This window comes from Thamnophis sirtalis, unplaced genomic scaffold, assembly GCF_051295495.1.
Source record: "Thamnophis sirtalis isolate CommonGarterSnake01/CBP01778 unplaced genomic scaffold, rThaSir2_p1.2 scaffold_7, whole genome shotgun sequence".
In the NCBI taxonomy this organism is placed as follows: domain Eukaryota; kingdom Metazoa; phylum Chordata; class Lepidosauria; order Squamata; family Natricidae; genus Thamnophis; species Thamnophis sirtalis.
In genome coordinates, this window is record NW_028261387.1 from 80,022,361 (window position 1) to 80,166,539 (window position 144,179).

Consider the following 144,179-nt stretch of genomic DNA (forward strand, 5'->3'; position numbering starts at 1 on the left):
CACCACTTCCCCAAGATCAAACATAACCCTGATGTGTCCCTCAATAAAATTGAGTTTTACACCCCTGGTCTAAAGTGTCAGAATGAATGCATTTGCCATTGTATTAGCAGTGGGTACCTCTCAGCCTTCTCAGATAAAGATGCAATGACTAGCTGTACTATGGAGAAAGCAGGCAGCAGCTCAGGTCCTGTTTTCAAAGAAACTAACTTCTGTCTTGGAAGAGAGCAGAACTAATGAGACATAACCATCTTGACATCAGCAACTCTGGAGATCAATTTTAGGTAGCACATAAGACAAGGAGGCAATTGAAGTCAAATTGAGCAGCACAAATGTAGTGATATACATACATTATCAATTCTACTCATTTGGTACTGCATGTGGCTATGTATCCCTTGTCTACCGAAACAGTGAAGGTCTTTCTGTCTGTATACAAAGTGGAAGAGAAGCAAGATATAAAAAGCTGGGGTCTGCATTAGGAACATTTCAATTGCTTCTCCGACATTTTAGTTTGAGAAGATTTCAAAGCACAACACAACACAGAAAAATATTCAGCAGTACTAAAGACAATAATAAAATTAATTTGTTGTTGTAGTTAGTTGCGAAGTCGTGTCCGACCCATCGTGACCCATGGACAACATTCCTCCAGGCCTTCCTGTCCTCTACCATCCTCTGGAGTCCATTAAAGCTCATGCTGACTGCTTCAGTGACTCCATCCAGTCACTTGAATTGAATTGAATTGAATTTATTGGTCTTGTATGCCGCCCACTCCCGAAGGACTCCGGGCGGCTTACAATAAACAAAGGAAGGGGATAAATAGACAAATGGACACACAACAATTTAAAATACACAACATTCATAGTCACCTCATTCTCTGTCATCCCCTTCTTCTTTTGCCCTCAGTCTTTCCCAGCATGAGTCTCTTCTCCAGGGAGTCCTTCCTTCTCATTAGGTGGTTAAAGTATTTGAGTTTCATCTTCAGGATCTGGCCTTCTAGAGAGCAGTCAGGGTTAACCTTCTCTAGGACTGACAGGTTTGATCGCCTTGTAGTCCAAGGGATTCGCAGGAGTCTTCTCCAGTCTTCTCCAGCATAGTTCAAAGGTCTCAATTCTTTGACACTCAGCTTTCCTTATGGTCCAACCTTCAGAGCCATACATTGCAACTTGAAAAACCATAGCCTTGACTATACACACTTTTGTTGGTGTGCGTATAGTCGGTGAGAACAATCAACCAATGGAACAGCTTTGCCTTTGGAAGTTGTGGGAGCTTCATCACTTGAGACTTTCAAAAAGAGACTGGACTGCCATTTGTCAGAAATGGTGTAGGGTCTCCTGCTTGAGCGGGGGGGGGGAGGGAATTGGACTAGATGACCTAAAAAGTCCCTTCCAACTCTGTTAATCTGTAAAACCTGTTAAATCGAACAATTTGCCCCCCAGAGCTGTGGATGCACCATCGCTGGAGGTTTTAAAAAAAAAAATTAGACAGCCATTTGTCCAGAATGTTGTAAAGTCCCTTGCCTTGGGCAAAGGGCTAGACTAGAAGACCTCCAAGGTTCCTTCAAGCCCTAGGATTCTAGGATTAGGTTTTCATCAATGATAGCATTTTGACTAATCTGAATATCCTCTTCCTTGCTCCTCTTGTCAAAATTTACTACCTTGCATAAAAAATCAACCTAGCAAATCTGAATCAGCTATAGATCATCAGTCATTCGCACAGCAGGATTCATAAATTCCTGCCTAAGCTTTAATTACATGTTGTCATTTATTCAAGGGGCAGTTTACTCTGCCCTGCTAGTGCCCTATTTTATTGTTTAACAGTATAACCATGGTATATTTAAAGAGTTCATAAAATCTAGATTACGCAGTTGTCAAACAGATCTATTATAGCAGTCAGGCTCATTAAAAACACAAATCAATATCACTCTAGTTTCCAGGACAGTTATTGATTACATATCTCTAGGTTGAGAATGCAGAAGTTGACAAGGTCATGAGTTATAGAGACATAAGCAGCAAAGACCTTTGGTTTTGAATAATAATCATAAGAATATGAGTTTTGGGGAAGATATCAATAGGAATATTTACAAAGGGCCCCTTTTCATTGTGTAGATTGGCTTGTTTATCATCATTCCTGTTTTGTAAAGCTGGTTTCAGCCTCAGTCCTCGTTATCAATTGAAATCAAGTCTTCCAGATAAAACAACTGGGTTCTTTGCTCATTGTCTTTTGTGGTTAGTATTTGGGAGGATCCAACAGGAAACAGCTACACAGCACAACAGCCCAAACTGAATCTTGACCCCTTCCAGTCCGGCTTCAGACCTGGTTACAGCACAGAAACCGCTTTGGTCGCATTGACCGATGATCTCTGGAGGGCCAGAGATGGAGGCTATGCATCCATCCTGGTTCTCCTTGACCTCTCAGCGGCTTTCGATACCATCGACCATGGTATCCTTCTGCGACGACTGCGGGAGGTGGGAGTGGGAGGCACTGTTTTACGGTGGTTCTCCTCCTACCTCTCGGACAGGTCGCAGTCGGTGTTGGTCGGGGGGCAGAGATCGTCCCTGAGGCCCCTAACATGTGGGGTGCCACAGGGTTCGGTCTTATCCCCCCTACTATTTAACATTTACATGAAACCGCTGGGCGAGATCATTCGGAGGCACGGGATAAAATACCACCAATATGCGGACGATACGCAACTGTATCTGTCCGCCCCGTGCCAACTCAATGAAGCGGTGGACGTGATGAACCAGGGTCTAGAGGCCGTTAGGAACTGGATGAGCGCTAACAAACTGGTACTCAACCCGGACAAGACCGAGTGGCTGTTGTGCTTCCCTCCCAATAATTTGGCGAATGTACCAACACTTAGGCTGGGGGGTCAAATTTTACACCCCTCAGATAGGGTCCGCAACTTAGGAGTCCTCCTGGACCCACAGCTGACTTTTGACCACCAGCTGTCAGCTGTGACCAGGGGGGCATTTGCCCAGGTTCGCCTGGTCCGCCAGTTGCGGCCCTACCTAGACCGGGAGGCTCTCACAACAGTCACTCGAGCCCTTGTGATCTCTAGGCTGGAATACTGCAATGGGCTCTACATGGGGTTGCCCTTGAAGTGCATCCGGCGACTACAGTTAGTCCAGAATGCAGCCGCGCGAGTGATAGTGGGCGCACCGCGGTTCGCCCACGTTACACCTGTCCTCCGCGAGCTGCACTGGCTACCTGTTGGTCTCCGGGTGCGCTTCAGGGTACTGATGACCACCTTTAAAGCACTCCATGGTAGTGGATCTGGGTACTTGAGAGACCGCCTCCTGCCGATTACCTCCCTTCGACCAATTCGATCGCACAGACTGGGCCTCCTCCGAATCCCATCTGCCAGTCAATGCCGACTGGCGACTACACGGAGGAGAGCCTTTTCTGTTGCAGCTCCGACCCTGTGGAACGATCTCCCCGCTGAGATCCGTACCCTCACCACCGTCCAGACCTTCCGCGCAGCCCTCAAGATCTGGCTCTCCCAGCAGGCCTGGGGATAGGTTCCTAATTCACCCGCCCGAGTGTTTGATTGTTGAACGAAAGTTGCGTTTTACTATTTTTTTCTTTGTTCACATTTTGTTTTGTTTTTGATGTTGCACTTCCCTCCCTTGTGATTGTGAGCCGCCCTGAGTCCCCTCAGGGAAAAGGGCGGCCTATAAATTTTAATAAATTACAAATTACAAATTACAAATCCAAGCAGGATATATTTTTATTTCTTATTTCACAGTATATACAGCCTGGTCCAATCCAAATGGATTTTGGGATGGATACTACAGATTAGAAAGAGGGGCATTAAAACATACATGGGTAATACAAATCTATCTATCTATCTATCTATCTATCTATCTATCTATCTATCTATCTATCTATCTATCTATCTATCTATCTATCATCTATTTAAAAAACAACTTCCATGCCTGCTGGAATAATGCTACTTTTGCTTTTTTTCAAAATACTTGCACAATTGAGGCCATCTACAGCTCCAGAAGGACAGCATTCCACACAATGGAACTGCAACCCAGAAGTATCATTGCTTATCTAATTCTCACAAACTTTTCCAGGAAGGGGAACTTCTTACAAAAAGTGCTCTCTTTAACCTTCAGATATGCATCTCTGATTTCAACAAAGCATTGTCTGATCAATCCTGGTCCTGCATCATAAAGGACTTTAAAAGTGATTATCAAGACTTTGATTTGGGGCAGAAGTCTATGGGCAACCAGAATAATGACTTCAAAATAGATGTTATACTTGCTTGACAAAGCTGTTAGAGGGCTGGCCATCATATTTTGTATCAACTGCAATTTAGAGGTTATCTCCAAAAGCAGTAATCTTGCTGAAGGGCCCTCAGGACATGAGTTATATAAAGGCAATAGAATGATGTTGCTTAGGCACTGATATTAACAGCAAACTACCAAGAGGTAATGCACAGAAATCAAACTAGTCATCCTAAACAGCCCTGTTCTCCACAAATATTAAAGTTGTTTCTGTTGGTGACCAATGTTGTGGAAATTTTTACTAAATAAATCAATGTGTGAAGTGATTTTCGTTCTTTTCCCTTTTCCCTTTTCAGAGTTCAGCTGATACTAAAAAAAATGTTTTTGCTGATTAATGAAATAAAGGTCTCCAGCCTTTATGGGGTATTAGGTAGATTTGAGTGTGGTTTGAACACGCTTGATGCTACCACCTGCAAAATTCACTTTGTCTCTTTGGTGCCTCTGTAGAATTTATTTCTGATGCGACTATTTCAGGAAACTTAAAATAATATATGAAGGACTGGGATATTTGAGCGTGTATCTAACATTACTGAAAAATGCTATGCGTTGCCATGAATAAAATGAATTTCACAAACCTCTCCTCCTTTGTTTCCATAGCACAGAGCAGTTTTCAAACTGAAATCTTTAAAAAGGGGAATTGGATAGATGTGTTTGTTGAAGTATATATTTCTTAGCAGTTTTTAGGTCAAATGGCATCAATTTACAACTTGGGCAATGTTTTCTCTCTAATTGCCAGCGCTGACAACTAGCTGAGATGCAAACGTCAAACTGGAAGAGCAATCTCGATGCTGTGTCTTCTGCATGATCAACTGAATTTAGAATTTAGCTTCTCAAATCTCATCTTACTGGCAGTGAAGCATGCAATACGTTTCCAACATGGAGTCTGAAAAAACCCCAAAGCCTAAATGTGATGCGGCTGGGCTGAAATTCTAAAATGGCCAGGACTTGCTTCTGAAAAGAAATATATGTGTCTGAAAAGCTTCCCAAATATTCAGCATTGCTGCATTCTGTGCCAGTTAAAATGGATACACTTCAAGGGCAGCTCCATGGAAAGCATACTGTAGGGGTCCAATCTGAAGAGAATGATGATCACTATTAGGCCGCTATTCCAAAGGTGCTTTTTCAAGAGGCAACTGGACTTTCTGGTCTTTCTTTGATGGGTGTGAAGTGAAACATCTTCAAAAAAATATGAGGGAATATACAGTCTTACTTCATTCCTTTGCCAACAGAACATCAATCTACTTCATTGAATAAGATGAAGAAGCTTCTTGGATGAGAAGCTAAATGTTTTCAAAGAAAAACCAGAAAGTCCAGTTGCCTTTTGAAAAAGCACCTTTGGGATAACATGGATGACTGAGAATCTCCATAGATATTGTTATGCTGCTAGTTTTCTAACACAATGCATATATCATGAGTAATCATGGATTTTACACTGATGAAGGAACTGGAGAAGGAATTATCTCTCCAGGTCCCTTCTCAAGCCTATTTAATACACACTTTTCCAGTGCATTTCCTGTATCTTCATTTTCAGATGAATCCAAGTTATAGTCATTCTCTACTTTCTGATGCATATTTCCCCTCTCTCTATCCTTCTATTAACAGCTCTTACTACTTTTAACTCAACATTAAAACCCTTTCTAACCTGGTAAGCATGTTTAGATTTTGGACAGCATAGGATAGCATAGAGTCCCTCACAAAATGGTGGCTTGGTGGGTGTGGCCAGTCAGAAAATGGCATTTTACTGAAAAGCAAATTCACAAATTTGCTGAAAAGCAAATTATTCCCTCCCACCTCATTTGGCTTCTCAATCCAAAGGATCTTCCTCATCCCAGTTTTTTTTTTCTTTCTTTTTCTGGGGCAGGAAAATTCATTACCTTTTTTCCCATATATGTTTAGCATTCTATTTCATTGATTAATTATTTAAATAACTTCTTTTAAAAGTTGATGTAGAGACACTTATGGGCATTTTGTTGCTCATGGGATGCCAATTTCCTGTTAGATTCTAATTCACTTAAGCCAGGGGTCTGGGGTGTTCTTTGCTGTGAATAGTTCAGTTAACAATATATCACATTTATTAATAGAGGTCCCTACATAATGGATGACGCTAGAGGAATAATCTCAATCATCAAAGAAAAAAAAAGTTATTTTTCTTCCCTTTTAGCTTATTGTGGTAAAAAATAGTGCAGCTTAGACATATGCTTCACGCTGATCTTAAATAAATTTTCCCCAGCCTCCAACAGAACAGCTTTAAAACTAGAGATGTCCCACTGTCTAGACGTATGTCAAAAGACCTTGTCTGCAATTCAGCACGTGTGTAATTGCTACATTATTCTAATCAAACTTTTCACTCAGAATTATTATTCTTCCTTAGGCAGGTTTCTCCCCATCTGGAAGCAGACATGAGCAAAACAGTATGCATATGTGTTTGTGTCAGTGTGTGTGTGTTTTTTTTAAAACAGGGAGGCAATCATTTAAGATAATAATTTTTATTGTTTTGTACCAAAATGTAGCAATAGCACTTAGATTTATATACCGCTTCAGAGTGCTTTACAGTCCTCTCTAATCAGTTTACAGAATCAGCTTATTGCCCCCAACAATCTGGGTCCTCATTTTACGGATCTTGGAAGAATGGAAGGCTGAGTCAACCTTGAGCGGGCGAGATTCGAACTGCCAAACTGCAGACAATCAGCAAGTCAAGAGAATTAGCCTGCAATGCTGCATTCTAATCACCGTGCCACCATGGCTTCTTGTAGGTTCTTGTTTCTGGAGATGTGTCACTATATGGCCAATTGTGTTAACTCAAGGGGACAGAAAAGTAGAATGCACTTCTAACTTACTCTATAAAGCGACACAACGCTTGATCAATAGGATGAAGTATGTTTATCTCTATGCTGAAGTTTTGCCAAGTTGGTCAATTATACTCACACACTTGAAAGGAAGGTAGTTGCAGAATTAGTTTTAGTTTACTTTAGCGTCATTGCACCTTGTACAACGAAATGAAATGCAATCTTCAGTGTACAATGACAGTTCAGGTTGTGGTTGCTAAGGAATCATTTGCAGTCATTAAGCACAACATCAGGTGGTTTCCTCATTGACTCAGTGAAGATCGCAAGTGGTTATGATGTGACTGTGGAAAGCTGTGGGAATTGTAAGGACTGAACGTCCATTTCATGTCTGCCCATTTATTTTAATTAGAATTGTTCCCCCTCTGTTCATTTGTGTCCAGTTTTTAGAGACTGCCTGGACAAGTCACTCTCTCTTAGAGGGGAAATAAGAAATAGGCAATAGCCAACCACTTCCAAAATCTTACCTAGAGAACTACAGGGACTTCCCCAGGTAGTCACCGGGAGTCAAGTCTGACCCAAAAAACATTTTGATATTTAATGCTCAAAATCTGAATCTCCAGTCCTCCCATGCGATGTAAACATGGTCACAAATATACTCTGTGTCTGTATGAACACAGTGGAAGAACTGCCTGATGAAGAGCTGCTGTGTCTGTTATAAGGAGCAGGGGAGCCATTGTGGGTAAAAAGAGAGACAGATGCCTTATAAGTTAATTTCCACATGAGCTCATCTCTCACCTGCTCAGAATGCATGAAATAGTTCTGGTTCTGCTGGCAGATGCTCACACCGAAAACGTGTCCTTCTGCCCGTCTGCCCCAGAAACTAAATTCAAGCTGAAACATTGGAAGCAAATGGCTTTTAGAATAAAATTAACAGCTGTTGCTATATTGCCCTGAGGCAGCATTTGTTCAGTCTTTGAAAAGAGGGGGAGGGGGGACAGGGAGGGGAGGAGGAGGAAGGGAAGAAGAGGAAGAGGTAGGAAGAGGAACAGGAGGAGGAGGAGGAGGAGGAGGAGAAGAAGAAGAAGAAGAAGAAGAAGAAGAAGAAGAAGAAGAAGAAGAAGAAGAAGAAGAAGAAGAAGAAGAAGAAGAAGAAGAAGAAGAAGAAGAGTAGTAGTAGTAGTAGTAGTAGTAGTAGTTGAATTTTGAAGAAGAAGAAACAATAACAACCTTCATCATATTTTATTTATTTATTGAGTTTGTCAAACATGTATGAGATAGGTATAAGTATAAATATGGATGCAAACACAGGAAATGGGTAGGAACAAATGGGGACAATAGGGCAGGGACTGTAGGCAAGCTGCTGCCCTTATGTACCCCCCCCCTTACAGACTTTTTAGGAAAGGAATGAGGTCCACGCTAGAAGTTTAAGGTTAAAGTTATGGGAGTTTCAGGATGTAACAATAGAATCAGGTAGAGCTTTCCAAACATTGATCACTCTGTTGCTGAAATCATATTTTCTGCAATCAAGTTTGGAGCAATTTACCTTGAGTTTGTATCTATTGTTTGCCTGTGTGTTATTGTGGTTGAAGCTGAAGTAGTCATTGACAAGTAGGGTGTTGCAGTGCATAATTTTGTGTACTACGCTTAGGTCAGACCATAGGTGGTGTAGTTCAAGGTTTTCCAAGCCTAAAATTTTAAACCTGGTGGCATAAGGGATTCTATTGTCAGCAGAGGAGTGGAGTACCCTTCTTGTGAAATACCTCTGGATTCATTCGATTGTATTAATATCTGATATATAGTGCAGATTCCAGGCAGATGAGCTATATTCAAGAATTGGTTCTTCTGCTGTAAGTCCTAGAAAGTGAGGAAAGATAAGCAGGGAGTGCATCATAAAAAGTAATACAGGAAGATGCTGAGGGAAAAGATATTGAAATTCAACTTTGCAAGGATTCACTTTTTTTTATTGATCAACCTACTGACCATTTAGATACGTATAGACATTTAGCATTTTTTTCAACCATATCAATCTGCTATCCAACAGTAGATTGTAGAAGGGAAGCAAATCTCATTTGTGGGTGGTTCAGAGAGATATCCAGGAAGACCACTGTTTGCTTGAGAGGGGTGATCCCTGTCATACACTTTAGGGTAAACACTACAGTAGAGTTATGACTAAGTTAATGCTGACAATTGTTTGGGAGACATGTCCATTCATTTTCATAACCAGAGGTGGTGTTCAGCAGGTTCTGACCAGTTCTGGAGAACAAGTAGCAGAAATTTTGAATAGTTCAGAAAACCAGTAAATACCACCTCTGACTGGCCCCACCTCCATCTATTTTCTGCCTCCTGAGTCCCAGCTGATTGGGAGGAAATGGAGATTTTACAGTATCTTTCCCCTGCCATGCCCACCAAGCCACACCCACCAAGCCATTCCACGCCCACCAAACCACGACCACAGAACCGGCAGTAAAATATTTTGAATCTCACCACTGTCCATAACCGCTCAGGTTTCTCATGACTAAATAATCCTTAAATAGTCCTAGTACAGCTCCTACCCAATGCTCTTGTTTTGAGTTTGTGGTCCATCATTTTGTAGTTTTGATTTAAATGGGATATGGGGAAAAAAGAATTAGCCTTTGAGTTATCAAGTCAGGGTTGACTCCTGGCAAGTCTATGCAATTTTCTTGGCAAACTATTCAGAAGCAGTTTTCTCATTGCCGCCTTCTGGCTGAGAGAGAGAAAGTGACCCAAAGTCACCCAACTGGCTTTGTGTCTAAAGTTGGATGAAAAGTTACGACTGCCCAGCTTCTAGCCTAATGCCTTAACCACTACACTCAAGTGGTTCTCATATGGATATTTTAAGTTCCAGAAATAATATGGTATGGATAGCTCATTGATGATGAGCAACAGCAAGGAAACTTTTGGATATATTCATGGACTTTGCAAAGATACCTGGTTGGCTCCAGTATGATATCATATACTTATAATATTAAGTATCATATAATGCATATTATGAGGTTGTCGATCAGAAGGTCAGCAGTTCAGCGGTTCAAATCCCTAGTGCTGCATAATGGAGTGAGCTCCCATTACTTGTCTCAGCTTCTGCCAACCTAGCAGTTCGAAAACATGTAAAAATGCAGGTAGAAAAATAGGAAACACCTTTGGTAGGAAGGTAACAGCGTTCCGTGCGCCTTTTTCATTTAGTTATGCTGGCCAATGACCACAGAGACGTCTTCGGACAACGCTGGCTCTTTGGCTTTGAAATGGAGATGAGCACTCTCCCCTAGAGTCGGGAATGACTGGCACATATGTGCAAGGGGAACCTTTACCTTTATAATAAATGAAAATAGTATTTTCATTTATTTTAGCATAGCTGTTCTGAGAGAATTGTTCTCAGTGTTTAAACATAAGTTTCCAGGTATACAGCTGGCTTTTCTCCATGAAATCGTTTAGATATGGGCACAGTGACATAGATTTTTTTACACCTTGCACCAAACTATAATGTGTTTGATTTGGGCTCAGTGCTATGCTTGAAAACCATCCTTTATGGCTTTAGAGTGTTGTGTGATCCCAGTCAGTTAGGGTTTAGCAGCCTATGGTTAAATCAATAGCATTATAACATTTACACTTTTATACCACTTCATGGTGCTTTACAGTCCTCTCTAAGTGTTTTATAGAGTCAGCATATTGCCCCTAACAATCTGGGTCATAATTTTACCGACCTCAGAGGATGGAAGGCTGAGTCAACTTTGAGCCTGGTGAGATTCGATCTGCCAAATTGGAGGTAACCGGCAGTCAGCAGAAATAGCCTGCAGTACACTATGCCACTGCATCTCTTATAAGGGGTTAGGTTAGGATAATATGTAAGGCCAAGAAAACCAAAGAGAAGATGGTACCATATTTCAGTGATGGGATGAGATGCATATATGACATTTCTTATTTAATAATTTAAAAATAAGAATATTTTATTAATGTAGGAGGCTGCTATTACAGGATGCTCCCAATAGTTACTACAGCAGCCAGCTTGAAATCCTTCCTTGAGCCTTGACAGCCAATTAAGCTGACAACACTCAGACTACCGGATACAAAAGATAACTCCCAAGGAAATCAGTGAAGAACTTTTCAAATAATAGGAGCTTTTATGTTGCTGTTAGCAAACAACAACAACAACAACAACAACAACAACAACCCAATTTACCCTAATTAATTGCAGATTGGTGAGGTGAGGGGTTTTTTTGGGGGGGGGGAGAATTTACTTTTAGAAAATATCTCTTAATTACTGTGCATTTAATTGCAGGCAATGATGTAGCAGTGTCATGTTTAAGACTGCCAAATTTGTCTTGTAGTAGTGATAGCAGAGGTGGGTTCTGGCTTTTTCTATTGCCAGTTTGCTCAGGGACGCACTTTGGGTGAGCGCAGGCTTCAGACTCTATGCGCGCATGCACAGTAGCTATAAAAATGCTTCTGTGCATACATAAAAGCAAAAAACAAGAAGCAGAAAACATTGAGAGAACCAGTTCAGGGGCGTGGCTGGCCGAGTTACTATCTACTTGGCCGAACTGGGCCGAACCGGTAGGAACTCACCAGTGGTGGGTTGCAGGTGGTGTACCTCAGTATAGGCGTACCATTGCGTGCCAGGAGCACCAGGAAATGTTCCGATATGGTGCTCCAGAGGGCCCACCTACCCACCCAAGCTCCTTACCTGTATTTGAGCTCTTCGGCGCTTCCACGCATGTACACGGAGCATATGGCCCTTGTGTGATGCTCTACCAAGCAGCTGGAACATCACGGAGGCATTGCAGAAGCATTGCAGAGGCGTTGCAGAGGTAAGGGCGCCTGTGTGCATTTGTGCTGTGCATGTGCATGTGGGGAATGCCGGGCCCTGTTGCACCGTACCGGTTGCACTGGGATCCGGAACCCACCATTGGAACCCACCCTCTGAGTGACAGCAATAATGGTCATAGTAATACTAGTTGAAAATGAACAGATTAAAAGAGTGTGGGATTTCAGAATACAAATTGATCAAGTCTTGGCCCACCAGAAAGTATGATAATTGAGATGACAAAGCCAGGGAATAATAAAAGAAGATCACAACGTATCAAGATGTGACAACTGAAAGTTGAAAGATTATGGCATAAACTGATTTTACTTGTCCCAATGGTTATCAACAAACCAGGTGCATAAAAAAAATCTTGGAATGCATATTGCACATTGACAAAATTTCTATCTGTCAATTGCAAAAGATCACACTGATTGGATCTGGACATACATTATGCTGATACGTTACAACATCCTCGGTTCCTCGGAATAACTTGATGGGTATAAAAGCCAATACCACTTAAAGTGCTGGCAGCTGTGGCTTCACATTCTTGTGAACAGAGAATAATAATAAGTGTTTTGGGTGCAGTCCCAAAATATCTGGAGCATCACTTGAACACAGTCAGCATTGACAAAATTACCATTAGTCAACTGCGAAAAGCAGCTTTATTTACGTCCTGCGACAATCACTGTTGAACAACATCTGCCTCTTCCCGATCCTTGGAAAGGACTCAATTGGTGGATTAAAAAATGCCAAGTCCAGTATAAACATCTGGCTGACTGCAACCAACCACAATAATATTTTTGGATGGAAGGCCATCTTCCTTATGCTGTGGCTAATGTTTTCCTCAAATTAGAAATTACTTTTTATTTCTCGGGTCTAATTTTTAAGTTGTAGGCACTGAAAAGAAACATGGTTTCGGTTAGTGGTGGATTCCTACCAGTGTTCCTACTGGTGTGTAGCATGAAAGAAACTTGCTTAGAAGCAAGGAAAACAGCTGAGCAGCAGCAATTTAATCTGCCAGCCCTGATCAGCTGGGCTTCAGAAGCTGGAACAAAAGTAAGTATAATAAAAATTATATGAATATAATGATGAGAATAGCTGGGAATTGTAACGAGGTCTACGTCTAGACCAAAATTAGGCTGGTGTGTATGTGTGTGTGTGTGTGTGTGTGTGTGTGTGTGTTTAAAAGCACAATGACTATATATGTATACTTTTTTGTTCTATTTAAAAAAAGGAGGAAGATATATGTTAAAATTAAATATGTATACTGAAAAAGAATTATAAATACCATCAACATAAAACGGAGCTAGCTCAGAAGCTGAAATACCCCAACTAAATGAGATGAAGAGCATGAAGTAGAGGAGAGAGATAAGGGAAGAAGAGAGGGATAAGAGAGAGGGGGGGAAGAGGAGAAGAGAAATACCCCAACTAAATGAGATGAAGAGCGCGAAGTAGAGGAGAGAGATAAGTAGAGGAGAGAGATAAGAGATAAGGGAAGAAGAGAGGGATAAGAGAGAGGGGGGGAAGAGGAGAAGAGAAAGGAGGAGTGGAAAGGGGAGAAAGGAGGAGGAGAGAGGAAGGGAAAGTAAAGAGAAGGATGACAGATGGAAGAAAGGAGGTAGGGTGGGGGAGGACAGAGGGGGAAGAAAGTGATGGATAAGGTACAAATATGGTGTATGGAGAGCAGAAGAGCCAATAATTGTTTTTGGGAGTTGATGATAAGATGAATTGATGTAAACATTTAATAATACAATGCAATGTTGGCTATGTAATAGTATACATGTGATTATATGTTATGAAAATGATGTATATAAATGTTTTCTGAGGTTTTCGCGGGTGTTAGTATGTAGGTCTTTGGTTATTCGGGTTTTCTCCCACTTCCATGTGAATGAAAATGAAACAAAGGTAAGTATAATCCAGGGGCGGGTGGGAAAATAATGGGCCAATCAAAATCTCCCCATCTCCATCCATGGCAGAGTTTTTGCACTCTGATGAAACCTATCATCTAAGTGAAACTACAGTGAAAATCAGTGGCAACAAGCAGAGTCATGCACCTTCACTGTGCAGAAGGATGACTTCTCTTCTTGCCCAATAAATAACACATTAATAGACCCATTCCTGGAGACTCACAGCAATTTGAATATACTCCTTCTCATAGACCCTATAACTAGAGTGTGACTTCCATTACTTTGATTGACATGCTAAGTTTTGTTGTGATGTGACCATTTGAAGATTTACTTTTATCATATGCCCAGAGCCAAAATTGATTATTTATTTAATTTATATATGTACTCCCTAACCACCCATCTCCCTTGAATGCAAATGACTCAAATTACATAAATTTGATATTTGCAATTACGTAGTTTAGGCCATGATGGTATGATGCAGGTGACATCCTGATTTCCACAGGATGATTATGGTGAGAATAACATAATCCTTGGAATAGGAGCTGCCAGCATGTTTCCCCCTTAATCTGAGGAAAATGAAAGCAGAAAGCTATTACCAAGGCTTCTGGCTGTGCAATCCTTCTTGCTGGATTTAAACCAGATTTGTTTAATGTTCAGTTGGCTAACAGCTGGTCTTAAATGGTAAATAACAACAGTTGATTAAAATATCCTTACTCCATTAGTGCCCTCTATTACAGTTTAAGTACAAAGTCTACCCAAACAGCAACAAAATCCCTGCTTTCTAAGCCTGTAAACTACGTCATTGTATTACTATTTACATAATTTGCTATTACAAAGGGCCATGCATTATTTAATGCTGATTTGGAGACAATGTAGAACAGGGGCATCAAACTTGATTTCATTGAGGGCTGCATCAGGGTTGCGTTTGACCTCAGAAGGCTAGAGTGGGCATGGCCAAGGTGGGTGTGGCCATCTTGACATCACTCATGTCCGGGAGGACTGTGATGGCCCAAGCGCACTGCCAGCAAAAACAGGCTCCTGAGCTCCATTTTCGGCTGCGACAGCCTCCCGCAAACATCTCCCAGCAAAAACAGAGCTCCGGAGGGCCACCCGCGAGCTCCATTTTCACTGGCAGAGGCACTGCGGGCTGGTCCCTCTCTGCTTTCATGGCAGCTCCACAGGCCAGATCTAAGCACCCCATGGACTAGAACCTGTTCCCTGGCCTTGAGTTTGACACCCCTGATATAGAACACTAAAACCAAGAAATAAGATCATTGATTTTTTTTTTTTTAGGAATTGTTTCTTGTGTTAAAATATATTCTTTTGAACAGTTCACGCCCTTAAATGTGTGCCTAAACACAAGAAGGAGAAAGCTCTGTCTGTTTCCCAATTGCCAAAATATTACCATTACCGACCTTGGCAACAATAGCTAGAGTTTCAAACTGACATATGGATTTCTCCCGTGTTTGGGGTTTCTGCCATCTGGGCAGGCAAAGCTTGATGTGAATTTCCTGTAGCAGCTAGAAGGAAATTACATTTTTAACAGTGCATTTGTTCAGAGGCTGGTTCTCTTAGATGGTGGGTGTGTGGGAAGGCAAATCAACCTCTCAAAATAACTCTATGTTTATATGTGCTCCAGCAAAATCTGTCATCTGTCATCCTAAACTTGCCAATACTCAGGGACGCTTGTTTAGCTACTGTTTAAAGTTAGGATGCCACTTTAAAAAGTGACATACAACCAGTTTCTCTTAGTGTCCCATATTCATGTGACCATAATCTGGACATAACTAGCTCATGCTTACATAATCAACATCACATAATCTCTATTTGCAACCTTCCCAGCTGGCTTCTGACAAGGAAAGTCAATGGGGAAGCCAGCAGGAAGTTGCAAGTTGTGGTTATGTGATATCTCCCTTAATGACCATGTGTGATTCACTTAATGTCTGTGGCAAAAAAGGGCTACACTCAGGTCTGGTTATGTGATGCCTTCCTTAATGACTGCATTGCTTAATGACAAATTATGGCCATAAATTGAGGATTTGCTGTATCTCTCCTCTTACTTTCCCCAGGATAACAACTTTATGAATTCTAAGAGAGAATGGCCTGAATTTATTTGGCTGGCTTCCATGTCTTAAGCAGGATTTGCAATCTCCCCTTTTCTAATCCAACACTTTAACTACTACATCAAAGTCGCTCTTAATATTTAAGATTTTTAAAGTGTTTGTTCTGCCTTTGGGTTTCTGGCTCAGGGCTCACTGGGATTATCCCCACATCCTAGTAGCAGTGAATTTCTTAAGTCTACAATTCATCACTGTGATTTCTAACTTGCTGTGGCCATTGCCAGTGTGTGTATAAGAAGCAGGTGGTCGTAATGATTCTGAAAAAGATCTGCTTTTTTGTGTATTTCATTCCCCCAGAGATTAGAATGGCCCCCATTCTAACACTCTTCCAGAAGGTGCTGAAGACTTGGTTCTGCCAGTGGGTTTGGGGAATGCAGAGCGGGATGAAGCCCGTTAAATGGCTCGTGTGATATGTTGTTGCCGGGGTGGGGAGTTATTTTATTATGTTATTTCATTAATTTATTATTCTCTCTTTTATTAGTTTTATTGCTTTTTATATTATATATATATATATATATTATATATATATATATATATATATATATATATATATATATATATATATATATATATATATATGTGTGTGTGTGTGTGTGTGTGTGTGTGTGTGTGTGTGTGTGTGTGTGTGTGTGTGTGTATCCTCCACATGCATGTGCGCAGCATGCACACACCCACGCTCATGCATCCTTACCTCCGCGATGCCTCCGCGATGCTCCAGATGCTCGGCAGAGTGTTGCGCAGGCGCCATATGTTCCGTGAATGTGCGCGGAAGCACCGAAGAGATGAAATACAGGTAAGGAGCTCAGGTGGGCGGGTGGGCCTTCTGGAGCACCATACCGGAACGGTACTCAGTGCTCCCGGCAGACACCACTACACCCTTACCGGGGCATACTACCTGTAACCCACCACTGGCTCCCTCCCATATTTGGACATACCAGGTGATTTGACAAAACAGCTGATCATTCCCCTGGTTCAGCTGATAAGGGAGGAGAGCTTTTGGCTTAGAGGTTCATATAATTGCCTAAAATGTAAAATAGCCCAAGTTCAAATCCCAGTAAGGGTATGGCTAGCTGATGAGAGCTAAATAGCTTGAAATAGATCTATACTAGTCTCCCTTCATTTATTTATCAGCAAAAAAATTATATATATATAACGTACGTATATATATATATATATATATATATATATATATATATATATATATATATATATATATATATATATATATATATATATATATATATATATATATATATATATATATATATATGTAAGTCTCTAGTTGTTCGGGTTTTCTCCCGCGTAGAATTGGAGATGTCTTGGCGACGTTTCGACGAAGTCACATTCGTCATCTTCAGGCTGTTGCTGACTACTTCAGGTTTGGTGTTTCCAGGAGTAGTGTGGGATCTTGGCTGTTTGTTCCTTATAACTGCTGGTAGGGGATTAAATTTTAACTGCCAGTAGGGGATTAAGTTTTAACTGCCAGTAGGGGATTAAAACTGATTGAATGGGGGCTTGGGTGTGTCTTGATTAGGTGGAAGTGTGTCATTATTTGGTGGAGGGGTGTTCTGTTCTGATTGTTTGGGGGGTTGTGTTTCCTGTGAGGGTAGGAGGGGTTTTGAAGAGGCTGATTGTGCTTTAGCAGTCTGGCTTCTGGTTCTGGGTCGTGCCTCCTCATCAGTTTGTGTTTTTGGTTGTTTTCTTTGTGGATGTTTTTTGGTAGTATTCTGTGTGGCTATTGTGAGTGTGGGCCTGGTCTCATTCTTCATGTTTGGGATTCGTTTGTTAATGAGGGCGGGTTTCCAAAGGGCTGGCAGGCGGGAGGTGTCGTCTCGCCTGTTCATGCTATGTGGGTGTTTTTCTATTTCGATTGCTTCCCTGATTATATGGTTGTTGAAGTGTTCGGCCTTGGCGATGGTTCTTGTCTTATTGAATATATAGTGTGTGTGTGTAATACAATACAATAGCAGAGTTGGAAGGGACCTTGGAGGTCTTCATGTATGTATGTGATATAGTCATGTATGTATGTATGTATGTATGTATGTACGTATGTAAGTAATTTCTGTAAGCCTCCTTGAGTCCCATGTGTGAATAGGCGGCAATATACATTTCCATATAAATGAATAAAATAAATATTTTCAAAATAATTGAGGAACAGATAATTCTATGCAAATTGACTAATGTATAGGGAATCCTATATGGCATGACAGAGTTTTAAAAATTGAGATAAATGTGAGCTGGGTCTGACAATGATGCAAAATATATAAACTCAGTATTCATAATGAAAGTAAGTACTGTAGCAGATGCTCCAGAGGTAAATTAGTGCCATAGCTAGGATTTAAATTTTCCTGAAATTCTCCAGGTTCCTCCTGGCTTGTTGCTAAAAATGGAGGACCTGCGAGTTTCATATAATGCAAATTACTGCAATTTTATAGCTTACACTTTAACAAAAGATGGAAAATTGAAGTCTGCAAATAGTATCTTCCCCATACCGATTCTTTTTTTTTTTTTTTGGATAGGCTGAGGGTTGTGTACTTCCAAAACATGGAATATTTTCAGATGCTACAGTGCTTCTCTGACCTGCTAGGGCAGGGTTGACAAAAAAGTCCTGAAACGTCATGTGATGCTGCCGTGACAACATTATTTTGACACCCGTGTGCTAGAGCAACCCAAGTAGACTTGCTTTCTGAAGAGAAAGATCTGAGGGTTTTTTGATGGGACGGAAGAAATCAGAGACGTTTTTGCCTCTGCTGTCATAGTTGTTCTGGCCTAGGCTTCCCAAGAGCATGAAGCAAACTCCTGGTCTCGACAAAAACCCCTTCTATTAATTGACTGTGGATTCTGCTCATTCACATGCAGCAAAGTCTTTCAAGGGAGGATTTACAGTCACAGACATTATCTGGCTTGGAGAGCTGCCAGGCCGATATCTGCAAAACGTGGCAAGGAGTCTTGGAGAGTCACAAACCAATTAAGTGAACTAATTGTCTCCTGCAAACTCCACTTCCCTTTAGCTCCTCTTTTATTTCCTCTGGGAGGGGCCATTCATTCTCCACCTCTAGCCTTGCTCCCAAGTTGACCCCTGTTCTTTAGCTGTTCCCTTTGTCTGGCAACTCTGCACATGCACAAACTTGGAACAGGCTCCAGCTGCTCGTCTGCCTCACAGATGTCTGACTCTGAAGGCAGCTGATAACTGGCGTACAGCTCTGGCTCCCTCTCTGCTTCCAATGCAGAGCCCTATCAGAGCTTTCCACGATTGACCCATGTTCCTCCCCAACCTCCTCACTATCCGAATCTGCTGTTAGCTCTGCTGGCTGCTGGGGGGCCACAACAATAGTCAATTTACTGTGAATCAGAGAAGGAGGTTGAAGACACACCACTACTTAATGAAAGAACAACTCATCAAGATTGTTCTGACTAGATGTTCCTTTAACCTAAGCTGGAAAAATCAGGAATGCCCCTGAATCCATGAGAACAAAAATGTAGGTGTGTTGATCGCCAGAAGCAAAGCCTGAGAATCCATCTTAGAAAAGGAAAAATGAAACACAGGTAGTCCTTTACTTATAACCATTTTATAGTAACCGTTCAAAGTTACAATGGTACTGAGAAAAAAAGACCTATGAGCAGTTTTTACACATGGCCCTTGCAGCATCCCATGATCACATGATCAAAATTCAGGTGCTTGGCAACTGGCGTCTACCATATTTTTCAGACTATAAGATGCACTGGAATATAAGACACACCATGATTTTGAAGAGGTAATTTTTAAAAAAAAATGTTTTGCACTCTGCAGGTCTCCCAAGCACTCTACAGGCCTCATTTTTTGCAAAAAAAAAAGGGGGGGGGGCATGCAGAGCTTTAGGAGGCATGCCTGGGGGCTGGAGTGAGGGGTTTCAAAAATGAACAAAAAATAGCCCATTTTTCACAAAAATGGGCCATTTTTTTGCAAAAAAAAAGGACATGCATAGTTTTGGGAGGCTTGTAGAGTATCCTAGGAGATTGGGTGGGGGGAGGCAAAATGGCCTGTTTGTTTGCTATTTTTTGCCCTCCCCAGCCCTCAGGAGCACTTTGCAAGACTCCCAAACCCACTGAATGCCCTTTTTTTTGCAAAGGGGGCAGGGTTTCAGGAGGCGAAAAATGCTGTATTCAGTGTATAAGAGGCACCCAGATTTTCAGCCTCTTTTTTGAGGGAAAAGTGTGCGTTTTATACTCCAAAAATATAGTACTTATAACAGTTGTTCTGTTCCAGAGTCACGGGATTACCATTTGTAAACTTCCCAGCCAGATTCTGACAAGAAATGCCAATGGGGCAAGCCAGATTCACCTAATGACCACATGGTTCATTTAACAATGGCAGTGATTTGCTTAACCAATGGGACAAAACAGTTTATAAAATGGGGCACAGCTCGCTTTAAACACCACTTTTCTTAGCAAGGGAAATTGTGGTTGTAAATTGAGAATTACCTGCAATGAAACTCATTGAAATGATCTAAACCAGAATGAAATCAAATGGAGGAGGGTCACGAGAGAGGTCAGTTGTAAATATATTTCAGAACCTTGATCAGATTTCTGAAATTCACCCCTCATAAATCCTTGTTTGTGATAATCCTGTTGCCTTGGCTCTTGTAACATCAGTCTGATGACATTTACTATCCTGATGTATGACTTATGTCCTGTTTTTCCCCCTCATATATTTTAGCTCTTGTTTTTCCCTTGCTCGATTTGGACAATCTCCTGTCTTTTGATTCTGGGCAGTTTATTTATCACCTCCTGCTCTTTTTTGTTTTCTCATTGTAAGTAGGCAGGATGGGCAGCACACGGTCAGTAGCAGAATATACCATATTTTTCGGACTATAAGACGCACTGGAGTATAAGACGCACCATGATTTTGAAGAGGTAAATTTATTTTTAAAAAGTTTTTGCACACTGTAGGCCTCCCAAACCCTCTGGATGCCTCATTTTTTGCACAAAAAAGGGCATGCAGAGCTTTGGGAGCTTGTAGAGTGCTCCTGCGGGCTAGGCTGGTGGTGGCAAAAACGAACAAAAAATTGCACATTTTCCGTAAAAACAAGCCATTTTTTGCAAACAAAAGGCCATGCAGAGGGTTTAGGAGGCTTGTAGAGTGTTCCTGAGGGCTGTGGGGGGGGAATGGCCATTTTCTACTGTTTTATTCCTCCCCAGCCTTCAGGAGAACTTTGCAAGCCTCCCCAACTCTCTGCACATCCATTTTTGCAAAGGGGGCGGGGTTTCGGTAGGCCAAAAATACTGTATTCAGTGTATAAAACACACCCAGATTTTCACCCTCTTTTTTGAGGGAAAAAGATGCATCTTATACTCCAAAAAATACGGTAGCTAATATGAACCCTGGTGGCCTAGTGATTACAGTACAGTACTGCAGGCTATTTCTGCTGCCTGCCGGCTGCCTACAATTTGGCAGTTCAAATCTCACTAGGCTCAAGGTTGACTCAACCTTCCATCCTTCCAAGGTGAATAGTATAGTCTTTATTGTCATTGTACAAAATAAATACAATGAAATTGGTTTTAGCCTCACTGGTGCAAAATTATAGCAGAAACAAAAAAGAAAAAAAGAAAAAAAAACAACTAAAAGTCTGACAGCTCAAGGATTGAAACTATTTTTAAACCCATTTGTTTGGCTGGCTATACTTTGATGTCTTCTGCCCGATGATAGAAGTGCAAAGAGACACTGATCAGGGTGTGAATCATCTCTGAGTATCTTAGTGGGTAAAATGTGGAGCTAAATTGTTGGGGGCAATATGCTGACTCTGTAAAACTGCTTAGAGAGGGCTGTAAAGTGGTATATAAGTCTAAGTGACATTGTGATTGCTAACTCATTGAAAACAGCACACCTCTGATTCAATTCTTGGAGTTTGAGTTTGAAATTAAAGTTCTGTGACCATTCTGAATCACTTGGATGGACATTGTTTTAGATCAATACAGAGCAACATTTGGCAAGGATTTTGAATAACATCCCTTGGGGTACTTCAACCTGACTTCCATAATATCACTTCACTTCAACAATGGACTTGAACCCCAAACACGTGTAAATCCAGCTGCAGGCTGTCATTCATTTTGCTTAGTAGGAAACAAAGCCTCAGTCATAGCCAGTATTGATTTCCTTGTGAAGAAGACAACTCAGTTTCCCTGGATAGATATAAGAACAAACAATGTCAGTTTGGCATGACGCTACAGATTTCATGTTAATGGGATTTACTAGTTTGAAGCTGGGCAGGAATAATCACTCCTATTCCATATTAATCTTCTCTTGACAGTCTTTCCTAATAGTATCATTTTTAAACTTCTAGGGTAAATTTAACCTTTAGTGTTAAATCTCTAACTGCAGATCATCCATCTTCACAATGTCATTGCACACTGTCAACATCAAGAGAGTGTGTGTGTGTAAGTCTGATGGTGGGAAAAAATGGGTGGAAGAGTTATGTAATATAAAGTTTGGATTAAAGACCAAAAGCTTAAGAACAGTAGGAAGTAGTGAGTCTAGGAGTAGAAGTCAGATCCAAGATCCAACAATTGAATGATTAAGGACAAGCAGCTAACATGAACAGCTGAAATATACCAGCAGCCAAGGGGATTTAGGTACATTGAGATCCACTAGATCAGGGAAGTCAAACTGGTCACCCGTCACGTAACGACAATGTGTCATTACAAGTTTGACACCCCTGATCTAAACCATTTATTATTTTCCAAAACCAAGTTCTTTTTTGCTTTCCACTCATCCCAAAATTTAAACCCTTAAATCTTTTTTCACTATGAATTGAAGGAGACTCACAGATATTTTCAGCCTTGTTGATCCAAAAGTTCCTAATAGCCAAAAGAATTGCACTTAAACAATTTGCAAAAGTGATTAAAAAAAGAAGTTTGCAAACCCAGGGTTCTTCTGAAAGTATTACTTGTGGTTTGAGCAAGATGGTTATTACCTCATCTGTCAGAGCTCTGAACCAGGGGTGAAATTCAGCAGGTTCTGACAGGTTCTGGAGAACCAGTAGCAGAAATTTTGAGTAGTTCGGAGAACTGGCAAATATCACCTCTGCCCCAGAGTGGGGCGCGAATGGAGATTTTGCAGTATCCTTCCCCTGCCATGCCCACCAAGCCACGCCCACAGAACTGGTAGTTCAAAAGTTTAAATTTCACCACTGCTCTGAACCCACCAAAAACTGCTTTGTTGAGAATTCCTTGCGAGGACCATCTGTCAGGAGCACTTATAGATGATCTCTTCTTATCCAGAGATGGATTCTAAAATGTTGGTTCTGCTTTTCAACTTGCCATTTCTTCCCCAGAAGTCACTCCAATATTAAGACACGCTTGTTCATCACCAAATCTCCCCAAATCATTGTCTGTCATTGTTTCTATTTTGCCTGGATTCTTCTTCAGTCAATGGACATATTGCTTCCTATGTGCCAACAAGAGCCTGGCAGGCTAATTAGTGAGTCATTTCATTAAGATTTTGCAGTAATTGCTTTATTAGGCTAAGCCTAATAAAGTAAACTCCAGATAATGTTTGCATTCATTCAGAGCTGGAAAGAAACAAGAATGGCTTTTAAAAAAATCTTAGCTGCAATGTGAGTATTTGTGTGTATGAGTGTGTGTGTGTGTGTGTGTGTGAGTGAGAGAGAGAGAGAAAGACAGACAGACACAAACACACACACACAAACAAACAAACACAAAGAGAACATTTATTTGTTTTTCTTTTTGAAGAACTAAAAGTTCTTGGGTGAGTCAGATAAAACCAATTATCGGATGCAGGTAACAAAGCATGAAATGTCACAACTCTCTAGCTGCATCATCCATAGAGGAGGCAGAATTTCTTATTTCAAGAGATCAGACCAGACAATTTGATGGCTATTAAATGATGAAATAAGGTCTTGCAGCTTACTTTGATCAGTTGCAAGCAGAAGTAAATGTGTTTACTAATTTTGGATTTTAATTTTAAAAAAAATATTTATTCGGTTGCACTTCAATGCTGCTCACACCAGCTTCTAAAACTGGTTGACATTTTTAATTCTTGTATTGCTCTGACAAGGTGACTGTGGGGAAGCAAAAGCAGATTGAACAGAGGTAGCTTTACTCATTCATTTCAAGATGTATATGCTGCCTCTAAGGTAGCACCTTCACCAAAAGTCCTTGGCAAAAATGGGGGAGGGAGAATCAACATTATAGTACTCATTATCTTTATATGAATCAAAACATCAGGCAAATCTCAAAACAGCTGAAGCTTTAAATCATTAAAATCAGGGCACTCTGAATCAAGACTGAATGGCACATCATAATTATTAATTAAAATTAGCTTGAGATGTATAAAGTCTGTGAGGGTTGCAGTTGTAGCACTTTGGAAAGGAGGAGTTAAAGAAGCCTGTCTTACTGAGCAACATATATGAGCAACTGACAGAGTAGAACAATGTTGGAATTTGCTATTAGGAGTTGTCTACTGGCTCTGCTGCTTCAAAGAAGGATTGGTTCAATAGAATAGAATAGAATAGAATAGAATAGAATAGAATAGAACAGAAGAGAACGGAACGGAATAGAATAGAATAGAATAGAATGGAATGGAATGGACTGGACTGGACTGGACTGGACTGGACTGGACTAGACTAGACTAGACTAGACTAGACTAGACTAGACTAGACTAGACTAGAATTGAATTGAATTCTTTATTGGCCAAGTGTGAGTGGACACACAAGGAATTTGCTTTTTGTTCATATGCTCTCAGTGTACATAAAAGAAAAGATACGTTCATCACGAATCTTAAGGTACAACACTTAATGATAGTCATGGGGTACAAATAAGCAATCAAATCATACTATGAAACAATCAGTATATCGTAAGGATACAAGCAACAAAGTCACAGTCATACAGATAAGTAGGAGGAGATGGGTGATAGGAATGATGAGAAAATTAATAGTAATAGTAATACAGACTTAGTAAACTGTTTTATAGTGTCGAGGGAATTATTTGTTTAGCACAGTGATGGTGTTGGGGGGGGGGGCTGTCTTTGTGTATAGTTGTTCTGGTGTGCAGTGCCCTATAACATCGTTTTGAGGGTAAGAGTTGAAACAATTTATGTCCAGGATGTGAGAGGTCTGTAAATATGTTCACAGCCTGTCAGCCTCTGCTTTGCTGTTGCTTCGACTGCCATGAAACGGGGAGGGAGGGCATGGTATTTGGGAGGGGTTACTCATTGTGCTGGAGGAAGGTTCTGGAGTTCAGCTGCTGATCGGACTACGCATGCGTGGGAGTTTCCCGCCAGGACTAACGGCACTGACATTCCATCTTCGTGATGCCTTTTGAAGTTATCTCGCACCTGACACTTGGGACAATTATGATTGGACTGTAACTGTGATGCCAAGGGGAGGGGAATATATCAATCGCTTTCGCGCCTAAATATTCAGATTTCGCTTCGCTATGCCTTTAATCATTTATAATTAGTAAAAGTACACTTGATTTCCACACATGGAGACTCGTGGTCTTTCTTTCCTAATTATCTAATGGAGAGGTGCTGTCACAGCCCTCTTTTTCACTCGTGCAGTGTACAGGTCCTCAATGGAAGGCAGGTTGGCGGTAATTGTTTTCTCTGCGGTTCTAATTATCAAGTTTGTGTCTGTCTTGTTGGGTTGCAGAACCAAACCAGACAGTTATAGAGGTGCAGATGACAGACTCAATTATTCCTCTGTAGAAGTCAATTGGAAGTCTTTGGGATCAATGGTTATTAGCCTTGAAGGTTATGTGATTGCATGTGTAGGTATCTCTGGGGAGATGCTGGGAGACTTATTTGTGCAACTAGGTTGATCATTGTAAAAGAGATTGGGGACTAGATGGGTCAGAGATCTTGTCTAGCAGGACACTTCTTGTGATCTTATATTCTTAAGATTAGACAACGGTTAGCAGGCACCCTAGGAGTTTTAAAAATATGCATAGACACCTTTATATAATGGCTACTATAATGGAGTATATGGCCATTTACAGAAAACATGGTAAGGCTATGTCCAATCATTTCTCCTACCACTGACCCCAACCCTAACCCTACCCAATCAAAATGCTTAATTGCACTTAGCAATCTTTTTGTAACAATTATTATATTTTAAACATAGGGATTACATATGCCCCTTGGACATCTTCATAAATAATGGGGATACACAAGATCAACATTGGTAAGACTACACTTTGAATATTGCATCCACTTTTGGTCGCCATGATATAAAAAAAAAAGATGTTGAGACTGTAGAAAGAGTGCAGAGAAGACCAACAAAAATGATTACGAGACTAGAGGGTAAAACACATGAAGAACAGTTGCAGGCATGTAATAAAAAGAAGGACTAGGAGTGAGCCTGCTAGTCTTCCAATATCCAAGAGGTTTTCAGAAAGAAGAGTGAGTCAAGCTATTCTCCAAAGCACCTGAAGGCAGGACATGAAGCAATGGATGGAAACTAATCAAGGAGAGAAATAACCTGGAACTAGGAAGAAACCTGACGGTGAGAACAATTAATCAATGGAACAATTTGCCTCCAGAAGTTGTGGATGCTCCAGTACTGGATATTTTAAAGAAGAGATTGGATAACCAATTGTCTGACATAGTACAGGGTTTCTTGCCTGAGTAGGGTGTGTGGGGTAGACTGGAAGACCTACGAGGTCCCTCCCAACTCTGTTATTTGGTTATATATGCAGAATGTCTGTTCTTTTAACCTAGTTGCTTTAGGAGATGCCAGTTCTTCTTTAGAGTGTAAAAAAAAAATCATATAATATTCAGATTAATAAGGTTTTTCATGAGAATGTATCAGCCCAGGGGTCTTCTTTAGTCTTTCTCTAGAAGTACTTTACACAGAGAGGATAGGAGGACCCAGAACAGATCAAAGGCTCATCCAGTATCCCATAATGTCACAGTAGAATACATGGTACTGCAGAACATACAGGTAGAATATGGGGATAATCTGTGACCCGACAATTGCGCAATAGACATATGTGCGCCAACAAAATAGCGCTGATTAAAACGCGATGTCAAAATCGTCCCGACAAATTTGCCACGACAAAATCACTATGACAAACACAATAAAATCGAAAAAAATTTAGTGTTAGGGTTAGGGTTAGTGTTAGGGTTAGGGTTATAACATACGTATACGCGTCCCACTATGTTAAAGGCCCAGCACACTCACTGGGCTGTCTATAGTTTGTTGATGACACAATTTTGTCGGCACACATTTGTTGGCGCGCTATTTTCGAAAATCAATTAGCGATTTTGACGGCGCTCATTTGTCCGTCGTGGTTTTGTCGGCGCACATATGTCTATCGCGCATTTGTCGGTGAACCGGGATAATCAACCTCTTCTTGTCTTCCCATAATAAATATTCAGAAGCAACTTGATGCTGTTCTTGTACATATCACAAAGCCATAATAACTACTAGCTGCATTGTCCACAATGTCAGAATTTCTTGGTGTCTACTTGCCGCATCTGCTTTACAAAAAAGATTTTAGTGTTTTTTTAATTGAAAAAAACAAAACAAAACAAAACAAAGTATCAGCAAAGTACTTTCCTCTTGATATCCAAGAATGTCTTCGGGGCACAAGCTGTCCCCAAAAGTTTTCTTAGAAAATAAAAATAATGGGTATGATTCAGTATAGCAATTTCCTTGGATATGTGACAACCTTCCTCCCAAGGGACACAAATAAGTATGGATGTTAAGAGAGCACCTTCTAAGCTCCCTTCACAGCAATGATTTTTGTGCAAAAGTTCAGAACGTGTTCTTCAAAGATAAGTTCACTAGCCTGAAAAAGTTGGAGTTTTGTAGCTAATCTGATTAATGTTAACTTTGCCATGGTCTCAGCAATTTTAGAAGAGAACTTAAGGGTCAAATCCAAAACCTTCTACCTAGCATGCTTCTATTTTACTTTTGTTATCATTCCAAAGTTCTTTGAGGCAATAATAAATGTTAAGGACTTGTGATTTGAAGTAATTCATTTTAAAAATAAACATGGCTTGTGTTCTGACCTAGGCTTCCCCAGCAGCATGAAGCCGATAAACCCCTTTTATTTAATTGACAGTGAATTCCTCTCCAGCAAAGTCTTTCAAGATAGTTCACAATTACTGACCTTTATCAGGCTTGGAGAGTGGCCAGGACGATATCTTTTAGATGCCGCAATACTTGGCAAGAATGCAGAAATGAATTGTCTCCTGCAAACATCCTTCCCTTTTCACTCCTCTTTTATTTTCTATGGGAGGAGCCATTCACTGTCCACCTGTGGCTTTACTCCTAAGTTGACCCTTGTTTCTTAGCTGTTCCCTTTATCTGGCAATTCTGCCCATGCGCACACTGGGAACAGGCTCCAGTTGTTCTTCTGCCCCATTGATATCAGACTCCAAAGGCAACTGATAACTGTCAGATGGACCTGGCCCCATCTCTGCCTCCAATGTAGAGAACTCGTCAGAGCCTTCCAGGACTGGCCCATGTTCCTCCCCAACCTCCTCACTGTCCAAATCTGCTGCCAGCTCCTATGGCCACTGGTGGGCCACAACAGCTAGTCTACTTAATTTTCCCATGGTGAAATGGCCCTGGAATTTTTCAGCTACAGGCTTTTAGGGTACCAGCCTTTTCAGGAGTGCTTGGTGGAGAAACACACCACAAGATCTCAAGAAAAGTCAACAAAATCACAAAAGCCTGTCCAGGCTTCTTTATGTTCCATTTTATATTAAACAAAAGAAGGATTATTCTGAGTTTCTTTCCCATGCTTGCTTCAGTTCTGTTTAATCTTTTTTTTGCGAGTCCTTCCTTAAAGGCTCTCTCATATATTTCACAAGACTATTTATTCCTTTACATAAATAAATTTGTGAAAATCCTTACTAAGACATCATGTAGGATCCAGAACTCAGATTTTGAAACTCATCTCCGTAACTGTATGAATTTATTTTTAGAAAAAGAACCTGTGAGCATCTAGATTGCCTGGCATTAAAGTAGATACTTGATTATATGTCTATGATGAGCTTCATCACATTCGTCAATGTAATCATTGTTTCCTTTTAACATTTAAATGTCATCATAAACAATGATTTAGCCAGGTTCCCATCTCACCTCAACCCTTAGTCATGTTGGGAGTCCTGCTCAACTTATCTAGGATTTTTTTTCTGCATCAACATGAAACTGATGATAAAACTGAGCCGCAGATCATGTGGATTTATGACGTTTGTTTGCAGGAATTCTGCCTAGTTTATCACTTAACACACTATACAAAATTAAAATCACAATAAAGTTTCAGAAATAGTAAATGAGCATCAGAATAAAGTGTGTCTTCAGCTAGTTGGGCAATGAAACATCCAACAACCAAGCAAACAACCAAGGCCAGAGCACCAAGGACCCCACAGTTCAGTCTTGAGCTGCATTATATTCTCTTCTATTGAGTGGGTGGGTGGGTGGGTGGGTGGGTGGGTGGGTGGATGGATGGATGGATGGATGGATGGATAGATAGATAGATAGATAGATAGATAGATAGATAGATAGATGATAGGTAGGTAGGTAGGTAGGTAGGTAGATAGATGATAGGTAGGTAGGTAGGTAAGTAGGTAGGTAGGTAGGTAGATAGACAGACAGACAGACAGACAGACAGACAGACAGACAGATAATATCCTGAAAGCCTCAAGTTGATCACTGCAAAGCCTAAAATGAGCTTTAGGCTGATCCATAAGACCAGCAAATATTGCTGAATATCTACAGACTCAACTCATTCATATGTTAGCTTTTCCAATACTTATAACCTGTATTTGTGGACAGGCGTATTCATATATGCAGAACAATCATGTCTTTCAAAACTAGCATAAGAGCTGAATGGGCTGTATGCTCTAAGAAGTTGTTGGTTCCCTATTTTTTGAAAACACCACTGAAGGTCGATATTACTGTTCAAACACTTAAAAAATAGTGGGATTTATCTATTCTCATCGTCAGGAAGAGAAGTTCAGAAGGGCAAAAAAAAAAAAAAAAAAAAAAAGGAAAACTCCTGGAATGAACTGCCAATTCTTTTGGTTGAATCATTGAATGCTTCTCCTTGTCTTGCCAAAAGAAACCTTTGTGAAGCTGCACCACAGAGTAAAACATTCTTCCCACTCTACAGAATAATGTAATTATAATTACTATCCATGTAAATTATTAATAACGGAGCCACTAATACTTCAGTCTGACCTTTTGTTCTCCCACAATTATAAATGCTAACACAGAGTTGAGATTGCCTAATGATAATATAGTGGAAAATGCTTGATGATTACTAGAGTGGCAGCATTTATCTCTATTTAAGTTTTCAGCTTATCCAGGATAAATATAATAAGACAATGTCAATTTTCTCCCCACAAGGAAGAAAAGATGGGAAGATGCTAACACATTCTGTAGGCAATGCCTACAGAAAACATATGGACATCATTGGATGGAATGTACTGTTGTGGCCTGCCAGCAGCCACTGGATCTGGCAAAAGATTTGGACAGTGAGGAGGAACATGGGCCAGTCCTGGAGTCTGGGGAAGGCTCTGACGAGGGCTCTGCATTAGAGGCAGAGATGGGGCCATGGCCATCTGACAGTTATCAGCTGCCTTCGGAATTGGATCAGTGGGGCAGAAGAACAGCTGGAGCCTGTTCCCAGTGGGCAGATGCACACAGTTGCCAGATGAAGGGAAGAGCTAAGGAACAAGAGTCAACTTAGGACTAAAGCCACAGGTGGACAGTTAATGGCCCTTCCCATAGGGAATAAAAGAGGGGCGAATGGGGAGAGGTGATTACATGAGACAGAGCTGCCAGGAGAAGCAGCTGCTCTTCTGGTTTCTAGCTCATGTGTGCACACTCCAGTTTTGGCACTCGGTGGCGAAAAGGTTCACCAACACTGGGCTAAACCAATTTTGTTGTATACATGATGTACAGTAAAGGCTTTGAAACAGGAAGGAGCTGAAAATCTGATCAGGAGTTGAGGGTGGAATGGATCAAATATGCAAGTTCCGAATATGAAGCGGAAGAATGAAATTGACCAATTTCCATTATATACATGAAACCGCTGGGCGAGATCATTAGGAGGCCCGGGATAAAATACCATCAATACGCGGACGATACACAGTTGTATCTGTCCGCCCCGTGCCAACTCAATGAAGCGGTGGATGTGATGAACCGGGGTCTGGAGGCTGTTAAAGACTGGATGAGAGCTAACAAACTGGTACTCAACCTGGACAAGACCGAGTGGCTGTTGTGTTTCCCTCCCAACAATTCGGCCGACGTTCCAACACTCAGGCTGGGGGGTCAAAATTTATACCCCTCAGACAGGGTCCGCAACTTGGGAGTCCTCCTGGACCCACAGCTGAGTTTCGACCATCACTTGTCAGCTGTGACCAGGGGGGCATTTGCCCAGGTTCGCCTGGTGCGCCAGTTGCGGCCCTACCTGAACCGGGAGGCCCTCACAACAGTCACTCGAGCCCTTGTGATCTCTAGGCTGGAATACTGCAATGTGCTCTACATGGGGCTGCCCTTGAAGAGCATCCGGCGACTGCAGCTAGTCCAGAATGCAGCCGCGCGAGTGATTGTGGGCGCACCACGGTTCGCCCACATAACACCGATCCTCCGTGAGCTGCGCTGGCTACCTGTGGATCTCCGGGTGCACTTCAAGGTCCTACTTACCACGCATAAAGCGCTCCATGGTAGTGGATCTGGCTATTTGAGAGACTGCCTTCTGCCGATTACCTCCCTCCGTCCCATCAGATCGCATAGAGTAGGCCTCCTCCGAATTCCATCCGCCAGTCAGTGCCGACTGGCGACTTACGCGAAGGAGAGCCTTCTCAGTTGCAGCTCCGACGCTATGGAACAATCTTCCCATGGAGATCCGCACCCTCACCACCGTCCAGGCCTTCCGCACAGCCCTCAAGATCTGGCTATCCCGTCAGGCCTGGGGATAAGACTTTACTCTCGCCCCACCCAAATGTTGAATGAATGTTGTATTTTTACTGCTAATTATTTGTTACTCACAGTTTCTTTTGTGTTTTGTCCTGCACTCCCCTCCCCTATTATTGTAAGCCGCCCTGAGTCCCCTCAGGGAAAAGGGCGGCCTATAAATGTTTAATAAAACTAAAAAAAAAAACTAATAAGAGATGGTCTACAATCTCACCATTTTTCAAGGAGAACTTTCAAGAATCTCTTGGAAATCCTGTGCCTCATTCATAGGGAACCAGAGGAACATGGCATGAGGGTTCAATGAGAGATTGGGAAAAAATATAACAAATCCAAAAGAGAAGAAACCAGAAGCAGTAATACATTAATAAAGAGGGAAAGAATATACCAAGATACTGTACAGGAGGTTAATCTATAAAGGTACTAACCTAACTGGGCCAGCTAAACTGAAGAATGACACAACAGCCAACAAACTGGAAGAAGCAAGTGTACATACCAATAGCACTTAGACTTATATACCACTTCGTAGTGCTTTTACAGCTCTTTCTAAGCAGTGTACAGAGTCAGCATATTGTCCCCAACAATCTGGGTCCTCATTTTACCCACCTCAGAAGGATGGAAGGCTGAGTCAACCTTGAGCCGGTGAGATTTGAACTGCTGAACTGCAGCTAGCAGTCAGCTGAAATAGCCTGCAGCGCTGCACTCTAACCACTGCACCACCTCGGCTCTATACCAAAGAATACCAAAGAAAGAAGACTTAACAGAATGTGCAAAGTTTTGTACAATTAATTCCTTAATTTCTCATGTTTGTGAAACAATGTTCAGGATGATCTAACTCAGATTAGGGCCCTACATAGAAAGGGAAACATTCCTGATGGTTTTTAGAAAAGGCTGAGGAACAAGAGACATTATTCTTGATGTACACTGAGTAATTGAGAAATCCAAAGAATAGCAAAAAGACATTTACTGATGATGGGAAGGCCTTCAATTGTGTTAACCATGTCAAGCTATGGAATATCCTTAAGTAGGAATCTCAGAACATCCTCATAAAAAGTCTGTACATAGGACAGCAAGGAAGTCTGGGCAGAAAACAATGAAGTAGATTGTCTCAAAGGTGCTTTTTCAAGAAGCAACTGAACTTCCTTGTTTTTCTTTGAAGACATTTCATTTGTCATCCAAGATGCTGGAACTGGGCATGGCTATTCTAGTGAAGAGAAGGAGCAGGGGAGACAGGATAGCAATGTTGTAATATTTGAGGGGCTGCCACAGACAGGAAGGGGTCAAGCTATTTTCCAAGGCACCTGAAGGCTAGACAAGGAATAATGGATGAAAACTGATCAAGGAGAGAGATTCAACCTAGAAATAAGGAGAAATTTTCTGACAGTGAGAACAGTCAACCAATGGAACAGCTTGCGGTTGGAAGTTGTGGGAGATTCATCACTTGAGGACTTCAAGAAGAGATTGGACTGCCATCTGTCAGAAATGTGTAGGCAGGGTCTCATGCTTGGGCCAGAGGGGGGCGGGCTCTAGATGACCTAAAAGGTCACTTCCAACTCTATTAATCTGATGCAATATATTACAAGCTTCTTCAGTTCATTCTCATGCCAGTTTTGTTGTATTTAAGTACAATGACAATAAAGATTATATTTACTTATTCAATGAAATAGATTGGTGCTTGGTTGGCAAAGGAATGAAGTAAAGCTGTATATTCTCTCCTTATTTATTCAATCTATATGCAGAATATAGATTGAGAGAAGCTGGAGTGGAAGATGTATGCAATTTTATATTTGGAGAAAAAAGCATCAATAATCTTTATTGGGATTTTGATAGCCAAAATGCAAATCAATTGCAAGCTTTAGTAATGAAAGTCATGGAGCACAGTGAAAATTGGGACTACAGTTAAATATAAAGATAATCAAATTAATCACAAACGGATTCAGCAACCAGCCTTAGAATTGACCATGAAGACATTGAAATGGTGGATTGCTTTTGCCTTTTCAGATCACCTATCAACAATAAAAGAACCAGCAGTCAAGAAATTCATTCCAGATTAACACTTGATATGGTGGCAGTGAAGATCTTGGAGAAGATGCTGTGACGTGTTTATATATATTGTACAAAAAATTAGAATTGTGCAGTCATTAGTTTTCTTTGTGCTACTCTACAAATGTAAAAGTTGGACATTAAAGAAATGGAAAGCAAAGGGATGCCTTGAACTTTAGAGATGGAGGTGACTCCTGAGAATACCAGATAACAAACTTATTATAAATCAAGTCAATTTGGAATTCTCATTTGAAGCACAAATGAACAATCTCAAACTATAATATTTTGAACACATGTATAGACCTAGCTGCTTAGAGAAGTCCATAATTTTGGGAAAGATGAATGGAAAGTGAAGAAGCATCCAGCACAGTGGTGGGTTGCAGGCGGTACGCCACAGTAGGGGCATACTGGAGCCTTCCCAGAGCACTGGATACCGTTCCGATACGGTGCTCCAGAGGGCCCGCCCGCCCACCCAAGCTCCTTACCTGTCTTTTAAGGCTTCCATGCTTCCGCGCATATGCATGGTACATACAGCGCCTAGCTGAAGCGTCGTGGAGGCGCTAAGATGCATGCGTGCGTTGCACATGTCCATGTGGACGCCACCAGGCCTGTTACAACAGGATCCGGAACCCACCACTGATCCAGCAATAATGTAAAAGGATTAGCTCATCCTGTAGCATATCTATACATGATCTATAAGAATTAACACTGATTTAATGCTAACTAGCAGTTGTTATTATAGTATCATTATCATTTACAGCACAGTGTTGACTGTAGAAAATTCTCATGTTCAATTTTGTGATATCATTTGGTATAAGAAGTTGCAAGGTGTTGGGCTGGAAAAATATGTGGTTAAGAGACATATATTTCCAATAGAATTAAGTTTCCTGAGATGGTGTTAGATTACAGCTTCAGAATTTGCAATCAGCACATCTTTGAACCCAAGGTGCGTGAAGCAGAATCCTCATCTTATTGACAATATAAGCACTTACAATCCTCCTTGGATACAGAACACATGTTAGAACACATATTATTTTTGAAATAAATGGTGGTGAGAGGGGGATGGTTGCAAAACACTAGGGACCCAATATCTTGTCACTGATATGTTCAGGTTTTTTTCCTCCAATTTACTTCTCAGAAAAGTACATTCCTCTGCAAATAATTTTTCATATATAATATGACCATTATATATATATATATATATATATATATATATATATATATATATATATATATATATATATATATATATATATATATATATATATATATATATATATATATATATATATATATATATATATATATAACACTGATATATATATATATATATATATATATATATATATATATATATATATATATATATATATATATATATATATATATATATATATATATAACACTGATATATATATATAACACTGATATATATATATATATATATATATATATATATATATATATATATATATATATATATATATATATATATATATATATATAAACACTGATATATATATATATATATATATATATATATATATATATATATATATATATATATATATATATATATACACACATATACATATATACATACACATATACATATACATACACACACACACACACACACACACACAGTATGTCCTCTTGAGAAAATGGCATATCCAAAAGGAGAAAGGATCATCCTGTGAGGATGATCGTGACAAAGTAGGGACTTATTTTCATTTAATTTTTCTAGATTCAGAATCTAATATATCCTACGACATAAAGAGCAATATTTCCAACATTGCTATATCTTGCTAAATACATATTTGATTGATTGTGTGCCAACAAGTCAGTGTCAATTCTTATTGACCACGTAGGTAGATTTTCTCCAGGACAATCTAGGCTTAACTTGGCCTTCATGGTATTGGATCTGGGTACTTGAGAGACCGCCTGCTGCCAATTACCTCCTACAGACCCATTAGATCTCACAGGGTTGGCCTCCTCCAGGTGCCATCTACCAGCCAATGCCAGCTGGCTATTACCCGGGGGAGGGCCTCCTCTGTGGCAGCTCTGGCTCTCTGGAATGAACTCCCCGCAGGGATTCGGACCCTCACCTCTCTCCAGGCCTTCCGAAAAGCCATCAAAACCTGGCTTTGCCGGCAGGCCTGGAGGTGATGAGTTCCCTCCCCTCTCGACATGTATGGTTGTGCAACTGTTGCTTATTTTTATTATTTGTATTTCGTTTTTATGTTCCCCTTTTTCCCCTTTTGAATTGTTCGCCGCCCTGAGTCCTCCCGGAGAAGGGCGGCATATAAATAATAAAATTCTATTCTATTCTATTCCTTTCAGATCTTTCAATGGTGGATCCATCACCACTGTAACTGGTTATCCATTCATCTTGGGGATGGTCATCCTCCTTTCATTCCATTCATCGGTCACAGCATTAGAGCCTTCTCCAGAGGACTAGGTCTTCAGAAAATAAGTCCAAAGTAAGATAATTTGAGCGTAACCATTTGTGCCTTGAGTGAGAACTCTGGGTTGATTTGTTCAATGATCCATTTATCTTTGGCTATCCATAGTATATTGAGGAGTCATAGCTAATGCCAAACTTCAAACTCATTGATTAAATACATTACAGGATAATGTTCAACATTAAGAAGCTCCAAGTAGCTCATAATGGAGTAAATTATTATTTTACTGTTAATTTACACTTATTATTCTGCCCGCTCCCATAGACTCTAGGAAATGGGACTCCATATCTTCCAGGGACATATTTATTTATTCATCTAGATGTGTTGGACTACAATTCTCATGGAAACTTTTGCTCACCACAGTTGAAGGGCAGTGGTTTGAGGAAACTTGGTCCATTCTTAGTCTGATCATCACGCTAGTCCATTCTTGGCATTGGACAAAGATGCTGGAGTAGAAGCTTACTGCCCTTGAAATTAGATCCCCACCTCTTCCTTGTGTTATACCAGTGATGGCTAACCTTTTCATTGCTGCATGCCAAAAGCCCACACGTGCCCATAATGAAATGCACACGTGACACCCCCCATGAGCCACGCCCCCAATCATTCCATATGTGCTCCCTGTATGTGCCTTGCCCTGCTACGCATGCGCACATGACCCACCCATGCCCCCTTGCTCCCTGCACATGCACAGCAGAGACCCCAAAACTAGCTGGCCAGCGGGAGGTGTGCATGCACCCATGGGGGAGCTGAGCTGACTAGCTGGCCAGCGGGAGGTGTGCATGCACCCATGGTGGAGCCGAGCTGGGGCGACGGCTCGTGTGCCCACAGAGAGGGCTCTACATGCCACCTGTGGTACAGGTGCCATAAGTTCACCATCACGCTGTTATACTATAGGATTGTCACTTCCTCCGCCTCTCTAGTTGTGGATGGTGCTTCTGCCCTATCAGAAGTGAGGTGGCACAAAGAGGGAAAGTTGCTCCTGCATCCAGGAAGCAAGAGAGGGAACTGCGCTCCCTACTAGGGAAGTCAAGAAAGAACCGGGGAGGTGGGAGGAGGGAGAGTATTTGGGCTGATTCCCTTCTCTCATTCCGCTGCGACCTCCGCAGCGTTCAAGCAACCGTTCCCTCTCTCTGAGAGAGAGAGCGAGAAAGAGAGCAGGAAAACAGTCGTCCTCGCTGACGAGCTTCTGGGTCAGGATTGGAGGATTTATCCCAAAGACGGATCGATCATCTGGGGTGGGTTAGGGGGGGGGGGAGTTCAAACGGCAGCCAAGCGAGAAGCCAAACGAGCCAGGCGCAGCTACAAACTGGGTTGCGTTTTGCAACTTTCCTCCAGCCCGCCTTCGTCCGCCGTAATCCGGGATGGCTTCCAATTTTAACGATATAGTAAAGCAAGGGTACGTCAAGATTAGGAGCAGGCGTTTGGGCGTAAGTATTTTACGATTGCTTTGGGGCGTCCCTCCTCTCCCCATTTCACCCCCCCTCTCCCCATCCCCGCTTCTCCCCTTGGCATTTTCATCCGAGACTGAGCGGCAGGGTTTGAGACTTGCCAGATGCTCCTCGCGGCCGCCGGGTGGGTTGGTGGGAATCGGTCTGGGTGTCTGAAGGAAAAGAAAATCAAACCAACGTCTGCTTTAGTGTTCTAGTTATTGACTTATCCCTTGCGGAGAGTTGAGTTTTTCCAGATCCTTGCGTTAAGTACCCGAAAGAATTTCAAGGCACATTTCTACATAGCGGTTCAGCAAATGGAAAATAAGAGATCTGCGCTGGCATTAAATGGGTATTTTCAGGGTTTTCAACTGTGCTGGTAGCAAGCACCGAATGTGGCAGAATCCTTCCTCAAAGGGGACTGGGGCGAGTGGTGTCTTGTGGTAATTGGGTTGGAGGCAATGGCTTGATTGGAAATTGATTTAGAAACCGGGAATCGACAGATTGAGGCAGTCTGTGTCTCCTAACTTTTCACCTCTTTCCTGAAGAGGAGCCTCCGTCAGTGGCACCTTGGAGACATGCAGCTTAATCCCAGGTAACTTCACGCAGAAGTGAGACTTGGGGTGGGTTGATGTACAAGGGTGCAGTATTGGTTAGGGCAAAAGAGCAAGCAAACTTCAGGACAGCTGTGCGATTGGCATTTGCAATGGGGTTTGGTTTAAAGTCTTGTGGCACCTTGGAGATGCGCAGCTTGCTTAATCCTAGGTAACTTCACTCAGAAGTGAGACCTGTGGTGGGTTGATGACTGGAACGGTGCAATATTGGCTTTTTATACAAAGAAGTAGACAATACTTTAAGTAAAATGTGCGTAGAATTGCCGTCAAGGCAACAGGCGTCATTTAGAATCAACACGCATAAGCTTGTGCTGGCACAACTGTTTGAGATAAGAAACCAGTAATTACACACACACACACACACACACACACACACACACACACACAAACACAAACACACAAACATGATTACCCAGAAGTAAATCTTCATGGCTTCAGTAGGTCGGTTGCTTAGGAGTATAAATGTGCTGAAAAGTCCAAATTGATGCAAAATATTCTTAGGAATAGAACTGCTGTGTTCATCCCACTTGAATAAAACCAGCCCTGCAAGTAGAAAAAAAAATCTACATTATTTACACTTAATGAGTCTTGTATCTCATCATCTGCGCCAGAGAACTCTGAAGTTCTGCGGATACTAAACCAGTTGAACCCATCATGCTTTCGTTAGCTGTCTCTTTAAAATGTACTGTCACTCTGCATGTGAGTCACATGGAAATACCATTCAAGTAAACCCGTTCCTCCAAGTCAGATGTTGATGGTGTGTTTCCCCCAGAGGATTCCTTCATTCATGAAACTTTTTATAGATCGGGGAAGTCAGTAAGCCTTTGGCATGGAAAATAAATTTAGATAAATTTGAAACTGGAGTCTTGGGGAGATAACACCCATATCAATCCCCCACAAGTCCTACTGTGCAGAGCCGTTTACTTAGTTTGTGTGCATAGAAAACTCTGCGTGGGAATTTTTATTTGCCATAAAAAAATACTTGGAACAGGTTTGCACCTCTTGATTTTTCGGAAGGGTCTCAATTTGGTTGTCATGTTTGTGCTGGAGCATTTCTTTCATTGTTTATCTATCCAGCACACTTTTTCAGTAAAAAAAAAAATCCACAAAGAGGCTAAGCATGAAAATATTAAGAGTCTTATGGACTGTTTTGTACCAGACAGTTGCTGGTGAATTGCTAGCTGTTTTGCCAGTTATTGTGGCTTCCCTTGAGAAGTTGATTCATAGACATCTGCAAGGCTTTAACTCTTTGGAGGCACATTGTCTGCAGCTTTGATAAACAATGGGGCCGATGTCTCAGATTTGGAAGAAATGGGATGCAATTTTAACTCAAGCGCCCTTCATTTCACCAGGTGGATAGTAAATGTCACTGGTACTGTAAAAATAGGAGAGCTTCTTTATAATTGAAAGGTTCACGCAGTGTGAACCTGGTGCTGTGTGCTGCCTATATGTGAGTGTTGGAAGAGCTATGTGGTTGAAAAGAATAAATGCACTGATAGAATAGAATAACAGAGTTGGAAGGGACCTTGGAGGTCTTCTAGTCCAACCCCATGCTTAGGCAGGAAACCCCACACCACTTCAGACAAATGGTTATCCAGCATCTTCTTAAAAACTTCCAGTGTTGGAGCATTCACAACTTCTGGAGGCAAGTGGTTCCACTGATTAATTGTTCTAACTATCAGGAAATTTATCCTTAGTTCTGGGTTGCTTCTCTCCTTGATTAGTTTCCACCCATTGCTTCTTGTCCTGCCCTCAGGGGCTTTGGAAAATAGCTTGACTCCCTCTTCTTTGTGGCAGTTCACCCAGTGATCCTGGATACCTGTTCCTAATTGTACACAGGTAGTCCTTGACTTACAACCATTTGTTAGAAACTGTTAGAAGTTACTAACAGTAACTTTTTCAATGGCACTGAAAAAGTAACATATGACTCAGAGGTGGGTTCCTACCAGTTCGCACCAGTGGACCAGGAAAGCAGGCCACACCTACAGAAGAGGTTCCAAAATTTTTTGAAACCCACCACTGCCACACACACACACACAGACAGACAGACAGACTGACAGAGAGAGAGAGAGAGAGAGAGAGAGAGAGAGAGAGAAAGAAAGGAAGGAAGAAATAAATAAATGAATAAAAAAAGAAAAAAGAAAGAAAAAGAGTGAGAGAGAGATGAAAGAAAAAAAGAAAAAGGGACAGAGAGGCAAAAGGAAGGAAAGAGAGAGAGAGCGAGAGAGAGAAAGAAAGAAAGAAAGAAAGAAAGAAAGAAAGAAAGAAAGAAAGAAAGAAAACAAATGGCTGGCAAGCCACTACCACCAGGTCACATGGCCGGCAAGCCACTCCGACAAAGGAGGCCACACCCACAGAGTAGGTTCCAAAATTTTTTGAAACCCACCTCTGATATGACTGGTCCTCACACTTACAAGTGCCACATCATTCCCATGGCCCTGTGACCATGGGTGCATGGCAATCATGTATTTAAACTAAAGAGCAGTGGTTAGAATCCAGTATTGCAGGCTATTATTGCTGCCTGCTGCCTGCCTGCCAATCTGGCAGTTTGAATCTCACCAGGCTCAAGGTTGACTCAGCCTTCCATCCATCCAAGGTCAGTAAAATGAGGACCCAGATTGTTGGGGGCAAGAGGCTGCCTCTGTAAACCATTTACAGAGGGCTGTAAAACACTGTGAAGCAGCATAGAAGTCTAAGTGCTATTGCTATTTACGATAGTTGCAGCGTCCCAGGGTTATGTAATTACCATTTGTGACTTTCTCATCCAGCTTTCAACAAGCAAAATCAATCGGAGAAGCGGGATTGACTTAAGGACTGCAGTGATTTGCTTAACAACTGTAGCAATAAAGATCATCAAATCAAGATGTCATGCTTCATAACGGAAATCCTGATCCCAATTGTGGTCTTAAATCGAGGACTGTCTGTACAAATATAATTCCTAATTTTTAGTGACCTATTATATATTTCTAAGTAAAGATGTTCAGATTAGCATCTCCAAAGCTCGGAAATTTCTGAAGAAGACAAAATGGGCTGGAGGTTATGTTTACTACATCACTATCTTATCTCTCCTCCAAAATGCTTAAAAAATGTCTACTTTGCCTCCTTCGTTTTAGTTTTACAATAAATAAGGAAAAAGTAAAGGTTCCCCTGCACATGCGGGCACCACCCTCCCTAGTTGTTTCTGGCTCTAGGGGGCAGTGCTCATCTCCGTTTCAAAGCCAAAGAGCCAGCGCTGTCCAAAGACGTCTCTGTGGTTATATGGCTGGCATGACTCAACACCGAAGGCACATGGAACGCTTTTACCTTCCCACCAAAGTGGTCCCTATTTTTCTACTTGCATTTTTTAATTTGCTTTCAAACTGCTAGGTTGGCCAAAACTGGGACAAGTAACGGGAGCTCATTCCATTACCTGGCGCTAAGGATTCTAACTGCTGAACTGCCGACATTCTGATCAACAAGTGTCTTAGCCACTGAGCCACTGTGTTCCAATTTACAATGAATACATACGGTCAATTAGGAAAAGTGAGAGATCATTATTTGATTTCTATATGGCACTAGTGTTATGGTTTTTGTTTAATTGTACTTAGGAAATAAATGACATTGTTTTTTTTTTACAATATGCTAAACCAAACCAAATAAAGGGTTTAATGTGATGTATGAACAATATTTTGCACTAACCCAAATAACTTTATGGCTAAACTGAACCTGACATTCCTTGGGTCTTAGTCCCAAATTATAACATTTATACACCACTGTATAGAACAAGGAGGCAAGCTAATACCTTCTAAGCATTTCGGAATGCACTTTCCATTATCACTAGCTAAGAATTTGAAAATAAGTTGGTGCAGGAACACGTCCAGTTTCCAGTCTGTCTGGTCCTCCAGTTTCAGAATAGAAGGAAGATTTATTTTATTGATAATGGGTGGATTAGGGGGATCATGTTGACATTCAATCCAGACAAGATGGAATGGATAAATATGACTCAAAGTTTAACTTTGATTAGACAGTGTTCCACTTCTCCTGAAAGTACCAGCCCTCTCTGTTTGGGAGTGCTTTTTGATGCTCAGGGATTAATTTTTTGCACAGCCATATCTAGTGTGATAAATGTGACCCTTCCTGGGCTGATCAGATTCAATATCTTAGCCTTGGATGCATTCATCTTAACTATCGCAGCACACTTGCATCAGGCTAACGAGAGCTAGTGGGATGCAGTTAAAAGGACAAATGAGAACCCGAAGGATCCGTCTTCAAGTCTAAAGACCATTCAAAAGAGAGAATAAAAAAGGTCAAAAAGGGAACACAAAGACCAAAAAACTCCTCCGCAGCAATCAACACTCAGATGAGCAGAGATCAACCCCAGGATTAACATAACCCTAACAATCAATAAGTAAAGTAAGCCCTAATTAAGGAACTGCCAAGCAAACCACCAAAACCAAACCAACCAACCCTGACAGAGCAAGTCAGTAGGATGTAAAAGGAGAACAAATCTCACTCCCTATTAGCACTGATGATAGTACCCAGTTTGGTAATGAAACATCTGCAAGAAAACAAGTATGTTCAGAGAACACCAAGGACTTCTCATTTTTTCCAAGTCTCCCATCAACTATAGAACTACACATAGGATACTTTGCACTACTCACTCTTCATTTCAGATCAAGAAGAAGGATGCTATTGGAGCAGGAGCTGCTGTGCACGCTAATCTTACTTTTTATTTATTTACAAAAAAAGCAAAAATGAATGAATGAATGGTGCAAAATTCAGCAGCTAGGCTCCTGCATCACCCAATGGCTGTCTTGAAGGATCTGCATTGATAGCAAATTGTCTACTAAGCACAATATGCCGTGTTTGGTTTAAATAAAGAAGACTGAATCAATTTTGATTCCTGGTAACTACATGGATGTACACTGGCATCAGCAAAGCAGAAGCAAATGGGATTCTCTCATAATGTGAATTTTGGTGTTGCTTCTAAGTATGTAAGGGACAGAGTTTTTGTAGTGAAGCCCTAATGCACATTTTGGCATTCAGAGGACAGTTTTGGATTCTGTGGACATGTCTGTAGTTTTCCTGGTAATGGTATGGAAGGTTACTATTGTCTTTGAGGGTGTTTTTTGACTTCCTAGTTGAACCTATGGCTGTGATATATCCTTCTGGTTATCCATTCAACTTCTAATAATTGCTTAATTGTTTTGGGGTCCACCAAGGTTGGCTCTATTCTGCCACTTGTTTTTAAATAAACTTACGTATGACAGGGGTGGGTTTCTTCCAGCATTACCGCCGGTTCAATGCATGCACGATTTTGCGCACATGTGCACTTGCCTATAAATAGGTCTGCAGATGCGCAGAATATTTAAAAAGATGAAAAAAAGATGTTGCGGCAACCAGGGAGCCAGTTTGGGGGCATGGCGAGCTTGCTGTCTTTACCGGTTCGGAGTCTCAGTTGCTATTTCCCCTACTGGTTTCACCGAACTGGTGTGAACTGGTAGGAACCCACCTCTGAGGTATGGCTTCCTGTCTTTCAAGAGGCCTTAGCTGAAGAGGTCTCCATTGTCAGAGGCCTCTTGCTATGGGAGTGAGAGAAGACTTATATAAAATCATTTGGGTTGCACTTACTCCCCCGATCTTTACCATTAGAAGACTAACTCATTTCAACAGGCTTCTAATTGTTAATGGTAGTCATAGTAAATGGAGTTAATTTTGTTAATATCCCGATCGCAATAATTATATGATGCTCTGACATTTTTATGCATGTTTATTATCATGATTATTATCATTACTGTGCTTGTGTTAATTTGATTAATTTAAACCTAATTACTTAAATTGGTTTACTATGGATATTTGATGTGTATGGTTATGTTGTTACCCACTGGGAGTCGTCATAAAATATAGCTATGTACAAGCATGATAAATAAATACCAATTATTTTATTGTTCCTCTAATCAGTATTTTTTATTTTTTTTTAATATTCTGCTTTTGTTTCTAAATTTTGTAGATGTTTTGAGTACTTACCAAAATAAAAAGGCAGAGTAAAAATCAGAAAAGCAAATAAATAAGAGTTTTAAATCCTTATTTTGACTTTTAACAATCTTTTCAGCTTTCTGGACAAGGTTGTTGCTAGTATGAGGTATAAATCAAAGAGATGGAATAAATTCGAATTAAAAAAAATCCCTCCCACCAGCCCACCTCATCAAGTATATGGATTTAGATTGCATGTGGAGTAATTAATGTAACATTACTACAACCAGAGGTGATATCCAGACGGTTCTCTCCAGTTCAGGTGAACTGGTATCAGTGGCTGTGGGCGGCTCTTCCCACCCGCCCTGACATAATGCACGAGCATTGTACATGCACAAAAGGCGGTGCACATGCGTAGATGAGGTGCATGCGCTCATATTTGCTAACTGGTAGGGAAGGTAAGTGAATCCTACCACTGCTACAAACCATATTTTGAGATTGTGACTAAGGTAGACAACTTTAACCACAGTTTCAACCTTGAAATGATTTTAAAGACTAATTTAAGTAAAGTTAATCATATCTAATAATTATACCTATAGAGGGCCATTATATAATCTCCCCTCATTCTCCTGTTCTCTATTTAAAGGATCCTGATTGTGCATTGTGAGTTTTTCAATATATGGGCTTAGCTCCTTGTGGAAAGTGGTTCTTGAACCTGAGACACTGAACAGAGGAATGAAGAGAGCAGTTGATTCTGATCTTTCTGTTCCCATGTACTAGATGACCATCTAGAACAGGGGTGTCAAACTCAAGGCTTGTGGGCTGAATCCGGGCCGCAGGATGCTTAGATCTGGCCCAGGGGGCCAACCTGGAAACAGCAAAGGATCAGCCCAAGGTGCCTCTGCTAGTAAAAATGGGATTGAGCAGGCATCCCAAGTTCCATTTTCACTGGCAGAGGGTTGCAGGAGACTGTTGCAGCCAAAAACGGAGCTTGGCTTCACCAGCAGAGCTCTCAGGCCACCACAGGTACCCCTGATACAAGTGCTGTCAAGCTGGCGTTGCCCACCCTCGCCACGCCCACCCAAGCTCCCCAAGGTCAAACACAACCCTGATGTGGCCCTCAATGAAATCGAGTTTGACATTCCTGATCTAAAATAAGGGCTCTCAACTTGAGCTCTTTTTTTAGGTCCATCTTCTTTCTGGGCTTATGTGAACTTAGATGGACGAACCTTATCAAATTTACTTTCACTAATCTTTAACTAAAATGTAGCTTTTTATTCTGTAAAGTAGATAGAAAACAAACTAATTATGGCAAAATGTTTCTTAACATTAATAAGCCTCACTAAAATTATTACACATTAAAAACGGGGATTGCCTTATTTATTTATTTACTTGCTTATTTATTTACTGCTTATTTTTTTACTTGCTTATTTATTTACTTCTTTATTTATTTACTTATTTACTTATTTACGTATTTACATTTTTACGTATTTACATTTTTACGTATTTACATTTTTACGTATTTACTTATTTACTTATTTACGTATACTTATTTACTTATTTACTTGTTTGTTTGTTTGTTTGTTTGATTGATTGATTTCTACAGCTGCCCATCTCAACAAGCGATTCTGGGCAGCATAAAACAGGCATAAAACAATTAAACTAACATTGACATTGGTTTAATGGATTAATTAAAAAGTACCCGTATTAATAATGTCCACATTGGCTATTCTTAAAATATTTTGATAATTGAGGTTCTTTGGCTTCCTTTGTAATAACATCTACATCAGAGGTGATATTCCGCAGGTTCTGATCAGTTCTGTAGAACCGATAGCAGAAATGTTGAGTAGTTCGGAGAACTGGTAAATACCACCTCTGACTGGCCATGCCCCCATCTATTCTCTGCACCCAGAGTCCCAGCTGATTGGGAGGAAATGGGGACTTTGCAGTAACCTTCTCCTGGAGTGGGGAATGAATGGAAAATTTAAAGTATCCTTCCGCTGGAGTGGGGTGGGAATGAAGATTTTATAGTATACTTCCCCTGCCACGCCCACTAAGCCACGGCCACAGAACCAGTAGTAAAAAAATTTGAATCCCACCACTGATCTATATATGTTTTATGCAATTCAATCATTTTTTCCTGAGAAGTGTTTAAAGGCTTCACCAAACTCTCAAAGGACTGGATGGTACAAAAAGGTTACAAACCATGGTCTAGATAAAACCTTAGTTTGCAGGAGATTTAAGAGCAGCTAATGACTTTGTGCCACACTGTGCTTGCCTATAGTCTCTTTTCCAAATGTATATGCACTGTAGATAGATGACCTGCTGGGAAGCCAGAATTCACTACAGCAAAGTGGCCTGTGAGAGCTTAAAGTCACCTTTTATACTGCAGTTAATACGGAAGAATGAAATCCATGTGTACAGAGAAAGGCTGCAGCCAAGGTGAAAAGCCATAGATCCTGGCTGTGTATTACAAGGAATGGCAGCAAGGTCACACAACATGAAGCTTCTCCCGAGATCGTTTACCTTGAAAAATAATAAATCAGATGCGTTTGTGGTTATTGTCCACTTAAAGCCATTCCAGAGAACTTTGGGACATATAATGGTGCCCAAGAGTTGTAAAATACTTTCATTGCTCGTCCAAAGAGCATCAAGGGGAATGGATACAGAGAGCTCAGAACTGATGGGAAATCCACTGGCCAGTGGAAAATGGATAAAATAGTTTTAAGAGCCACACATTGCTTTCTTCTTGTTGTTTTTAAATAGCCCTGTATAACTAGAGGTCATTTCAGAATTTGTTTACTTAACAGTATTTATGGACGAACTTTCAGCCAGCACAGTCGTGGTGGTTTAGAATGGAACACAATGAAAGGCATCCATGGGCCACAATTCTAAAAAATAATGATAATAATATGAAGAGGAAAAAAGGAAAGTCAATCAATAGACTGAAATCCCTTATTTTTAGGCTGAGATTTAGGTCGCGAAAACGACCCCATGCGGCTACCGAGAGCAACGGACTTCTGCATTTCTTTGCTGTCTCTTAATAGTCATACAGTTTTGTTTATTTAGTCTTGATATAGCAGTATTAATTGCTTCTAAAATGGTAGGAATGAGCACAATGGATTTAGTCACCATAACGGATTTCACTGTGCTTTTCATGATCAACAGCTGCATTGTTAAACAGTAGAGAGTAGCTCAGGGTTGAATCTAGTGGTTAAGAGAGGTGGGTTCCTATGGAGCAGTTTGGCCGAGTAGATAGTAACTTGGCCTGCCACGCCCCTGAACTGGTTCTGTCGGAGGCACAGCCATCTTTGTTTTCTGGTTCTGTGCATGCACAGCTGACCTTCGAACATCATTTGTCAGCTGTGACCAGGGGGGCATTTGCCCAGGTTCGCCTGGTACACCAGTTGCGTCCCTACCTGAACCGGGAGGCCCTCACAACAGTCACTCGTGCCCTTGTGACCTCTAGGCTGGAATACTGCAATGTGCTCTACATGGGGCTGCCCTTGAAGAGCATTCGGCGACTTCAGCTAGTCCAGAATGCGGCCGCGCGAGCGATTGTGGGTGCACCTCGCTTCACCCACGTTACACCTATCCTCCGCGAGCTGCACTGGCTGCCTGTCGATCTCCGGGTGCGCTTCAAGGTGCTACTTATCACCTATAAAGCCCTTCATGGTAGTGGGCCTGGGTATTTGAGAGACCGCCTACTGCCAATTACCTCCACTAGACCGATACGATCGCATCGATTAGACCTCCTCCGAATTCCATCTACTAGCCAGTGCAAACTGGCAACTACCTGGAGGAGAGCCTTCTCGGTGGCTGCTCCGACCCTCTGGAACGAACTCCCCATGGAGATTTGGACCCTCACCACCCTCCAATCCTTCCGTGCCGCTTTGAAGATCTGGCTGTCCCAGCTGGCCTGGGGTTAAGATTCCAACCCCACCCGAATTGTGTGACTGTTGTGCTCTCTTTTAATATGTTGTATTGTTTCCATATTTGAATACTGTTTGTCTTTCCCCCCCTCCCTTTTTGAATTGTGAGCCGCCCTGAGTCCCCCCAGGGAAAAGGGCGGCATACAAATAAAGGAAAATGAAAATGAAATGAATGAATATTAATTGCAAAAAATTAAGTTTTTTCCCTTTTTCTAACATTGTGCCCATATGCAGACCTTTTTAGTGTAAATGGCACAATTCTTTTTGCGCGCCAAACTGGCAGGGATGGAGGCAGGAATCCACCCCTGGTGGTTAAGACACCAAGCTAGAAACCAGGAGACTGTAAATTATAGTCCCACCTTAGGCATGAAAGTGCCTGGGTGATTTTGGGATAGTCGCTCTCTGTCAGGCCACAACATCAAGCTTTAAGCAACAAGCCAGTCAGTCAATTCCTGTTATAAACAGTGGATCAACGTTTGGTTAATTTAAAAAGCAGACCCTGCACCTGAGGAAAAAAGCTAGGAATTAAAAATAGATAATTTTGTTACCTAGTCAGGTAATGAAACATCTTGCAAACAACCAACAAAGCTCAGAGACCACCAAGGACTCCGTAATATTGTTAAATGCCCGAATTGGTTGAAATGAAACACTATTGATAGTTTCTATAGATAGCTGAACACCAAAGTTTGTGGCATAACCAAGGGAAATGTGTAAAATCACATAAAACATTAAAATATATAAAGTAATCTACATACATATGTGCAGATGCAGGCAGCAGCAATTACGAATAGGGGCTGCAGGAAAATGAATTACAGAGGGGTAGCTAAGGACTATAGCTTCAGACATATAATCTAGGTAGTTTACTCTTTGTATAATAAACCCCCAAAAAGTTTTACATGCAGTTTAAATGGGCAATTTCATAGAAAGAATTATTTCTATATCAGCAGATATGCTCTGCTGATTATCACATCTCTACATCATGCCATTTTATACATATAAAAAAATTCCATCCTTGGCTCACAAAGTGGAAAATATTATTACGTGTTCTATTTATTTTATAACGTTCTTTCTCATTTTTAGCCCAAGAAGGAAGCCATGGCAACTTCCAAACTGTAGTTAAAATAAAAAAAAATATTTTAAAAAAATAGTTGTAATTTTTAGTTTATAAAATTATTATTTTATACATTGAACATAGCTATAAATTTGGGGATAAGTCCATTTGAACACAATAGACTGAATTAAATCATGTCTATGGATGGATTTTATTTAGTGTGTTAAACTGTGTCAAATGCGGTTTTCGCTCTAATATTTTGTTTGGCTTCCGACCCTGTCCACGTTGCAGGGTGAACTGAATTCCTTTTAATCACAAAAGTAGTTTGCTTCCATAGTAATAATGCCTTAATAATACAATCCATTATAGAGATTATCCATTAACAAAATGGAATTTTGTGTTTCATTTCCTCACATAGAAGTTATCTGCTTACATGTTCTAATTCAAACTCACTGCTTCCTGTCGGTGAATTTAATGAGCTGTTGTACAATTACTGTGACAGAAACATTCTACTCCTAGCAAAACATTCACCATATCTTCTCTCTAAAGCGTTTGTCTAGACATAGCTAGGCATTTCTTCTAGTGTGGTCCCATGATATTCTTCCTAGTTTTTAAATCACCCTTGCGGGCCTCCTAAAGATTTTGCACAGCTTATCAAAATCCATGTTCACATTGTTGGAAGAAATGTCCATCTGGGTTCAGTTCCAAGTGGGAAGAAAGATGCTGGAAACAATGGTGACTGCTTGGAAAGATCGTTTTAATGGTGGACAGGACCACGTGGTTTTGAGGTCCTGGGCAAAAAGGAGAAGAGATGCTGACAGTGCCTGGGTTTTATGCCCTCTCTGGGCATTTGAATTTGAGCTTGTATTCTGATTGGTTGTCAGACTCCCATGGGGCCATGACAGGGGTGAAATCTACTTACCTTCGCTACTGGTTTGCAAATGTAAGCGTACACAAGCCACCTCCTTGCATGGACCTTCTGTGCAAGTGCAGAGCATCAAAAACGGATGTGATGATGTCTGGATGGGTGGGCGGAGCCTGCTACTGAGCACGCCTGCAAAGGTAAGTAGAACAGTGAGGGAGGAAGGGAATCCGCTTTCTAGCTAATATAAATCACATGTCACAGCTGATTGTCAAAAACACCGGTTCGCCCGAACTGGTAGCATTTTTTTAAACTACTGGTTCAGGCGAACCAGTAGCATTTTTTACTATTTGTTCAGGCAAACCGGTCCGAACCAGTAGCATTTCATCCCTGGGCCATGCAGGTTTGTAGGTTATCTGTGTCCCAGGCTTAGTTGCGCCTTGCTGAGTGATGTCATCTTCCCAGGTGCCATGTGCTGAGTTCTGTTGCTAGATGGGTCCTATTATGTGCTGGAGGCCATGTCTTTTGTGTTGTAGATGAGCTGGCCCAGCCTTCCTGGGGCTATTTGCAAAGGTGGGACTGCTTTCTAAGAGGATGTTTCTCCTTTTCTCATCCAGGGAGGTATAATATTTTGCTTTTTAAATATTCCTAGAATATTTCATTTTCCTAGGAGAGAGGTGGGTGCTAACTTCCTACAACAAGCCCTGCAATCATAAATAATACCCCTGTCCTGCCACGGACTGTAACATGAAGAAGAATTCCATGTGGAGAGCTTGTGTTTATTTTTAGAATGTGAGCAGAGTTGACCTGGACATTCCATAGTGACTTCCTTCCTGCAACTTTGATATCCTATTTAAATAGGGAATCTGAGGACATGATATGGAATTGCCAGTATCCAGTCTTGGATAGGAGCCATCCAAAGTCTTCATAGACTCTTTCCCCCTCTACTGAGTGAGATAGTTCTACCTATTTCTTTGCAACTTCTTTCTCACATTCTTTAGCAGTGATGGGCAGTTTTATGATCAGTGCAGTGGTGGGATTCAGATTTATTTTTACTACCGGTTCTGTGGGCATGGTGTGGTTTGGTGGCTGTGGCTTGGTGGGCATGGCAGGGAGCATGGCAGGGGAAGGATACTGCAAAATTTGATATCGTATTTAAATAGGGAATCTGAGATACCTATTTCTTTGTAACTTCACTTTCACATTCTTTAGCAGTGATGGGCATTTTTATGATCAGTGCAGTGGTGGGATTCAATTTTTTTTTTTTACTATCGGTTCTGTGGGCGTAGCGTGGCTTGGTGAGTGTGGCTTTGTGGGCATGGCTTGGTGGGCGTGGCAGGGGAAGGATAGTGTAAAATCCTCATTTCCACCCTACTCCAGGGAAAGGATAATGTAAAATCCCCATTCCCTCCCCACCCAACTAACCTGCTTTCCAGCTCTGTTCTCCCATGCAGGGCAACAGAAGACGACCCAGCCGATCAGCTGGGACTCAGTAGGCAGCAGATAAATGGGGGCAGGGCCAGCCAGAGGTGGTATTTGCCGGTTCTCTGAACTGCTTAAAATTTCTGCTACTGGTTCACCAGAACCGATCAGAATTGGCTAAATAAAGAGCCGAGGTGGCGCAGTGGTTAGAGTGCAGTACTGCAGCCACTCCAGCTGACTGTTAACTGCAGTTCGGCTGTTCAAATCTCACCGGCTCAGGGTTGACTCAGCCTTCCATCCTTCCGAGGTGGGTAAAATGAGGACCCAGACTGTAGGGGCAATATGCTGACTCTGTAAACCGCTTAAAGAGGGCTGAAAGCCCTATGAAGTGGTATATAAGTCTAACTGCTATTGCTATTGCTAATGCTGAATCAGTGTCAGTGAAAAAGTTGAGTAGCAGCAAAACCATTATGGCATTAAGTTTACAGCTTACAAAAACTGTAAAATAAAAATACATACGTGGCTGGAAAAAATATGACAAAGCAGCACATTGACTTAAAGTCAGAAATATACTTGTTGGGGATCTTATCCGGAAAATATAGTAAGGGGGATGCGTATCTAATTATTCATGTATTAACTGCAGCTAGAATTGTATTTGCACAAAATTGGAGAAGATCCCCACAGATGAGAATGTGGTCAGGAAAACATTAGAGTGTGCAGAAATGGATAGACTACTGCTAGCAATTAAGGAAAAATAACAAATTGAATACTACATGACATGGAACTTATTTTATCAATGGTTAGATAACAAAAACAGAAGTTAAACACAAGGAAACAAAAAAATGCTTTAAGGCAATTCTGCACTAATCCCTCTCATGCTGTTCATGCCTCTTTCATGAACACCTTCAGAACTTCTAGTCTGGGTTGCAATGTGTTGTCAGCAGGACGGGATTCTCAGTGCAGATTGCAGTCACCACAAGACCTAACAGAATAACAGAGTTGGAAGGGACCTTGGAGGTCTTCTAGTCTAACCCTTTGGTCAAGTGGGAGACCTTGTATCATTTTAGATAAATGACTGTCCGGTCTCTTCTTGAAAACCTCCAATGATGGAGCATCCACAACTTAATCAGCATCCCACTGATTAATTGTTCTCACTGCCAGGAAATTTCTCCTGATAGAAGACATTATTTTTTTCTTTGATAAGTTTCCATCCATTGTTTCTTGTCTTGCCTTCTGGTGTTTTGGCAAATAGGTTGACCCCCTCTTCTTTGTGGCAGCCCCTTAAATATTGGAACATTGCTATCAAGCCATTCCTAATCCTTCTTTTCCCTAGACTAGGTAAAGGTAAAGGCTCCCCTCGCACATGTGTGCTAGTTGTTCTGGATTCTAGGGGTTGGTGCTCATCTCTGTTTCAAAGACAAAGAGCCAGTACTGTCCGAAGACGTCTCCATGGTATGTGGCCAGCATGACTAAATGCCAAAGGAGCATGAAATGCTGTTACCTTCCCACCAAAGGTGGTTCTTATTTTTTCTACTTGCTTTCGAACTGCTAGGTTGGCAGAAGCTGGGACAAGTAACTCCGTTACGCGGCACTAGGGATTCAAACCACCAAACTGCTAACCTTTCTGATCGACAAGCTCAGCCTCTTAGCCACTGAGCCACCACGTCCCCCCTTCCCTAGACTACACATACCCAATTCCTGCAACAATTCTTTGTATGTTTTTGCCTAATAATCTTTGTTTCTCTTTTCTGCATTCTTTCTAGAGACTCAACCAGTGGTGGGTTTCTAATTTTTTTGCTACCGGTTCGCTCATGTGTGCTCGTGCACTCATGCGCACATACAACACTTCTGTGCATGTGCAGAAGCTTCTGCACATGTGCAGAAGCGTCTGGGCAGGTGGGTGGAGCCTCCTGCCACCAGTACTTCCAGTTCACCTGATCTGGGCTGAACCGAGAGCAACCCATCTCTGGACCCAACTTATTTTTTAGATTGTGGTGACCAAAACTGGATGCAGTATTCCAAGTGTGGCCTTACCAAGGCATTATAAAGTGGTCCTAGCACGTCATTTAATCTTCACCTGATTGATTATTTTGCTGCTTCTTGACTTCCCCATTTGAACTGGTCTCCCACCTTTTCCTCTTGGGGACTGTTCCCTTCTTAATATTCCAGTGTCTTCCCTTCCCTTTTCCAAATATGTGCACCCATGAATGCCTTTAATCCTTCTTCCCACATTACCACCTTTGACATTAATGGAAACCCTTTCTATTTTTATTTTTTTTCCCCTTGATGGTATCAACATAGCTGTGATGCCACTGTAATCTAAGTAAAAGGGAATAAGTTGTTTCCCCTCCCCCCTCCACACACCTTTTCAAACCACAGGCATAAAAGAAAAATGAATGTTGAAGAATATATGTAGGACAGATTGATCTCATTTCTATGTTAGTGATGAAAAAGAGTGAATTAATTCAGAACTTTGTAGAAGTCCTTTTTAAAAGAATATGGAAAGATAAGATGGGCAAAAGATGCTAAGAAGGAACTCGTATAATGTGAAGGTATAACTCTTTCTGTGATGCAATTTCTAAAATTTCTTTGTGCCCAATTCTTTTTAAAAACTTAGCCGACATTTGGAGTCCAGAAACAATCATCTTTTTGAGTTTTATTTATCCATAAAGATGCACAGATCCAAGACCTCATTTGGGGTTAAGGCTAGAAAAATGTTGATTTTCTTCAAATTGTGCCATCTGATCAACTATCCAAATTCAGAATAGAATTTCTTAAAACAATGCATTGCTTGTCTCTAGCATGGGTGAAATGCAAAAAAACCAACCAAACCAAAAAAATCATCCCTATTTTATTTTTTTCCAGCAGAATGGAACAAAATGCAAGCTAATTAGATAATAATGACATGCTCGAGATTGCCAACTTTGATTAAAATCAATGTAGAGGTTTCCAGGTTGCAAATTTCTGAATTGGGGAAATAAAATGCCTGTTCATTAAGGCTGTTTTGAGATAGAAATTGATGAAATTTACAATGATGATCAGGGGGTGAGATTCAAAATTTTCAGCAACTGGATCTCTGCCAGTGGGCGTGGCCATGGTGGGCATGGCCTACTCAGCCTCCTGCACCACGGCCAGGGAGTGTTTTCACCATCCTCAGGCTCTGGAGGCTTCCCTCAAGCCTTCAGGATGGTGAAAACTCCCTCCCCCTGGCTCCAGAGTCCCTCTGAAAGCCATAAATGGGCCCATTTCTGGACTTCTGGGAGGCCCATTTTTTGCCCTCCAGGCTTCGGAGGCTTTTTTTTTAGCCTCTCAGAGGGCACAAACAGTCTTCCCCAAACTCTGTAGGTCCTTCGGACTTCCGGAACTTCCAGGAGACCTGTTTTTCGCTCTCCCAGAGTCTTCATGCAGGCTCTGCACTTACCTGGCATCCAAAACAGGTTGTGTGGAGACTCCTGGGAGGGGAGGGGCATGGTGGGCGGGGCCAGCCAGTCCTTGCAACTACCAATTCGGCAAATCAGATGTAAAATTAGCATCTGGTTCACCCAAACTGGTCCTAACTGGCTGAATCCCAATCTTGATGATGATGGCTTTTTCCAAAGCCAGATTTCTCTTTCTTCCCCCCTCCCCCACTCTCTCTTACAGACACAAACAAAGACAAATGAGATAGTTTCAGGATTTGCTATACAGTAGGGAAAGTTGTGTGCAAAGAATGGTAATACTTTTCAGTGATTCAGTGTGCTGTTTACTTCATTGTAAATTCATTTATACTCCCAACATACATTAAAGTAAATTGCATATTACAGGAATGGCAATCTATTTGACCAATTATTGCTGAGTTCCAAAAAATTTCTTCTATTGAACAAAATCAAATAGTATGAAAATAACAAAATTTACAATAGAATTGCCACCTTATATGCTGAAGAAAATCATTTACTTATCTTAGTCAAATGGGAAATCTATTTATCTATTCCTTAGTAGCCACGTGTCAACCGTATTTAAAAAACAGAGAAATATATGTATTGCACCTTCTTTCAGTTGCTCAATTTTACCATTTGTCCATTTAATTCCTATTTATACTCTGTCCCTATGCCTGAAACGTTGCAAAGTATCCTACTGAAAATAGAAAAATCAGTTTCTGAGTAAGTTTTTTTTTTAAAAAAAAAAAATAGTGTTATAAAAGAAGTCTTGCTCATATGATCCAATGAAATCAGAAGCAATGGAAGTAATACTTCCTATGTTCTTGTGTGAGAATTTATGTTGATCTTATTACCGGAACAAACAGCTTAGAAGCTCATTAGATTTCCATTCCAAGAAAAGATTGAGCAGGAATTTCTCAGGGAGATATTAAGTGCATAGGATACAACCTTAGGACATATTTTTGGATCAAACGACAGGATTGAAATTGAACCAGGTCTCACTAGGGAACAGACAATACAAACCAAGAAAGAATGGTAATTCTGAGCATCTAAAATTCCCCACTATGTTGCTATTATGTCCTCAAATTAGTCTTCAGATAGGAATACCCTATATAATAGGTAAAGGTTTCTCTGCACATATGTGCTAGTCGTTCCCGACTCTAGGGGACAGTGGTCATCTCCATTTGAAAGCCGAAGAGCCAGCACTGTCCAAAGATGTCTCCATGTTCATGTGGCTGGCATGACTAAAAACCAAAAGCACACAGTACACTGTTACCTTCCCAACAAAGGTGGCCCCTATTTTTCTACTTGCATTTTTTACATGCTTTCGAACTCCTAGGTTGGCAGAAGCTGGGACAAGTAACGAGACCTCACTCCATTACACGGCACTAGGGATTCAAACCACTGAATTGCCGATCTTCTGATCGAAAAGCTTAGCGCCTTAGCCACTGAGTCACCGCGTCCCATATATGTGCAATTAAAAAATTCTGATGTATGCCTTTAAAGCAGAGGCTTCTCATATCCCATCACTCCTCAATGGCGCCCTATAAACTGGACTTCTAAAATTCCTAATTAGTTTGGCCAGCTAGGAATTCTGAGAGTTGAAGGCCATGTATATTCTTTGAACCCCCCCCTCCCCAATTCTCAATCTGCAGTACAGGTAATACTCGACTTATGACCATAATTGAGGCCAACATTTCTGTTGCTAAGTGAGACCATTAAGTGAATTTTGCCACATTGTACAGCCTTTCTTGCCATCGTTGTTAAGTGAATCACTGCAAGTGTTAAGTTAGTAATACTAACTTAAGTGAATCTGGCTTCGCCATTGACTTTGCTTGTAAGAAGCTTGCAAAAGGTGATCACATGACCCCAAGACATTGCAACCATCATAAACTAAGCCAGTTGCCAAACATCTGAATTTTGACTGTGTGACCATGGGGACACTGCAACAGTCATAAGTGTGAAAAATGAACACAAGTCACTTTTTTCAGTGTTGTTCTAACTTCAAACTAAAAGAACTGTTCTAAGTTAAGGACTGGGGGACATGGTGGCTCAATGGCTAAGACACCAAGCTTATCGATCAGAAGGGTCGGCAGTTTGTCGGTTTGAATCCCTAGTGCCGCCTAATGGAGTGAGCTCCTGTTACTTGTCCCAGCTTCTGCCAAACTAACAGTTCAAAAGCAAGTAGAAAAAATAAGAACCACCTTTGGTGGAAAGGTAACAGTATTTCATGCTCCTTCGGCATTTAGTCATGCTGGCCAGGAAGCATGTTGACTCAACTGTGTTTTCTGGGCCTTTGTTGTTATAGACTTAGATAATGTACAATGAACTTTACTCTTCCAGGTTTTGTTTGGAATTGAAACAAAATGGATATTAGTAAAGGTAGTCAGGACATATTTGCAGCCTATAGAATTGTTGAATGATTTTGTGCCACCAGGTAGATGTTAACTTAACGACTACAGGATACACTTTCTCAAGGATAATCTGCTTTTGATTTAGTTAGTTGAAAGGAACTTCAGAGTTCTTCTAGCCCAACTTCCTATTCAAGGCAGAAAAACCTTATACCATCCCAGTCAAATGGTTGCCCAGTCTATTGTGCACTTATCACTGCTGTAGTTGAGTCCATCCATCTTCCTGGTGATTGTTCTCTTGACTTTCCTTTCTCCTTTCCAAATATTATAGATTTCTCAAGAAATTCAGGTCCTAATGTGTTAAAAATGTGATGATCGGAGTCTGCTCATTTTTGCCTCAAAAAAGAACTCTGGATTGATTTATTCTGAGTTTCTTTTTCCATGGCATTCTCAGGAGTCTTCTCAAAAACCAAAAATAAAAAAAATGTCAGTACTCTTTCCATTCTGTTTCTTCAAAATCCCAGGGACAACTGTCAGACTATATAATGAAAATTTCAGACTAAAATTCATTCATAAGAAGAGTACCACACTTCTTTCTGAGAAATGTTTGCATAATCTGGGAAGTCTGTCTGTCTATATCCATCCATCCATCCATCCATCCATCCACCCATTATCTATCTATCTATCTATCTATCTATCTATCTATCTATCTATCTATCTATCTATCTATCTATCATCTATCTATCATCTATCTATCTATCTATCTATCTATCTATCTATCTATCTATCTATCTATCTATCTACCTACCTACCTACCTACCTACCTACCTACCTACCTACCTACCTACCTACCTACATCTCACTGCTTAATTCTGTATTTTTCTCATGTGACAAATTAGGACAAATCACTTTTAGAAAGAAAGTTATTTTATTGTTTTACACTTTTAAGCATTGTCATATTTCTGTAGAGGTTGTAAAATGTAATATGTGCACTTTGGAACTGTGTTTAAGAAACACATTTAGAGCAGCAGGAGGGTGATAACAGTGTCGTACATAATGAATTTCAGGCATATTTGACTAAAGTAGATAAGTATCACAACATCTTATTATGGATTGGTGTAACTATAGTGTTAATTAGGAAGATTGTTGGATGTTGGTAGTGATGTGTGGATAGATGAATTTGAACTGCATCTTGTTGCAGTGACAACTTTTCATTTTATCAAGATAACCCCAAGTAATGCCTAAAACTGCCTCCTCTATCCTGGTTTCTTTTTAAGGACTTGTACCTCATCTCTAGACTCTCAGCCATTCCAATGTATCTGAAGGACATTGAAGATTTTAAAGCAATGGTTAGGTATATAAAATACTGTACATTATTACTCTTATGCATTACATTACTCTTATTAGTTAAAGAGACTCATTCATGTTCCTTGGAGTCCCTGGGATAAAAATAACCCTAAATGTTGGAAGAAATGCCCATCTGCGTTCAGTTCCAAATGGGGAAAAAGACATTGGAAACAATGGTGGCTGTTTGGAAAGATGGTTTTAATGGTGGACAGGATCACATGCCTTGAAGATGTCAGATGAAATAAAAAAGGGAAGAGATGCCGAGAGTGCCTGGGTTTTATGCCCTCTCTGGACTTTGGAATTTGAGTTTGTATTCTGATTGCTTGTCAGACTCCCATGGGGCCATGCAGGGGTAACTTTTTAGATTGTCTGTGTCCCAGGCTTGGTTGAGGCTTGCTGAGTGATGATGTAATGAAGAGGCTTTGGGCAATTCCTCCTATGGCTTTGCCTGAAGGAGGTAGATCTTTGTTACTGTATGAGGAATAGACGGACCTATGCCTTAATGGCCCATTGACAAAGGTGTGTGTGTGAATTTCTGCCTCCCTTTTAGGGGAAATATTCTGCCCTTTTAATATTTCCTAAAATATTAAGAGAATATTAAGAGGGTTAGGACAGAGGTCAAGGTGGGGGGAAGAGAAGAGAAAGAAGGAGTGGAAAGGGGAGAGAGGAGAAGGAGAGAGGAAGGGAAGTAGAGAAGAGAAGGATGACAGAGGGAAGAAAGGAGGTAGGGAGTGGGAGGAGAGAGGGAAAAGAAAGTGATGGACATGGTACAAATATGGTGCATGGAGAGCAGAAGAGCCAAAAATCATTCTTGGGGGTTAATGGGAAGACGAATTGATGTTAATAACTAACAATATAAAATAATGTTGGTTATGTAACAGTATACATGTGGTTATTTGTTATGAAAATGAAAAAAAAGACTTTAAATAATATTTCCTAAAATATCTCATTTTCCTAGGAAAGGGGTGGATGCTAATGTCCTATGTTTGTCCAAGAACCTTCCCAAAATTCCATAGTTCTGCAGAGTGCAGATTGAAAATCCTTGGTTTAGGACAGTGTTTTTCAAACTTGAAAACTCTAAGATGTGTGAAGTTCAATTCCCAGAATTCCCCAGCCAACGTGTCCACATATCTTAAAGTTTCCAAGTTTGAAACACACTGGTTTAGTACAATGGCTTACTTCTCTTTGTCCTCTTAAATTGATGCATTTTGGGAAGGTTATAAGAAAGGATGTTAAGCAAAGCTACTGATACATTCTTTCCCTCTGGAGGGGCTAATCTATTGAACCGAGATGTGGGAGACATAGGGTTAGTAAGGCCCTCAGCTATGGAATTCATTGGATGTCCTTGAACTGGACAATTCCAACCGAATCAATCTAATAAGGCTGTTATTCTAGTTAGAAGTTGAGTGTGATATGAACATTGGTTTGAGCTGAATGAAAAGCTGTTATATAAATCTAATGAGCAGATTAATTCATGAACGATCTTACTCAGCTCTCAAAGACTGACTTTCTATATAATAAATATATAGAAAGTGGCAAAGAAGGAGAAAGAAAAGAAGAAAGAGAAAGAAAGTGACCTGAGCGAGCCAGAAGTAATTTTTTTTTTAAAAAAGGCCTACATTTAAAAGAGATCCACTTGAATTCCATCATAAGTATTTAACCTTTTAACCCCATTTAAGTTTATTTTTGACTGTCAGGTCAAAAGATGTTATCCTGTCTGGACTTTATTGTGTAATAAAGTTTAAATTTTCCAGCACATGAATGTGAAACAATTGGTTATCGTAATAACTCCCAATATCTGTAAATTTTGGCCACGCTGTAATTTTCTAGATGGGTACAATAAATCTCCCACATAAATTAAGTTATGAAAAAGGAAGCTGAGTTAATAGCCCACAAAAGAGACCATTCAGAACTTTGCTATTTCTAATGCTTGCTACAATTTTTGTGAAAGGTCGAAACCTTGCAAAGTTATTCTTACAATTATTCTGAACCTTGAAGAAAGAAAGCATTAAGAACAGATGTGTAATTTTTCTCTAAAGGCCACTTACAGTTTATAAATAGAGAGAAGCCACACTCCAGAAAGTAATTTAATTTTATTGAATTTTTATTTATATTCCACCTTCATTGTTTTGATAAATAATTCAAGTCTGTTGAACCTACCTAACACTCCTTCCTTCTCCTATTTCTCCCACAAGAACAACCCCTTGTAGTGGCCGGGGCTGAGAGAGAGAGAGAGGGAGAGAGAGAGAGAGAATCAATGGGAAAGCTAGCAGGAGATTACAAAGGGAGACCACATGACTTCCTCACTTAATGACCCACAATAATTTGCTTAACAATGGAAACTGGAAATGCAGGAACTGCCATAACAGTGATGTAGTCATATGATGTTGCTTAGTGATAGAAGTTCCAGTCCCAGTTGATACCATTAACCAATGCCTCCTGTATGGTTAAGCAAATTACTGTATTTTTTGAACTATAAGATGCACTGGAGTATAAGACGCACCAAGATTTTGAAGAGGTAATTTTTTTAAAAAAGTTTTTTACACTTGCAGTCCTCCCAAACCCTCTGCATGCCTCCTTTTTTGTGAAAAACAGGGCATGCAGAGAGTTTGAGAGGCCTGCAAAGTGCTCCTGGGGGCTGGGGGGGGGGAAACGAACAAAAACCGGCCCGTTTTTCACAAAAAATGAGCCCATATTTTTGCAAAAAACAGGACATGCAGAGGGTTTGGGAGGCTTGTAGAGTGCTCCTGGGGGCGGGGGGGGCAAAAACAGCCCATTTGTCCTCATTTTTGCCCTCCCTAGCCCCCAGGAGCACTTTGCAGGCTTCCCAAACCCTCTGCACATCCATTTTTGCGAAGGGGGTGGGGTTTCAGGAGGCAAAAAATGCTACATCAGTGTATAAGACGCACCCAGATCTTCACGCTCTTTTTTTGGGGGGGGAAAGGTATGTCTTATACTCAGAAAAATACAGTATGTCACAATGAACAAACTGAGTTCACAAAGTGCTTTCTTGGTTTTATGGAAGCATTTGTCATAGCTCAGAATGCAGAAATGTTTAAAGGCTGAGATGAGAAACTTAATTCTAATGTAGATCACAATTAAGAGCCATGCCAAGGTGTATTGTCAGAATCTACTAATTGTCTTTCTCCCTTACATTTTCAGAGTTTTAAAGTGCCATTAGGTGAGCTTTCCTAGTTATTGGCAGCTTGTTTAAGCAGATGTTGAGCTGAAGTTGTAAGTGCCTGTCTGGGGCTGGTGGAAATGACCCAATCTCATTTCCTTCTGGCATTCCTTCAGATATTTGATCCTCCTTGTTTAGAACAAACTGCTACCGCTTAGCTTCTTGGCTGTGAAAACCCTGCCTTAATAGTTGCCATATGCTTGGGATCAATAGAGAAAAGTGAAGCCCTTGCTATTCCTTGGCTTTAATGAAAGCAGCAAATTAATCATTTTGAAGAATCAGCACTTGGGGATACATTAAGCCTCCTTTGTCCTTATGCATGTTTTTTTCTGCAGTCCTTATACACAACAACAGCAACAACAACAACATGAAATTCTGACAATGCATTTAATTGAACTCTCTAAATAGTGATATTGTTCTCATTTTTCACCTGAACACAGGTTATGTTTTGTAGCAGAATGAATGTGACTTTTGGAGATGCTCCAGTAATCTAGCTTGCTTGCTTGCTTGCTTGCTTCCTTCTTTCCTCTTCCCTCTTCCCTCCCTCCCCCTCCCTCCTCCTTCTCCTCCTCTTCCTCCTGTTCTTCTGTGTGGATTGGGTACCATACTTATTGAAACAATGGTAGAAGAACTGCCCAGGATGCATGTAGCACACTGCGAAATTTAGTCCTAAACAACAACTGCTGTTGCTGCTGCTGCTTCTCCTCCTCCTCCTCCTCCTCCTGCTCTTCCTCCTCCTCCTTCTCTCCTCCTCCTCCTCCTCCTCCTCCTCCTCCTCCTCCTCCACCACCACCACCACCACCACCACCACCACCACCACCACCAATCAATGGTGAAAGGGATAGTGGGAAGCAGTTTATAGCTTGACTCAGTGGGTGGATCCAGCCAGTTGTGATTTGTGAAAGACATAGCACAAAGTTCGACAAGGTGTGGCCTTTCTTATGTTGCTGAGCCTCAACTCCCAGCTTCCCATGCCATTATCCATTGTACCTGAAATTGTCAGGATCTGAAAATCAACTTCATAATGTCACCTCCTAGGTTAATTGAAAGCAATGGGAAGAATGGTTAATTCCAACATCTGCCTAGGTGATGAGACAGAGAACATTTTTTTCTAGTGCTACCTGGAGATGCTATAGCTGTCTTGCATGCAAAAGATGGATGTTGTATTTTTGAGGCTTGATGTTTTCCCCAAAGGAAAATGAAGTAGTAGACTAAATTTGAAGTTCCTCTCCTGCCAATGCGTGTTTAGAATAAATCTAAAACATGTTGATGCTCTGGGATGAGAGCTTCTGCTTGATGCTCTGACAACAGTTTTATCACCTGAATGGCTTGTCAAAGACAGTAGCTTAAAAAAAAAGGAAAAGAGGGGAAAAAAACCACGAGAGCATCTATTGATCTGTGTTCGTCAAACAGCTTCATTTACCCACATTGCATTGAGCAGAAAGACACAAACAGATGCTCTGAATAATTGCTGTGAGTGGATATGATAGTATTCACAGAAACAATAATGTAATTAATTAACAATAATTTAATTGTTAAAAATTTAATGTTTTTTTTTTTACCAAATAATTTTTGTTGAACAGTTTTCCCCCAGTTTTGTTACATAATTGTCATCTTTGCAACATTTCCGCATCGGTATACATCCGGTATACTTCAATTTTTCCCTTTATATCTATACATGTATACATATACTTCTTTTATACATATTAATTTACTGGTGTACTAATTTATATACAATACATCTTACATTTTATATCATGTCTATTTATATGGCTTTGTAACTGTTTTCTAACTCCTTAATCTTTATTCCCTTGATGCTTTCTTAATCTTTACATTTACCCTCTAACCATTCATACCAGGGGTGAAATCCAGCAGGTTCTGACAGGTTCTGGAGAACTGGTAGCAGAAATTTTGAGTAGTTTGGAGAACCGGCAAATACCACTTCTGGCTGGCCCCAGAGTGGAGTGGGAATGGAGATTTTTCAATATCCTTCCCCTGGAGTGCAGTGGGAATGGAGTTTTTGCAGTATCCTTCCCCTGGAGTGGGGTGGGATTGGAAATTTTGCAGTATCCTTCTGCCACACCCACCAAGCCACGGCCACAGAACTGGTAGTAAAAAAATGAATTTCACCACTGATTCATATCATATAATCTATACCAAGTAATATTCAGATTCCCCTTTGTCTTTTATTTCTTATGTAAGTCTATCCATCTCCATGCATTCTAACACTTTTCTTATCACATTTTCCACATTTTATTTTTATAGTTTTGTGTATAGATCATTCTAGTAGCAGTTATGACGTTTAATATTAAATACTGATTTATTTCTCATAATTCCCTGTAATTATCCCTAATAAAAATAGTTCTAGTTTTAACTCTATTGGTTGTTTAATTATCTCCTCAAGCCATTTTTTATTTTTATACAATATATTTTTGCTGCTGTGCGTGTCCACCACATATGATAATATGTTCCTTGGGCCTGACTATATTTCCAGCAGTCTGGTGATCTGTTTGAAAACATTTCTGCTAATCTCGAACAACAATTTAATTGTTAAATATTTAATGTTTAATGTAGCATGTTCACAAAATTCAAAAACTTTCTGGCATTACGTTGACTGTAGTAAGTTGAATCAAAAGATGGTTTGAGTGCATGTGTCTTGGTTAAAAGAGGGAAGCACTGAAGACTGAACTTTAATCTTGTAGCCAAAAAAATTCTGTTTCAGAGATTTCATCCACCCACCTGTAATTTTTAAGAAATTGAAGGTCTTACAAAAAGTGTTACCCTTGTAAATATGAGGTACTAAATATGAGGTACTTACTGGGGCACAGCCTTCTAAAAGCACGGCAGGACAAGTTGTTGCCAAGGAAATGAATTTTAACCAAGAACAAGCCTGAATGTATGTTACAGTTGTAATGTAGAACATAAAAATTGTACGTTAATAACTGTTGCGGTGTTTTGAAGTATGAAATAGCATACTATCTGTAGCTACAAAGCCTGCATTTTTAGCTTATAAATGTTGTGTTATTTATGTCCATTTCAGTTAGCTCAGAACCTCGGTGTTACCAGATTTTGTTCTCCTAGTTTCTTAGGCTCCCAAACCAAGAAAGACATGTAGTGATTCTTTCAAATTGAATTTTTTATTGGTCCACACCTATAGACAGACTCTTGCCAGGCTAAACACTCTATTATTTGCATCTGCCATATACTCCAACTATTAGGGAGGAACTGTCTTCATCTTCTTTCTCTCACACAGGGTATCTCAACTGAGTTATCCTTATTTGTCTGGAATGCACCTTTCTATCTCCTAGGAATCCAGCTTGTTGCATTCTATCACATCATATGGAATCAGAAGCTCCTGACTTCTGCAAAGTAAACAGAGTAAAGTTTGGTCCTTTAAAAGAAAATCCATTAACCATAATAGGTCAGTACATTTATTAAGACTGAACAGAGCAAAGAAGAGCAGAGCTCTTCATCAGACAAGATAAAGTAAAGACTGGGAAGAATCCAAAAACTCAGTTAAGTGTTTCAATTATAAACTCTCAATTGAGATTTTGCAGATTATACAGTAAATGTAGACTAAATCAGAGGTAATGCTTGTCATTATTTGATTATAAATGATTTATGTGGTCAATGAATAAAAGTAAAACTTATCCTGAGAGACAGTTCACATTTATCTTCTAACATTCCAACCGGGGTGAAATTCAGCAGGTTCTAACAGGCTCTGGAGAACAGGTAGCGGAATTTTTGAGTAGTTCAGAGAACCAGCAAATACCACCTCTGGCTGGCCCCAGAGTGGGGTGGGAATGGAGATTTTGCAGTATCCTTCCCCTGCCATCCCCACCAAGCCACACCCATAGAACCGGTAGTAAAAAAATTGAATTTCACCACTGATTCCAACATATTAAATTAGTGGACCAGAGGAATGCCGTCAATATAATTTACTTGGACTTCAGTAAGGCATTTGATAAGGTGGATTATAACCTACTACTAGATAAAGTAGAAGAACGTGGGTTAGACAGCATCACCACCAGATGGATTTGTAACTGGCTGACCAACCGCACTCAACATGTAGTCCTCAACGGAACTGCATCTTCATGGAGGGAAGTATGCAGTGCAGTACCCCAAGGCTCTGTTTTAGGCCCAGTACTCTTCAACATCTTCATCAATGATTTATATAAGGGAATAAATGGGGAACTCATCAAATTTGCAGATGACACCAAGCTGGCAGGAATGTCCAACACTCCAAAAGATAGGCTAAAGATACAGAAGGTTCTTGACAAACTTGAACATCAGGCACTATCTAATAAAATGAAATTCAATGGTGAAAAGAGTAACGTTCTTCATTTAGGCAACAAAAACGAAATGCACAGGCACAGTATAAGTGGTACCTTGCTCAGCAATAGTAATTGTGAAAGGGATCTTGGAGTCCTAGTGCACAACCATTTAAATATGAGCCAGCAGTGTGCAGCAACTGCCAAAAAAGCCAACACAGTTCTAGGCTGTATAAACAAAGGGATAGAATCAAGATCACGTGAAGTGTTAATACCACTTTATAATGCCTTAGCAAGGCCACATTTGGAATACTGCATTCAGTTTTGGTCACCACGATGTAGAAAAGTTGTGGAGACTCTAGAAAGAGTGCAGAGAAGAGCAACAAAGATGATTAGGGGACTGGAGACTAAAACATATGAAGAACGGTTGCAGGAACTGGGTATGTCTAGTTTAAGAGAAAGAAGGACTAGAGGAGACATGATAGCAGTGTTCCAATATCTCAGGGGTTGCCACAAAGAAGAGGGAGTAAAACTATTTTCCAAGGCACCTGAGGGTAGAACAAGAAGCAATGGGTGGAAACTAATCAAGGAGAGAAGCAACTTATAACTGAGGAAAAATTTCCTGCCAGTTAGAACAATTAATCAGTGGAACAGCTTGCCTCCAGAAGTTGTGAATGCCCCAACACTGGAAGTCTTTAAGAAGATGTTGACTAGCCATTTGTCTGAAGCGGTATAGGGTTTCCTGCCTAGGCAGGGGGTTGGACTAGAAGACCTCCAAGGTCCCTTCCAACTCTGCTATTGTATTGTATTGTATATCAAAGCATTGCAACCAGGATATATAAATATTTACAATTATCAAAATCTTCAGATGCTTTTGATTACATCATTCTTATTCAAGATCCTTCCAATCTACATTTCATATTCCTGCTAAACAACGTTTAATCATTTTTATGGCCACCACAGTTGATGACTTGGTGAACAACATGAGGCTAAAATGTATTTCTTGTAAAAAAATTAACCTAAGCAAAAAAAAAAAGGGAGGGGGGAGAGAGCAAGATAGTAATATATTTGAAGTCAAACATTCCAAGACCATTCACAATCCTACATTCTTTCTAAGACCTTTGCAGATTCTGACACTTTTGTTAAGATAACACAAGGTGCAATGTACTGCAGCTTCTATTTCATTTGAATATTTGCATGATATCATTATATGAAGACAATGGTCTAATGCTGGAAAACATGAAAGGATAGAGAAGAACATAACCAGCAGCAAGGTGGGTGGAATCAGTTATGAAAGTATTGTGGAAGAGCTGAAGGATTAGATTAGGGACAGATCAACACGGACAAAATCTGTGTGGTTACTATTGGTCAACAACAACTCGATGGCACATCGTCATCATCACCACCACCACCACCACCACTACCACCACCACCACCATAATCATGAATTGAGGTGGGGCTTCCATTCCCTCTTCCAGCAGTTGATCAATGTCTATTCTGACACTCCCTTGGCAATATACCTTGTTTTCCCAAAAATAAGACAGGGTCTTATTTTTTTCCTTCTCCATGTTTAATTTAGTCATTCAGAAATAGGGCTTCCATACATAGTATGATTATGAATTAATGAGTGAATGTAAGAGGAAAAAAGGAATGCAGGACATCTAAACATTTTCATAATTGTACAGTGATTTTGAATTATTTACTGGTCTATAACAATATAATCTCTTAACCCAAAATTAAGATGTTGTTTGTGATGTTTAATTACTGAGATGGGTCTCAAAATAATTGAACTTCAAGTCTCTTGGAATCACTGGGACAAATTACATAGACCTAATTTTAAATTCTGGATGAAGGATTTAAACATATCTAGATGGATAGTGGGTATAGATATTTATGAGTATATATTTTTCATTAAACCATTGTCATACAAGTCATGGGGAAGTATGTTTGTGTATGTTTTTCATAGATTTATCAGAGATGTTGGCTAGTCTTCAAGAAAGCATCCAGCAAAGGGCCCAGAAGAATGGAGAAATTTTCAGATGAGCGTGCTGCATACTTCCGATGTTATCACAAGGTAAGAAGAGTTAAAGAGTTGGATGAGATGCTTCTTCCGCAGTTTCATGCCGTGATGAAAATCTTATGCAGATAATTCAAATTGGTCTTTTGTGCCAAATCATCTGAAGACATACTCTGACATTTAAAGAGAATTAAAGTTGGGATTGTTCTGATTTTATTAGCGCTTAATCTTGAGGTATGGTAGTGGGGACAAAGGAAATCAAGATGGTAGATTAACCACATGATCTGAATCATCACCTTGGCATTTGCATTCCTTGCCCGAGCTTAATCATATTATCTATATCAGTGATAGCTAACTTTTTTGTTGTTGCGTGCTGGCACCCATAATGCAATGTGTACATGACCCCCATGCACCCCCTGTGCATGTGTGAGTGACCCCCCCATGACCCCAACCCCTGTGCACCCCCTCCCCCTGCACTCCCCTCCCCCTGTGCATGTGTACACGACCCTCCCATGCCCCGTCTTGGGCCTAACAGGCCTCCCTGCAACCTCCTGGGACTAAAAACAGGTCGCAGGGGGCATGACGCACCCACCTGCACCCCCCACACACCAGTACATGCATGTATGATCCCCTCTCCTCCCGTGCATGCACGTGCATCTCCTGCATGCAACCCACCCTCTCTGGATGTGTATCAGTGGGAGGTGTGTGTACATGTGCAGTGGAACTGAGCTGAGGCAACGGCTCGCATGCCTGCAGAGAGGGCTCTGTGTGCCATAGGTTTGCCATCACAGCCTCATACCTACACAAAAACCAGAGTCACTTGGTTGAATTGGATGTTATAGAAATTAGATAAGTAAAGGGGAAAAAAATATTGTGTCATGCACATTTAATAGTCTTCAGCCCTTCTAGTTAAATGTTAATATAATCAATATACTAAAGACTGCGCCCCCCCCGCCAAAAAAAACCAGATTGAAATCTCTTGGAGTTCAATGCAATATTCAATGGTTTGCCAAATGATAGATGTTACAATATTAACACTTTTGCTTGCAGTTTCTTTATTATTAAGGGAATTTATAACAAAATATTTATCAGTCTTGATTCAGATTTTGGGATATTTGAATGGTAGTATGAATTTATTTGGGGAAATAGATGATAACATGCCTAGTACATTTGATCCAGCTTTTTGTATTCATTATGTATTTTTGGTTCATTTGTGTTGACAATAGTTGCAGTAAAAAAATTGAATACACAAATGTATAATTGGTTAAGATGAAATAAACATCCTTCAATATAACCATATCCTGGGCTCCAATTGATGCTCCAACCCATATTTTTGGGAACACAGCTACACAGTATATTGCAAATAATTTCATTGGGTGTTAAAGTGTGTTTGGCACATTTTATTGTACCTCTTATACACACAGAATGCCCTCCAAATGTGTTCTTCCATTGTTACATTTTCCAGCCAAGGTATTTCTTGTAGTCCAAGTATGAGCAGAAGCATTAAGGAATTCTACTACAGCTATTAGTTGAATTTTGAGATTTTGGTAGCTACAGTCAAGTATGGATGAGACTTTGGCTTCAGATTGTTTTTGTCTAGCCCAGGGGTGTCCAAACTTGGGAACTTTAAGACTTGTGGATTTCAACTCCCAGAATTCCCCAGCCAGCATGGGAGTTGAAGTTGAAGTCCACAAGTTTTAAAGTTCCCAGGTTTGGACAACCCTGGGCTACCCTATTATATGATTTTGAAACAGCGTTAGAATATTTTTTTTAAATAAGAATACAAGATCTACTCTGAGATCATGTAAACTTTCAGAAGTGTATTAAGTCCAATACTTTCTGGAATAAAATTGCTAGATATAGCCTGGTTAAATGAACCTTCCTGATCCCATATATCCGTCTTCCCTTAAGCAAGGATTGTCCTCTCCAGGAGCCAGAGAAACATTTTAGGTACTCTTCTTAAGGTATAGATGTTCAAATTGCCCCTTCCTGCTTTTTCACTTTTCATTTTCATTATGTTTGTGATATTATCTTGCCTATTTGTGTTATGTGTTTTAATTTAACGTTATGGATTTCAGAATGTGTACAACACCCAGTTAAACTGGAGTGGCTTATAAGCATTGCAAATAAATAAAAATGTCTCCCTCCCTCCCTCCGTGTATGTGTGTGTGTGTGTGTGTGTGAGAGAGAGAGAGAGAGAGAGAGAGAGAGAGAGGGTGGGGAGTGTTGTGAGAGGGATTATATGTGTCCCTATTATGTGAGGATCACGTACTCTGTCTGGAAAATATATGTGTAATTCCATGCTGCGCTATGATAACTATACTAGACCTTTACTTATTTTTTAAGCTTTGGCAGTGCAGCTTAATACATTAGAAAAATGGGATTTAGGTGTGGCGTTTAGGAGCCTTGGAGCAAAAAAGATAAGCTTCTGGTAGCTGATCTATTTTTATTTGACTTGAGAAACATTTAAGAAATAAAAGTCATGTGCAAACTGCTTTTGAATCTTTTCAAATCCCTTTAAATTTCCCCATCTAACTACATTTGCCTGATGCATAATGTGTACAGTATTATTAAAGCTTTTCAATTATGTACCGTGCGTGGAATCTTAAGAAATAAAAACTTATGGATTTTCAAAACCATGTCCAAAAATCGTGTGTGTGTGTGTGCAATCAGAGAAAAGGCCAAGGACTTATCAGTTCTTCTCAATGTGACCAACTTCTGTGCTGCTGCATACAGATACTGATCCAGTGGTCTGCTCTTTGTCAATTTGCATCACATAATTAAATGTTCCAGTTGATATGGAAGAACTTATTATGTGAAATGCCTATTCTGGTTAGTCCAATTCCTTGTTCCTCTGTACTATGAAAAATATTGAATATGCTGGTTCTTTTCTTTGCTGTGTTATACACTTGCACTTGTTTTGCTGAGGAGCAAAATGAAGATGTATTTTAAATCTGATTTCTTCATTTGTGTGTCTATAGAAGTGACAGCAAACAGGAAAGCAGTCCCACCTTTGCAAATAGCCCTAGGAAGAGCCAAGGTGGCACAGTGGTTAAATGCAGCACTGCAGGCTACTGCTAGATCAGCAGTTCAGCGGTTCAAATCTCACCGGCTCAGGGTTGACTCAGCCTTCCATCCTTCCGAGGTGGGTAAAATGAGGACCCAGATTGTTGGGGGCAATATGCTGACTCTCTGTAAACTGCTTAGAGAGGCCTGAAAGGCCTATGAAGCGGTATATAAGTCTACTGCTATTGCTATTGCTATTGCTCTCAGGCTTGCCCCACATAATCCTCTCCTATCTCCTTCTCTCCCCCAGGCTTGCCCCACAGAGGCCTCTCCTATCTTGTCCCCTTCTTTCCTTCAGGCTGGCACCATTGTCTAAACTCCCAGCCCACAGGCCGGATGAGGCACATGTTGGCCACGCCCACGCCCAAGTGGTAGTTGGAACAGAATTCTTTTCAGGTGGGGAGGGGGAATACAATGTCTAACTCCGACACTATGGAACAATCTCCCCGTGGAGATTCGTACCCTCACCACCGTCCAGGCCTTCCGCACAGCCCTCAAGAACTGGCTAGCCCGTCAGGTCTGGGGCTAAGCCTATTTTCGCCCCTCCCGAATGTTGAGTGAATGTTGAGTTTTATTGTTTAATTTATTTTTGTTCACATTTCTTTTTGCACTGTCCTACACTCCCTTTCCTTTGTGATTGTAAGCCGCCCTGAGTCCCCTCAGGGAAAAGGGCGGCCTATAAATGCTCAATAAATGAAATGAAAAAATGAAATAACTCATTAGCATCAGAGCATATGTGTCTGTGTCTCTGTGTCTCTGTGTCTCTGTGTCTCTGTGTCTCTGTGTCTCTGTGTCTCTGTGTGTGTATGTATGTATGTATGTATGTATGTATGTATGTATACTGTATAAGAAATACTAATGATCTGATGGTCATTTTAAAAAATTCTTTCTTAGCGAGCACCTAGAAGCCAAGAGGTATATACGTGCCAAATTTCAAGTTTGTAGGCTTTACGGTTCTGGAGATTTTGTGATGAGTGAGTGGATTTGCTGTTCTATCTATCATCTGTCTGTCTGTCTGTCTGTCTGTCTGTCTGTCTGTCTGTCTGTCTGTCTGTCTATCTATCTATCTATCTATCTATCTATCTATCTATCTATCTATCTATCTATCTATCTATCTATCTATCTATCTATCTATCTATCTATCTATCAATCATCTATCTATGAATAAATAAAGTTTTAGTCTTAACTTTATTAATGTACATTTTTTTCTGGTGATCTGGCTTTCTGTTGCTTAATACCTGTTGTTATTATTAAGTCTGTTTCTATATTTTGAATGTTATACTGGGAATTTTAAAAAAACCAAGAAGAAACTGAGGAGAACCACTTTTGTATGATGACAAGATATTCCTGGGTATATCAGATATATTACTAGCAACTGAGCTTGAATTGGAAGTGACTTCATTTCCCCCCCCTGTTGACTTGCAGTTTAGACTAGTTTTGAAAGATTTTGTTAAGTCGGAATAAATACACATTTTCAATTACCATCAAGAACTCAACAGTTTGAAATCTACTGCAGGGTGATGATGGGTAGTGAAAATTGAGGTTGCCATTACTGACAAGACCTAATTATATAATGCTTCTTATGGTCAGATTTAGAATGATAAAGCTTACTGAAGTTATTGAACTTGCTGTTGTGTTCCAATAAGCGTCATAGATTGAAGTTTGTTTTAATTTCACGGAGTCCAGATCTGATAATTTTGTTCTTATCACTTTAATGATTTATTGCAGTTGTTCAGCTGGCTTATGCTTAGTTCCTTTGGTGATGTCTTAGGCTAACTTATAACTAATGCTCTTATTTATAGATATGAGGTCTTGGATGAACTTTTCCATCATCAGGAAGGACCTGTGAATGGAATGTTTCTTCCTTGTAAGGGACAGAATTCAGCATCCCACTCAAATTCAGACAAATGTGTCTGAATCCTCCAATGTGCATTGGAAAGGAGCTTTCAATTCAAATCTGACCAATTTAATTTTAAGTAACAAAAGTTAGCAGCAGTAGAAGGAGAATTATTAGAAGATTATAACAGTTACCCTGTTGTAGAGAACTCGTATTTTTAACACAGGATTGAATTTTGGAGTCCTTGGTGCCCTCTGAGCTTGGTTGTGTTGTTGCAGTCATTTCATGATGTCACCTAGTTTATAATGGAAAGTCCACAAGGAAATAACCAAGCTCAGAAAGCACTAAGGACTCCACAGATACCACATCTAGGGATTTCAAATTTAGGGTAGATATGGACACCATCACCATCAAAGTTCTGTTTGCACTTTACAGCCCACTAAGATCAGTAGCAAAATGGCTAGGTTTTGGGGGGGATGAGGTGTGTGTTCCCTCTTAAAAATGTGAGGGGCATTTCACTAACTCAACTATTAAAATATTTAAACTATTTGGAAAGCCCCCAAGAAAAATAAGCTCATGTTCCACCTTGTGATCTCTATACCCGTGATTGTGAATCTATGGCACGCGTGCCAGAGTTGGCACATGGAGCCCTCTCTGTGGGCACATGCACCATCGCCAAATGCTCTTTTGGTTTCCAGTGCACACATGCGTTCTGGCCAGCTGGTCTTCGCACACATCTGGGTGCTGGAAACCCAAAGACCAGGTGGTGGTGCACGCCTGCGCACTGGCCAGATGGACTTCGAGTTTCTGGTGCTTCAGTGCACGCGAAGACCAGGTGGCTGGCACTCGCATGCACACTAGCCAGCTGGTCTTTGAGTTTCTGGTATTCATGCATGCATGTGCATTCCTATTTGGACACTTGGGCACTGCTCTATAGTACTCTCATGACATCAGGCATCTAAATGACAACGTTGGGGCTGCACATGTTTTGTTTAGCATAAAAATGTGGCTAGAGAGACATTCTAACAATGTTAAAACTTGCAGTCATTCACTGAAATTAAATGTAAGGATGTTCAGGTATCTCTTTAGGGGTGATCATTATTTATTAGTCTTTGTTGCCTTCTATTATCATTCGGAACTTAATTGAAATTCAAAATGAACCACAATGTAAAAAGACTCTTGTTCTCGCACCTCACCTGTCAGTTGAGTTCTGTGTTGGAAGGCGTGTTCTAATATGACAGGGTTCTGTGTTTTTCAGGATCGCAATAGTTTGAACGTGGCTTCTCCGAAAACATTCAATGTGACTTCAGACTCCATTCCAGATACCCTTGTCCCCCTGGGAATTTTGCATGAAATTCTGCCTAACCAGTGTATTGTCTTGGTTCGCAGATGTTTGAATCAAGCTGTTGGGTTCAGAAGATTAATCTTTCTTGATATCTGTAGTATGAAATCAGAATCTTGTTCAATCTAGATAACAGTCACTGGTGATGAACAATCTTCATTGTCTGCTTTATGAACTGGTAAAGTGCAGATGTGGGAGGAGAAAGTTATCCAAAGCAAGCCCATTTTGCTCTTCAGATGGATGAACTCTGAAGCACCAGATGTGAAGTGAGGCTTGCAAAATGTTTGTTGAAACCCATCGTTCTTCATTTTAAATTTTGGAAGAGCAATTGCTCTTTCTGTATCTGACCTTTAAGGATGAGTTGATAGTGGGAATAGATTGGAAAACATCTTTTGTATTACATCGTTCTCTCCTAAACCTCATAAAGCCATCATTGGCAGTCAATAGCTCATATCTCCTCTATATCTCGTTACCTTCACAAAGAAATTGAATAGACAGAATTCAGATTTCAGCAGGCTGGGGAAAAATGGGGGGAAAGTCTTTGTTACCAAAGACAAAGTATTATAGATAATTGAGAGAGATAGAAAGTTAGTTTTCATCCATCTAGAAATGGATGTGTGTCTGTCTGTGCAATGTGTATATATAGAGAGTGGTGATAGATGTAGCAATGCCAAGTGACAGTAAGATTAGGAAGGAGAATGAGTAACGAGAGAAGTACCAGGGCATGGAGGAGGAACTAGAGAGGATGTGGAAAATAAAGTCCAGTGTGGTCCCAATGGTATAGACTGAGATCAAAAATAATAGAAAAACTGTTGGAAGGGACCTTGGAGATCATCTAATCCAACCTCCTGCTCAACCCCCTATATTATTTCATACAAATGGCTGTCTAATTTCTTCTTAAAAGCCTCCAGCAATAAAGAACCCATAACACCTGAAGGCATGCCGTTCCACTGGTTAATTCTCGAGAAATTTCTCCTTTGTTCTAGGTTGATTCTCTCCTTGATTAGTTTGCATCCATTGGTTCTTGTCTTCCTTCTGGTGCTTTGGAAAATAGGTTAACCCTCTCTTTTTTATGGCAGCTCCTCAAATTCTATCCTAGTCCTTTTCATTAGACAAGACATACCCAATTCCTGCAATCATTCTTCATGTTTTAGCCTCCAGCCCCCTAATAATAATCTCCCCCCCCATGTGTGTGTGTGTGGTGTATGTGTGTGCACACTATGCATATACATATACTGTATTTTTCAGACAGGGGTAGGTTCCTGCCATTTCTAACCTCTTCAATAGATGAGGTTCCACAAATCTACAGTGCCGTTTAGAACCGGTTCTAGCTCCCCCCCACTGCCCGTCCGGACATCATCAAGATGAAGACCGAGAGGAGGAATTCTGGGAGTTGAAGTCCACAAGTCTTAAAGCTGTCAAGTTTGAACACCCTGGGTTTTTTTTTCCTAAAGGGTTAGGGGTGCAAGGGTCTTGTAACTTGGCAGCTTTAAGACTTGCGTGCTTCAAATGCCAGAGTTTCTGAGCCAACATTTTGTTTGCTAAGCAAGAGCATTGTTAATTGAGTTTAACCACATTTTTACAAGTTAGCCACACCCACCCAGTCACATGGCCGGCAAGCCACTCCCACCCGGTCACATGGCCAGCAAGCCACTCCCATCCAGTTGCATGGCTGGAAAGCCACTCCCACAAAGCAGGCCACACCTACAGAAGATGTTTTTTTAAAATTTTGAAACCCACCACTGTTTTCGGAGTATATGACACACTTCCCCTCCCTAAAAGAGGCTGAAAATTTGGATGTGTCTTATATTCCGAATGTAGCTTTTTCGAAGCTTTTTTTCAGCCATAAGGAGGCGCTAACGAGCGAAGCGATCTTCCGTGCTTTGCCTGCTTTTCTCATTGCTGCTCCCTCCTTCAGCCCCTCAATATGGCTGAAAAAAAAAGCTTCTAAAGCACAGCTGATCATCGGAGGGAGCAGCAATGAGAAAAGCAGGCGAGGCACAGAAGATCACTTCACTTGTTAGCACCTCATTAGGGCTAAAAAAAAGAACTTTGAATATTTTTACTGTAGCATACTCACCCCATTGGATAATAGTACTTCTAAGTGAGACTTGGAAGAGTAGAGACGAAACAAAATGGAGTCTGTGCTTCAAAAACAATTTCTCAAGGAATGGAAAATCTACTTCTCTCCAATGCAGCACATTCTTTTGCAAATTGTGGCTATCTTCTTTGAATTTTCTCATTTAAGCATGCCCTTCAACTTTTCTGTGGAGCAGATAATTTGCTAGTATTATTGCTCCAAGTTTCCAGAATAGAAATAGCATCAATCATGCTGGCTGATGATCTCAGATAGAGTTTAGATAGGAAAGTGTACTCCTTTTTGGTCCAAATAGACTTCTCGCTTGCCCTCAATAATGATTGTTTGTAATGATTGTAAGTGATTGTTAATCAGTGTGGCCTCACTTGGAATACATAGTCCAGGGGATAAAAAGCATGTGCACGCTCAAAACCAGCAAACTAATGTGCTGAAGCTGACCAGGCTAAGGATGTTAGCCAGATGAATACCTGGTAGGCAGAATTTTTTTCTCCTATTTTTCTCCCCAAAAACTAAGGTGCATCCTACACTCCGGTGCGTCTTATACTCTGAAAAATACATAGAGACTCACACGCACAAACATACACACATACACACATACACACATACACTGACTGTTTTTATTTCTGGAATCTATTGGAGCTATTTTCTCAGCCTTCTACCACAAAACCATTTTTGAATTTCATCCTTACAAGTAAAACAAAGGTCTCTGACAGTCTGAATCTTTTCTTCAGAAAGAGAAGTAACCCTTTATTGATTGCCTGCTCTGACATTCTCATCCTAACTCTATATTTAAAGTTTAACCGCCACCCCCTCTCTCCTCAGTTCCTATAAATATCTCCTTTCTGGTATTCCAGATTTGGGAAACTTTTATGATAAGAGTTTTGTTAAACTTTGTAGGCATAGGTATTAGGCACTGTTGCAAGAAATGTCTATCTGGGTTCAGCTCTAAGTGGGAAAAAGAGACTGGAAACATGGAGGCTGCTTGGAAAGATGGCTTAATGGTGGATGGGACCACATGCTGTACAGAAAAGGTGATCACATGCTTCAAGATATTGGGTGAAAAAGAGAAAAGAGGGGAAAAAGGGGGCTTGCTGAGAGTTCCTGGGTTTTTTAATACTCTTTATTCAGCCCCACCTCTTTGTTTCCTGTTTCTGTGTAAGAAATGTATTCTGATTGGTTGTCAGACTCTGAGGGGTGTGTGTTTGTGTGTGTGTGTGTGTGTGTGTGTGTGTATGTCTTAGCTAACTTTGTAGGTTGTGTGTCTTTTGAGTCCCAAGCTTCGTTGAGTTCCCAGATGCCCTATGGTGAGTTTCTGTTGCAGATGGGTCTGCCTGAAGGAGGTAGATTTTTGTTACGTAGAATAGATGGGCTCAGGCCTTTAATGGCCCCTTGACAAAGGTGGGGGCTATTAAGAGTAAGTCTGTTTCCTACCAAAAAACATGTTTCTCCATTTCTTATCCAGGGAAATATAATATTCTGCTTTTTCAATATTTCCCAGGATATTTGATTTTTCTAGGAGGGGGTGGGTGCTAACTTCCTATAGCACTTTATAGGCACTTATAGGCATATTCAAGAAAATGTTGGTTCATGTACTATAGCTTATCCATGAAACTGAATTATGCCTATTGAAATATGCAATTAGATTGGATCTTCTTTGGAAGAGACACTAGACAGCTTTATTTCAGTAAATAGCATAGCTAAATAATTTTGAGAGCCCAGAGTACTCTCCTACCAATTTGTTCCCCACCCACTCATATCCTGCAAATGTTGGAGTACTTTCCTTTTTGGCATTTCATTTCTAAATGAGCTGCGATTGACAATAATATCTTTCTTGGCATTTTCAACATATACCAGCTTCTCTCAGAAAGTAAAGATTTTTTTTTTTTTGTATAAGCCCAAACTTCCTGCTTTGCTTTTCAGGCTCATAGTCTCTTCTTGCCAAGATTACATGACTGGAAAGATGAAAGCAGAGAGAAAGGTTACTATTAAGCCAGGGAAAATTTGCAAGGGTGATCATCCTTCACACTGTTGCTTATGGGTTTTCCTAGAAAGAAATTTAAATGCAGGCTGGGGTTTTAGGTAGAAGGAGGCAGTAGTTCTTACCTACTTGGCTTCTGCTTGTTCTGTGGTATGTAGAAATTAAACACCCACACACCCTCCTAGAGAATGAAATATTTTGGGGAATATTGAAAAGATAGGATAGACTATTTTCCCTAAAGAAAAAATGGGGAAAAAATCTTAAGGGAGACAGAAACCAGCATTAGTCTCCCTGCCCCAAGCAGAAACTGAGGAGGCCAGCTTTTAGAAATGCAGGTTTGGTAATCCATTCAGAAAGATTGGGTCAGACAGAAACTCTAGATAAGCAACATAATTAGGCAAGACAAGATTAGCTCAGACAAACACCCAGCATTTGCATTTCCCTGTTTGCCTATAGAGCCAGCCATGACCCTTACATGACCCCATAGAAATCAAACAGGTATAAAAACCCACCCTAACTCTCAACTCCGTTTTGTCAGCTGTCCCAGAACTACACACTGTGTGTGTGTTGGTTCTGTTCACTAATAAACAAACTCTTTCTTTCCAATCAGCCACAATTTTATTCCCAGCTTGGAAATGGATCTGGATTTTTCTTCTGAAAGGTAGAAGAGATAACTTTAATCTTTAATAACTAGAGGTATTTACAAATATTTAAGTCAGGTAGAGAGCCTTAATATTCTGTTCGCCTGAAGCCAATTTGAATAGTTGCAAGTTTATCCAGTACACTGAACCTGAATTTGAACAGTTTCTAAATTTGCACAATTGTGTTGAGTTGCAGACTAACCAAAAGGATTGAACAGTACAGTAGGGAAAGAAAAACCCTTTCTAAGTGAACTTTACAGTATTCATGTTGAAATGCTGGAATGCTGGAAGGAGATTTAAGAGGTGATAGTATGATGTTGAGGAATGGATGGGGAGCCAATGCTATAAATGTGATCAAGGGGGGAAAAATGATAAAGGAAGATATAAATCCCAAGGGTGTGATTTTGCCTCCTTTGTTATATGGAAGTGGGAATTGAATGCAGTTGGAATGGAACACTTAAGATGTGTGTACAATGAAAGAAGAAATGACGGTGTCAAGCATGCAATTGCTTGAATGACTTTGGATCGAATATAAAAATGAAAAAAAGGAAGGAATAGATAGGGTTTGGACATAAAGCAAGAATCAATGAAGAATGAATCACAAAATAAATATGTCAAGAAAGAATGAATGGGTTCAGAAGAATGCTTGGAGTTGAGGGGATCTTCAGAAAGATATATGAAACATTTAAAGAACAAGGCAGACAAAGAAACTTGGCAAGAATAGAAAGGAACAGAGAAGAATAGCGAATGGCATGTTGGATAACTTGACTTAGCAGTTTTCTCTTTCTTATTTCATGCCTTTAATTTCTTTAGCTTATTACTTCTTATTCCTTTTCTACATTCTGTACAGTACAGGTAGTTACCACCATTCATTTAGTGAACGTTCAATGTTACAACTAAAAAAAGCGACTTACGACTGTTTCTCACGTAGCGTTCCCATGATCACGTGTTTAAAATTCAGATACTTGGACTCATACTTATGACCGTTGCTATATCCCAGGGTCACATGACCCTCTTTTGCAACCTTCTGACCTGCAAAATCAATGGGGAAGCCAGATTCACTTAACAACCGTGTTCCTACCTTATCAACTGTGAGGATTCGCTTAACAGCTGTTGCAAGGAACATCGTAAAATGGGGCAAAGTCACTTAACAAATGTCTCACTTAACAACAGAAATTTTGGGCACAGTTGTGGTCGTAGGTCAAGGACTCCACCTGTATAGCTCACTTCCAGAGAGAAATGATATGTCTGCATATAGGTGCAGATGCATTTACAAGTGGATAAAAGTTGGGAGCCTTGTTATTAGGAGTTTACTAATTGCTTGTACCTGTATATAACAGACATGTAGGTATGGTGGTTTTCATGTGCTGACTTTGGACCCTTTCACTCCAAGAGGCTACTGTATATCACAGGGATCCCCAAACCCTGGGCAATAGCCCACTACTTACATGAGTGGTGGGCTGGCATCAGTGGTGGGATTCAATTTTTTTTGCTACCAGTTCTGTGGCTGTGGTTTCTGGGCGTGGTTTGTGGGCATGGCAGGGGAAGGTTACTACAAAATGCCCATTCCTTCCACACCGCACTAACCTGCTTTCCAGCTCCATTCTCCTGTGCAGGGCAACAAAAGAAGATCAGCTGGGAGGCAGCAGGGGCGGGGCCAGCCTATTTGCCAGTTCTCCAAACTACTCAAAATTTCCGCTACCATTTCTCCAGAACTGGTCAGAACTGGCTGAATACCACCTCTGGCTGGCATGCACTCAGCTTGACTTGTGCGAATGGAAGCCCGATGCTTCTGTGGGCCAATTCCCATCTCTGCCATCACCCCGGTTGGGCTACCAAGCCATAAACGTTGGGACCACTGGAATAACACACTGCTGATCTTTCAACACTCAATAAAGCATATTCCAGTCCATTATGCTTACCTTTTGCTCCTCATTTGTCCTTTTAAGTTAATACAGGTAGCCTTCGACTTACAACAGTTTGTATAGGGACCATTCGAAGGTATAACGGCATTGAAAAAAGTTACTTATGACCGTGTTTCACACTTACAACTGTGGTCACATGATCAAAATTCAGACACTTGACATCTGATTCATATTTATGACGGTTGCACTGTCCTGGGCTTGTGTGACCTTCTTTTGTGACCTTCTGAGAAGCAAAGTCAGTGGGGACGCCAGATTTACTTAACAGCCCTGTTAGTAATTTAATAACTGCAGTGATTCGCTTAACAAATGTGGCAAGAAAGGTCATAAAATGGGACAAAATTCAGTTAACAACTGTCTTGCTTAGCAACAGAAATGTGGGACTCAATTGTGGCTGTAAGTCAAGGATTACTTGTATATTATGCTGTATTTCCATTTCTCCCTTCCTGCATGAGTAGCTACAGTCCAGACCCTATCAAGGCACAGGTAAGCTTACCTGACCATGGAAATGGCCTGTGGATGTAGAAAACAAAAAGAAAAGTGCTTTAGGTTCTTTACCTCAAATCATGGTGTCAATGTGTCAGATTCAGGAGTGGGTTGCTGCCGGTATTACTGCTGGTTCAGCACACAAAAATATTTGCATGCACATACTTGCTTTCTTCACGCGCATGCACATTTGTACCTGAAAAGGCCTGCGCATTGGCAAAACGTTAAAAAAGGGGGAAAATTACATTTTGGCAATGAAAATTGTTCTGTGCATGCGTAGAACCAAAAAAACAAGATGGCGCCACCGAAGGAGAACCAGCGACCCAGGCCGCCAAGTTACTACCTATTCTTCCGAATCGGTCCAAACCGGTAGGAATCAACTTCTGGTCAGGTTGCACCTGTTACCTAGAATATTCATTGTGAAACAACCTTAATGAGATTCACGAGTGGCTGTTTTACTTTTGTTTTAATTTTTAATTCCAGGTTACAGAACTTAATCATGTGAAGAATATATTGCGGTTGCCAAAAGGCACAAGGAAACATGCTGTAGGGATATATTTTAACGATGACACATCCAGGACTTTTGCTTGTGAATCAGGTAGGTGTAATGACATAGACTAATGTCTGTGTGTGTGTGTGTGTGTGTGTGTGTGTGTGTGTGTGTCTGCCCAATTGTGGTAGCTGTAAAATATTGCAAATGGTCCATACTATTCTCTGTGTGTGTGTGAGTGCACAATTGTGGTAGCCATAAAATATTACAAATGGTCCACACCATTCTGTGTGTGTGTGTGTGTGTGTGTGCACAATTGTGGTAGCCGTAAAATATTACAAATGGTCCATACTATTCTGTGTGTGTGTGTGTGTGTGTGTGTATGTGTGTGTATGTGTGCACAATTGTGGTAGCCGTAAAATATTACAAATGGTCCATACTATTCTCTCTCTCTGTGTGTGTGTGTGTGTGTGTGCACAATTGTGGTAGCCGTAAAATATTACAAATGGTCCATACTATTCTCTCTGTGTGTGTGTGTGTGTGTGTGCACAATTGTGGTAGCCGTAAAATATTACAAATCGTCCATACCATTCTGTGTGTGTGTGTGTGTGTGAAAAATTGTGGTAGCTGTAAAATATTACAAATTGTCCATACTATTCTGTGTGTGTGTGTGTGTGTGTGTGTGTGCACAATTGTGGTAGCCGTAAAATATTACAAATGGTCCATACCATTCTGTGTGTGTGTGTGTGCGCGCGTGCACGCAAAATTATGGTAGCTGTAAAATATTACAAATGGTCCATACCAACCTGCAGAATTTTTGGTCATTTGCATGCAGAACTTGAAGCCGATGAATGGTGCAAAGTCCTTCAAATTGAGTGCCTGGGGACTCAGATTAATGATATTAGCCTTGGAGAACCTGACCTGTTGGCTTCCGGTGTAGAGAGGGAACAGAATGGTATGTAAATACATGTTGTATATAACCACAAGTAGACACATTCAGGGTGCCTTCAAAATGGCTTGATAAAATCCAGAAATGCTCCTTTGTTCAGTTCTTTAATTTGGTCATATATGTTTTTTAATCTGCAAGTGACATCTCTGTTAATAGTCTGTCCTCCTCTCTCTTGCCTCATTCTTTCCCTCTTGCTAGTTAAACTATGTGTTGCCCAACAAAGGTAGATTCGGCATTACTTAGTTAAATGTATCAGTCCTAGGAAATAGGGGAAAAAAACGAAAATAGAATTCTATATTGACCAAGTGTGATTGGGCACACAAGGAATATGTCTTTGGTGGATATGCTCTCAGTGTGCATAAAAAGACAAGATACATTTGTCAAGAATCATAAGGTACAACACTTATAGGGTACAAATAAACACTCAGGAAACAATCAATATTAATATAAATCATAAGGATACAAACAACAAAGTTACAGTCCTGCAGTCATAAGGGGGAGGAGGTGAGTGACAGGAATGATGAGAAGTCTAATAGTAATAGTAATGCAGCCTTAGTGAATGGCTTGACAGTGGTGAGGGAATTATTTGTTTAGCAGAGTGATGGCGTTCGGGAAAAACTGTTCATGTGTCTACTTGTCTTGGTGTGCAGTGCTCTACAGCGTCATTTTGAGGGTAGGAGTTGAAACAACTTATGTCCAGGATGCGAGGGGTTTCTAAATATTTTCATGGCCCTCTTTTTGACTCATGCAGTATACAGGTCCTCAACGGAAAGCAGGTTGGCAGTAATTGGTTTTTCTGCAGTTCTAATTATTCTCTGAAATCTATGTCTGTCTTGTTGGGTTGCAGAACCAAACCAGACAGTTATAGATGTGCGGATAACTACCTTTCTAAGCAAAAGTGAAAATATTTGTAATGAGACTAAATCTCAGCTGTTGTTAGGAATGTGAGGAATGCTGAGATTGGACAGCCATTCATCTGAAATTGTATAAGGTTTCATGCTTGAGCAGGGGGTTGAACTAGAAGACCTCCAAGGTCCCTTCAAACTCTGTAATTCTGTTAGGTGGAAATCAATCTGTTTTAGCAATATGCATAAATTTTTAATCTCCATCTGAACAGTGGCTTATCCTTGTAGGAGCTAAGGGTTTTTTGATTGCAACTTAGAATAGAATAACAGAGTTGGAAGAGACCTTTGAGGTCTTCTAGTCCAACCCCCTGCTTAGGCCTTGTGTTCATGTCCAACAGTTACACTTAGCAATTAGCAATTTAATGGGTTTATATGCCGCCCAATCCCAGGGGGGACTCAGGGCGGCTTACAAGTACGAATAAAATAAAATAACATACAGGGGGAGAACATAAAACAATACAAACAGTTTAAAAACACAACATACATCCGGTTTAATTGGGGGTTGACCTGATTTGAATCAGCAACCCCAGGCCTGCCGGAACAGCCAAGTTTTGGTGGCTTTTTGGAAGGCCGCAAGGGTGGGGAGGGTCCGGATCTCTGTTGGTAACTCGTTCCATAGAGCCGGAGCAGCAACAGAAAAGGCTCTCCCCCGAGTGGTCGCTAGCCGGCATTGTCTGGCAGACGGCACCCGGAGGAGGCCTAACCTGTGAGTTCTTATCGGACGTTGGGAGGTGTGTAGCAGGAGACGGTCTCTCAGATATCCAGGTCCAGTGCCATGTAGGGCTTTAAAGGTAATTACCAGCACTTTGTAGCCCGTCCGGAGACTAATAGGGAGACAGTGCAGCTCGCGGAGGATAGGTGTAACACGGGTGTACCGAGGTACCCCTGATATCGCTCATGCGGCTGCATTCTGGACCAACTGCAGTCTCCGAACACTCTTCAAGGGCAGCCCCATGTAGAGTGCGTTGCACTAGTCGAGCCTTGAGGTGACGAGGGCATGAGTGACCATTTGAAGTGCCTTCTATATCAGTAAGAACCCCGTTGACTTTCTAACTTTCAAAAACAGAAAGTTTGTACGCAGAATCTTGCAGATTCTTTGCGTATACATCATGCACAATGCAGTACCCCAAATTCTTAGAATTTAAATTTTTAACAATTGCATTGGGGCTCCATGTTTTTTGAAGCGGTTTCACATATGTAAACCATAGAGCAATATAGCATATCAGGCAAAAGACTAAACTGAACTTTTATCCTAAGTGAACTACTTTCTTCAACCAGTGGGTTTTTTTCAGTGACATTCAGAAATACGATTTTCTTCTGCCAACAGAAGTGGTACAATCAAATAAAAGTCCTCCAAGCCATGTAAGATTGCTCTTTTATTTTGTAGGCTGTTAGGGGGGGGGGATGTAGGAATAATTATGGAGCAATTTGAAAATGCCACAAAAAAGTGATGCATGATTTGTTATGATTATGCTGGCTTTTAGTTCTGCAAGGATTTGAATTTAAATCTTTTGTTTTACCCCCCAGAGAGATTCCACGTGTATTTGATGCCGTCACCTAATTTAGATGTGCATGGAGAATGTACCTTGCAGATAACATTTGAAAATATCTGTCTTTGGGACATACAGAATCCCCGAATAAAACTCGTATCTTGGCCTTTAAGTGCCCTCCGGAGATATGGCAGGGACTCAACCTGGTTTACATTTGAAGCTGGAAGGTGAGCAAATTATTTTATGCAGGTTTTTTTAAAATTGAAAACAGGAAATTCTCTGCATTGGAACCCTTGTATATCGTATTAACAAGTTAGACAACAAGCCAACTGACATATACAGCAGCAACAACTGTTCTCTATCCTATTCATATAACATCTGATATATTTGATGGCAGAGGAAGTAAGTCTATTTGGTTTTGGGAGAACAGCCAATATTTTAATCTCTTGACAAGTGTGAATCTGATTACAGTCGGTGGCATTGGGAGCTACAGAAACATGATTCAGACGGGACTGTATCTTTTCTGGTATTACATTGGTTAGCAAGGACTTTTGGGGAATCCTTTTAGATTATTTTTAAAAAAATTCTTCAACCCAATCTGAAGATGCTGCAGAATCAAACACACACTCACTCACACACACACACACACACACACACACACTCATATACATATGTTCACACACATGTACAGATTTTGGCCTGGGTGGTAGACAAGGAAAGCATTGGATTAATTACAACAATGATGGCTAACCTTTTTGTCATTGCATGCCAAATGCGCTCCCATGCGCATGTGTCCACACCCATAATGCAATGCATGCATGACACCCCCCACTCCTTCCCTCTGTCCATGCGTGTGTGACCTCCTTGCACCTCGTTTGGGCGTAGTAGGCATCCTTGCAGCTTCCTGGCCCCAAAAATGGCCCATGGGTGTGTGTCAGGGATGGGTTTCAACCGGTTCGCGGCGGTCCCTGCGAACCAGTTGGTCGACGAACCCAGAAGTAAGTAACTTCCAGGAACGGCGAAGGGCCCATCTGCCCGCCCACGCTCCTTACCCGGTTTTGATGAGTTCTGCGCTTCCACGCATGCGCAGGATGTATACAGCGCCTGCGCGATCCTCCAGGAGCAGCTGGAGCATCACACAGACGCTAGTACGCATGCGTGCACCGCACGCATGCACGAGGATGCCGCTGGCCCCGTTCCAACCGAACCGGTTGGAACGGGGCAAGAAACCCTCCCTGATGTGTGTGCACGCTGCATCCCTGTGCATGCACATGTGACCTGCATCCCTGTGCACGCTGCATCCCTGTGCATGCACATGTGACCCCCTACGAATGTGTGTGTGACAGCCCCACATACAAGTGCATCTCCAGCATGTGCCCCTCCCCCTGCACGGCAGTGACCCGAAAATCAGCTGGCTGGCGGGAGGCACGTGTGGTGGAGCTGAGTGGGGCAATGGCCTGCGTGCCGCAGAGAGGGCATGTGGCATGCATGCCATAGGTTTGCCATCACAGAATTAAGAGTATCCAGTACTAGTGGAACAATCTTTTCTGCTTCAGAGATGAACAAAAAAGGAAATTTTTTTCTTTACTGAAAGTCCTCTTAAAATGTGCAGGTTTAACCTGGCTAAAATAGTGAGCCAAAATGGCAGCATAGCTAAAGGTAGTATGCAGGTAGTCCTTAACTTACAAGCATTCATTTAGCAACTATTCCAAGTTGCAACTGCACTGAAAAAAGGGACTTGCTACCGGTCCTGGCCCTTAGGACCATTGCAGCATTCCCAGGGTCACATGACCAAAATTTGAGTGCTTGGCAACCAGCATAAATTTTCGTCAGTTGCAATGTCATGGAATCGCATGGTCTCCTTTTGTGACCTTCCCAATCAGTTTCCAACAAACAGGTTCAATGTGGGGGACCAGATTTGCTTAATCATGATGCGATTCGCCAAACAACTGCAGTGATTTGCTTAACCACCGAGGCAAGAAAAGTTCATCACTTGGGGGTGGGTCTCATTTAACAACCGCCTTGCTTAGCAAACAGAAATTCTGGGCTCAATTGTGGTTGTAAGTTGAGGACTATCTGCATTCTTCTGCTCCTTTACTAATCCATATCTGGAGTAATGGGTTGTAAGCTATCTTGTCATGTCGGGAAAGAATGTTTGAGAGCATTAGAAAAAGACTTGTTTGAGAGTATTAAAAAGTAGTCTTCCAGAAAAGAAATGAGCTTTAAATTCTGACTATTCTCTCTTTGTGCTTTTATTTTCATTAAATGTGCTTTGTGTGGCCTTTATTTAGAGTCCCCAGACGTAGAAATTATTTAGGCTTATCTGTCTACCCAAGGATATATGTGTGATACCTCTGTTTGACTAATAACCACGGTTTAAATTTTAATGCAAGCACCATATGCAAACTGGATTCTTAAGGAGCTTTAGATTTTTGCACCTTTTTGCAGATTCTGGTACAGCTCTCCAGTCAATACACACCTTGTAGAAAATTGCATACCCAAACCTGCAGAGAAATGTATTTCCATAGCAATACGTTGCAATGGAAAAGCTACACAGGAGCATAAAATTGGAACAGGATCAACTTCTGCGTCAAGAAACGTGGTAACATTGCAAGAAATGGGGAAGGCAGAAATTCACCTGAATTTAATACACTGTTATCTGCTATTTTTGTTTCATCCTTTATTGCTCCTTTCTTCCCCCCAGCAGAGACAGACCCTGCTGTAGGAATGCACTATTATAAATTGTTCTGATCATGTGGAGCCACACTCTGTTCTTTTTCTGGCAGGATGTGTGATACTGGGGAAGGCCTATTCATCTTCCAGACAAGAGATGGGGAGGCAATCTATCAGAAAGTCCACTCGGCTGCCTTGACCATAGCAGAACAACATGACCACTTACTGCAGAGTGTGAAAACATCCATGGTACGCCTCTTAATTTCATCAACCACACAAGCCACCTTCTTAAGCAAGAGTTCAGGTTGGATGGTACGAACAGCAAAGCCGTCTGCTTGCTCTTGCTAGCTTGATCCACATTTTTGTTCCTAAGCAATGGGTTCACTGATTAATGACATGGCTGAGTCAAAATTGCTGTTTGATGGATGAACATGGGTAAAGTGACCAGATTTAAAGATGGGTAAAGCGGGACATCATTGACCGGGGAGGGGAGGGGGGCTCGGAGCACCTGAGCTGTAAAAAAAAAAGAGGGCTGTAAAACCATGAAGTGTACCCCTGCTGCCTCCTCCTCCTCCTCCGCCGTGCTTTTGAGGAGCTTCCAATGGCTGAGCCGCTTGGCCCAGGACCGAGCCTCCTCCTCACTGTGCTGCTGCCGCCGGAAAGCCCCCCCCGCCCATGGCCACCGGACGGCTGCAAAAATGTTGCGCGTCGGCGCACACACGCGCAGGAGGGGAGGGAGCCTCGCCCCTCGGGTGCTGCGAGCGAGCTGAGCGGAGGGAGGGAAACCACTGCCCTCTAAAGGCCACATTGGGAATGACACTTCAGAGAATTTTTTTTTTTAATGGCGGCTTTTTTAAAATTGATGATTCGGTGTCTTTTCTTTCTTTTGGAAAATCAGGACTTTTTGAACACACCGCGGGATATGGGACAAATTTTGAAAAATTGTGTCTGTCCCGCCAAAAGCGGGACATCGGGTCACCTTAAACATGGGAAGTGAAGGCTACCTCAAGTATCCTGATGGATTGATTTGCCTCCGTTATAGAACAGTAGGCCACTCTTCCCCCTCGTTTTCAGAAACATGTATTGAGATATCCTCTAGGGTGGCGTGTCCAATCTTGGCACTTTGAAGAATTGTGGACCTTATCTCCCAGAATTCTCCACGGGGAATTCTAGGAGTTGAAATCCACAAGTCTTCAAGTTTTCAAGGACGAACACTCCTGCTCTAGGGTTTTTTTGTGGCCCTCCAGCGGCAGTGAGGAGGTTGGGGAGGAACATGTGCCAGTCCTGGAGTGTGGGGAAGGCTCGGACGAATGCTCTGAATCAGAGGCAGAGAGGGGGGCCAGGGTCGTATGACAGTTGTCGACTGCCTTTGGAGTCAGACAACAGTGAGGCAGATGAACAGCTGGAGCTTGTTCCCAGCATGTGTATGCGCAGAGCTTCCAGATGGAGGGAACAGCTAAGGAATAAGGGTCGACTTGGGAGTAAGGCCATAGGTGGACAGTGAATGGCCCCTCCCATAGGGAATAAAAAAGGAGCAAAAGGGGAGTAGAGTTTGCAGAAGACAATTAGTTCATTCCTGCATTCTTGCTAAGTATTGCGGCATCTGAAAGATATCGGCCTGGCCACTCTCCAAGTCTGATAAAGGTTGGTAACTGTGAACTATCTTGAAAGACTGTGGGAGAGGAAAGCCTTTGCTGGAAAGGAATTCACTGTACATTAAATAAAAGAGGTTTATCGGGATGAGGACTTAGCTTCGTGCTGCTGGGAAAGCCTAGGTGAGAACAGGATTGGCAGAAGGGTGATTGGAACTCCATGCATTTCTAGGACTGCAGTCTATCCAGCCCTGGCTTCACCCTTGTTGCTGACCTACTCATTTAACCCTCAAGTATTAAAAGAACATCACATCCCTGCTCCTTGGAAAGACATGAGCCTCTCATGAGTCTTTGGGGTAGAGGGGTGTAACACAAGTAACCAGGGGTGAGTTCCAGCTGCTGCTACTGCTGGTTTGCTCAGGAATGCACTTTGCATGCCTGCCCTCTTAATGCGTGCTACGCACACATGCACAGTATGAAAAAATTGATTCAGTGCATGCACAGAAGCAAAAAAAAACCAAGATGGTGGCGCCTTCAGTGCTGCCGATAGAACTGGTTCAGGGGCATGGCAGGCCGAGTTCCTACCTACTCTGCCGAACCGTGCCGAACCGATAGGAACCCACCTCTGAAGTAAGGCAAAAGAAGGCATTATAAGCTTTTTGGTGTTATTCTCTTCAAACTGCTTTTCTCAGTAAATCTGCAGAATATGCCCTTTTTTAGCCTTTTACCAGATAATGTATCATCGTAATTATAATGCCTTCTTATGTGTTTTTTTCTGGTGAGACCAGTCTAGCAGGGCAACCTGATCTACCCAACTATGGGATGGAGACCACTGCTTCCAGTTTCACCTTTCAGACCCAAGCCAGGAGCCTTCACAGGCACTCCCTTTATTTCTTTGTCGGTAAAATATAAATTCAACATCTCCTTATATTAAGTCTCATGCCAACTCTCTTTTTGTTGTTTTTTGTTCAATGTGAAGTGAAGAAATCAAGTACATGTTACAATAGGACCTGAAAGGAAAGGTTTGGCATCCTGGATACATAATCCCTATGTACCGTATTTTTCAGAATATAAGATGCACCAAGGCTTTGAAAAGGCAAATTAAAAATAAAGTTTTTGCACTCTGCAAACCTCCCAAAAATGGTACATTTTTCACGAAAACTGGCCCTTCTTTTTTAAAAAAGGGCATGAATAGCCCTTAGGAGGCTTGTAGAGTGTTCCTGGTGGGGTGGGGGCAAAAACGAGCAAAAAACGGCCTGCTTTTCACAAAAACAGGCTCTTTTTTTGTTAAAAAAGAACATTAGGAAGCTTATAGAGTTTTCCTGGGGGCTGGGGGTGTCAAAATTGAGCAAAAACAGCCCATTTGTTTTGCTCATTTCTGCCCTCTCAGAGCCCCCAGGAGCACTCTGAAAGCTTCCTAGAAACTATGCACAGCCATTTTGGTGAAGGGGGCAGGGTTTCAGGAGGCAAAAAATGTTGTATTCAGTGTATAAGACACACCCAGATTTTCAGCCTCTTTTCTGAGGGAAAAAGGTGTGTCTTATATTCCGAAAAATATGGTAGTTCATGTATAGAACTGCTTTATTTAACCAAACCGTTGGATCAATAATCTTGTCCTTCTCAGATTGTAGTCCATTTCCTGAATGGGAAGCATTTTGACAATATTTTTACCCTGATTAAAGTTGTTCTGACTTGTTTACCCAGCTTTAAGTCTACAAACTTCATGATGCAATATGAGATTGATGAAAACTATCTGCCTGAGAACAAATGCATATTAAACTAGAAAGCTCATTCGGAATATAGGTGATATTTTATCTCAAATCTTCCTGGAATTTTACTGGAAGACAGGAACGTAGTCTTCGATTTTTGTGGAACTGAAGCAGAGATAGATCAGCTGATACCTAAAATGATCAGGCAAAACTTGAGATGTTAGATTAACATATTAAGGTTGGTCACACAGTTAGCCAGATGGATTTGGAATTTTTATCCACCTATCAAGTCCTTCCCTAGGATCTGGGATATAGGCAGATATTGTTGTTGGATGGTGTTAGAGATATCGTCGCAGGATGTTAAGTAGTTCTAAGTAAAGCTGCTTTTTGCAAGTGACTGGTGTGATTTTGTCAGTGTTGAGAGTGGTCAAGTGGTACTCTCGATTGTTTTGGAATTGCACCCAAGGTGCTTATCATTATTCCCTATCACAACAATGTGAAGTCACAGCTGTCAGTTCTTTAGCTAATGTTGACCTTCATAAGCATCAAGTTCTTCCCAAGAATTTAGGACATCATAACATGCCAGCATAGTGCCGATCTAGACAATGTTGCCTTTTGTAATTGATAGATGGAAATTTGTCAGTGCACAGGCTTGTTAAGTGTTGTCCAAGATGTTTTTATAAGGCAAAAAATATTAATAATAATTAGATAGTTTTATTAGATTAATTTCCTTCATCTATTAATTGCTTGTGATCTATAAATAAATATCAGAAAGGGATTTTTTTTCTTGTTCAGTTCTTCTCAATGTTTTTCTCATGTTAAAAATAAGTTTTATTTAAAACTTCATTTTCTTTGATTAAATGCTTTTCTCCAGCACTTCTATTCTATCAGAGTATTTGAAGTTTCTTTAGAAATAATCTTTTAAAAATATTTTACCTGTGTCTTTTATTTTAAACAAGAAAGATACCTTTAATTTAAAAAGATGAGAGACACAGAGGGATATGCTTTTAAGTTGTTTTCAAATGCAAGTTTTTAAAATGTCTTACAGTTACTAAAATAGATTTCTAATTGTTTCCATGACAGTAAAATATAGGATAATTTTGTACATTCTTTTGAAGGTTTACTTGACAGAACATTTTTATTTAACAGTATGGATAGAAGCTTTTATTGCATGGTGTGTTTGTAATCCAGAGGCAGGTGTTAAAGACTTCAAATTGGGTGTTTGTTTCTGGTAAAATGGCTAAATGTTAGAGAAATTGAAAGTTAAATATAAGTAGTTTTCTGTGAAACACCCTCAGAGATGCAGTAGGATCCTACCAGAGGTGGGTTCCTACCAGTTCGCACCAGTTCGGTAGAACCGGTTTGTCAAATCTACCAAACCAGTTAGAAGAGGTTCCACCAGGGGACCCGGAAAGCAGGTCACACCTACAGAAGAGGTTCCAAATTTTTTTGAAACCCATCACTGACAGACAGACAGACAGACAGACAGACAGACACACACACACACACACACACACAGAGAAAGAGAAAATAAAAAAGAAAAAAAGAAAGAAAAAGTGTGAGAGAGATGAAAGAAAAAAAGGAAAAAGGGACAGAGAGACAAAGAGAGAGAGAGAGAGAGAGAGAGAGAGAGAGAGAGAGAAAGAAGAAAGAAAGAAAGAAAGAAAGAAAGAAAGAAAGAAAGAAAGAAAGAAAGAAAACAAACACATGGCCAGCAAGCTGCTCCCACCAGGTCACATGGCCGGCAAGCCACTCCCACAAAGGAGGCCACACCCACAGAGTAGGTTTGAAAATTTTTTGAAACCCACCACTGGATCCTACCCTCATAGTGTTCTGATAGGCCTTAAAGAACAGTCTCTTCTTGTAAGCTTTTGGAAAAAAAATGAGACTTAAACCCAGCAAGCTAAAACACTGAAGGGTTGGAGACTGGTTTTGCCTACACCACCAAGTTTTTATTTGTAGGTTTTTGGGGGTTTGATGTTTTTATTGTTTTGTGAACTGCTCAGGGCCATGATTCAGAATATGAATAATGTTGCTTGCTTTATTTATTTATTTTATTTTCATCCCGCCTTTATTACTTTTGTAAGCAATACACACATGCATAATATTCTCCTTCTTCCTCCTCCTCCTCTCCCCCCCCACCACCCTGTGAGCTGCGCTGCGGTAAAAGAGGATAACTGGCCCAAAGTCACCCAAGCAGCTTTCATGCCTAAGGCGGGACTAGAACAGTCTCCTGGTTTCTAGGCCTTCCTCCTAATCATTACCACAAACTGGTGTAAAGAAAACTATATCAGTTTTTTTAAACAAACAAACAAGAAAGCCCTTCATATTTTCCATATTGTCCTAGTACCATGAGGGCAAACCTATGGCATGCAAAGCCATGTCTCCCGGCATGTGCAGGCTTGCCTGCTTTTCTTCCTGGTTTTTGGTGTGCATGTGCATGTGCTGATCAGCTGTCCTTCATGCATGCAGCAGTGCTGAAAACCGGTGTGTGCATGCACGCCGGCCAGCTGATTGTTAGGCATGCATGCACGCTAGAACCCGGAAGATCAGCTTTTTGGAGTGCGGCCCTGCTGAGCGCGTGCATTCAACATTTCCGCGCAACCTATTCAGCACTCAGTGCTGAAAAGGTTCACCATCACTGTCCTAGTTTGTGCAAGTCTTATTAAACTCCAGTTTGAAGACATTAAAGATCTGCTGATTGGCTGCTAAGATGCATTGCATTCTACAGCTTGCCATTTTTGATTCCAGGAGCTTTTTAAAATTAAAAAATTAACAGATATCTAACAGATTTAGTAGATGGGGCGGGGGGGGGCAGTTACTGCCTCTGAAAATCTACAAGGTGTTCAAGAGAACTTTTTCAGGTAGTGGGCTTATCACCGTAGTGACAGACTTCTTTCTTCTCTGGTGCTCCCTGAAAAGGCCAGGTGACACTTAGCATCATTTTATCACCTGCTCAGTCCAAGAAACATTAGAATCTTGTCTCTCTTTAAGGAGTTTTGCAGCAATTCATAAAACTTTAAGCAAAGCTAGGAGTGAGCTTATTGTTGTTAGTTGCGAAGTTGTGTCCAACCCATTGTGATCCCATGGACAACGTTCCTCCTCGCCCTCCTGCCCTCTATCATCCTCTTGAGTCCATTTAAGCTCATGCCTACTGCTTTGGTGACTCCATCCAGCCACCTCCTTCTCTGTCGTCCCATTCTTCTTTTGCCCTCAATTGTTCCCAGCATTAGGATCTTGTCCAGTTAGTCTACATTTTTTATTTTTTTAAAAAAACACCCTGTTATTCTTCAGCTCTGCTCTTTCTGTGTGCATGTGGAGAAAGAGAAGGAGGGAAAGTAGAAAAAAATTAGATAAAAAATCTCATTTGTATCTAATATTCATCCTGCCATGGGTTTCTCTAAGGAAAATACAGTCTGCAAATGTTCTTCCAGAAGAAATTGTGACAACATTCTTGGACATTAATGGAATATAGTTTTTTAAAATTCATGCTTTTTTTTCAGGGGGAAAGAATTATATGTTTTCTCTAGTGTTTTTTTGTCTCTGAATGGCATGCCATGTGTTATTTTCCCTACTCTTAGAATAGCATATTTGTTCTGAACAAGTGTGATAATCTGTAGCTTATTCCAACTCCCTCCTAACTCCCTAAGGTAAAATTGTTATGAAATCAACTTTCCAGCAAGTGGCATGCTTTTCTTTTCTTTTTCTTTTTTTCATTTTATACTGTGAAAGTCTAATCACACATTTTCATTCGTTGAAAAATATATCAGAAAATGACTGTAATCAGTTTTAAACTATGGCCAAAGTTGTAATCCCAAAACAAAGCCAGGATGAACTACAAACAGTTATGAACGATGCCATTCTGACTTAAACGTCTCTTTAAGAACTGGTGAAAGTTTTGATATTATGTTCAAAATGTAGGATAAGTTGCTTTCATTGACCAATGTAAAGATAGAAGAGAGCAGAAGCCACAGAAGTAACATGACCCATGTGGTACAAGGCATGGCAGGATAAAGATGGTCTTGGGAGCAGTTGGTATATAGCAGTCATGGTTTGTCTCCCACTGTTATCAACATATCTTAACAAATCTCTTATTTCTTTGGCTGTCAAGAAGGAGATTCTGGTATTCCTATTAAAAAAAAATCTAATGTCCTCCAGTCTTTATTTCAGTGATTCTTTTGTCCCAGAGACCCTAAATGTGTGTGTGTGTGTGTGTGTGTGTGTGTGTGTGTGTGTGTCAGGAGTGGGATCCGGCTGCTGCTGCCGGTTCGCTCAGGGATGCACTTTGGGCGCACATGCACAGAACTTAAAAAATGCTTCTACGCATGCACAGAAGCAAAAAACAAGATGGTGCCATATTCAGCGGCACCGATAGAAATGGTTTTGAGGAGTGGAAGGCTGAGTTACTACCTATTTGGCCAAACTAGTAGGAACCCAACTCTGGTGTGTGTGTCAGAGGTGGTATTCAGCAGGTTCTGACCAGTTCTGGAGAACCGGGAGTGGAAATCTTGAGTAGTTCGGAGAACCGGTAAATAGCACCTCTGACTGGCCCCGCCCTCATCTATCCTCTGCCTCCTGAGTCCCAGGTGATCGAGAAGAAATGGAGATTTTGCAGTAATCCTTCCCCTGGAGTGGGATGGGAATGGGGATTTTACAGTATCCTTTCCCTGCCATGCCCACCAAGCCATGCCCACCATGCCACACTATTCCCACCAAGTCACACCAATAGAACCAGTAGTAAAAATGTTTGAATCCACCACTGTTGTATGTGTGTGTGTTTGTGTGTGCACACATGTTGGGAGAGTCAAATTGTTAGAATGGCTTGTAGTAAGGCTAGTATTGCTTTTGAACAAACCTCCCACCTTGCGACATTTGAATGCAATGCTATTAAATACAAAATGGGTCATCTTTACTTCCTAAATTATTCATCTTAAACCCAACAAAGGAAGGGTGCATAAATGCACAAACTTGCACCAGTATTCTCAGTCAAGGTAATATGGTCAAATCTTGGTTTATGGGATCCCTTTCCTCAAATCAGTGTGACTCTTGATATCTCTACTCTGTTTTACTCCTCCATAGACGGAGCATACAGTGCTCTCTGAGTGGTTTATACAGCCGGCATATTGCCCCCAACAATCTGGGTCCTCATTTTTACCAACCTTAGAGTGATGGAAGGCGGAGTCAACCTCAAGCAATCAGAATCGAACTCCAGATTGAAAACATGGAAGATAATAATCTTATTTGATAAAGCCAGATTAGTCTAACGTTCTTCTGCTTTCTCCGGTTCAGGGGTGGGTTTCAACCGGTTTGCGGTGGTCCTCGCGAACCGTTTGGTTGGTGAACCCGGAAGTAAGTAACTTCCGGGAACGGCGAAGGGCCCACCCGCCGGCCCGCACTCCTTACCCGATTTTGATGAGTTCTGCGCTTCCACGCATGCGCAGGACGCATACAGCACCTGCACGATCCTCCAGGAGCAGCTGGAGCATCGAACAGATGCTAGTATGCATGCGTGCGCTGTGCGCGTGCACGAGGACGCCGCCGGCCCCGTTCCAACTGAACCGGTTGGAACAGGGCGAGAAACCCACCCCTGCTCCGGTTATATAAACTATCATTAATTTTGGATATGAGCTTCCTTTTTGCACATTTCAAAGATGAAAAGCATTAAAACCCAACCTAGGTTTTGATGCAACATGTTGAAGGTGCATTTTATATGGTCCTCAGATATTCATCCCATTATGCCTTGGATTTTCTTTCAGCTTCAAATGAAAATGACCGACCGAGCCGTTTCTCTTGGCACCATGGTCCCTTTGCCCAGGAGTGCCTATTGGCAGCACATCACACGGCAGCACAGTACCGGACAGCTCTTTGGCTTACAAGGTAGGGTGCTGATATAACATTTGCAAGAATAGTCCCGTTGGGTGATGGTACGTGTGAAAGATCTTTGGAGCCTGAGCCAAGAGATATAGCCAAGGGAACAGCCAATAAGAGACAAAATTGCCTGCAACTGGATAATAGGTGGGACAAGAAACTCAAAAGGGACTCACTCTAGTTTCTTGGTCTGCAAAGGAGGTGGGGAAGAGATGTAATGTATTTTTCAGAATATATGACACAACTTTTTCCCTCAAAAAAAAAAGGGTGAAAATCTGGGTGCGTCTTATACACTGAATACAGCATTTTTTGTCTCCTGAAACCCCATCCCCTTCATCAAAATGGCCATGCATAGCCTTTAGGAGGCTTCCATAGTGCTCCTGGGGGCTGGGGAGGGCAAAAATGAGTGAAAAATGGGCCGATTTTTGCTCGTTTTTGCCCCCCCCAGCCCCTAGAAACACTCTATAAGCCTCCTAAAGGCTATGCATTTTGACAAAGAATGGGCCCATTTTTGCGAAAAATGGGCCATTTTTTGCTCATTTGTGGCCCCCTCTAGCCCCCAGGAGCACTCTACAAGCCTCTTAAAGGCTATGCATGCCCCCTTTTTTGACAAAAAATGGGCCCGTTTTCACAAAAAATGGACCATTTTTGGGAGGCCTGCAGACTGCAAAAACGTTTTTTTTTTTAAAAAAAAAATGCCCCTTCAAAATCTTGGAGTGTCTTATACACTGCTGCATCTTATACTCCGAAAAATATGGTACTTTCAGACTTGCAAGATTCTGTTCAATATTGCTCTTCACTAAAGTAGAATTAGCTATACCTGTTTGGGATCTGATTTACACTGTGAAGTTGGTACCAAATTTTCAAGCCTGAAAGTTCATCTCAACCAACCCACCCCCACCAAATTTATACCCTGAGACTGGGGTTGGCAACCTTAAACACCCAAAGAGCCACAAAGGTCCTAACTGGAAGCCCCCCATTCAATTCTGGAGCCAACCGGAAGTCTGGTTCCCCACCATAGAGTCTCCTTCTAGTGAGGTGTCCTTTTTCCTCTATGTGTTCTAACCAAAAGCCCTATCAATTGTGGAGCTGACTGGCAACAGGGAGCCACAGCAGAGGGTTGAAAGAGCCACATGAAGCTCCAGAGCCGCAGGTTGCCAACCCCTGCCCTAAGAAAATAGGAAGGGTCCCTTCTGAACCTGTTGTCCCACCCACTATCCAGTTCTGGACCGTGGTATCTCTTATCTGACCATTCCCTTGACTATACCTCTTGATCTAAACTCATAAGGTCTTTTCCATAAAGGTCTTTTCCATATAACATTGCACATTGAACCTCAGGATCATTTATATAGTAATGCATAAATTTACAGGTATTGCAATACATATTCATTTGGTATTGCATTAATCAGTGACATTTTTCAGTGCTTTCTTTTTCTTGATCATCTCCCCTCCCTGGGCAATGATCTTCTCTGGTTTCCCATTTCAAGAGAGACCTAATGGTCTATTATGCTTCTATTACAAATCTTGATGTCTTCCTAAATAAAATTGGAAATCAGCTTCAGACCATACTTGCCAGATTGGGTTGGACAACAAAGCACAGTTTGCTGATTTGGATATGGTGAAAAAGTATGATTTGGATGAATGAATGAGAAAGTTGCAGGTGAATTGGAGAATGTAAAAAGAAGAAGTGAGAATGAAGAGAGACCACATAACTTTCATGTTCCCATAGGAGAGATCATGGCCACCTATGAAGAGCAAGGTGGAAGACCTTTTCTTCATTGAAAATGTAGATGACAAAATTTGATCTTAGGTGACATTTTACAATGTGCTCTCTAGACTTCACATCACTATTTTCATCTAAGAAAAACATGACTTTTTGTGCATAAAGCCTACGAATTATATTTGAGTGTCCAAGTAATCTTGACTAGATTATGGATGTAATTGAATAAGTGACCTGACTTCAAATTTGCTGATCAAGACACCCCTTTTGGAAAGTCTATGACAATTAAGTCCACAGGCTTCATTTTACCTCAAAAATGATGCCTGATTGAACAGCTCTTTATGGAAAGCCATTGCATGTTACCTTTTCCTTGTCTTGCTGAAATTTAGATTGTGAAAGCCAAAACAAAAGATGGGAACTGGCTGTGATCTAGGGTAGGGTCATTTTCCGTCCTTTGGAGCCTTCGGGAAGCCTCCGGAAGGTCCCTGAAGGCTCCAGAGGACTAAAAACAGCCCTACAGAGAAACCAAAAGTGGCTAAAACTGGCCCTATGAGCAAACCAGAAGTCCATTCTCGAACTTCCGGTTTGCCTGTAGGCCATTTTTTTGTGCTCCGGAGGCTTCAGGAAAGCCTTCGGAGGGCCTCCGGGGGGGAGGGGGATGTTCTTGCCCTCTCCAGGCTACTATAAAGCCTCTAGAGCCTGGGGAGGGTGAAAAAAGCATGGAAAAAATGGGGGGAGCGCTGGTCATGCGTGCATGTGCGCTGAGAGTCGCATATTCCATTATGGATGTGGCATGCCCACACACAACCCCCACCGCACTCTCCCCCTTTTGGCACGCAAGCCAAAAAAGGTTTGCCATCACTGGTATATATGATTCTTCAAAACTAGGAAATAACAGGCATCAAACTCCAAACCTGCTCCAGCCTGTTAAACATTCTGAATATTTTATTTCTTATTCTCAACGGAAAAAAATAAGTTATTGGTTTCCAATTAAGTAATTATTCTAAATGCACCTCTAACTGTAATAGCTTAGATTGTCTCGTGCATGATGAAAGGCAGATTCTCTCTCTCTCTCTCTCTCTCTCTCTCTCTCTCTCTCTCTCTCTCTCTCTCTCTCTCTCTCTCTCTCTCTCTCTCTCTTTCTCTCCTGAATAAACTTGTTTCTAATAAGGTAAAAATGTTGTAGCTTCAGTTCAAATCTTCTTGATGTGTCTTATAATCTCTGAGGACATCTAGTGGCCAAGTAAAGTGTTTATATAACGTCGGATATAAATTATTTCGGAGGGACTGGAAAGAAATGTAATGAGCCATTATGTAGTTAAGTGGCTTTATAGATTTGATAAACAGACAGATAAATAGAAGACTGTCTGAAAACTCTACTACTCAAGCTAATAGCTAGTGACTATTAATGGCAGGCTGTAAAGCAGGGTGTCAAACTCGTGGTACGTGAGAGGGATGCGTCCCGTGTTGGCTCTGCCCCCGCCCTGGTTTAGCGAAGGGGGAAAAAGTCCTGCTATGTCACATGATGCTGCCATGATTCCGCAAGTTTGACACCCCTTCTGTAAAGCTACTTTTAAAATCTGCTTTTTTATCCCTCCCCGCTCCCCAAAACTTAAGTGCTTGCTTCAATTTGTATTTCTCCCAAGCCTTAGGTTTTCATAGGCTTGTTATGGCTTTCTTCCTGCTAGATCATGTTTTGTGTTCTAGGCCCAGCACAGTGAGAAACACAAATATGAAATACATTAGAGTCTTCCTCCTCCTCCTCCTAATAATAATAACTGGGAAAAAAATCACAAAATTTCGTGACCTGGCCATCAAAACTACACAGCTATGGATGAAGGATGTAACAGTGATACCCGTTGTCATCGGGACACTTGGTACCATGCTCAAGAATTTTACAAAATACATCAAGAAATTGCAGCTTCCTGCAATAACATCAGCAGAATTGCAAAAAAACTGTACTACTAAGAACATCATATATTTTAAGAAGATACTTGGTTGATACCTAAGACGCTGGCAGCAACCCATACCAACCATTAGCACCAGTCAATGGTATTTGTGACACATCTTTAAATGTTCAGTTGACTGAGTTTCATGTTTAATGAATAAAAGAAAATAACAACAACAACAACAACAACAACAACAACAACAACAACAACAACAGTAGTTTTGGTTGAAAGCAAGGAAGTGTTTTAATTCTCTTTTTATTCAGGAAGGGTGACCACAGCGGATCAAGAAAGACGAGATGGTGGCCATACTTGCATGATCAAAACCCTACCCTAGGCGATGGAATGTTTTCCAGAGTCTCAGGAGGGAAGGGTGAATTCCAGAGGAGCAAGCGGCAACATGGCAATAGCAATAACACTTAGACTTAAATACCACTTCACGGTATTTTGCAACATTCTTTAAGCAGTTTACAGAGTCAGCGTCTTGCCCACAACAACTTGGCTCCTCATTTTACTGACCTTGGAAGGATGAAAGGCTGAGTCAACCTTGAGCCCGTCAGGATCGAACTCTTAGCAGTGGGAAGAGTGACCCTGCAACCTTGCATTCTAACCATTGTGCTACCACGGTTCTAGTTTAGATCGTTTGTGTGAGAGAAAGAAGGTAAATATGGCTACTCCCTAATAGTTCACAGAATACATGCTTCATGGTGCAAGTAATCTGCTTGAGTTTGGCAGGACAGGCGAGGAACTATAATCTATGAGCCGTGATGGCGCAGTAGTTAGAATACAGTACTGCAGGCTACTTCTGCTGCCTGCTGCCTGCTGCCTACCAAAAGAGCTTTCATTCTACTGACCCCAGGATGACTTTCATGAAGGCGTTGCAAAATCTGTTGTTGCAGGACCGTTGGGATGACCACACGGTCGCCCCACAACAGGCAGCCGGAATGAATTGAAAGCTCTGCTTGTCTGTTTTTAAAATGTTTGAATTGAGGTGGTAATGTACCAGAAGGCCAACCTCTCAGGACCCAATTAAGAAGTTTTGCCAAAGTAGGGTCAGACCGAGAGTGGGCTGCTATGTCTGTAGCAGACAAAGGCAATTCCTCCACAATTACCACAAGGACATCGTTGCCAGGATCCGCCTGCAATAGAATTAAGGCGGTCTGAGCGAATCCGTCGTTCCCCTGCTTATTTAAAAGACTACGCGTGCTTGCGCACAGCTGGGGGGGAAGAAGTGTTGTGTATTGAAGAAAGTCCTCGACCGTTCGAGCTGTCATCAGCGCGAGCTGTAACACGAGCCAGGTACTTGCAGTATAAAAGGCAAGCCGTTTAAACAGTTAACTGTCTTGTTAGAGCAACAACCTTGCTGATTGCTCTATTGTTTCAGCTGTTCCTGCAGCCGCCTAGCCGGCTTCATTTAATACATTGTTGCGAGAGTTGTTACACTACTTCAGCTACTGAATAAAAGGTTACAGAGTTTTAAAGGACCTGCCTGGTTTTTTCAGTTATAATAAACAGTTCAGCAGTTCGAATCTCACTGGCTCAAGGTTGACTTAGCCTCCCACCCTTCTGAATTCAGTCAAATGAGGACCCAGATTGTTGGGGGCAATATGCTGACTCTGTAAACTGCTTAGAGAGGGCTGTAAAGCACTGCAAAATGGTATATAAGTCTAAGGACCCTTGGGACTGGCGTCCCCTTGGGTATATCCAGCCAAAAGAGCTTCCATGGATCGCCATAACTTTCCATGGAAGTCGCCTATACCCGCGTTGGGTGAAGAGGCGTCGAGTGAGTGAGTGAGTGATATAAGTCTAAGTGCTATTGCTATAGAGGAAATTGCTTAAAAGAATCCCAGTGTCTCTTGGTTTTTGGAAACTGACACCTGTCTATATGAAAACATGAAAAACATGGGGCTTTAGTTCATAGTTGTACCCATAATCTGGATCCTTGACCTCTTTGCAGAAACTTCTGGGTGAGTACAAAGTGAAGGAGATTTGGATTGGCATTTCAACACCTCAAGCAAATGGAATGGATAACAATATGTAAAGCTTTATAAAAATCTGAACATTAGAACGAAGGAAAAAAAATACTTTTCTTTGCCAGGATGTCTTGGGGCATCTCAAATCTTAGTTTTAATGGTGAAAGTGACCAGATGCTCAATCAGACTAACTGATTACATCCTGAATGTGTGATAATTTGATAACCTCATTTTTCTTTCTCCCTTTTGTTTGATTTGGAGAAGATAGCCCACTGAAGATCCACAGAACAGAAACTTTTCCCACCTATCGGTCAGAACATTGATAAAATGGAGCCAAGGACTTTAACAAGCTCTGTGTGTTCATGTATTGAGATGGACTGATCCAACACCAAGGCTTGCAACTCAACTGGACAACAATAATGAAGGAGATGAAAGGAGAAAAGACTGGATTATAACTGCTAGATTATTTCTTAATTTTCAGGAGAAGAGGAGGCTGGCTTGAAAATTATCATTTGTAATTTGCAATGTTTCATAATCCCATCTGGAACAAAGAAACTTTCTTTCAATATGGGCTTCATATATAGTTAACCTCTGCTGTTGATTTGTCCTTTGCTATCAGTTGTTCAACATTTAGTTCATCCATTTCGGTGATTTCTTGAATAATGTAGTTTACGGTTTTATTTTTTGTTTCAACACTGACTGTATCACTTTTCCACTTTTAGGACTGGTTGCTTATTTTTAGGAACTGGAACCAGTTGCCTCCCTCTCTATTAAAGTCTGGTTTTGTCTCAGCTAAGCTATCTAAAGATAATTATTGTGTCTCTATCTTTAATTCATGTTCAAGTGCTTAAATATGTATCTTAGAACTTTAGAAATAAAATGGCCTTTCCCATATTGTTAGAAAGATTACACATGTGACTTTTCTGAGCTATTCAAGAAGAGCAATAATGCCCAGGATTCTGTAGGTAATACTACTACTCTATTTTGCACAAATGATGCTTCCTTTTAAGCCCCATGTTAATGTTATGCATTGAGAAGATTTCAAATTGTATGAATGGTTCAGTGCCTATTCAGAATACAGAGCAGAGCTTTTAAATATTTGCTAGTTCGTGATATGACAGCATGTTAATAACAGGTAGTCCTTAATTTACAGTCATTCATTTAGCAACCATTCAAAATTACAATGGCACTGGGGGAAAAAGTGGCTTATAACTAGTTCTTAACTTATGACCACTGCAGCATCCTTATGGTCATTTGATCAAAATTCAGAGGATTGGCAACCAACATGTATTTACAACAATTATAGCATCCTCAGGCCATTTGTGACCTTCTCATCCAGCTTCCAACAAACAGAGTCAATGGAGGAAGCCAGATTTGCTTCAAGATCATGAGTCACTTAATAACTATAGCAAAAAAAAAAAAAAAAGCTATGTATAACTTACTTAACAATTCCCTTGTTTAGCAATGGAAATTCTGTTTCCAATTGTGGCCATAGGTGGAGGGCTGTGAGACAAAAAGGATATCAAAGCTTATGACCTCAACAATTAGGGTTAAAATGATTTAGGTTATTCTGTCCAGGGCAGAAATCCTAGACAGATATTCCAAAATAATTCCAGATAATGGAATGGAATAGAATAGAATAGAATTCTTTATTGGCCAAGTGTAATGGGACACTCAAGGAATTTATCTTTGGTGCATATGCTCTCAGTGTACATAAAAAGACAAGATACATTCGTCACGAATCATAAGGTACAACACTTAATGATAGTCATAGGGTATAAATAAGCGGTTCACTGACAAAAGGGCGAAGGACAAAACCGTGCCCGACTAAACTGCGTCACTGACATCATGAACAGGGCGACAACAGCGCGGAGACAGAAGCACGCTGTAAACCCTAAACCTAAACTTAACCCCTAAACCTAAACCTAACCCCCCTAAACCTAACCCTAAACCTAACCCTTAACCTAACCCTAACCCTAACCCTAACCCTAACCCTAACCCTAACCCTAACCCTAACCCTAACCCTAACCCTAACCCTAAACCTAACCCTAACCCTAAACCTAACCCTAACCCTTAACCTAACCCTAACCCTAACCCTAAAGCTAACCCTAAATATTGTAAAACGTGTGTTGTGTGTGTGTGGGTTGTTGTTGTGAGGGATTGACACGCAGGAGCCATGTATGCAAGACAGATGACAAGCGATTCAAAGATTTTCCTGCAACTGTCAGGGTATTTATACTAGCCAGAAGCAACTGTCAAGCCCAACTGTCACGAGGCCAGCCAATCAGATGCTGTGCCTTGACCAACCAATTAGAATGCAACACAGGTTGTTGCTGGGTTATAACACTCCTTCCCCCCAGTTATTTGTATAATAACCAATCAATTGTACATTGTACATTTGCCCTTCTGTGTTGTACAATTCATTCACATTTTTTTTCTTCCAGTTTTACCATTTGCAATTGTGTTCTCTCCTTCCCCCCAGTCAACCTGATAACTGTAACCACTTGTAACCACTTTAATGTAATGCTTAACTTTGTAACAGAAGTAGAAATTTAGCAACTCAAACAGAAGTAGAAATTTAGCAACTCTGTCCAGGAACATTCTGGGTTAGTAGCTTCAATTAGTTTAGTAAATTTCCTTTGCAATAACAAGCAACTTTGAATTTACATTTGCATATTTGCAATAACAAGCAACTTTGAAAATTACATTTTTTTTCTTCTATTTTTCCCTCACAATCCTGCGCATGCCCAATGAATTCCCCAGTCCAGGCTCGTTGAAGGCCTCGAGCAGAGTGGGAAGCAGGTTTGTATCTTAGGAGACAGGCAGGACAGGAGGATTTCAGGCCCTGGAGGCAGCTAAGACAGGGGAACGACGGAAGGCCCTGGAGGCGTCGGGAGTCCGAGAAGGCAGGCTTCTCCTTTCCCTTCGTTGAGGCGTGGAGCTGAGGCCAGGAGGCCGAGGAAGCAAGGCAGGAGACGGATGGCAGGGACACGCTTCAGTCCTCCTCCTTCTTCCTCTCTCTCTCTCCTGGTCAGGCAGGCATCGCGGGGAGGAATTCGTGCCCTGGAGGCAGCGAAGTGGAGACAGGGGCTTTGAGATGCTTGCAGAGGCATCGCAGGGAGGAATTCGTGCCCTGGAGGCAGCGAAGTGGAGACAGGGGCTTTGAGATGCTTGCAGAGGCATCGCAGGGAGGAATTCGTGCCCTGGAGGCATGTAGGCGCCGAAGGCTTGCAACGAGCGACTTCGGCAGGAGTTGAGGCACGGCGGCAAGGCTCGCAGTGGGCGCAGGCAGCACGGCCGGAGAACGGAGGCAGCGACAGGCTTCTGGCTGTCCTGTGGCTCCTTACTAGTTGGCTGATGTTGTTTGGCTCCTGCGGGAATCGCATATCAATCCCATCCTCGTCGCCAGTATTGTAAAACGTTGTGTTGTGTGTGTGTGGGTTGTTGTTGTGAGGAATTGACACGCAGGAGCCATGTATGCAAGACAGATCTTTATTAGTACCAGATGACAAGCGATTCAAAGATTTCCCTTCAACTGTCAGGGTATTTATACTAGCCAGAAGCAACTGTCAAGCCCAACTGCCACAAGGCCAGCCAATCAGATGCTGTGCCTTGACCAACCAATTAGAATGCAACACAGGTTGTTGCTGGGTTATAACACAAATGAGACTTGGGGTTACATAAAAATTGGTCCAAAAACTACACTCAAGTCTCAGGTTGTTCCCACCTCCTCCAACAAGATATGCAATGTGCAGATATTTTAAATAGAAACCCCCTTTCCCCTTCCCCCTCATTATATATGAGACAGAATCATCCTACGGTTGGCAGAATTCATTTAATACCCTCCATCCAAGAACCAAATGAAATTTTCACAATCACTTGTGTTTGTGTGTGTATGTGTGTGCATTTGACTTTGAAATAAAATCCCCCAACTTTTTTCAAAAGTTTCTATCTATATACTTGAGCCTTTCTAGGGGTCATATTTTTTGGAGTATACGACGCACCGGAGTATAAGACATACCAAGATTTTGAAGAGGCAAATAAAAAAAAAAAAGGTTATGCACTCTGCAGACCTCCCCAAAACAGCCAGTTTTTCATGAGAATGGGCCATTTTTTGTCAAAAAATGGCATGCATATCTTTAGGAGGCTTGTAGAGTGCTCCTGGGGACTGGGGGGGGGGAACTGAGGTGTGGTGGGGGTGGCAAAAATGTTTTTTTTGTCAAAAAAGGGCATGCATAGCTTTTAGGAGGCTCCTGAGGGCTGGGGGGCAAACATTGCCCCATTTTTCAATCATTTCTGCCCTCCCCAGCCCCCACAAGCACTCTGGAAGCCTCCTAAAGGCTATGCATGGCCATTTTGGTGAAGGGGCAGGGTTTCAGGGGGCCAGAAATGCTGTATTCTGTGTATAAGACGCACCCAGATTTTCAGCCTCTTTTTTGAAGGAAAAAGGTGTGTCTTATACACTGAAAAATACAGTATTTCTTCATGATTGCCCGCTTTTGTTTCAAATGTATTCTGACCTTGTGGGGTTTTCTCAACTGCAGAAGAAATAACATTGTGATCATCTTTCTCTGAAAAGCTTTTTTGCTGTGCTCTGCTTGACCAAAAGGTGTTGCCCTAACACTGTTGTTTGTGGTGTCTACATAAACTAAAGCAAGACCTCAGAAATACAGCACAATCATCATACCAGCAAAGAAAGGTTAAAATTCCTACGTTTTCCCAGAGAAGACGCTAATGAAAAGCTACAGGCATCTGCTCCCAAACACCACTAACAGAGCATAGAAATATAACCAGGCATATCAGTCCTGTCAGCTCATCCTCACTCTGAGCTTGAGAACCTGACACTTAAAGATCAAGATACATTACTTGCAATCATACACCCACTTAGGCTGTGTAAAACCCATCAATTTGTTGGAATTACAGAGTGTGTCCACTCTCCCAGTTTGTGAAGCCTCAGAAAGAATGCTGGGTTTTTATTACCTTCATTGCTTAACTTTAGAACAGTTGATACATGAAGTGGTGGTGGTAGGGAGAAAGAGAGAGAGAGAGAGAGAGAGAGAGAGAGAGAGAGAGAGAGAGAGAGAGAGAGAGAGAGAAACTTATGCAGCCATTAATGAATCTTAAGGGCAAAAATGTTCAGGTGGGTTAAGTTACAAACTCGTATCTTGAGTGCAATTAAAGCCATTAAAAAAACAACTACTTAATTAGAATAGAATAGAATAGAATAGAATTTTATTATTTGTATGCCGCCCTTCTCCGGGAGGACTCAAGGGGGAAATTCAAGGGGGAAAAAGGGGAACATAAAAAACAAAATACAAATAATAAAAGTAAACAACAGTCACACAACCATACATGTCGAGAGGGGAGGGAACTCATCACCCCCAGGCCTTCCAGCAAAGCCAGGTTTTGACGGCTTTTCGGAAGGCCTGGAGAGAGGTGAAGGTCTGAATCCCTGCGGGGAGTTCATTCCAGAGGGCTTATCTTGGTCAGGGATTGGACCAAAAGACCTCCAAAATCCCTTTCAGTTCTCTAATGCTCTAATTCTAAGAATCCAACATCCCAGATGATGATATCACATTTTCAACAGAATCGTTGTATTTTATACAAAAGACAAGGGAATAAAAAATTGCTTCTTATAATGCCTTTCTAAAAGTATAATAAGATATATCAGAAAACAATAAGGGTGAGGTCATCTACTAGTGGGTGAGAGCAAAAGATAGTCAAGACACTTTCTAAGGGCACTGCAAAATAACCATGTAAAGATTTCAGCTTGAGCTCAAACTCCAGGTAAATAGGTTCAAATAAAAAATATTGTAAACATTTTGTTGAAGATATTTCTTTATTCTTTCCTTTTTAAAATGAAGCTGAGTTCATAACTGCAGCTATATGTCCATAGTGAACCAATAAAGCAAAAATCAAAGTGTGCAATGAAATACATGCTCAAAATTTAATATGAAGGTGATGAAAATAAAAGGAAAGATATTAAGAAAAGAGCAGCAACAATAAAAAGAATATGGATGTAGCAAAATATGAAGGCCATTACTAAGATGGTTGCTGAATGCCGTAAAAGCTAAGTTAACTAAAACTCAAAGAACACAGGAAATTCCTAGCTAACCAGAATTCTGGTACAGAGTAACAATTGCTTTTCAGGATTTGGCGCAATTTTTTTTCCAGATCCTTTCTGAAATCCTGGAAACCGTGACTGTCTTCTACATGCTAAGTACACAATGCATATGTAAAAATGATAAAAGAGATCTTTATTGTTATTGAGATGATATTGGGAGGGGGGAGAACATGCCTTTCTCAAAGTTGTGTGAGATTTCTTCAGATGCTGCTCCGTGTATTTAGAACACAGAAAGCAACAAATGAATGCAATTTGCAGAAATACACACGGCGAAGTCCAAGTAGAGATTGACAGCACATGTATAGTTCAAATGTTCAGTAGTTTGGGATTTCACAAGGCATGTAATGGGATATTAATACCATGTTTCCCCCTTAAAAAAAAGCCCTATCATGTTTTTAAATACATGTGCTCAAATTAAACCCTACCCCTAAAATTAGCCCTAATTAAGACCCTGCCCACCCAGGAGGTCTGGATCAATCCGGAGTTCTGTTATCGGCTGCAGAGGGCTTCCTGGAAGGCATCTGCAGCTGATAAAAGAGCTCCAGATCAATTTAAATGCAAAACGGAAGCCAGGGGGAAATGTGTGCATCAATCCAGAACCTGTTTCTCAGCTGCAGAGAGCTTTCCGGAAGGCTCTGGTGGCAAAACAGAGGCGGGGGGTGATGCATGCGAGCAGCAGCAAGTGGCTATAGAAGAAGTGGGCCAGCAGAGGGCTCCTGCTGTGTGGGATTGTCGGTGTTGCTGCCATGAGGTGAGTCAATAATTAGACCCCCCTGAAAAGAAGCCCTAGACAATTTGAGGGGGTGTCAAAAGAAAATAAGGCCCAGTCTTATTTTTGGGAAAACATGGGTAGTGAGAAGAATAAAAATGCATAAGGATGGAACATGTTTTTGTTGTGAGCCTTCAAATGAAGAAAATAATGCCTAGCGATTCATCAACAATACCAGAATAACAGAAAAAAGGCATGAGAAGAACAAGAAGGGTTTTACTCGGACCAGAAATACTCAGCTTCAAATCACCACCTGACCATGAAATTGATGTGTGATTTGTGTCAATTGCTCTCAGATCAGCACAAGAAGCAGAGTTGTTGTGATGATAATAAATTAGGGGAAAAATTGAGGCACATTACTTGAACTTTCCAGAAGGGAAAAAACAGGAGAATGAATGAATGAATTGATTCATTCATTCATTCATTCATTCATTCATTCATTCAGAACCTAAAGTTAGCATTGAATAATCTGAAACAAGTAGGCCTACCTGGGCCAAATGTTGCTTTGAGAATGAGGAAAAGGAACTTTGACATTGAAATGTTATTAGATCTGAAACACCAAAGACCTTTCAGAACAGAAGAATCTGCAGAAAAATTTAGACGCTGAAATAACAATGAGAACAAAGCATCGGGACATCGTAAAACAGAGTTTGTCTTGGCAAAAGGGATCAACATGAAATGAAAGGAAGCTAAATAGCATTATATTTCTCAGGCAGGGAAATCAATACACCTCATTGTTTAAAGGCATTGGATGCAGTTACACTGTGAGCTTTATTTACCTGAAACAAAGATTATTTTTCTTTTTAAAAAATGAAGAGATGAAAATCATTTATTTCCAGACAGGAATATTCATGTAAATGTGACCTAAATGGCAGTTAGGGAGTAAGCAAATTTTTTATCTAGAAGTCTGTCCCACCAGGACATTCCCTCTGCTAAATGAGAGCATCTGTTTCTTTGTCCTGAAAATAACAGTTCAGTAAATATTTCTATTCAGACTTTATTTGTTCATCAATTGATACAGAAAGTCTTTATGTTCTGCTGAACAGTCCAATTTGAGACAAGTAATTACATAAACCTGCATTAGTTGTAGGAAGGAAAACAAAATTGCAAAGATAATGTTACATTGTTCTGTACATTTTGTATGCCTTGAATATTGTATATGACAGTTCACGTTAGCAAGCTGCCGAAAATCACGAGAGAAATGGGTACTTGTTGCTGATAATCAGGATCAATTGCGCAGACTATTAACTTCTCCTCGAGGACAAATGAGAATTAACCAGAGAGATCATTAGCAAAATTGAAAGAGAAGAGAAAGAACTGGAGGAGATAACAAAATACAAAGACCTGCAAATAGAAATAGAATGACTGTGGCAAAAGAAAGCAAAGGCGATACCAATAGTAATAGGCGCCTTGAATGCAATCCCAAAACAACTGGAACATCACTTGTACACCATTGCCATTGACAAATTCACTATCAGTCACTTGCAAAAGGCGGCTTTGCTTGAATTAGCTTACATCTTGTAAGTGATACCTGTAGCACCATCAAACATCCACATGTCCCAAATCTTTGGAATGGACTCGATAGGTAGACAAAAATGCCAGATCCAGTCAGAACACCTGGTCTACTGTGCGACAAACCATAATGACTCGATAAGTGAATAAAATTGCCAAATCCAGTCTAAACGTCTGATTGTGTGGTGAACCATAAAACAAGTGGAATGACTGTGGCAAAATAAATAAAAGATAGTATCAATAGTAATAGGCATAAATGAAGGAGAATATATGTGTCCCAGGATAATGTTGCAGGATCCAATCTGGGTCGGTCACTGGGACCAGAGTTTTAGTCTTCCGAGCTTTTGGACTTATGCTGGAGCCCACCTTCAGGGAACTTCTCTCTAGCAGAGAAATTCCCTGAAGATGGGCTCCAGAATGAGTCCGAAAGGTCAGGTGACAAAATCTCTGGTCCCAGTGACCGACCCAGATTGGATCCTGTAGTAATAGGCACCTTGGGTGCAATCCCAAAACAGCATCTGTGGTGGCACAGTGGTTAGAATGTATTGGGCTACTTCTGCTGACTGCCTGCAATTTGACAGTTTGAATTTCACCAGGCTCATAGTTGACTCAGCCTTCCATCATTCTAAGGTTGGTAAATTGAGGACCCAGATTGTTGGGGGCAATATGCTGATTCTGTAAACCACTTAGAGAAGGTTGTAAAGCACTTTGAAGTGGTAGATAAGTCTAAGTGCTATTGCAATCTGGAGCACTACTTCAGCACCATTGGCATTGACAAACTCACCATCAGTCAATTGCAAAAGGCTGAGGCTAGTATGACAACAATGCAATGCCATTGATGAAATAATGATCTGATCCAGTTTCTGTTTTACTTATGATGAAAAATGAAAAAGTCTGTGTCTATCTGTCTCTCCCTCCCTCCCTCCCTCCCTCCCTCCCTCCCTCCCTCTCTCTCTCTCTGTCTCTCTCTGTAGATTTATGCATGCAGATGTTATCCGAGAGTCTCTAGTACCTCGTAGGATCCCTGCTCCGGAGTTTGTCGGGTGTGAGTCCTTGCTGGTGAAGTTGGACCTCAGGGGTCAAGTGGGCTTGCTGTTAACGTACTTGCCTCCCAACAACGTTGCAGCAGCCCTCCCCTCGCTCCTCGAATCAGTAGCTGAGCTGGCAATTGAGTTCCCCAGGCTTATGGTTCTGGGGGATTTCAACTTGCCTTCACTCGGTGAACACTCTGATGGAGCGCAGGAGTTCATGGCTTCCATGACAGCCATGGGCTTGACCCAAGTAATTCGGGGCCCGACTCACTCGGCGGGTCACACGCTCGACCTCGTATTCCTCTCGGAGCAGTGGAGTTGTGATCTTGGTTTGAGGGGTAGTGAGATCTTGCCCCTGTCATGGTCGGACCACTACCTACTGAGGCTTGACTTTCGGAGACCAAACCCCCCACTGTAGGGAGGAGGAACCGATTAGGTGGTTCCACCCCAGGCGCCTTATGGACCCTTTGGGCTTTCAGACGGAGCTTGGTGTTATTCCTGATACCCTCGCCCGCAGTCCGGCAGAGTCTCTGGTTGCTGCCTGGAATTCAGCAGCGGCACAGGCTCTTAACTGGATTGCGCCTTTACGGCCGATCCGAGGCAGTGGATCCAGGAGGGCTCCTTGGTTTACTGAGGAACTCCGGGAGATGAAGCGCTGAAAGAGATGCCTAGAGCAACGATGGAGATCCAGTAAGTCCGAGTCAGACCGAGCGCTTTTAACATCCAGCATCAGAGTCTACCTTCGGGCAATTAGGACGACAAAAAGAACACACATTGCCTCTCTGATAGCTTCCGCTGAGTCGCGCCCAGCCACCTTGTTCAGGATAACCCGTTCTCTCCTAAACAGGAGGGATACGGGCGATCCTTTGCATGGCAGAGCTGAGGAGTACGTCCAATTCCTCGCGGATAAAGTTGCTCGGCTTCGGACGGACCTGGACTCCAATTACGCAGAACCAGCTGAGGCACCAGGGGAGAATCTGGATGGACATCACTGGATTGATTTTCAAGCTGTTACCCCTGAGGAAGTGGACAAGGCCATGGGAGCGGTAAGTGCCTCCACATGTGTACTGGACCCGTGCCCCTCCTGGCTAGTTGCTAACAGCAGGGAGGTGACACGGGGCTGGATCCAGGCAGTTGTTGCCGCCTCCCTTCGGGAGGGGTTCTTTCCCCCTGCTCTAAATGCGGCGATGGTAAGACCCCTTCTGAAGAAGCCATCTTTGGATCCAGCCATCTTAAACAACTATCGTCCAGTCTCCAACCTCCCCTTCGTGGGGAAGGTTGTTGAGAAAGTGGTGGTCTTTCAGCTCTGGCGGTCCTTGGAGGAAACCGATTATCTAGATCCCTTTCAGTTGGGATTTAGGCCTGGCTACAGCACAGAAACCGCTTTGGTCGCGCTGACCGATGATCTCTGGAGAGCCAGGGATGGAGGTCATGCCTCCGTCCTAGTGCTCCTTGACCTCTCAGCGGCCTTCGATACCATCGACCATGGTATCCTTCTGCGATGACTGCGGGAGATGGGGGTGGGAGGCACTGTCCTACAGTGGTTCTCCTCTTGCCTCTCAGACAGGTCGCAGTCGGTGTTGGTCGGAGGGCAGAGATCGACCCCTAGGCCCCTGAATTATGGGGTGCCACAGGGTTCGGTCCTGTCCCCTCTCCTGTTTAATATTTACATGAAACTGCTGGGTGAGATCATTCGACAGCACGGGATAAAATACCATCAGTATGCGGATGATACACAGTTGTATCTGTCCGCCCCGTGCCAACTCAGTGAAGCGGTTGACGTGATGTGCCAGTACCTTGAGGCTGTTAGGGTCTGGATGGGGGATAACAAGCTTGCACTCAATCCGGATAAGACCGAGTGGCTGGTGTGTTTCCCTCCCACTAATTGGCCAAGTTTTCCATCTCTCAGGCTGGGGGGTCAAACAGTACGCCCCTCAGACAGGGTTCGCAATTTGGGAGTCCTCCTGGACCCACAGATGACTTTTGAACACCTCTTGTCGGCTGTGACCAGGGGGACATTTGCCCAGGTTCGCCTGGTGCACCAGTTGCGTCCCTACCTGAACCAGGAGGCCCTCACAACAGTCACTCGTGCCCTTGTGACCTCTAGACTGGACTACTGCAACGTGCTCTACATGGGGCAGCCCTTGAAGAGCATTCGGAGACTTCAGCTTGTCCAGAATGCAGCCGCGCGAGCGATCGTGGGTGCACCTCGGTTCACCCACGTAACACCTATCCTCCGCGAGCTGCACTGGCTGCCTATTGGTCTTCGGATACGCTTCAAGGCGCTAGTCGTCACTTATAAAACCCTTCATGGTATTGGACCTGGGTACTTGAGAGACTGCCTACTGCCAATTACCTCCAATAGACCGATCAGATCCCACAGATTAGGCCTCCTCCGAATTCCATCCGCCGGCCAATGCCGACTGGCGACTACCCGGAGGAGAGCCTTCTCTGTGGCTGCTCCGACCCTCTGGAACCAGCTCCCCATGGAGATTCGAACCCTCACCACCCTCCAGGCCTTCCGCAAAGCCCTTAAAACCTGGCTGTTCCGACAGGCCTGGGGCTGTTCCGACAGGCCTGCCCCCCTTCTCGAATGGTATGGTTGTTGTGTGTTTTTAAAATTTTTGTATTGTTATGTCTCGTCTTTTTTTATTCCCTTGTCTGTACCCCCTTCCCTGATTGAATTGTGAGCCGCCCTGAGTCCCCTTCGGGGAAAAGAGCGGCATACAAATGTAATAAATCAATCAATCAAATCAATCAATTTCATTTCCTTTTTCAACCTTCCAATCCCACTTCATTTTCTCAAGTGCTATGGACAGTGAAAGCAGGAAAATGAATGATCCTGTTCATAGCTAAGCATGTACTGAAATCGATGGGATTTATGAAATGCTTAAGAGGCTTTGCTGAAATGCAACCAAAAGCATGGTAACTGAACATTAATCATAAATGGTGTGTCCAAGTTATACGAGTTTGCACTGCTATGTCGCAGTTCTAAGCAGTGTATAAAACTCTATGGCTAGCTTCAGATTTCAAGTTATTAAACATTTTTCTGTGTCACTTCATTATTACAAGAGCAGAGTGACCTTCCTTGGTTTCAAATGAATTAAAAACACCGATGAATGACTGATAAAGTCATATTTTAAATGAAAATGTTCTGCTCTAACTAGTATCTAAAATGGGAAAAGCTACGACTGTACTTCCCTTCATGAGTTAAGAAAAATGCAGATCTATCTAATTATATATAATACACAATTCTTCACCTTTATCTCCTGGGATTAAATTTTAGTTCCAGGTAACAACACTTCAATCCCCTATGCATGCTCTAACAAATATGGCATAGCTGTTATTATTTGTTGCTGCTTGTTTGTTCATGACAACTATTGGTTTTAAAATTATAGCAAAAGCAGTCCTTAAACAGGTTAAGGATCAAGTGCTTCATCTGATATCCTTTCAAATAGGGGCATGATGAGATGCATCGATTGTATTATCTAGAACACTCAATTTGATCAGATTCCTTCAGATGTGAAAAATCCCATTATGATTAGTTTAAAGTCATTATAAGGGCGGGGGGGGGAGTAGAATAATGTATCAGTACATAATGTCACTTTTTCGCATGCCTCAGAGGTGGTATTCTACTGGTTCGGACCAGATCACCCGAACCAGTAGTGGAAATCACGGATGGCTCCGCCCAGGTGCCCGGGTCTATGGCATTCCATTTGGGCCCTTTTTAATGGTGTGGGAGAAAGACCTTGAGAGATGGAGCAAAGAGATGCTGCTCAGGGAACAATCAAAGAGGACACAGCATAACGCGTAGCAAGATGCTCAAAAAAGACCCTCCCTAGTTTCTCAGCCTAAAGGAGAGGGGGAGTAGAGGGGGAGGGAGAACCAGACTTTCATACTTGCAAGCGTCCCTCGATTTACCTTCACAATAAAGTAGAAGTAGATAAATTGTGAGGAGCCTTTCACACAATATTAATGTGGATGCTGTTGAAATTTTGAAAATGGCACTTTCCGGAATTTAGGAATGTCATTTGGAGCCACAGTTGTCTTATGGTATTCTGTGCGCTAATGCACCAATGCAATAAAAAAAATAATCAAGATTCAGTTTAACAACAAACAGTGAAGCAGGAGATACATTAAGTGTGCATGTGTCTCAGAGGTGGGTTCTACCAGTTCGCACCTATTCGGTAGAACCGGTTCATCAAATCTACCGAACTGGTTAGAAGAGGTTCCACCTGTGGACCCGGAAAGCAGGCCACACCTAAGGAAGAGGTTCCAAATTTTTTTGAAACCCACTACTGGTCCTTGGATATGATTATTCTACACTATCATGCTCATATTTATAAAACTCAGTGCCTCTGTTAAAGGTAAGGATGACTACTGCGATTGTGGTGCAATCAGAACATTCCGTGTGTTGAAGTTGTTTTAACGCAAACCAAAGATGCCTTTTAAAAAACAAGTTTACATCATATTCTTATGCATGCCAGTGCTGTGTGTGAGGTAATTTAAGGTGGTTCTGACAAGTGTCGTCGGCATCTTCATATCCGGTCACATGGGCGTCAAGCCACTCCCATCCGGTCACATGGGCGTCAAGCCACTCCCACAAAGGAGGCCACACCCACAGAGTAGGTTCGAACAATTTTTGAAACCCACCACTGATGTGTCTACAAAAGAGGTTAAAAAAAATTCAAGATAGAGACTATAACTGTTCATTGAAATCTCTGCCCCTTTTTAGGTTATCATATGTAATGTGACAAAAGTGACATATAATTCTGTAAAAGTTATAGATCCGCTTTTCCTTTTCCATAAATCATCTCTCCCTCCCCCTATTCTACTCTAGCAATTAATTTTCTTTTTTTCTCTTTGCTACTACAGCAGTCATTTGCTTCCTGGAGCACCCTGCATGTATTCTCAATCTAAACCTCCAGCTGCTATTTATTTTAAATGCAAAATAAAATAAAATATGCAAATGCAATCAAGTACTGTCTAATGATGCCTTGAGACTCCAGTAAAAAATGACACAGAGGCTCACAATATAAATCTCACATCATTCCCATTTGCTCATTCAGTTTCCAAAGACCTGCTAAACAGATATTTCCCAACTGATCGGGAAAATAAAAACGCCTTGAAAAATGTGAACAAGACATACATACATACACATAAATACACACATACACAAATACATACTTACTAATGTAAGAATACTTAGCTTTCTTTTAAAACTCTTGTCTTTATATTTTTTTGCTTCTTTAACCACTAGGTGTCTCTCTCTTTCCATCTCAAAGGAACAGGAGCCCATGGGTTGAAAAAAAAAATAGCTAGAATTTTATTTGGTTTATCAGTCCTGCTCCATACTTTGATCCTTGGCTAAACTGGGGTTTATAGCTAATAAAGTCAAAAATATCTTACACTTATTTCTCCTTTTATCTGACTTCTGGAACTTCCCATTTCCTGTATCAGGCCTCTATTCTTTATCTCTTCTGCTACCTGGCAGAGCTATAGTGCCAGAATGGGACACTGGCATTTCATTAAATGGGGGTCTTTCCAAATGAAACCGAATGAAACGGAACTGCCTTCTCTACACACATATGGGGCCATGGCAAACCTTTTTCTGCTTGCACTAATGCCAAACAAGAAATCCTGGGTGGGATTTTTAAACACAAAATATCAGATGCTGCTGGAGGTTGCTGGTTAGGGATACCATGGAGTTGACCTGCAGATTAAGGCTATGTTCAAGGAGACCAGAGTTGGTATTCAGCCCAGTGGTGGGATTCAATTTTTTTTACTACCATTTCTGTGGGCATGGCTTGATAGGTATGGCACAGCTTGATGGGCATGGCTTGGTTTACGTGGCAGGGGAAGGATACTGTAAAATCCCCATTTCCTCCCGATCAGCTGGGACTCGGAAGTCAGATAATAGATGAGGGGAGGGCCAGTTAGAGGTGGTATTTACTGTGACCCGACAAAAGGGCGAACGACAAAACCGCGCCCGACTAAACCGTGTTGCTGACGTCATCAATGCGGCGACAACAGCCAGTGCAGAGAAAGAAGGGTGCTTTAAATAGCGCGTCGAAAGAAAGCCGATTTAACTTAAGGTAAAGGTTAGGTTTAGGGTTAGGTTTAGGGTTAGGTTTAGGGTTAGGTTAAGGGTTAGGGTTAGATTTAGGGTTAGGTTAAGGTTAGGTTTAGGGTTAGGTTTAGGGTTAGGTTTAGGGTTAGGTTTAGGGTTAGATTTAGGGTTAGGTTTAGGGTTAGGGTTAGGGGTTAAGTTTAGGTTTAGGGTTTACAGCGTGCTTCTGTCTCCGCGCTGTTGTCGCCCTGTTGATGACATCAGCGACGCGGTTTAGTCGGGCGCGGTTTTGTCGTTCACCATTTTGTCGGTGAACCGGTATTTACTGGTTCTCTGAACTACTCAAAATTTATGCTATGGGTTCTCCAGAACTGGTCAGAACCTGCCGAATACCACCTCTGATTCAGCCGGTTTGGACCAGTTCGTCTGCCTACCCACCCACCCTGGCTCCAAAATGTCCTATGTAGCCTTGTTTATGACACCACGCACATGGTGCACACTGCACACATGAGCAAAGAACATATGCATAAGGTTGCACACATGCGCAGAAGGCACAAGCATGCACAGCGGCAAATGGGTGGTAAACCTAAGTGAATCCCACCACTGAAGGAGACATTGTATTCAAGACAAATCAGCACTTGTTCATTGGAGATAGTTAGATGCTGCTGAGAAAGCAGCCAGAGCAGAAAAGGTCCTGTGGCATCCAATCCCTATAACAAATGGTTCCTCTTCTGTTGACTAGCAACATCATTCAAGGTTTCAAAGAATCCTTTATGAAGCCCGTTGTATCAATGAAAAAGAAGCTTATACCTTTTACAAATGGACATAATAATGGGGTTTCAGTCTTCCACAATGAGATGCCTGAGCTTCCTTTTTTTTTTTGCAACCCTCAGCACATTGCTAAAAACAGGAAAACAGCAACCTAGTTTTTATTGATCAGGTTTTCCACCAGTTGTTGCCATTGTTTCTTGGGATCAATTTCTGATACGAAGCTAATTATGAAATGGGAGATAAACAATTTCAATCCAACTTTCAGTTCTTCAAATTGATTGCAATCTCCTCCTATCCTACCGTACAATAATACACCAATTGTACTTCTCACAAAGCCTTAGACCAGGGGTGTCAAACTGGTGACCTGTGGGCCAGATGCATCATGAGTAGGCCATGCTCACCCCAGCTCTGCAAAGTGGAAAAAATAGCACTTAGACTTATTTACAGCCCTCTCTAAGCAGTTTACAGAGTCAGCCTATTGCCCTCAACAATCTGGCTCCTCATTTTACCGACCTCGGAAGGATGGAAGGCTGAGTCAACCTTGAACCCGGTGAGATTCGATCTGCCAAACTGCTGGCAGCTGGCAAGCAGCAGAAGTGGCCTGCAGTACTGCACTCTAACCACTGCGCCTGCACAGCTCAATACGTCACGTGATGGCAACATGACACAGAGAGTTTGTCACCCGTGCCTTAGACTAACAATGGACCAGTTCCATAGTTTTGCCTTCTGTTCAATGCAAGATCTTATTCTTCGTTTTCGAAAAGATTTGTTTCACCCAATTCATGGAACTCAATAAGTGGCATTTTCCTCTCGTTGGCACAATAGGAAATGTTGTTCACAAGTTTAGAGTTTGCCTTTGCCTCAATGAAAATGGACAAAATTCACAAGCTGCTATCACGCTCACTGGTGAAGATGCTCTCGGTCCCTGTTTCCTGCTACCCTAGGATGCTCCCTTTCATCTACAATCTGGGTTCTCAATTGGAGGTCTACCAATTTGCTCTCGTCATCTATTCACTCCCATTCCCCATTCTATATTTATTTGTTTGTTTGTTTGTCAAACATGTAAAAGATAACAAGTATAGGTATGAACACAAACATGAACTAAGGAAGTAAATACAGATAAATGGGGACAGTAGGATAGGGACAGTAGGTACACTGACGCGCTTATGCACATCCCTTTTATGGAATGGGGTGAGGTCAACAGTAGACAGTTTGAGATTAAAACTGTGGGGGTTTGAGGATGTAACAATGGAGTCGGGTAGGGCATTCCATGTGTTGACCACTCTGTTGCTGAAGTTGTATTTTCTGCAATCAAGCTTGAAGCGGTTTACCTTGAGTTTGTATCAATTGTTTGCCTGTTTATTATTGTGGTTGAAGCTGAAGAAGTCATTGACAGGCAAGACGTTGTAACAGATAATTTTGTGTACTATGCTTAGATCGAACCACAGGTGGCACAGTTCCAGATTGTCCAAACGCAAAATTTCAAGGTGGTGAAAGGGATCCTATTGTGAGTAGATGAGTAGAGTACTCTTTTCATGAAATACCTCTGAACCCGCTCAATCATGTTAATATCAAATATACAGTGTGGGTTCCAGGCAGATGAGCTGTATTCAAGAATTGGTCTGGCAAAGGTTTTGTATGCTTTTGTATGTTTTGTATCTTGTTTAGCTAGTTGAAATTATGTGTGTGTGTGTATCTCTCTCTCTCTCTCTCTCTCTCTCTCTCTCTCTCTCTCTGTCTCTCTGTCTCTGTCTCTCTCTCTCTCTCTCTCTCTCTCTCTCTCTCTCTCTCCTCTCTCTCTCTCTCTCTCTCTCTCTCTCTATATATATATATATATATATATATATATATATATATATATATCTATATCTATATCTATATATCTCTATCTCTATCTCTATCTCTATCTCTATCTCTATCTCTATCTCTATCTCTATCTCTATCTCTATCTCTATCTCTATCTCTATCTCTATCTCTATCTCTATCTCTATCTCTCTATCTATCTCTCTATCTATCTATCTATCTATCTATCTATCTATCTATCTATCTATCTATCTATCTATCTATCTATCTATCTATCTGTAGTATTTGTGCTGATAAATAAATAAAGGCACAAATACTACACAAATTTAACAAAGGCAACAGTAAAAATATTGGGTTTCTGTCATGATGGACTCTTGTGATGAGCCGATTGACAGAGAATGGAAGCAGTTAGCTTCCTCCCATAATTGGGGCATACCAGGGGTTGTGACTTTAAATATATACCTTTCTCCCTGGCTCAGCTGATAACGGATCAGAGCCTGTGGTCTAATGGCTAAGATGTCTGCCTAATATGTAATATAGCCCAGGTTCGAATCCCAGTAAGGGTGTGGCTAGCTGATGAGAGCTAAATAGCTTGAAATAGACTATACTAGTCTCCCTTTATTTATTTATCAGCACAAATAAAACACACACACACACACACACATGTATGTATGTATGTATGTATGTATGTATGTATGTATGTATAAAATGTAGCCTTAAGCATCTAATTTTTTTGTTCAGAAATGGCTTTACAATTCACATGCTACATAACTTGGAGGCTTTTTTAAATAGTGAATAATTATCAAAAGCTATGACTCAATGGATTTTTAAGGGATGTTTGGAAAGAAGAAAGTAAGTTAGTTAGTTTAAAAAGTATTTGGACATCTCAGGAAGGTTGAGTAGAAGTATACTGAACTTGGTATCATTTCTGCAATTTAAGGATCAGAATTTTGAAATAAAGCATCTTCTATACCCAGTTTCCCTCCTGGCAAATTATTTGTGGATGGTAACCATGTGCTGAAAATTCTCATAGTACATTTTCAAAATTATGGGATATGCTCATCAGCCCAAAAAGGTTGTACTATATGTGCACAGATTTGCTAATTTTGTTTTCACTTCAAATTTACCTTCCCCTTAATTCTGAGCAAATAAACAAAGCAAATTTATTTTCAAAACACATCCAATAGCATCTTATAGAACTCAGAGGCATTCTTTCCAATAAAAGTGATTGTGGGAACTCTATGGCATGTCAGATTATCGATAGCCCTAAAAAAAGAATTTTAAAAATAAAAGTAAATATCATATATCACAGGGAACAGAAGAGGCATCTGAAATCTCATCTTTAAAAATACCACATTGGAGAATCTGGCAATAAAAAACCAAGATATCTCAATGAAAGAAGCTGTAGAGGCATGCACTAGCCAATTGCTAAGTTACCAATAAGCCAGGATTCACTGACCCATGTGAATATGACTCCTATATTTTGGAAATACATGGATCACGGAGTAAATATTGCCATGTGAAAGTCAATGTCAGCATGGAGAGAACTAGCCAGAATGATCCAACGCATGAAGGCTTGCTGGTTTTCAGGAAAAAGCATGGTAACCCTAAATTAGTGCTCTAATTAAGGCTGAGAAACACAGAATGGGACAACTCGCCGTGGCCAAATCATCTTGGCAACTTGCTGTGGCCAATTTTTCACAGCCAACTTGCCATGGGACAAACTCTGTGGCCAACTCGCCACAGGACAACATTGCAGGACAATTCAACAAACACAAAAGTTAAATTAATTTGAATGGAATCATGGCCAATAATAATAAAATTAAGAAAGTCATTCCAGAAATACCAAAATATGGTCACCAATAATAAAAATAACTGAATGAGTCTTGAATTGTCCTGCAGTGAATTGTCTTATGGCAAGTCAGACGTGGCAAATTGGCCCATGGTGAGTTGTCCATGGCAGGTTGGCCATGGCATGTAGACAATGATGAATTGGCAATGACAAGTTGTCCATGGCAAGTTATCCTAGACCTGAAAAACAAGAATTCAAGCTCACATTTTAGGAGCTAATCACTAATACAATGCCCTGCATGTACTATATTTGCACAGATTTGCTAATTTTGTTTTCTTCTATTTTTTAAAAAAAATATCAAATTTATTATGTTTCCTATAAAGAAGTTTGCAAATTTCAATAAGTTTTTATTTAAAGTCAGCAGTTCTATTTTTATGTGACAGAGAGACAATCCTTCTTTCTAAACTCAGCGTTAACAATAGCATCAACATTTTATGTTTTCATCAGCTCATACTGATCTTGATGAAATCTGCATGCTGTTAGATGATAGATGATCTGCATTTCAGCATAATTCAAATGAGGGGATAAGACAGACACATACATTTAACATATTGTCATGTTAGTTGCTTTGAAGTAATGCAGGAAATATTGTGCTGCTTTAATTTAAACTTGGGGAAATGGATGTCACATTTATTGCTTTACATTGCTATTTTTAGATCAGCAATGATTCTTGTTTGGGCTTGCTGTTTGCTCTCATTGGGAAGGTAGGGGATACTTCTGTTCACAATCCCGATTCTCAGACTTAGGAATCAATACAGACTTCAAAATAGGCTATTCCCTATTTGTCCATATGGCTGGTTGAGATTAGCAAAGAAATAAGCAATATTTCATGTCTAGGAGATTCAGACTTCCTTAGGAGTTTAATACTCTCCTTATAGTATGCTCACACCATCAACCTATCAAATACATATATAAGGATTTGGACATATATTTTGTAAATCAGCAACAAAAACATGTTGTAGTGAAATAGAACAAATCTCAATCCATCCCCAGCATTTTGCATTGGAAACAGGACATTTGTGTCTAGAACATGTCCAGAGTAAAGCAACCGAGATAGCCAGAGCAGAGGTGGAATTCAGCAGGTTCTGGCCAGTTCTGGAGAACCGGTAGCAGATATTTTGAGTAGTTTGGAGAACCGATAAATACCACCTCTGACTGGCTCTGCCCCCATCTATTCTCTTCCTCCCAAGTCCCAGCTGATCTGGAGGGAATGGGGATTTTGCAGTATCCTTTCCCTGCCACACCCACTAAGCAACACAACGGCCACCAAGCCATGCCCACAGAAACGGTAGTAAAAAAAATAAATTGAATCCTACCATTGAGCCAGAGAATTATAAATCTTTATGAAGAGACATTGAAAGACTCATGAATGTTTAGCCTTGAAGAGATTAAGGGGGATATGAGAATATTCATTAAAGACATTAATGGACTTCATTTAGAAGACCAAGATCTGTTTTCCATTTTTCCAGACAAAAAGATGCAGACTTTAAATTGCAGAAAGGCAGTTTCATATTGTATGACAGAAAAACTTTTCTGAAAAGAAGATGGAATTAATTATCCAGAAAGGTTCACTTTCCTTCAGCAGATTTTTAGGATTGGGGAGGGGAAAGGAATTTGACTTGGATGTTTTTGCTGAATGTGAGGTAAGTTTGATGGCCTAAATCAGGGGTCTCCAACCTTAGCAATTTCCATGCTGGTGGAGGAATTTTGGTCCACATAAGTCCAGAAGTCTTAAAGTCGGTAAAGATTCTCAGTTATCCAGATGCTTCTTCGGGAGGCAATTTGACTTCCTTGTTTTTTTCCTTGGAGACATTTCGCTTCTCATCCAAGAAGTTTCTTCAATTCTGACAGCATAGAGGGGAATGGAAGGATTATGTTCCTTGCAGACAGCTGGTCATTTGCATCCTTTTAGAGGGTCGTTGAAGCACTTGGAGGCTTATCTGTGTCTTCCGGGTCATCTGAGTAGTGCTCCTGGTTCCTGTAGTCTGCAATTTTTTCCCCTTCTGGAAACACATTCCCATACCATTCAAAGGGTGACTTTTAGCTATACAATTTGGGATGAACACCCTTTGGGACGAGCCAAGGTGGCGCAGTGGTTAAATGCAGCACTGCAGGCTACTGCTAGATCAGCAGTTCAGCGGTTCAAATCTCACCGGCTCAGGGTTGACTCAGCCTTCCATCCTTCCGAGGTGGGTAAAATGAGGACCCAGATTGTTGGGGGCAATATGCTGACTCTCTGTAAACCGCTTAGAGAGGCCTGAAAGGCCTATGAAGCGGTATATAAGTCTACTGCTATTGCTATTGCTATTTGAGTGGGGTGGGAGTAGGAATGCCTTTCCAGAAGAAAAGTTGCAGACTACAGGAACCAGGAGCTGGAGCCGAGCTAGGGCAATGGCCCGGAGATATGGCTCCATGTGTCACCTGTGGCATGCGTGCCATAGATTCACCATCACGAGTATAGGATCTTCTGTTTGAAAAGGAGGTTGGACTAGAAGACCTCCAAGATCCCGTTCAGATCTGTTATTCTGAAGAAATAAAGATAGATCTTAGCATTGAATATGAAAATATAATTCTAATTAAAGCCCTGTTCTGATGGATCACACTGTTTCAAACCATTTTTTTCTGGACTCCGCCATTACATGCTGCAAAAGAGAAGCAACTCTGGATCTATTTGTTTTCATGCTGAAAACAAGGAAATCGAATAATCAATCAACAAAACAAGTACAACTTTTTAAAAACGAGATGCCAAACAGTCTTAATTTCTATCAGTCCTTAATACCTTCTTACAAAAGATTATCACAAGCCAAATTCCACCCTTCCACGTATATCTTTGCAACTTTGTTTTGCAGGAATAAAGTTTTACGACTTAATGAAGGAATCTTTCTTCCCCTTTTACATTTTATTCTTCTGAGAAAAGACTTGTACCTGTATCACTTGTGTATACTTTATAGATATATTAGCCAATAACCTGGCATTGCCCGGGCATTTATTTATTGGGGGAAAATACCTGGACCAAACTTAATTTCTAATGTTGGATTTTTCCCCTTACCAGAGGGACCCCCCCTTTGTGGAGTACTGTGAAGCTGTTACCATGGCAACTCCACTGTGCTGCACAGTAAAAGCCATTTTATGGCAGTACAGTAGAAGCCATTTTAAGGTACAACAGGCTGTTTCTTAACAGAACACACACCCTGAGGGGTTTTTGGGTGGTCTAACCCCCGAAGTATTTGTTTCCAGAGAGTAAATCATCTATGTACCAAGTTTGGTTGAAATTTCTCAGGTTGTTCCAGAGTTATACTGGAACACACTCACACACACACACACACACACACACACACACACAGAGAGAGAGAGAGAGAGAGAGAGAGAGAGAGAGAGAGAGAGAGAGAGAGAGAGAGGCAGAGAGAGAGAGAGAGCGCGCCATTTTTATATATATGTATATAGAAGACAAGTAATCCTTGCTTTTTGATAGAATAGAAACCGAAAAATTCAGAGGGATGCTTTATCCCTCTGAATTGAGGGATAGGTGAGGAGGATAGCGTATCAATTTAATAAACAAGTAAACAAGCAAACACACACACACACACACACACACAACTCTTACATGGCATCCATCTCACTACTGTGACTCAGTTTTCAAATTAGGCTTCCTTTTGGCTGAATATTGCACATTTTTAAAGGGAAAAATGTGGGAGGAACCCTAGATTGATCTGATTTATTTCTAAGCTTGGAGATCAGATGTACCTTGCTGGAAAAATGAAATGAATCCAAAATGATTTTACAATCTACAAATGGAGATAAGTCTTCAACCTATTCTCAAGGGAAGGCTAGCTGCTAATATTTTCTTCCCATGTTGCAGAGAGAAATGCACTGACTAAATCATTTATTCTAACTGCCCAGTGACAGATGTTTGGCCCATGTATTTTTTTTTTAAAAAAACAACCCTGTGATTTTTCCATACTTTAATATGAGCAATTTTGACCTAAGCTGTACTGAATCACATTACCTAAGTAAAATAGGTTTATGGAATTGAAATGTCCCAAAAGTTAAACTTATTTATAACTGGTTTTTATTCTCAGGCATTCTGATGGGCTAGAATAAAGATTAGAGCTGTGGTACAAAAGATATAGAAAGCCGGAGAACTCTGCTTTAGTGGCTCCTGTTCAGCGGTTTTGTGCTTATTCATTACATAGTGATTGTCCTATTCACACAACCAAATTGTCCTGCTGAGTGCATGAGCTGAATACCTCTGGGATGATTTGCTGAGCTTAACTATAGAAAATGAGGTCTTTGGCTTTCAGGCAGGAAGTTGCCTTTTAAAAAAACATTCCCTCTACATTGTACACCAGTTAAATCAAATTATACAATAAATACAAAGAAGCAACAGAAAAGTAAAGCCAAATATACCAAGAAGTAGTAGATAGATGACTAAAATATCAATAATCAGCCAGAAGTCCATTACTGAGCAGCAGATAACTCTGATGCTTGTCAGAAAAAGACATTGTTAGAGGACAGAAAAACACCGTGAGGGAGTTTTGTATTCTCCATGGAAAAAGGTCCCCTTGTCTGCAACACCCCAAAGACAGTGGGTTGGAGATGGGTAGAATCATAAGGGAGGAGAGGAATAGTTGGGGTCAAGGATCTTTTGGAATTTAATATACAACTCAATTCAAATTGTTGCCAGAATTCACATTCGGCTGACAATTCAGACAACTGCCCTAACCTGATCCCAGCTCTCCTCTTAATGCTTGAACCCCAGCTTTGTGTCTAGTGCTGGTTGTCATCTTTAAAGCCCTACATGGTCTGGAATCAGGCTATTTGAGGAACTACCTTTTCCCAGTTATATCCACCCAACCCACCATTGAATGGAGGCAGCGTACGTTATAGGCAGTGGATGGGATCCTCCCGGTTTAAGAACCGGTTCGGCAATGATTTGCACACACATTGCAGTTTGAAGAAATCCCCACTTCCGGGTTTCTTCGGAGGAGTAACACAGCTGCTGTGATACAATCTGCTCTGCTGCACAAATCAGCTGAGAAGATAAAGATAGGAAAATAGCGCGGGCAGGCGGGTGGGCCCATCTGATCATCAGGGCAAACTGGTTCGCTCCCAGCTGATTGTGAGAGCTACTGGTTCACCTGAACTGGTCCGAACCAGTAGAATCCCACCCTGGTTACAGGTCTCCTCTATTAAGGAGGTCCATCTGGTGGGACCAAGGAGGGATTTCTCTGTGGTGACTCCCTCCCTGTGGAACATGATTCCTGCAAAAATAAGATTGGCTTCCACTCTGACACTCTTTCAAAAGGCCCTCAAGGCATGATTTTGCCAATGGGCCTGGAAACCCTGGGGTGATACGAAATGGATCAAGTGGTTGGTTTGATTGTTGTCACTGGCAGGTAGGGGTTTATTGGTTTTTATATTATGGTTTTATTTCTGTAAGCCTCCCTTAATCACCATGAGTGACTTGGATGGCCATAATCCATAAATTTTCTTAAAAAATGAAATAAAATAAAATAAAATGAAATAATAATATAAAATGGAATAAAATAAAATGGAATAAAATAATAAAATAAAATAAAATAGAATAATAGAATAGAATAGAATGAAATGAAATGAAATAGTAACCAACCATTTTAATTCACCTTCAGTGCTTTTGAGACCCCATCATAGCATTCTGGGGAACAGGTGTGGTGGCCTATTCTTGATGCATGTATCTTGTTTTTTTATGTACACTGAGAGCATATAGAACAAAGACAAACTCCTTGTTTGTTCAATCACACTTGACCAATAAAGAATTCTATTCTATTCTATGCCTAACAACAATTACCATGAAAACCATATTGAGTTTTCTTCTGGCCAACACAATACTTTGCTGCCTACAATTTTCGTGCCTCCAAAGACATGACAAGGTCCTTCGAACAGGTTTAATCAGTGGAATCACCAAGACCTGAAGAATCTTACCCAAGCTGACTCTCCCTCTCCCCATAAAATGGCACGGCTTTAATCCAAAATAAAAACACCTTTCCCTTCACAGCTACATTCTTCTATTTGAGCTGGGAGCTATGTTTCCAAATACTGCATATGCAGAATTTTGTGTGAAGGGGCTAATTGAAATTATTCAGGGGTGATAGAAAAAAAAATTGTGATGTTTGCCTTACAGCAACATCTTTGAAATGGATTCACAGTCTACAGCTGTGGCTGAACCCTGCAGGCAATACACCAAGTGAGAGCACAGCTCAAATTAACCTGTGTGTTAGGCACCTGACCTGATAAATGTAATTTTTGTCATCATTAAGCTAGCTAACAAAATCCTCCACATTCAGCTTCTGAAAGTTAAGGCCTGGGGGAAACTTGACAGGGTGGCCAACATTTCTTATCACAAACATTTGATTTAGGGGTTGATGATGTGGAGCACGCAACTTGTAAGGTCAAGGGTCCTATTTGGCCCTTGGCTAATGCACAAGGGAGCTGAAGAATCTCCAGTGTAGATGAAAGGGGAGGGGGGGAATGAATCTTATTTAAATGCAGTTAATTAAAGGCAGCATAATTGCTTCCCATCAGGATTGTGCAAAGAAATCCTAAGGGGTGTTTTTGCAGTGCATACTAGAGTGAGCAAGTCATGTCTCCCCAAAGCATTAAAGCAGCTGCATCCTCCTTTGGGTGCTCCTGTATAGTTGTTTTGCTCTTCAACCTGCACATTTATTTTATTGGCGGTCTTAAGTGAAAGTCTCGTCTTGACTAGCTTTAGTGAAAGTCTTGTCTAGCTCAGATCAGTTCACAGGATTATATGATTTGTATTACTGGCGTTCGTTGTATGATTTGCCAGAAAATGCAAAGTGAGAGTGTCTCCAGTGGAAATAGCTTTTGACATTTGGATATAGTTCAGAAACTGTAAGTATTAAAGAATTCAGTATATAAATATTAACTGTTTATATACACAATTCTCTTTTTTTTCTTCTTTTCAACCATGACTGAATCTGACCTCGATGTGTCCCTACAATTTTCTCAGAAGCCATACCATAAGATTCCTTACCCGGAGTGACAATACTCTTGTGACTCAGCACCCATGGAAACAACAGATCACATAACTTTTTAGTACCTGTACTAGTTGATAACCTGAAGCTGCCCAGGTATTTATTTATCCCAACCCTCCTTCCATGAAAGTTGCCGAAATTTCTAATGTTGGATTTTCCCCCTTACCAGAGGGAGCCCCCTTGTGGAGTACTGTGAAGCAGTTACCATGGCAACTCCACTGCACTGTACAGTAGACGTCATTTTAAGGCACAACAGGCTGTATCTTAACAGAGCACCCCCTCCCCACAATATTTGTTCCCAGAGCTTAAGTAATGTGTGTACCAAGTTTGGTTGAAATTGATTGAGGCGTTCCAGAGTTATTCTGGAACACACACATACACACACACACACACACACAGAGCCATTTTTATATATGCAGATTACAGAGACATTCATACCCAGAGTGCAACAGAACAATTGTGTACTTCTCTGCTGCTTTCAGATACGAATCCTGCTACAACAGGGTCTAAGACAGCTCATTGCCACCAGCTTGCCACTGCCAAGTTGCTTTTACCAACTCATTGCTTCCAAGTCATTGTAGGATAATTCAACAAGGCCAATTCAATATGGGGGCAACTCATTATGGTCAGTTGAATGAAGACTCAGGTGGGCGGGTAGTGAGCAGGTAGGCAGAGCAAAGAGGAAGAGCAGCAATGTCTGGGGGCATCCTACTGGAGAGAGAGCCTGCAGGTGAGTAAGCAAGCAGGTAGGCAAAGTGCAGAGCAGTGGCAGCAAAGATCAGGCTCATCACATTTTCACACACCTTGCTTCCATCACCACCATTGTCAGTCATTAGACAGCAGCAGCGGTGGGCAGAGTGGGAGCTCAGTGTAGTGGGAGTGGCAGTGGGAGTGTATGAAAATGGGACATGACCACTCATTGTCACCACCAAACAGCCCGAACACCTGTGCCACTACAGAATGGCTCGCAGAAGTGACAGTGGGCAGCGTGAAAATGGGGTGTGCCTGGCCTCGCCTGTAATCACTCTGCATTCTGCCCACCCTCTCACTTACCCACTCACCCAGTTCTCCCTCTGGCTGTGAGTTGTCCACAGAGAAAATTGGCCATGTTGTGTTGTCCTTCGATGACTTGGCAGTGGTGAGTTGGCAGAGGCAACTTGACAGTGGAGAGATAGTGGTTGTGAGTCGGTTGTGCCAAGATCGCCACTCCGAGTTGTCCCATTTCTGCTGCAACATATAATGTTGCCAGGTTCTGTGCAGCAATGCTTAAAATTTGACGGATAATGACCTCTGCCATAAAATAGATTTAATGAGCATCTAGTTCGCTACACTGGAGTGCTCTGTAATTTAATAGATATGTTTTTCCATGTGCTAACTTTTATGCTCCCCTATATCCATCTAATGCTCCTACCCTTTCTTTTTGGATTCCTCTTATTTTTTTACATGTTGCTGTTTTAATGTATCTTTTAGCTTTTCATATCTTTTTTAAAGACTCTGGTGTATTTTTTATGCTTTTAATTGACCGTAGTCCCAACCACCACCTTCTATGCTGGCTTATGACCATAATGAAGATTTGATTTGATTTGAACAGTTGTCGTTTCCAGTGTTGAAGTTCAAACCCATCAACAGTCTTCCTATCCTGCTTGGGAAACAGAAATCTGGCAGGGAAATAGAATTTTATTGACAGCTCGTATCACTTTTCTTGTAGTCACCGCTTGGAGGCAAAAGCCCAACTGCATGGGACATTTTTTCAGAGGGACTCTTGGTATTAGGGTCAGGAAGTCTCAGAGCCAATATTAAACAAAGAGAAAGGGATATGAATCATTATTTGGCTGTATCACAAGTTTGAGTTTAATTTGGATAGAATTAATTGTTCCCTGAAGCCAGTTAATTTTCTTCTCAATATAACAATTCCCAATTATTTAAGAGCCTTCAACAGCAATTCTATTTGGGGGAAAGGGAAAAAAAAAGAGGAAAACTCTATATTGTAAGAGTGGTTTCTATCTTATAACATGGATCTATGGCTCTGGAAAGGTTGAAACAATAGAAGTTGTCCTTCTAAGCTGTGTATTCTAAAAAGATATACAGCATTCAGTCATTTAATCCTGACAGAGAGAAATTTGGACAGACTTTCAAGATTCCTGGCTTCCCTTTTGATATCTATCTTTTGAGCTACCTCAAACAACTGACATTAATCCTGTTCCAGGTTTGTCTGAGTTTGTTTGTTTTCTTATTCAATTTATATAGCTGCCCATCTCACTTTTCCCTGACTCTAGACAGCTTACAATAAAGCATACAATACAACAAATAAAAATAAAATGCATAGCAGCCAGGCATTATCCAATCAATCATCCACACAGCCTAGCTGTCTATGGGGATTCTCAGTCATCCAGGTCATGGTTGCCCCATTGATCCTTTTTCAAAAGGCAACTGGACTAAGAAAGTATTCAAGATGTCTTGAAAAAGCATCTTTAGGACATACAGCCTAAAGTGTCCCTCTTTAATAGTTTTTTCATATCAAGGTCATCTCTAAGTGCCCTTACTCTGGAATCAATGTTCCTCTTGTACCATTAGAATTGCACAGTCATCCCTCATCAATCCCCAGCAAACTCCATCATCTTTCATAGGCCAAAGGTTAAATGTCTTGTCAAATACAGTGTTCTGTGTCTACAGTGTAGACTTTCCATAGTATCCAAATTTACCATGGTAATAGCAGTAATATAGCAGTAGACTTATATACCGCTTCATAGGCCTTTCAGGCCTCTCTAAGCGGTTTACAGAGAGTCAGCATATTGCCCCCAACAATCTGGGTCCTCATTTTACCCACCTCGGAAGGATGGAAGGCTGAGTCAACCCTGAGCCGGTGAGATTTGAACCGCTGAACTGCTGATCTAGCAGTAGCCTGCAGTGCTGCATTTAACCACTGCGCCACCTTGGCTCTTAGGTTCTTCATAGAGTGTAGAACCTACATGATCACACTTGCCTGGTAGGTATAATAAGTTTTCACTTTGTGCAGAAAGGAGTTAGAATGCTGGGTTGGTGATTGGCAGGCTCGTATTCGAGATCTGTTGCTGCTGCAGGATGTGGTGAGCTCCCGTCACACGCTCCAGCTTGCCAACCAGACATTCAAAAGTGGATGACTGCGAGCAGATAAATGGATGCCATTTCAGTGAATAACTTCATGGGGATACAAAAGGAGCCCCCAACTGGGCATCCCCCAGGCATCAGTGATGTAGCCATGAAATCCTTTCACCACAAGAAGCATTTTGGTGCTTCTGACACAAAAGCAGTAATAAAGATAAAGATAAAGGTTCCCCTTGCACATATGTGCTAGTTGTTCCCGACTCTAGGGGGAGGTGCTCATCTTCGTTTCAAAGTCAAAGAGCCAGTACTGTCCAAAGACGTCTCCGTGGCCATGTGGCTGGCATGACTAAACACCGAAGGCGTATGGAACGCTGTTACCTTCCCACCAAAGGTGGTTCCTATTTTTCTATTTGCATTTTTACCTGCTTTAGAACTGGCAGAAGCTGGGACAAGTAATGTGAGCTCACTCCATTACACAGCACTAGGGATTCAAACCTCCAAACTGCCGACCTTTCCGATCGACAAGCTCAGTGTCTTAGCCACTGAGCCACTGCATCCCCTTTAAAAGTAGTAATAGCAAATTATAATTTATACAGAAAGAGAACATTGAAGATGTAGATGATGATGATGAAAGTCCATTCTCGGGTGGTTGACCAAAATGGTTCATGCTTTTCCTGCAATAAGACAGGAAATATACATGGTCCTATGTGAAGTGTATGGCAGACTAAAGCTGTGATTTCTTCACTACTTAAAAAGAAGAAAGGTTAATATTAAGGCAAGACAGAGAATCCACTATTTCTTTTATATCTGTTTTTCTGTAAAATTCTCTATAAAATTTCTGTGAGTTGGATTAGCAGTTTAATATCTGGCCAAAGCCTGTGTCTTAACAAAAGACACTTAATAACCCATTTTGGGTTTCCAAGGAAACTAGTTTTTGTTAAATGTTCTGAAAGGGGGGCAAAAGGCAGAAATTTTCCCACTCCGCTGCAAGCTAAGGACATTGTAATTATGATACACTTTTGCAAAGATTCCAGAGGAGTGTACAGATAAATGAAAAAAAAAATGTAGTGGTGTCTTATTAAAGATTGCCTAATGTATTAAGGCATATTCTTCCATGAATCAGAGTTCACTTTTGGGTGCATGCAAGTACAGTCATAAGAAAGAAATATGATATATGTGTATAGCTGCAAAAGGATAGAAGGAAAAAGAGGTGGAAGGAGGGTAGGAGACAGAATTGCTTTATCACAATCAAGAGATTAAGAGTCTGGAGACAAAAACATTTGAAGAATGATTGCAGGAATTGGGTACGGCCAGTCTAGAGAAATGAAGGGCTGGGGTGTGTGTGTGTGTGACATAATAGCAGTATTACAGTGTTTGAGGGGCTGCCACAAAGAAGAGGAGGTCAACTTATTTTCCAAAGCACCAGAAAGCAAAACAAGAAACAATGGATGCAAACTAATCAAGGAGAGAAGCAACCTAGAACTAAGGAGAAACTTCCTAACCGTGAGAACAATTAACCAGTGGAATAGCTTACCTTCAGAAGTTGTAAGTGCTTCATCACGGGAGGTTTTTAAGAAAAGTTTTAAAGAAAAGAAAGCCACCTGTATGAAGTAGTATAGGGTCTCCTGCTTGAGCAAGGGATTGGGCTAGAAGACCTTATTCCGATTGATTCTGATTGATCGAAATATAGTAAAGGAAAGGTAAAGGTTCCCCTCGGATATATGTTATTCCCGACTCTAGGGGGTGGTGCTCATCTCCGTTTCAAAGAAAGAGCCAGCCCTCCGAAGACGTCTCCGTGGTCATGTGGCCGGCATGACTAAATGCCGAAGGCACACAGAATGCTTTTACTTTCCCACCAAAGGCACCGTATTTTTCGGAGTATAAGACGCACATTTTTTCCTCAAAAAAGAGGCTGAAAATCTAGGTGTGTCTTATACACTGAATACAGCATTTTGCATCCCGAAGCCCCGCCCCTTCACTAAAATGGCCATGCATAACCTTATGGAGGCTTTCAGAGAGCTCCTGGGGGCTGGGAAGGCCCATTTTTTGCTCAGTTTTGCTCCCCCCCCAGCCTCGAGGAGCACTCTATAATCCTCCATAAGGCTATGCATGCAATTTTTTGGATAAAAAGCGGGTCATTTTTTGCTTGTTTTTGCCTACCCCTACCCCGCCCAGGAGCACTCTGCAAGCCCCCCCCCCAAGGCTATTCATGCCTTTTTTTAAAAAAAAACAGACCCATTTTTGCGAAAATGAGCTGTTTTTGGGAGATTTGCAGAGTGCAAAAACTCCCCCCCTTTCGGAAAGTGCTGTACCAGCAGAAACAAAGTCTTAGGTGCTGCAGATTGTCAGCGATTTCCTTCTCCAGTACATGGATAAATACACCTGGAAGCATCTATCTACCTACCTACTCTCCCTCCCGACCTACTGCATTTCTCTCTCTCTCCCCCCCCTACCTATCTACTGTATTCTCTCTCTCTTTCTTTTTCTCTCTCTCTATCCCTCTATCTACCTACCTACTTTTTTAAAAAAATGCCTCTTCAAAACCTTGGTACTTCTTATACTCCGGTGCATCTTATACTCTGAAAAACATGGTGGTTCCTATTTTTCTACTTGTATTTTTACATGCTTTCGAACTGCTAGGTTGGCAGAAGAGGAACTCACTCTGTTATGCGGTACTAGGGATTCGAACTGCCTAACTGCTGACTTTCTGATCAACAAGCTCAGTGTCTTAGCCACTGAGCCACTGCATCCCTGACTGAAATATAAAGCAGCAATTAAGTCCACAATTTCCTTCGTGAGGTGGTACAATGTGGGACATTGGAGACCTGATAAATGGGAAGTTGCTATTTCAGGAATGAACTGTCTTTTCAGCATTTGCATGATTTCAAGCAGCAGCATCTCTCCTTTCCTTTTGGCTGACTTTGGCTACAGTAACCGAGATATTGTCAGTGCATTTGGCCATGAACTCAATTCTTGAAGAATGATTGACTTTCAGGAAGCATTCCTTTTAGGGTGACTTTGAATTGCTATTGAGTCCTGGCAGCCTGCAGAACAAGTTTTCTTGGCAAGGTTCCTTCCTTGGGCTGAGGTCACCCCAGTGGCTTTTTGTCATAAGACAGGACTAGAATTTCCAGACTCCCAGTTTCTAGCCTGGCTCCTTGACTACTACACCAAAGTGGTTCTCGCAGGAAGCTTTGTTACTTATTTAAGAAATTTATGATCGATATAAATATGATAGATGATGGTAGATATTGTTTCTACCTGGAAACCACTTCTGAACTTTGTGCTTGAGGTGGGAAAAAAATGAAACTTTGATTTTGGGTTTTACCAATTAGATAGCTTTGTTGTTATAGAAATGGTTAGTTTATACTATTAGGTAAAAGTAAGAAGTTGAAAGTTTGATGTTAATGCTTCATTCTACTGCACCAAAGGGAGTTTGAAGTCAATGTCTTTTCTTTCTTTCTCCCCCTTCTTCTCCACATTTTTCCCTTCCCCTTCCCTCTTCGTCTTTCTTTTTGCTTTTGTATTTGCTTTTGTATGTTATATCACAAATGGATAAAATTGTGATAAAGAGAAATTTATGATATTGGTCTCTAATCTTAATGAATGTATAGTAAACAGAAAAATAAAACATAATAATAATTACAACCAATTAAAAAAACCAATAGAGTTACCCTCACAAATTCTCCAGCAATTTAAAACCTCACTCTCCAACAGTAAGAAATCAAAATACACACATGCCAGGCCATCCTGATTCCCCTGAGGAAAAAAAGAAGATAAAGATTTGAATAAAAGGAGGGAAAATCAGGGACAAAAGAGTCATTATGGTGCAGTGGTTAAGCTGTTGGACTAATTGTGGTTCAAGACTGCAGATAGTCTTGGATGCTCATTGCAGATAGGTCCTCAACTTACAAGCATTCATTTAGTGCAGATGGGTCAAACATGCCCCACAATGGTCCCAGAGTTGTCCTGCACGGGACTGACCCGTGCCACCCTCGGCCCACCCCAGCTGTGCCAGTTGGCCACAACAACCAGGCCATGTCTAACCCTGATGCAGCCCACAATGGGGTCGACTTTGATACCCCTGATTTAGCGATTGCTCAAAGTTACAGCAGCACCGAAAAAAAGGTGAGTTACGACCGGTACTTCCACTTGCAACCATTACAACATGATCAAAATTTGAGCCCTTGGCAACTGGCATGCATTTATGACAGTTGCAGCATTTGGGTTTACATGATCACTATCTGTGATCTTCCCACAAGCAAAGTCAATAGGGGAAGCTGGATTCAGTTATAAAATTAAACAAGTGATTTGCTTAACAACCATGACCAAAAGGTTGTAAAACTGGGTGTGACTCACTTAACAACAGCCTTGCTTAGCAATGGAAATTCTGGTCCCAATTGCGATTGGAAGTCAATCAATCAATTAATCAACCAAAATAGAGCTGGAAGTGACCTTGGAGGTCTTCTAGCCCAACCCTCTGCTCAAGCAGGAGACCCTATACCATTTCAGACAAGAGAGTGTCCACCTCTTCTTAAAAACCTCCAGTAATGAAGAACCCACAACTTCTGGTGGCAAGCTGTTCCACTGGTTAGTTGTCCTCACTGTTCTCCCCAATTCCAGGTTGCTCCTCTCCTTGATTAATTTCCATCCATTGTTTGTCCTGCCTTCAGGTGCTTTGGTGAATAAATCTTTTTTGTGGCAGTCTCTCATATACTGCCAATTGAGCACTACCTGTATATGACTTTGGATTGTTGCTCAGTTTGTGACATCCCACAGGGCAATTGTGTGATGATGAAATTTGAGGATGTGAGTAGAGCATACCGATGTCTTGAGCTTTTAACAGTAGAGCAAGAGGAGCTGTCCTTCTCAAAATTGCATTAGCCCGAATCAGAATTAATCCCCTAAGATTTTATAAGACGGGCTCTGTAAGGTGTGGAAATGGGATGTGTAGGAAGTTAGCACCCATCCCTGTCCTAGAAAAATGAAACATTTTAGGAAATATTAAAAGGACAGACTATTCCCCCTAAAAGGGAGGCAGAAACTCCTAACCCCCCCCACCTTTGTCAATGGGCCATTAAGGCCTGAGCCAGTCATAACAAAGATCTATCTCCTTCAGGCAGAGCCATAATAGGAATCCCAAAGCTCTTTCATTACATCATCACCCAGGAACAGCTCAACCAAGCTTGGGACTCAAAAGACAGACAGCCTACAAAGTTAGCTAAGACCCCTGCCCGCTGGGAGTCTGACTGACCAACCAGTATTCATTTCTTATACAGGAACAGGAAGCTCCAAGGCAGAGCCCAAGAGGGGGTGCAAAACTCAGGCTCTCTCAGCATCTCTTCCCTTTTTTCTTCAAGATATTCACGGTATGTGGTCCCCTTTTCCCCCAGGACCTCAAGTCATGTGGTCCTGTCCACCATCAATAAGCCTTCTCTCCAAACAGCCACCATTGCATCCAGTGTCTTTTTCATACTTGGAACTGAACCCAGATGGACATTTCTTCCAACAGATGTTCTTCCTTCCTTTTTTCTGTTCTTTTTGTGTATGTGTTTGTATGTGTGTGCGTGTGTATGCATGCGTGTGTGTGTGTGTACATACCTATTGGCTACAGAAAGAATTTCTGATGAAGATAGCTGAAAAACCTAGTCTTCTGGGCCCCTCCTGTTTTGATCATTTTCTCGTTGTCATGTCACACCAAGCAAAATCTCCAAATTCATCCCTAATTTTCAAGTTAATGCAAAAATCTCCAGCAAGAATAGGAATAATAGAACAAACTGGAGCAAATTCATTAAGAGTACCCAGTAGCTGCAATGGCTTGGTTTCAGGATTTTGAATGCTGAGGCATGGCACTGCAAAACAGCCATGCTGTTTGCCCTGCTTTATGCAACTGAATCAAACGTTTCACACCAGGAAATTGTCAGCCTTTTAAAAGCCCAGGCAGAAAACCCTCCATTACTACTTTATATTTGCCTGCTTAAGTGTAACACACAGGGACAGGCAGTCCATTTTGTTTCTCTGTTTATTTAAGCAGGTGCAGACTTCCAATTGACAGGCAGTTGATAGATCTCACCTTCATTTCACTTTTGCTTTTATTAATGTGTTGAAAACCGTAAAAAAGGGAAAGAAATGAAGACTGCTGATTTCTCTGCTCATGCTGTGCTCTCCGCTGTGTAGGATCTCCCAAAGGTGCTTACTTACAGTCTCTTCAACTGAACCAGCTGATGCTCTGCAAATCACTCCAGATTTCCATTACATCCCTCTATTGTTTCTAAAACGGTACCTTCTCATCTTTCCTAATCACTTTCTGTGAGCATTCAGCCTAGCACAGGGGGATTATATATGGAATGAGAACAAAGGCATGTAGGCAGTTCTGTTTCCCACCATCCCCAGCTCCATCTTCCTTATCCTGACAAATACTTTTTACATTCTGAATGCTTCAGGACTTCTATACATTTGAAGAATTTGAAAGAATTGTTGGAAGAAATGTCCATCTGGGTTCTTTTTCCAAGTGGGGGAAAGACACTGGAAACATGGAGACTGCTTGGAAAGATGGTTTTAATGGGGGACAGGACCACGTGGTTTTGAGGTCCTGGTCAAAAAGGGAAGAGATGCTGAGAGTGCCTGGGTTTTTTGCCCTCCCTGAGCTGTTGAATTTGAGCTTGTATTCTGATTGGTTGTCAGATTCCCATGGGGCCATGCAGGGGTAACTTTGTAGGTTGTCTGTGTCCCAGGTTTGGCTGAGTCTTCCTGGGTGATGATGTAATGAAGGGACTTTGGGCAATTCCTCCTATGGCTCTGCCTGAGGGAGGTAGATCTTTGTTATGTGGAATGGACTGGCTCAGGCCTTAATGGCCCTTTGACAAAGGTGGAGGTGGTCCGGGGCGGGGGGAGTTTCTGCCTCTCTTTTAGGGGAAATATTCTGCCCTTTTAATATTTCCTAAAATATCTCATTTTCCTAGGAGAGGGACTTCCTACCGAATACAATAAATTTTGTTAATAAAAATGGTGACATACAGATTACTAGGTGCAAGTAGAAGTACACCTTATTTTCATAGCAAGGAAGATAAAGCAGGAATGGTTAACTTGATTATTTAAAGAGGAAAATATGTTTTTATTTGGATATCATTTCTGGAATTTGTGCATGTGAAGAAAAAAAATGAAACTTCGATTTTGGTTTTGTTGTTTAGAAAGATTTGGTGTTATAGAAATGGCTAGTTATATATCAATGTGTAAAAGCAAAAAAGTTGAGGCTGGAGTGTGTTTATCTTGTACTGTGCTAGGAAGAGTTTTTCTGTCCTTTCTTGCTAGAGTTTTTAAGTGAATTACTGCAGTTAGCAATAGCAATAGCAGTTAGACGTATATACCGCTTCATAGGGCTTTCAGTCCTCTCTAAGAGGTTTACATATTGCCCCCAACAACAATCCGGGTCCTCATTTTACCCACATCGGAAGGATAGAAGGCTGAGTCAACCCTGAGCCGGTGAGATTTGAACAGCCGAACTGCAGAACTGCAGTCAACTGAAGTAGCCTGCAGTGCTGCATTTAACCACTGCGCCACCTTGGCTCTTAGTTGTTAAGTGTTCTGGTTTTCCCATTGATTTTGTTTGTCAGAAGGTGGCAAAATGACCCCAGCATATTGCAACTGTCATAAATATGAGCCGGTTGTTAAGCATATGAAGTTTGATCATGTGACCATGGGGATTTTGCAAGTTATAAGTATGAGAAACAGCCATAACTCATTTTTAGTATCATTGTAACTTTGAATAGTCTTTATACAAATGGTTATACATAATACTACCTGTATGATGTTATAAGTATGCCAAACGTCTTTATCCAAATGAAATGCACATAACTTCGTTTTATGCTCAATTGATCCATCTGCTCCTATTTCTCAAGATACAATCTGCATCAGGACACAAGGTGAAAGGTAAACGTTCCACTTGCACATATGTGCTAGTCATTTCCAACTCTAAGCAGTGGTGCTCATCTCCGTTTCTAAGCTAAAGAGCCAGCGCTGTCCGAAGACATCTCCGTGATCATGTGGCCGATATGACTAAATGCCGAAGGCATATGGAACTCTGCTACCTTTCCACCAAAGGTGGTTCCTATGTTTCTACTTGCATTTTTACATGCTTTCGAACTGCTAGGTTGGCAGAAGCTCTAGGGATTTGAACCACTGAACTGCCAACCTTTCTGATTGACAGGCTCAGTGTCTTAGCCACTAAGCCACTGCATCCCCATCAGGAGACTAGCAGCACCTCATAACATAGAACATTAGAGCCTGAAGTCAGAAGTATTCAAGCAACAATATGAATAAAAGAACAACCAGAAATTTTCATGCAGAATTTGACTTTTTATTCCTTTGCAATTAACCCTGCATGCCCATCGGTTTAGTGTAGGACATTCAAGATAGGAACTCAGTTTATATTTCGCTTTAATACTCCGCTTCCGAACAGAAACATTTCCCCCTCTACACTTCTCCCAAAATAATTAAATTGTATTGCGAGTTTATGTATGTGGAGGTAAAACATACAGTCTTTGACCACTGGGGAGTCCATCCCTATATCTTCAGAGATCCCCAACAATGGGGAGGAGATATCTGTGAGAACAATCTCTCTCTCTCTCTCTCTCTCTGTGGCTGCTTTGTGATAAAAAGGACACCAACACCCTTAGGGCAGTACATGTATTAGCAATTTTAGCAACTGCCAATGCATCCCAGCCAGGTGCTAAAACTTGCCACTTTCTGTATTTATTTTATTGCTCTTCTGTGCAACCATAGCATGTTGCATGGCTCTCTGGACAGAACTTTATCCTTCCTGCATTAGCTACAGATTTAGCTGCCTTTGAAGGAAAAGCCATATGAGCCACAGCTGCTAAAGCTGAGCCATTGGTTTGGGCCACCTGTGAGAGGGATATTATTTTTTTGGAGAGTGAAGAAGCAGTCCTAGTAACCATCTGGTGACAATTTAAGCCCGGTGCTTTTAGGCTCTTCTCCTAATCCAGGAACAATGTGTTGGTCTTTAGAGTCTTTAGTGGCAATATAACTTTGGACATGGTGGTTTGTGGGAGGGGGTGGGGGGGTTGGAATGGAAGGTTTTTTCCTTCCTGCGCTTGTTGTATTAAAAGCCCCTCTAAATCATTTGCAATCTGTTGGGGCTTAGCATCAATTCTGATGACTTGTGGAATGACTTGGTGCTTAGCTGAGACCAGTCCAGCTGATCATGATGCCCCCAAACTGCTGTGAAGTCAGTGGAAGCACTGATGTGGAGTTATGTGGTTCTCCATAGTTGAGAAGAACCTAGTACGCATCTAATGAATTCCTTGCCTTTCAGAGGGCACCTGAAGTTTTTTTCTGATAAGTGATGGACTTGAGACTTTAGATACCTGCTGGAAGAAGGAAATGGTTAGGATGCTTAAGGGGATTGCAGGGAGCTGACTCTCACCTCTCACAGGTCTACTGCTGCTCCTTATTTCCCTGAGTTGCTCAGGGAGAACAGAGGGAAGGGCCTTGAAAGATAAAGGGAAGAACTCTTACCAAGACAATAGATAAGAGAAATCTGAACTCAGGCCAAGAAATTAACCTGAGAAAATATCAAAGATAAACCCCTCTGTAGTTCATATGAAGGAGGGGAGGGAGAAGCACATTCAGACTTGCAAGATTCTATTATTGCTGTTACAATAAAAAGTAGTATTCACCTGCATGGCATAGTTTTTTTAGTCTGGTCTACCTTATAAAGCTGACAGAGAGAAATAGCAGCAGAGGAGATGCCTACAGTAGAGACATATCTTGAGTTTGAGTGGACACTGAAAGGAGCTCATACTTCTTCTGGAAGCATGTGCTAATAGATTGCTGGGATTTCTTTTCATTCCTGAAGAGGTAGCTTCAATGGAGGTGGTAATAATGGGAAAATGTTCCGCTCAAAGGCTCCCTACTATGTGGACTGTCCCATTTCTTTCTAGTACTTACAGGAAGTACTGTTGGGGTGGGTCATCTTCTTGAACAGGATTTGGTATCATCAATAAGTCTTAGCCCTCGGGAATAGCCGAGGTGGCGCAGTGGTTAAATGCAGCACTGCAGGCTACTTCATCTGGCTGCAGTTCTGCAGTTCGGCTGTTCAAATCTCACCGGCTCAGGGTTGACTTAGCCTTCCATCCTTCCGAGGTGGGTAAAATGAGGACCCGGATTGTTGTTGGGGGCAATATGCTGACTCTGTAAACCGCTTAGAGAGGGCTGAAAGCCCTATGAAGCGGTATATAAGTCTAACTGCTATTGCTATTGCTATTGCTATAATAGGGCGGCATACAAACTCAATAAATTGAATTGAATTAGCCACTGGTGAAATTCAATTTTTTTTACTACCAGTTCTGTGGGCGTGGCAGGGGAAGGATAATGCAAAATCTCCATTCCCATCCCATTCCTGAGGGAAGGATATTGCAAAATTCCCACCCCACTCTTGGGCCAGTCAGAGGTGGTATTTGCCAGTTCTCTGAACTACTCAAAATTCCGCTACCGATTCTCCAGAACCTGTGAGAACCTGCTGGATTTCACTCCTGGTCTTAGCCATCGGCCAAACAGACAATACTGCAGGAGTGCATCTCGGTGCCTTAAGACTGTCAGGATTGGATGAGAAGAAACAAACTCAGAATCCCCTAGGAGCAACCAGTATTGGGTTTGTGGGACTAATGATTCCAAAAACATACCAGCTTTGATTCTGTATAGACTTCTACTCCTCCCCTCAAAGATGGTTCACAATTGGGGTTCTTCCTAGGTTCACAACTCTTGCATGGTGAGCAAGTAACAGCTATGACTAGGAAAGCTTTTCCCAGTTACATATTAGGTGCCAAATGAAGCCATTCCTAGATTGGGAAACCCTACTTTTATGCATTCACATCTTAGTCATCTCCTGTTTGGATTGCTGTAATGTATTCTTGATAAATTGGTCCTTGAAGAATTTTCAGAAGCTTGTATGAAACATGACAGTTGGGCAGTAATGGATGTATCCTAGTGGCCCCACTACTCTGGAAGTTGTATTGACTTCCTAATTATTATTATTTTTTTGACAAATAACTCAAGATAACAAACATATTCAACATACCTTCCTCTTATTTTCCCCACAACAACAATCCTGTGAGATGAATTGGGCTGGGAGAGAGTTACTGGCCCAAAGTCACTCTGTTGGCTTTCATGGCTATGGTGGGATTAGAATTCCTGGCCTCCAGTGGTCTAGTTTGGTGCCTTAACCA

At 41.4% G+C, this 144,179-nt stretch overlaps 1 protein-coding gene across 2 annotated transcripts; it reads left to right on the forward strand.

The window, feature by feature from the left end:
* The first annotated feature begins 37,418 nt into the window (after positions 1–37,418).
* Positions 37,419–103,674, forward strand: DOK5 (docking protein 5). Of its 2 annotated transcripts, XM_087720484.1 has the most exons (8): positions 37,419–37,782; positions 68,148–68,255; positions 82,052–82,166; positions 82,894–83,013; positions 85,440–85,629; positions 88,189–88,324; positions 97,133–97,253; positions 103,148–103,674. In XM_087720484.1, the coding sequence occupies exons 1-8, from the start codon at positions 37,717–37,719 to the stop codon at positions 103,204–103,206; spliced, it is 915 nt and encodes a 304-aa protein (XP_087576610.1). In that variant the 5' UTR covers positions 37,419–37,716; the 3' UTR covers positions 103,207–103,674. The 2 variants fall into 2 exon arrangements, with proteins under 2 accessions (XP_087576610.1, XP_087576611.1); XM_087720485.1 differs by lacking the exon at positions 68,148–68,255.
* The last annotated feature ends 40,505 nt before the right edge of the window (positions 103,675–144,179 follow it).

Excerpts from the sequence above, each read along its gene's own strand:
- DOK5 (XM_087720484.1), top strand. The coding sequence starts at position 37,717 with ATGGCTTCCAATTTTAACGATATAGTAAAGCAAGGGTACGTCAAGATT. Across the intron at positions 37,783-68,147 it reads TTAGGAGCAGGCGTTTGGGC|ATTTATCAGAGATGTTGGCT; the intron begins GTAAGTATTTTA and ends TGTTTTTCATAG. Across the intron at positions 88,325-97,132 it reads AGAGTGTGAAAACATCCATG|CTTCAAATGAAAATGACCGA; the intron begins GTACGCCTCTTA and ends ATTTTCTTTCAG.